The sequence below is a fragment of the Cibotium barometz genome, chromosome 47 (genome assembly GCF_041138505.1).
Source record: "Cibotium barometz isolate CiBa-2024 chromosome 47, ASM4113850v1, whole genome shotgun sequence".
Lineage (NCBI taxonomy): Eukaryota > Viridiplantae > Streptophyta > Polypodiopsida > Cyatheales > Cibotiaceae > Cibotium > Cibotium barometz.
Genome location: NC_141092.1, coordinates 39,961,101 through 40,062,514, shown reverse-complemented (window position 1 = coordinate 40,062,514; position 101,414 = coordinate 39,961,101). Strand labels below are relative to the sequence as shown.

Here is a 101,414-nt window from a genome sequence, read left to right as displayed (position 1 = left end):
CTTGGTTATGCCGTTTGGGTTATGCAATACACCCGCACTTTTTAAGCCTTGATGAATCAAGTTCTTCGGCCCTTTCTCTACAAGTTTGTGTTGGTCTTCTTTGATGACATTTTGGTGTATAGCAAGGGTGAAGAAGAGCATTTGAAGCATGTGTGTAGTTTTTGGTGCTTTGCATGCCAATCAATTGTATGCTAGGGAAAGCAAGTGCACATTGGCTAGTGGGTGAACTGGAGTACCTTGGTCATATAGGCAAAGATGGTATAAGAGTGGATCCCAAAAAGGTGGAGTGTGTGAAAAAGTGGCCTATTCCAACCATACAACAAAATTTAGGGGTTTCTTTAGACTCTCTTCATCATATAGGATGTTCATTGATGAGAAGTATGTGCACAACATAGCCGCACTGTTCACGAACAAGCTCAAGAAGAAAACATTCTTTTGGGATGCTATTGCAAATAAGAGTTTTGAAGAGATCAAAAGAATGCTTAGCCCCTATTTTTGTGTGCCTCGACTTTTAAAAGCCATTTACAATAAGGGCAGATGCATGTGGAAGAGGCATTGGAGCCGTATTGTATTAAGATCATGGGGTAATTGCATATGAGAGTCATAAATTGGATGATAAGGAGATGGAATCGCATGTCTATGATTAAGAGATGATTTCCATCTTACAAGAAATCAAGAAGTGGCACCATTATTTCTATGGGAGTCATTTATATGTGAGAAGTGATCATAGGGTGTTTAAATACTTTCTATCACAATTGACTCTATCTCAAAAGCAAAGAAGATGGTTGGTTGTTTTGCAAAACTATAAATTTGAGATCACTTATACAAAGGGAAAAGATAATGTAGTGGTTGAATGCTCTCACTTGCTTGATTTGGTATTAAGTTGCTAGTGTTTGTCTACAAAATGGCCAAGAAAGCATTGTTTTGGAAGCTATTAAGTTGCTAGCCATGCTTTTCTACTGATTAGAAAGATTTTCGAAATTGTATTCGTATTTGTGAAGGTCTTGTGTATTTAGATGTCTACCTTGTCCTTCTTGCCCTTGCGTTTTCCCTTCTTGCTGCACTTGGTCTCCTCGATGTCTAACTCAAATTCTGAGTCTTTTGATTTCAACTAGCTTCCATGGTAGCAAAAATTAATTAGGTTTAAGATTGGAAAAGATTAAGTTAGAATTGGTTGAGTTATCTGTGCTTGCATGTGTGACCCCTTTAGAACCTATGGGAGAAAAAGTGTGTTCATAATCTCTTGGCGTACATGTAGCAAAAGACATATGTTGCCCACTTTGTCCACTAAGCATGAGCTTCACTTTTGAGATATAGTGCTTAGCTCTTTTTCATGGTGGATCTTTCAATGACATTATTCTATCTCATTTTTTATAGGCAAGACAACTAGACTATAGTCTCAAATTATATGTAAAGTATTCATAAATTCCTTAAGTGATAAGTACTTTTCTAACCACAAAATTTGTAAATATAACAAATCTAATAAAAATGATAGTTCATGTGAGGATTGTTTGTCTTGTTTGTTTTTGCTCAAACTCAGGTTATATGAGTCTTTAAAGGTTTGCACATATCATGAAAAAAATAGGATTATTATGAATAAGTTGTAATAAGCATGGCAGTGGTTTTGATAAAGAGAACATAAGCTTCCTACTCAATACATTATTTTTAGCTTGGATCAAGGTGGAAAGCTCTTATGTAGCAAAATAAAGACTCTCCCACACCATCAAGAACGAGTGCACCTAGGTCTTAGATGGCCATGATTTTGTAAAGGTATGACAAGCCACATAGAATGTTGTATGGTAAAAGCAATCAAACAAACAAAATTCATTTTGAAAAATTAAACACGTCAACGTTTTTGCAAGCTTCACCACTCGCTCAATCTGTGTGAAGACCCTATTCCCTTGTTCGCTTCAATCTAAACCCTATATTCATGTCAAAAAGGAACAATTGTGGATATTTTTCACCCTTCTATTCCTTGAATCGTGTTCGTGACCATACATTTTGTTGATTAGGTGAACTGGCTTAGTACTAATCTGCTAATTGAGCCCTAATGATAGGGTCACAACAATGGCTAAAGGGTGATATACATGTTTTTAAGAGGTAGATGATGACTCTAAGTTAGTAGCTAGCTAATTTGTGAGGACTTTGTGAGGAGAATCCCAAGGCCACTCCAAACCTAGTGTATAGGAAGATATAGTGTGTATTTGGTAGCGTGAAATGGGTCCTAGTAGGTGGCAAAGGCGACGCATGGCCAAGAGGATAAACGCAGGTGCGTGAAATGAAAAAAGAAAGCGCATGGGCGATCATAAGAATTGGGCTACGCTACTTTTTGGAAGCGGCGATGGGTGCATGAAGTACACAATTTTGGAGCAATTGGAGAGGTGGCTTGAGAGACCACTAGAGTGACTCCAAGAGTGGAGGTTAGATTGCAGTTGAAAGGTCTTGCATGTCTGTTTGTTTTTGCCAAAGGTTGTGGTTGGAGATCCTGCAGATGTTGAAGGTCACGGAGAATAGTGCAGTATGAGAGGTTTAGTTGGATCAGAGCAAAGGAAGAGCTAAAGACTAGAGAATTAGCTAGGAGGCACACCTAGGTTCTTTGTGCAGCTCCTCTATTAGAGACTTGGTCCAGATTAGAACTGCTCAACTTGGTCCAGATTAGAACTTCTGAGTGTTAGTTGGATGCTGATTTTTGTGAAGTTTTAAGTCATGAATGAAGATGTTGTGAAGAGCGGTTCGCTAAGGTCTATCAGTGGAGGATCCCAAAAGTTTTCTGCATTTTCTTCTTTTTTCTTTGAGCCCCAAGGAGGCAACCCCTTGCTGTAATTTTTCTATCACATAGATAACACCATTTATGCACTCCTCTTGTATGTAGGCAACACCTTCATCATTCATGTACTCCTCTTGTATGTGCACATACCAATCATGATGTACTCCTCTTATATGTCCACATACCAATCATGATGTATTTTTGAAATGGTATATATATATATATATATGAGGAAACTCTTCATGGGACCCATACTGTATTTTTTCTATCATGCAAGCAACAATTTCATCATTTATGTACTCCTCTTATATGTCCACATACTACTCATGATGTACCCCTGAAATGGCCATAAGTGAACATGCCCACATTCTAGATAATGCATTAGACACAATGTTGTCGTTCCTTTGGGTATGTATATGTATCCTAGAGAAGGAGGATAAACCCAAGAAACCTTTGAGTTGAGTAGTATCTTCAAGTTCCAGTCAATCCTCACATATCAAACTTTCTTGGGATCCATGCTTATGCCATCTTTGCTCATAATATGCCTAAGATATTCCACCTCATTTGCCATGAAAGTGCATTTGCTCTCTTTAGCATACAAGTGGTTGGATCTCAATGCATTTGCTCTCTTTAGCATACAAGTGGTTGGATCTCAATGCATCCCACATTCTTGCTATATACCAAGATATCATCAAAGAACACAAGCACTGACTCGAATAATATAGCTGTAGCCTTTTATTCCTCAACACGACTTGAAATTTATAGTGGCACCCAAATGGTATCGCCAAGAAGTGGAAGTTTCCTCTCTGGGTTCTAAAAGTGGATTTGTACTCATCACCCCTTTTTATGCAAATTTGATGATACCTTGATCTCAAGTCTATAATTGTGAACACAATTGCACCTTTAAGCCCATCAAGCAAATCATCAATGAGAGCTATAGGATACATGTCCTTGATTGTGATTTTGTTGAGATCCCTATTATCAATGATGCAAGGTATAGCATACCTATTCTTGATTGTGATTTTTTTTTTTTAGATCCCTACTATCAATGCACATTTTCTAATAGATCCATCCTTCCTCTTCATCACCAATAGAATCATCTAATATCCATGAACTCCTTCACTTTCCTTGCCATTTCATCTCTTTCCACCTTGAAAAGATAATATGGAGGCTTGTTGATTGGTTTTGCATTTCATGAGAGAGAGAGAGAGAGAGAGAGAGAGAGAGAGAGAGAGAGTAAAGTATGTTCATAGTAGCATTGGGAGTAGTTGTGTGTAGCATTGTGTTTAGGATTGTATCGGACATATTTGAAAATGAGTCTAATGCATGTTTATAGTAGCATTGTGTTTATAACACTGTATCGGACATATTTGAAAATGAGGCTAATGTCTGTTTATAGTAGCATTGTCTTTAGTACTCTATTGGACATATTCGAAAATGAGGTTAATGTATGTTTATAGTAGCATTGGGAGTAGTGGTGTGTAGCATTGTGTTTACCACTCTATTGGACATACTTGAAAAAATAGGGGTAGAAAATGCAAGCATGTTGTGATGTCACTATGCGTCACAATTTTAATGTCACTCTTAGCATCATAAAATGTGACACTTAATGATGCTTGAATCCTAGCCTAAAAATTTATATTTTAAGGCCATTTATGTTGACAAGGGGGCGTCATTAGAGCCCCTTTCCCTTGTAGTGAAATTTATATTTTAAGGCCATTTGTGTTGACATGGGGGCGTCATTAGAGCCCCTTTCCCTTGTAGTGCTAATTTATCAAGGAGCTAAATTAATGGGATGATTTCTAAGGGCCTAAATTACAAGGGAGAAATTGAACTTGTTTAAATAGCTTCATGATCATGTGAAATGTAATAAGTGAGAATAGATTATTGAAGTGATGGAATTATTAGAGTTTTCTAGGTTTACTACATAAACATGATGATCGTGTGAAATGTAATAAGTGAGAATAGATTATTGAAGTGATGTAATTATTAGAGTCTTCTAAGTTTACTATATAATCATGCTGATCATGTGAAATGTGATAAGTGAGAATAGATTATTGAAGTGATGAAATTATTAGAGCCTTTTAAACTTGGAACCAACCACCACTTGGTCCTTGTATGGACCCATGTGTCTACTTCTGAGACATTAAGGCAGATTTTTTTTGCTTGCCTCTCATTAGCTTGTATGGAACTTACTATATAAGCATGTTGATCATGTGAAATATTAGCCCCCACGATGGAATCTTTAAGGCTTTATGTAAGCCTATGCATAAAGCCAAATGCATAGAGCTTTATGCATAGGCGATCAAAGCGAGCACTGAAGCAGAAAAGTGATGGGGCAAGAAGTTGAAGTAAAAAAACTATTAACTAAGAAGTAAAAGATTAAAGGATAAGAAGAATCAAATTTCTATATTTAGCATTTCCTTGGCCATGAAAAACCGAGTTTTTCATGGCGTGAAAAACTTAATTATTTTGTGCCCTTTGCATTGTGTTCTTAAATTTGATGAATATCTACACCCCCTTGTAGTTGATGGGTGATGGAAACTCTAAGATCACGAAGATCTTGTTTTCATTTGTGTGGAGATGATGTTCTTGGAAATGATTTAACAATGTGTTTAACCTAGAATTTATAATAAAGTGCTAAAGGACTATGGGCATGGCCTAATGTGGAGGCCAAGGTATTAATAGATGTGAAAAGGGGGTATATAAGACAATTATAAGGCCAAATTATAAATAATCACTTTTATCACTTTTACTCAATATCAATTAAGCCTTGCACATGCAAGCTTTCATGGTGACCTTCACCCATGTAAATGATGTCTTGTGTTCCCGACTCCACGTTAACGAGACTTCTCTCTTCCTCCCTTCTTTCATTGGCCTCAATCCTTGCCTTGGATTGAAACTTGGTAAAGGGGTGAGAAGTGCTTGGCCCGGAAGATCGGCAAGTATCGTGGAAGTTTCTTGTTAGGACGGTAGGAGAAGGAGTAGTTTTGTTTTTCTATGAATGAGCTTTTCTTTGTATAGGAGGTCGCAGAATAGGAGAGAAGATTTTGGAGAACCCATTAGGAAGAAGGACGCGAGAGCATGTAGAGAGAAGGAAGCAATATGAGCAAGTTTGGGCAAGATAAGAGTAACAGGAGTGCTTGTTTGTCAAAGGATCATAGAGTCTGTCTCCTTTGTTGGAACTTGGTGCTACCCAAGTATTTGTTCAACTGTTGATTTCTGTTTAAAGAAGAAGATCTGCAGAGGTGGCTGTAGGTTCCATCAAAGAAGTTTGAAGCTATGGAGGTTCCCTTAGTTTTTTGGTTTCTCTCAGAGTCTCAGGATTGTTGAGACTAGTCTGGTTTCATCTATATGCAGAAGACAGAGTGTTTGAGTCTGTTGTAAGTGGATGATAGGTTTTTGTGCTATGGTGTTTTAGAGTTGTGATGGATTTTTTATTTTAATTGAAATTGTTGAGAGAAATCAATTGTTGTAAGTGAAGATCTAAACTTTGCTAGGTCAAATATGAGTCAGATAGTGTCAACTCGGAGTCAACAGTGATGACAAATAGGGTCAGCAAAGTGTCAGGGGAAGACAGTTAAGGGTGTAGAAAGGTAGAATTAGATCTTTTGAGTTGAGAGGGAGTTAATTAGAGTTAGATCTTTTGAGTTGAGAGGGAGTTAATTAGAGTTAGATCTGACAATCAAAGATATGCCAAAATTAGTGAGATAGTTTTGTGAGCTGAAGGGTGTTTAACAGAGTCAGATGGGATTCAACCTCTATTAGTTTAGGGGTTGCAAGGTTGGATTTTTGTGGAGTTTAGGGTGTTTAGGGATTTAGAAGACTAAGAGGACACGTGTAGAAAGGTCTGGGTCAGCTAGTTAGTTCAGTCTCAGCACTATATCAGACAAGAGTCAATCGATAGTTAGAAGAGGGGTGCTAACTTGTTTAGTAGCATTCGTTAGCTGAATCAGTTAATAGTTAGCAGATCAATTGAGAGTCAACTAGGAGCAGCTTAGGTCAGCAGATGATTAGAAGGGGTCAGTTGAAGTGTTAGGATTGGAGATCAAGGTTGCTAAGAGTTAGATCTGACCTAAGAGGACATTTTGGTGGGTCCACTGATTCAAGTTGAGAGGATTCAGGTGTCCAACTATATCAATGGAGGTTCAAAGGATAATTGTAGAGTCACGTGTTGCCTTCAAGCTCTCCATGCGCATTTCCTTCATCATGTAGATCTCCTAGATCTCCCCATATCTACATGCACAATCCCCCCTTCTACCTGTTGCATGGCCTTCATATTTCTCCTTTTCAAACTACATCAGCTACACACTATGTCCTGGACTAGCATATGCACATCATATCCTTCTACAAACAATTTTCTCCTCCTCTAGGCTTGTCTCTTGCATGGTTCCATTGGGCTCAGAAAATCTCTCACACCACCCTCCCTTTGTGCTGCCCAGTGCCAAATATAGGCATTAGGTAGGCAAGCATCAAGGTGCATGGAAGATAGTGTGGCTTGTGGGGGCTTGCTGCTGTTAAGCTACTACGATTGGGGACCGATTCTACTTATTCATAGATGGGGCATTCATGGTGTTGACAGAGAATTTCCAACATGAAGTTTTTCCTCTCTCTCTCTCTCTCTCACACACACACACACACATACGATTGCTCAGAAAAATTTCATATCTTGTATTTCTAGAATTCATGATTACATTAATTGCTTCATTTGGTGAGAGAGGATAAGAGGTAGTTGTGCTATGAAAAGACACCAACCAAAGGGTACATCTTCCAAGGCTAAAACACCATAGAAATGTGAGTATAATAAGGTCAATGATATCCTAAATAATGTCTAGGCTAATGTGTATGTGTGTGCATCCACTAACACTTGGCACACCCGCCGATGGGTTGGATGTGCATGTCAAGGTGGAACACTTTTGCATGTCCTATAATAGTTTCTATATATATTTTTAAATTAAAATCATGATCTCAACACAAAATTTCCTATCATGTTATATACCATTAGATAGCTCTTGTGATGAGGAGATTTTAGATTTGTAATCTTTGACAAATTTTGAATTTATTTGAGAAAATTTTACCACATGCCCATTTTTAGTGCTAGAGCAACTTAAAGTCGGCCTACTTTTGGGGATCTCTATCATAAAGATGCTATTTTTATCACAAAATTATTTTCTTTATATTTTTCTAATTGTTTAGAGATATTCATATACTCTCATCTCCTACTCTAATTTTATCAAGAAAGTTCACTCACATAATAGAGAGGACAAGAGGTAGTTGTGCTATGAAAAGACACCAATCAAAGGGTATATCTTCCTAAGGCTAAAACACCATATAAATGTGAGTATTATAAGGTCAATGAAATCTTAATAATGTCTAGGCTAATGTGTATGTGCATACATACATTGGACTCAAAATAGCCACTCCTATAGATAGTATAGATAGTATATATTATACACATATACATACATACATACATGTGTGTGTGTGTGTGTGTGTGTGTGTGTGTAAATAAAAATACACACATACACATGTATACACACTATACATACATACATGCATGCATGCATACATACATACATACATACATACATATATATATATATAAAATTAAAAACTACTTTTATTTTCTCTCTCTCTCTCTCTCTCTCTCTCTCTCTCTCTCTCTCTCTCTCTCTCTCTCTCTCTCTCTATGCAAAATGTAGTGCCTTGAATATGGGCTTCAAATTATTAAAGGCTCACTTATGGTTACCATTCCACTCCCATGCGGACGGGTTAGGAGACTAGGCATGTGGGTAGTAGAGGAGCAAGTGACAAAGAAAAACAAATTCCTGATGCAATTGTCTATCAAGGGTTCTTGGGCAATGCCTTGGTGAACATACATGCATATCAAATGAATGATGCTTGCAATAGTAGCACAAGTGTTTGATGGGCTACAAATTAAGACCTGCCTTCATGGTATGCATTCCTCCCTGTCCGGAGGACAGGTGGGAGACTAGTATCTTGAAGAGATGGATTTACTGGCCAATCAACTCAAAACTGTCCCTTCATTAATTGGCTAACCAACTCAAAATTGTCATTGTCTTAATGTATCCAACAATTGTCCTATTTTTTATTTTTTTGATTTATTCTTGAACCTAGAGTTTTTATTTTCAATATTGGATTGAATGCCATTTTTCCATCATATCTATATCTATACTCTTGTTAAACACAAGCTATTCCCCCTTCCACGTGGCCAAAGGAGAGGAGGGAGAGGGCCAAGGGAGAAAGACGCGCTGCTCCTTTCTCAATTTTGAATATTCTCGTCTCATCTCAATTTTTGAAAGGAGAACTATCCCTTCCTACCTAATGATTTCCTTGAGAGAAAAAATAGGGGCCTCCCTCTTAAAAGGTGAGCTTCATGATGAAAACTTCAAAGTGTAGGTGTGTCTCTCTTTCTCCCTCTATGCATTTATTCGAGTGAGCACTGAGCACATCTCACTACACATCTCCACCCATTAAATTTTAATCCCTACCTCTGACCTTCCATGCAGACCCTGGGGGGATAAAATTAAAAAATTAAAAATATGGAGGTTGCAAAATGAAGATTTTTTAAAAAGAGGAAAAATCAAAGCTAGTTTTGAATGCGCAAGTGGCTTACACGACGTCGTCGAATTTCAGCACATTTTCCTTTCTCTTCGTGGCAAATGTGCGCACACTTTTTCTTTAGATGGAGAGGCTATTGGGAATGCTACAAAAGGTAAGGCCCTCACTAAAGGAAGGAGCAAGGAGGGGCCAACACGATGGTGAAGGGTTGTGTGAGGTGAAAAAAAGAAGAAAAGACCTGCCTCTATAGCCCTTCCACCTCCCAAACTTGGAAAAACTACCACGAACGGGGCACCACCAGCCACTGGCTGGAACACTCTCTCACCATTCGCCACCCACCCACACCATAAGACAGCTCAGAACCACGAAGGACAGATGATCATTCAGCAAAAAACATATACAGCATCAACCATGTACAACCTCAGCAAATACACCAAAGACCAGGACTCTGGCCAGGGTTTACTACCAAGGGAATACACCCTTGCGTCTGACGACCAAGCCTCTGTTTCCTGGTACCTGTAATCTCCAGAGGGCGCCCACACCAGCAACCCTTCTTCACTTTCTCTGTAGCCCGGCTACTCTCTGTCTGCTGCTACCTGCCAATGTCGTAGGCGAGCCCCACTGTCTCCAGCCCACACATCAGCACCTCTTCTGCATCCAACACACACAAAAACCCAAGGCTCCCTCTCTAGTCAGCATCCACGCACTGCCTGCAATCATCGCCCACACAAGACCAGCTACTCTCTCCAGAAGGCGCCCACACCAGCTAACCTTCACTCAGCAGCTCCCACTCTCTGTATGTCGTGACCAGCAGCTTCACCAACCACCAGAGCCTTGCACAATCCTCAGCACCACGAACCACTGCTCACCGCGCAGCATCCTCAGATATCTAGCCAAAGCCACATCACACGTACACTGTTCTCAGTCTCGCCACCACGGCTCTCTTCTCACACGGTTACCTGCAGCTGCCTTCCATTCCAAAGCAGCCTCCATGCATCAACTCGTCTCTTGGCCTCCTCAGTCGCCAACCCTTGTACCCTTGGCAACCACCACTCTCTTCAGACTCTCTACAGAACTGGCTGCGTTCCAATTCTTCTCTCCGCTGCGATTCCACACTGGCCCCGGCTCCAAAGTGGCCACCCTCTCTCCAGTCGGCTCTCCTTTCCCGCACCTGCAGAACACCCAGAACAAAACGGCCCAGCCTTTTTTCACAGCCGCGCTCCCTCTTGTCTCTGCAACGCCAGCAAGCCGTTCCTCTTAGAGCACCTGGCAGCCCACACGGCCCGTAATGATCGCCTGCAGCCAATACACACAACAAACCATTCCTTTCAAACTAGGCGGCTCCCTCGTGCTGGCGACCACTCCAGTCACTTTACGCAGTTCACCAGCCTTTTTTATATCACACGGCGGCCACTTATTGCTCCCTTTCCACAGCGTCTGCTCCGCGTTGCCATTTCAAAGGCGGCCTTCTTCTGGTGTGTGTGGCTGCGCCCCAGTTTCTACGCAATGGCCACTCGCCTGGCTGCTGAAACAATACACCTCTGCACTCTTGTGGCTGCACACGCCCCTCAGCTTCAGCCCTAACAACCAGACAGCCTCGCCTCTCTGAGTCTGTAGGTGCAGCTCGGACTCACCCGCCAGCTTTGCCTCTATGCATCTTCCCACAGGCGGCGTTCCAACCAGCTAACACGCCAGCCCACACATCAGCACCTCTTCGCCTGAGAGCCTCATCTGCAAAGCGACCCTCTATCACCTTCTTCACGCCTTCTAGATGATGAGTTGGCAGCCCACCATGCCTTCACGTAGCTTTTTTTAATTGGCCATGTTATATTATTTTTTATTTTTTTTTCAAAAAGCCTCAAAGCCACAAGTAATGGCCACCCACTAATGTTTAAAACTCTCCTTCTCCTTATACTTTTTCCAGAAGGATACGGCGCCCATAACTTCCAAATAAATGCAAGAGTTGCCCGCCGTCTTCATCAGCATCATTACCACCAAGCCCATCAATTTCCAGTCGGTGCCCTCTTTTAGTAACCACCCGACCGTACACCACATTATTGCCATAAAACTTCAGATCTCCAGCGTCTGCTCCGAAAAACAAAACACGTGCATATTCCAGATTTCTGCCAAACCACTCGGCCTGTACACTTGCCAGGGCATTCAGGGCAAAATTTATTCACACACCACACGCACCATATGTACACTAACCCAAAATACCTCTCAGATTTTAGCCTGACATACTTTGCCCAACCCCTAGCCTGCTGAATCATTTATGATCAGTAGAAAGCATATGACCACGTTTCCCTCCATCAATTCTCTGAGCATCATACAGTGTAACCAACACATCTCTATTCCAGGTAATCCAAGAAACTCTGTCATCTTTCACAGGCATAATTTTCCATCCCACTTCCCACAACATAACATAAGAGCTTCTGGAAGCAAAGCTTCTGACATACACACCATTCTGCCTCATCTCAATCCCAAAATCCCTGATACGATCAGTACCAATATCGGAGAACCAGTGCAGCAACTCCTGCTGGGGGTAATAGCTGATGAAAGCTTCATCAAGAAAAACCTGCTGCACCATAACATTTTCCTGTCCATCAGCATGAGAAACATCAGCATCAAAACCAGCCACCACAGGCAAAACAAACTCCTCTTCAAAAGGCACCATTCCTAAAGCATCCACCTCAGTTCCTGTATTCTCATCTTCATCAAAACCGCCAAGAAATTCATCCATTACAGCATTCATCTCATCCATAGCAGCAGCATCATTCAAAATCTTCTGGTGTTTCTCTTTCTTCATGGCTTCAATTCTGGTCATGGCCTTTCTAACATTCATACACATCTGGTCATCCAGCTCCCACTCAGGTTCATCATCTTGTAAACTGTCTATTTCCCACTCATCCCACACAGGTTCATTATCCAAAGACTTAAAAGCAAGCTCTTTCACATCACATACATACCTTTGTTCATGATTCATTTGTACCTCCTCGCATTCTTCATGTATGGCCTCTTCCTGCTTAGCAACCTCATCACCAAGCACTTCCTCATCAATAACCAGGGCATCCATCTCTGCATCCTCCTCACTGGATGAAGTATCCTCTGTTCCCTCACTAGTAGTGGTACTACTAGTCGTATCATCACTCGAATCAGCTTCACTTTCCTCTTCATCATTGACAGGCTTCTGGTTATCCATATTAAACTGCTTCTTATCCCCTCTCCTGTCATACACAGTAATGACCCCTTTCCTCCAATCCTGAACAGCCTTCACTGCTCTCAGCCATGGTCTTCCCAAAATAATGGGGAATGCACCCATTCCTGCAGGCATAACATGACAATCCACAAGCACCTTCACATCAAAAGCTTCCAATTCTAATTCCTTAATCATACCTAAGCATTTGACTTTCTGATGATTGGCCAACCGAATTCGAAATCCAGATGCTTCAGTAAAATCAAGACCAAGCCTCTCCACAGCTGCCAATGTGATCACACAAATCTGTGCTCCACCATCTACGTATGCCTCTCCCAGATTCTTCCCTTTATACCAAACATTCACCACAGGACATATGTCAGGTAACTCCTGAACAGATAGAACAGTCACTATCCCTTTGGCAGGCTCCTTCTCTCTCGGGTTCACAAGTCTTTTCCACTGACGCTTCAAATTGGGAGCTAACTCTATCAATTGCCCAAAAGTAATGTTAGCCTTCCTTCCAGCCATGTCCTCCTGCAAACTGTAGCTATCCTGCCCACCCCCTAGTGGAAAATCAGTTACCTGAAACTTCCTACGAGACTTCCGCTTCTCCTTGACCTTCACATCTTCTCCTTCCTTCACTTTACCTTTCTTCTTGCTGGGCCCTGTAGCATCCTTGCTTTCCCTTTCCTGTGGCATCCGTTTCCCCAAAGGCATCACATTTGCTTCTGCCTCCTTCATCTTCTCAAGGGTGACCACATTTATCACCTTAGTTTTTCCCTTCTCTTCAGCTGTGATTCCACTAGGGCCTGCTTGATCCTTGATATCAATACCATAATCATTCGACCTGTCAGGTAGCTGTGAAGGTAGTGGGTACATATCACCACCCATTCGTTGAGGCTTATCACTCACAATCTGTACTCAGATGACCAAGCTCACCACAGTTCCAGCATGTAGGGATGAAATGACGGCCCCTACCGCGACCACGTCCATACCCTGCTTGTCCATCTCCCCCCTCATAATTATTACCACGGCCTCTACCACGTCCACCACCTGTACTTCCCATTAGATTTAAGCTCAAATTCTTCATAAGATCAACCATTTGCTTCATATCCTGTCGCAATTCCTCATCAGAACTTGCAGGAACCATAGGTACCCCTTGACTAGCTTGAGGCACCATCTGCATAGCTTGGGCTTCAGTGGGCTTCATCCTCTCAATCACTGCATTCATGGGTGTAGCCTCCACTCTACGATTCTCCGGTTGTGCTACAACTGGAATCATCCCCAGCTGATTCATCCGCTACAGTTTCCAATCTTTTGACTTAGCAATTTCTACCGCATCCTCAAAAGACCTGGGCTTCTTCAATTCCACTTTCTAGCGAATACTCCTCTTAAGTCCAGCTACAAACTTATTTTTCTTGATCATATCAGGCGGCACCTGGTCTTCCCCTAAAGCCCTGCATAGAGTCTCCCATAGCAAAGAAAATTTCTTCATATAATCATCTATTGATTCAAACTCACCTTGTGTCAGAGCTTGCACCTCATGCCAAATCTTGTCGGGGTCTTCCACCTTCTTGAACCTGTTGCTAAGTGCTGTCTTTAATCCATCCTCAGTCATCTCAATGCGTGGAACAGCAACCCTTAATGACTCCTCATAAGTCCTGTACCAGATCCTTGCATCCCCTTTCAAACAGATGCTCAGAAGCCGCAACACCTGTACCGACTCATTAATATGGTTGCTTATACATGCAACCTCCATCCTTTCCAAAAAGTCTGCCACATCCTCATTCGGACCACCATAAAACTCTGGGTAAGACATCATCTTGATCCCCAAACTTCACTTCCAATCCCAAGCAAAAACCCAAAAACACCTTCCTTCAATCTCTCACTCTGGGGCATACACCCTCATAAGAGAAATCCCTGAGCAATCCTCAGTGGGGGCACCCAAAGGATGTGATGTGAAAAAAAGAAGAAAAGACCTGCCTCTATAGCCCTTCCACCTCCCAAACTTGGAAAAACTACCACGAACGGGGCACCACCAGCCACCGGCTGGAACACTCTCTCACCATTCGCCACCCACCCACACCATAAGACAGCTCAGAACCACGAAGGACAGATGATCGTTCAGCAAAAAACATATACAGCATCAACCATGTACAACCTCAGCAAATACACCAAAGACCAGGACTCTGGCCAGGGTTTACTACCAAGGGAATACACCCTTGCGTCTGACGACCAAGCCTCTGTTTCCCGGTACTTGTAATCTCTAGAGGGCGCCCACACCAGCAACCCTTCTTCACTTTCTCTGTAGCCCGGCTACTCTCTGTCTGCTGCTACCTGCCAATGTCGTAGGCGAGCCCCACTGTCTCCAGCCCACACATTAGCACCTCTTCTGCATCCAACACACACAAAAACCCAAGGCTCCCTCTCTGGTCAGCATCCACGCACTGCCTGCAATCATCGCCCACACAAGACCAGCTACTCTCTCCAGAAGGCGCCCACACCAGCTAACCTTCACTCAGCAGCTCCCACTCTCTGTATGTCGTGACCAGCAGCTTCACCAACCACCAGAGCCTTGCACAATCCTCAGCACCACGAACCACTGCTCACCGCGCAGCATCCTCAGATATCTAGCCAAAGCCACATCACACGTACACTGTTCTCAGTCTCGCCACCACGGCTCTCTTCTCACACGGTTACCTGCAGCTGCCTTCCATTCCAAAGCAGCCTCCATGCATCAACTCGTCTCTTGGCCTCCTCAGTCGCCACCACGGCTCTCTTCTCACACGGTTACCTGCAGCTGCCTTCCATTCCAAAGCAACCTCCATGCATCAACTCGTCTCTTGGCCTCCTCAGTCACCAACCCTTGTACCCTTGGCAACCACCACTCTCTTCAGACTCTCTGCAGAACTGGCTGCGTTCCAGTTCTTCTCTCCGCTGCGATTCCACACTGGACCCCGGCTCCAAAGTGGCCACCCTCTCTCCAGTCGGCTCTCCTTTCCCGCACCTGCAGAACACCCAGAACAAAACGGCCCAGCCTTTTTTCACAGCCGCACTCCCTCTTGTCTCTGCAGCGCCAGCAAGCCGTTCCTCTTAGAGCACCTGGCAGCCCACACGGCCCGTAATGATCGCCTGCAACAACAGCCAATACACACAACAAACCATTCCTTTCAAACTAGGTGGCTCCCTCGTGCTGGCGACCACTCCAGTCACTTTACGCAGTTCACCAGCCTTTTTTATATCACACGGCGGCCACTTATTGCTCCCTTTCCACAGCGTCTGCCCCGCGTTGCCATTTCAAAGGCGGCCTTCTTCTGGTGTGTGTGGCTGCGCCCCAGTCTCTACGCAATGGCCACTCGCCTGGCTGCTGAAACAATACACCTCTGCACTCTTGTGGCTGCACACGCCCCTCAGCTTCAGCCCTAACAACCAGACAGCCTCGCCTCTCTGAGTCTGTAGGTGCAGCTCGGACTCACCCGCCAGCTTTGCCTCTACGCATCTTCCCACAGGCGGCGTTCCAACCAACTAGCACGCCAGCCCACACATCAGCACCTCTTCGCCTGAGAGCCTCGTCTGCAAAGCGACCCTCTATCACCTTCTTCACGCCTTCTAGATGATGAGTTGGCAGCCCACCATGCCTTCACGTAGCTTTTTTTAATTGGCCATGTTATATTATTTTTTATTTTTTTTCAAAAAGCCTCAAAGCCACAAGTAATGGCCACCCACTAATGTTTAAAACTCTCCTTCTCCTTATACTTTTTCCAGAAGATACGGCGCCCATAACTTCCAAATAAATGCAAGAGTTGCCCGCCGTCTTCATCAGCATCATTACCACCAAGCCCATCAATTTCCAGTCGGTGCCCTCTTTTAGTAACCACCCGTACACCACATTATTGCCATAAAACTTCAGATCTCCAGCGTCTGCTCCGGAAAACAAAACACGTGCATATTCCAGCTTTCCGCCAAACCACTCGGCCTGTACACTTGCCAGGGCTTTCAGGGCAAAATTTATTCACACACCACACGCACCATATGTACACTAACCCAAAATACCTCTCAGATTTTAGCCTGACAGGTTGCAATGACGGATGTTACTAGCGAGCATACGAACACTAAAGGACATACCTTTAAAAAAATTTGGGCCCTCTAAATTTAAAGGACAAACCTTAAAAATAAATATTATATTTTTGGACCCTCTAAATTTAGAGGATGCAAATTATAGTTGATCAATGTGGAAATTGTATATATCCAGTGTGTTAATGCTCCATAATCGAAAGCTTATTTTTATGGAGATAATAATACTTTACATTTTGTGACATTCAGCTTTAGCTAAGGTTTTGATAAAAGTAGACAAAAATTAAGGTTTTTTATGTAATTTTTCTTTTATTTGACGCTGCCCTTTTTATGGCAGTGAAATTGCGTGTTTTTTTCCCACTCGATCACTTCACCTCACCTTCCTCGTGTGCACTCAAGTGACATGCACAAATTGAGCACCATTCATCTCCCCACATTTCATTGGATGTCTTGCACCCCTACAGATACCCATTTTTGCCTGCCTACTCATCACAATTACAGAAGAAGAAGAGATCAGTTTCCAGCCTGTCCTTTCATCTGTAGGTACACTCCCCCAACCTTCAACTCGCCCAACCCATCCTCTGGACAAGAGAGGTCTCTCTCTCTCTATCCACTTCCCAACACCCGCCTCTCTCTCTACACACTGCAGTTGCAGCCCAACCTCTCTCTCTCTCTCTCTCTCTCTCTCTCTCTCTCTCTCTCTGCGCACACACTACAGCACCACTCTCTCTCTCTCTCTACACTCCAAAACCAACCCCCCCCCTCTCTCTATACACTCTAATGCCAACCCTATCTCCCCCTCTTTTTTTTGCAATCTGCAAGGGGGAGAGACGGAGAGATAGAGAGAGAGAAGTTACCTCCTCGTACTTATCGATGTATGCGAGATTGTCTCCACGCTTGACTGCAACGGTGTCACGAACTGGTTGCCTTTCACCTCCTTAATGATCACTATTTTAAACAACTTCTCCATAGGAGCTGCAGACGATTACTTCAACGTTACTACAATATAAGGGTTGCAAGCTAGCTAGAGAATCAATTACCTTTGTAGAAATTAGGGAAGAAGCCATTGTCTTCTACCAAAAGATCGCCCTGCACCTCTCCTTTCCACGGGTGAAGGTGTTGGGTTGGTGGCCCAACTTGCAAAGCAATTGCTATTTCAAGAGAATTACATTGGCTACAACAATATGGGGCTCTCTCTCTCTCTCTCTCTCTCAAAACGACTCTCTGTCAGAAATGAGCTGGCATGTGGTTAGAGTTTGAAATGTGAAATAAAACTGCCACTTAATTGACATTGTCAGAGCCGAGAAGCTGTCACTTAACTGACACTGTCCAGAACCTAGAATACCTAGAAATGAAAATAGGCCTAAAAAAGTTACCACGTGGAGGGAGGGTGTTAGCCATGTAATAGATTAGTAGAAGCTATCTTGAAGAAGATGGAAAAAAAAGACCAAAAAAAAAACTCTCCTTCCCCAAAAAAAATAAAAAACTTATATTACCCTTTCTCCCCCCCCCCCAAAAAAAGGCCCTACATGCATGCAGGGCACATGCACACACATGGCAACCCATGTGCCCGGCCTATGGGTGCTCAAAAATGCTCATATATATGAGAACGTTGAAGTTTTCAATTATCAGACTCGTTCAACGGCGCTCTCTCTCTCTCTCTCTCTCTCTCTCTCTATAGAGAGTATTATAGAGGCGGTTCCTTTGTGCTTCCAGCGATGTGCCAACCTCTTTCACGCTTGCACATCCTGCAAAGCCCCACACCTGCCAGCCAGCACACATCGCACTCCACCTAAAGCCCACCTCCTCACTCCCTACATCTATCTATCTATATAGAACCTCTGGACATCATTCCCTGTGTTATTGTCCCTCTGCAAAAGGTATCCCACAACAGCTCCTACACACAGTTCCCCTACTCCCTCCCCTGTCATTTCCAAACGCTTGCAGATCGTGAGATCGTCTTGCATCTTAATTTCTGAGCTATAACTCTCTCTCTGTCTCTCCCCGTGTGTGACTCACTGTTTTTTTAATCTTTTGCAGCCAGCACTTCTTCTACACGAAAACAATGGCTTTTCTTCACATGAAGGGATCAGTAGCCACCATGGCCTCTTCCATTGCCCTCATTGTGGTGGTGGTCTTCACTGTTATGAGCGGTGAAAGCGTGATTGCCCAGACTGGCTCCCCTGCGCCATCCCCAACATCAGGCGCACCTGTTATGGCCCCAATGGGGTTTGCTTCAGTGGCCTTTTTCTGGCTTCTTGTTGCTGCCATTTTGGGCTAATCCAAAATAGATATTGTAACTATGCTTTTACTATTGAGTGTACAAAGTTGTAGGAAGCATGCATTTGTGGGTTGTTTACCACTTCATTATTCATTCTTAATCCTAGGATTAAAGCTAAACGTGTTTATGGCTATGACTACCCATTTCATTATTCATTCCTAATCCTGGAGTTTCAACATATTTATTTATATCCAAGTTCTTACACACTTTGGAGACCTGCCTATCTTACATCCAAATTCATCTTTGGAAAGAGGTTTAAAATCAAATAGATATTATTTTAATGAATGTTATATTTACTTGATAGGACAACTTTCTTGTGTTATAAATACTATAATTACTCTAGTGCTTATATTCATTAAAACATGCAGTTTGATATGGTTTTAACCTGTGTCTAGTATACAACATTTTTTAAAAAAGCGTTGTGAACGGGTGTGTATCTCTCTCTCTCTCTCTCTCTCTCTCTCTCTCTCTCTCTCTCTCTCTCAATGTTTTCTTAAAAACGTTATGAACGGACGTTATCGTCTCTCTCTCTCTCTCTCTCTCTCTCTCTCTCTCTCTCTCTCTCATTGCAAAGCACAAAACGGTAGTAATAAAATGAGCGTAGAACATAAAAAACTGCATTTTACATTATGAACGTTCACCTCTCTCTCTCTCTCTCTCTCTCTCTCTCTCTCTCTCTCTCTCTTTTTCTCTCTCTCTCTCTCCCCCCCCCCCTTGTAATCCAACACATCTCTCTCTTTCTCTCTTCCCCTTGTAACGCAACACACATCTCTCTCTCTCTCTCTCTCCACATGTGACTATTGGCCCTGCTTGAAAATGCAGGGGGCAAGGCTTTTAAAGCTCTCCTCCTAAGCCTCCAGAACACTACAAAACTTGGAAGCTTCCCACCACCACAAATGAAAAATAAAGAAAAAAATCTATTTTAAGAAAACATGTAAGGTTTTCCATCACCTCGCACCTTAGCCATTAATTTTTCAATCCTAAGGTTGTGTTTCCCTTTTATTAACACCTAGGGTCTCAAATCTTAACCACCTAACGCTCTCAGGACCCACTCTTACTAGCTTGTATCTACCATCACTGCTTGCCACCCATTCTCCTCTTGCTTGCCACCATGAACGTCCATCCTCTCCTCATCTCCCTTGTTCAACCAACCATCCCCTTCTCCTCCAATCCTACTAGCTTTACCATCACTCCTTGCCATCCCCTCTCCTCTTTTGGTCATCATTAACCATTCATCCCCTCCTTCTCCCTCTTGCTCAATGGAGACCATCCATCCATGCCCTCCTCCTTGAAGGTGCAAGAATAGAATGGAAAGACATAATGAAAATGCTAGAGCAAAGCAAAGATAACCAAAGTACTTACATGATGAGAAAGGTTGATGTAGACTTCACTGATTTGACACAAGGAAGTACAACACTCTTATAGAGTGCACACACAAACTAAAGTACCTAGTGTATATGGGATAACTCCCAATATGACACGTGGCACTCTCACACAAATATTAGTTCCTAGTACAAACTAGAACACTCAACTTGACTTCATGTTCTAACACCCCCCCATGAAGGAAAGGTGAGTGATAGCATGAGTCCATAAAAGATGCAGTTCCTTGATATTCCCAATAAATCCCCCCTCAAGGAAATGCCTCATACTGCAAGGATAAATCATAGGCTCATGGTCTCTCATGCCAGGGTCTCTGGTCAAGGATAAATCCACGGCTCTAGTCTCTCATGCAAGTTGGACATCCTTGGGTAGGTACAAAATATGGGATATACCAGGACAAACACACAAAACATAATAGATACCTCTGAGAGGTTCAAACAGATAAGACAAGATACCTTTGCATACTCATAGCGGTTGCAACAGGTTTACATGATCCAGGCAGGGAACCCTAGAAACAAAAATCTTTATCATCTACCATATATGCTTTTTCATCACTTGTGTCCTCCACCATATTTGCTGAATTTTTCTTTGAGAAACAATTATTTTCAGAGTGGCCATTCTTGCCACAAATCCCACATGGCTTGATGCGAAAACAATCTTTCTCATCATGATTGTTTTTGCCACAATGTCTACAAGCTTTAAAAGAAATCCTTTTGAACTTGGTTACCAAAGCTTGTTCTCCCTTCACTTGGTGATCCTTTCGCTTCTCCCGCTTCCTTTCATCTTCCTGCAATGCACTTATGATCCCTTCAAATGAAGGATCGGGACCATATTTCAGTGTCGTGACCAAGTTGTCATATTCTTCAGGCATGCTTTTGAGAAGCACTGCCATAGCATCATCTTCTGTCACCGGAGAGTGAACGGAAGCCAATTGATTCATTAGGCTTCGCATTTTGTTGATATGAGCATCCAAAGGTGCTCCAGGTTTTAGATCTAACTCAAAGAATTCAATCTTGAGTGACAACTTTGAATGCTTGCTACTTGCACCAAATAAGTGGTCAAGCACATTCCAAGCGTCAGCAGGGTTTTCAAGATCAGAGATGTGATGCAGATAATTGTCTCCAAGACCTAATGCAATGATTGCGAATGCTTGCTCGAGACGTTGAGGTTCCTTTTCCTTCTCGTTTGATGAAGAAGTTCCCTTGACCAGATTCCACAGATTGTACTTCATCAAGTGGAACTTGATCTTCATTTGCCAAGTGTGAAATCCTTGGCCATTGAACTTTTCAATGGCAGCGTGGGTGTTCATCATTGTGAGGAATCACATATGTAGATATTCACCAAAGAAGTGTGCTGATTTTGGTATTGAATTCGTTGAAGAAGATGATGGGCAGCTTCAGAGATGGGGCAGCCATAAAATGTGCAGCACTCGGAGAAAATAGGAGCGACCAAATGCAGCACGTGCAGGAAACAGGGGCTGGGCAGATTCAGCAATGTGGCGATGCTGGAAATAAGACGTGGTAGCCTGATGTGGGGCAGCAAAACAGGAGCGGGCAGAAACTGATAATGGTGGACAGAAATCGAGGCAGCCTTGGCAAGGAGAATCAGAGATATGGCGGGAAGAAGATGGCTGGAAGAGGTGCGGCCAGATTTGGAGCAGCATCAGGGACAAACAAGAGCGGCATGATGTAGAGGCGGGCAGCAGCAGGGTAGTGGCAGCCTGATGTAGAGGTGGGCAGCAGCAAGAGAATGGCGAGGTAAGTGAGAAGAGGTAAATCGTGGGCAGCTACATGTTGATGAAGACCACAGGGAAGCTCCAGCTCCACATGAAGGGGTATGGGAAGGGAAGCCTTCCAAGGAGAGAGAGAGAGAGAGAGAGAAGCTTCTCTTTCTGGCCTCTCTCAACTCAATTCCTTGGAAGGCAAGGAGGAAGGGAGCTGGCTCTGATACCACATGAAGGTGCAAGAATAGAATGGAAAGACATAATGAAAATGCTAGAGCAAAGCAAAGATAACCAAAGTACTTACATGATGAGAAAGGTTGATGTAGACTTCACTGATTTGACACAAGGAAGTACAACACTCTTATAGAGTGCACACACAAACTAAAGTACCTAGTGTATATGGGATAACTCCCAATATGACACGTGGCACTCTCACACAAATATTAGTTCCTAGTACAAACTAGAACACTCAACTTGACTTCATGTTCTAACATCCTCCTCCCTCTTGCTCAATGGACACCATCCATTCTCCTCTTGCTCGTCATGAACATCCATCCTCTCCTCATCCCCCTTGTTCAACCAACCATCCCCTTCTCCTCCAATCCTACTAGCTTTACCATCACTCCTTGCCATCCCTCCTCTCTTTTGGTCATCATTAACCATCCATCCCCTCCTTCTCCCTCTTGCTCAATGGAGACCATCCATCCATGCCCTCCTCCTCCCTCTTGCTCAATGGACACCATCCATCCATCCCCTCCTCCTCCATGTTGTGCTGCTGCTCAAGGTTAGGTCTCCAATGCTACACTTTACAATAATCGATAGCAAGAGAGAGAGAGGTCTCTAATGTCTGAGAGAGAAAGAGAGAGAGAGAGGGATGGGCTCTTTGACCCAACACCGGTACCAGAGAGAGGAGGCATGGATAGCCACACCTCGAAGATGCCAAAATAAGTGTAAGGTTTTCCTATACCACACACCTTAGCCATTAATTTTTCACTCCTAAGGTTGCTTTTCCCTTGAACTACTTAATTAATGCAAAACAATTGGGCACCCATATTTACTCAACTTTTATCTTAGGCATTAATTAATGTTTGCTTTTAACATCTAAGGTCTCAAACCTTAACCACCTAAGGCTCTAAAGACCCACTCTTGCTAGCTACGTGTGTCTACCATCACTCCTTGTCACCCATTCTCCTATTCCCCATGACAGTCCACCCTCTCCTCATCCCCCCTATTCACAAACCAAGAATCCCCTTCTCCTCCAATCTTGCACCTTTACGATCACTCCTTGCCATTTCCTCCTCTCTTTTGGTCATCATCAGCCATCCATCGTCTCTTCCTCTCTCTTACTCAATGGACCATCCATGCCCTCCTCTTCCCTCTGGCTCAATGGAGACCATCCATCCATCCCCTCCACCTCCATGTTGCTCAAGGTCATGTCTCCAATGCTACACTTTACAATAATCGACAGCAAGAGAGAGAGAGAGAGAGAGAGGTCTCCAATCTCTAATCGAGAGAGACAGAGAGAGGCTATGAGAGGGAGAGGGAGAGAGGGACGGGATTTTTGACCCATTGATGCAAGGCCTTCTCTCTCTCTCTCTCTCTCTCTCTCTCTCTCTCTCTCTCTCTCTCTCTCTCTCTCTCTCTCTCTCTCTCTCTCTCTCTCCCCTTCTCCTTTTATTTGAAAAGAATTAAAAACAATAGCCTTAAATTTTTATTACAATTTCAAAAAAATAAAATTTTAAATTTAGGGGTTTCACATTCATTTTCCAACCACGTAGAAGATATGGACCCTAGTCTACAAAACAAGGCCAAGATCAAACACAAAGAATGGAGTATGGATAGACCTCAAGCCCCTTCTCTCTCTGAGTGTGTACTATCACGGGTCCCAAAGGTGTCGATAGTCACTTTTCCATCCTCATGGGAAAAGTGTCAAACAAATGTCATTTTGTATGTAAATGAATTAATATGATAGAACCAAAACGTGTGCAGTGAGTTGCTTAGCGTAATAGTGTGTGGTATATGAGATGTGGGTTCGATTCTCATTCCCCCCATGTCCCTTACATGCATGCACTTCCACACCTACACGTATTGCCATTGCACATATTATCAACAAATATAGCCCTTACACTTAAAAAAGTTTAAAGGGTGTAACTTGTGTGTGGGTGATGCATTCTTTTATGTAAGGGTGTGTATCGAGAAAAGGGTATCTGGCTACCTTTAAAAATCACTGGTAGGTGTGTCCCCCCCCTTACATCATTAACATATAAGTTTAATTTCTCTCTTTATCAAATAAGAATAACAAATGTTTTATTCACTTGATAATCATGCATACAAAATTATATTGGTTGTAGGGTTTTAAAGGTTATATTGATGATGATGCTTTCAATCCATCTAAAGATTGTAGGTAAGTACAGTAACTTCATTTTATTTTCTTTTCTTCTTAAAAAAAAGAGAACCTTTGTTCCTTTTTATTTTTCTATTCTTTCGTCTTTCTTTTTTTTAATCGTTATTTTTATTTTTTACTTAAAAATATATAAATCCTAATCCTCTCATATTTTTAAAAACCCTAAACCCTAAATCTTTTTTCTGTTGTCTTCTTCACTTTTCTTTATTTCATCCCAAAAACAAACAAAAAAAGGCATGTACCCTCCACCCTAGCCAACTTAGACCCCCTCTCTTTTCTTTTTCAAAAAAGTATTAATTATTTAAAAAAGCCTACATTTCACCCTTTGCCAATGCACTTTGGGGCATGTGTGCCTTAGCTAATAATAATAGTAAATAATAATCCAAAAAAAACAAAGACAAAAACCCGTCCCACCTGTCTCACGAGACCGACGAAAACGGTCCCGCGACGCCTTTGCCGTTTTTGACATTTTCGTCGTTTTTGCCATTCTTTCCATCCTGGCATCACACGCCTCCCATAGGCTTCCAAAACAAACTTTGCTCTGATACACCAAGTGTCATGAGACCGGCGAAAACGGTTCCGTGACACCTTTGCCACACGCGGCCTTCCACGATCCATGCTTCATGAAACGGCTCCATCAGCCCGTCGAGCACATCTAGCGCGTTTTCCTTGCGGGTCTCACCGATCACTTGCGTTCGTGCCCGGCTCGGCTCCCTTGGCCTTGTCTCGGGTCTTGCCGAGGGAGCCGAGCCGGGGCCGAGGGAGCCGAGCCGGGGCACGAACGCAAGTGATCGGTGAGACCCGCAAGGAAAACGCACGAGACGCACTCGATGGGTCGATGGAGCCGTTTCATGAAGCATGGATCGTGGAAGGCCGTGTGTGGCAAAGGCGTCGGGGGACCGTTTTCGTCGGTCTCGTAACACCACCTGCGTTCTATTGCCCACCACAACCTCTGTTGCCCTCTGCACCCCTAGATGCACCACCCAGAAGCTTCTCCTAACCCTTTGAGAGCAATCAGTGACCCAATATTCCTGCGCTACCATCGTTGGTGGGTGTTGATTGAACCACTTGACTCTGCCAATGTTGCTTCCTCTCCAACCCTAGATCCAGCCTCCCCCAGAACCCTATCAACATGTATGTATGGCTGTGGGCGGCGTTCAGCGGAGCAAAGGGTGAAACCCCCACCTCTATGATTGAGACCCTACTCTCATGAGCGGCAACAAACACCACTGGTCCATGGGTGGCTTCAAGCGCAGGGCTGTAGGCTCAGGGCCCAACTCAAAGAAGAAGAAGACGCAGAAATTCATGGTGGCACTTCCAAGATGATGATTGTGACTAAGGAAGAGGGTGGGTGACACTCATGGAATGTCTGAGAAGAGGAAGCACGGTGGGAAAGCTATCAAAGACACCCTCCTCTCATCAAGAAGCTCAAGAAGTTAGTATTCACAAGAGATGATGGAGAAGGAGACTCGAATGGATTTGTCCCTCCAAATGATGGAGAAGAAGAAGAGCAACAAGTTAAGCTTCACCTCTCCTAATGCTCCTGAATAGTAGCACATTTAGAGGCATTGAGTAAATATGGCAAAACTAGATTATCCTACATGCTTTGAGTAAATATGGCAAAACTGGATTATCCTACATGCATGGAACACGCAAAGATGTACTCTACTTATATAAAAGGGGTCATTTTCAAGCAATGGAAATACAAGCACATCTTAAGCTTCTCTATGAGTGCAAGTTAAGCTATTTTTGCAACCTAATTAGCTTGTGATCGTCACTTTATTTCACATACTCTCATCATGATCTTACTTATACATCATCCATTTTAGAATTAAGTTAATCATGTCATTAGTGTGTGCTTAGTATGTCATTAGTCTAATTACTTCTTATAAGAGATACCATAAATGTTAACATGGTACCAGAGCAAACCCTTGCTCCATAAGCTTCTCCATTCACTAAATCTCAGCTTCTTAGATTCACATAATCACTAATTATCATTAGCAATTCATAAACTCATCTTATCCTCTTCTTCCCCTTGTGATAAAAAATTCATCAACTTGTTATTGCCTATTCTCCTAACCATTTGTCTCTATAAACTTTTTTGGCATGTTTAGCAACTATGGCTAAGAAGAATTACACGGAATCAGCTCCTATTGTGTAAAAAAGCCGTCGCCTTCTTGCAGTCAGGTCTTTTGCTCCATTCACGTCGCTTGCTTTTAATTAAGATAAATTCTCTTAGCCACATCTTGTCCATACTCTAAGCTATCTTCTATAGCTTGAGTTTGGTGGCTCTTCATCAACTGAGTGAAGCACACGAGCTCAAAAATCAATCACTGAAATCTGACGAGAATTCACTATTTTTTGAGTTTTTGTTGAGTTGATTTTCTTACTCTAGCCTTTGATCCTAATCAAGGGGAACAATATTGGGTAAAAAATCCCTTTAGTGGTTGCTTGCACATGCCCAAATTGGTCCTCCAAGCTCAGTGGGCTTTAACCTTAATCGTTATCATAAAGGGTCATTGGGGATATAATTGAGCAATTAGGATTACATTTAGCGTATTTACACATCAAAAGAATTAGGGCTATCCTCAAGAAGCTTTAGAAGAAAAAAAATAAAAATTGAAAGCACACTCACTACTTGCATTTCATCTTGTTTAAAGCACCCACACAATTGTTACATTTCATCTTGTTTAAAGCACCCACACAATTGCCAAGTTATACGAGAATAGACACTGCCAATTGAAGCATCATAAGCTCATTTGGTAAGACCTTATCAATGATCATTATGGCAACATCAACAAGCATCACTTTGCATGTAGAGAAGTTCAATGGGAAAGGGTTCCATACCTGGGCTACACAAATAAAGTACCTTTTAATGCATAAAAAAATATGGAAAATCATTAAGGAAAATGTGCCAAATGAACCAAGTGAAAGGGTGGGTTGAAAAAGATGAGCAAGCATTGTCACTCATTGGTTTACACCTGGACACTAGTCTTATTCATCACATTAACTCTAAGGAACACGTAATAGATACATGGGATACATTAAATCTCGTATTTGGAGCTAAGGCAAAGAACCAGGAAATTCACTTAAAGATTTTCTTTGGTCTAAAAATGAACTTTAATGAATCTTTGGCTTAGTTTGTCAGTAAAATGAAAAGCATCATGACCCAGTTAGATGGCATAGATGCTAAGATTGGAGATAAAGATGTAGTTGCACAATAATCTTAAAAAGCATGCCAACAAAGGCATACAATGCACTTGTTATAATCTTGAAGAATCTACCCAAGCTTGATGGATATGTCTCCTCCCTTTTGGAGAAGGAGAGAGAATTAAAAGGAAGAAATCCTAGCATCGTTGAGCATGCATTCTTTAACAAAAGCAATGTCAAGTGTCACAATTGTGGGTGGAAAGAACACTTTCAAAATTAATGCACGTTCAAAGACAAGCCAAAGCGGAACTACTGTAACAACAAGTTTGGGCACAAAGAAGAAGATTGTAGATTGAAGAAAGGCGAAGGAAACTTTATGGGGAGTACTTCGACCACCAAGTACGAAGAGATCCCTAGTGATCAACTCTTATAAAGATCAAGGAGGCAAACACCACCACTACCCTAGCCATCTATTGTAAAAGTGGGGCACCATATGAGTAACACCCATCTTATCATTTATCTTGTTTGTTGTGTGTATCTACCTGACAACATGAAAGTAGCTAGTTGAGCACCTAGGGGGGTAATGTTTGTTGTAACTCACATCCGACCACCTTGAGTAGCCTAGATATATGGCACCAAGGGAGGGGTGTTGAGAAGTGTGGTGCCATAGAGCACGTGTAGAGGCAGGGAGTGAGTAGGTGAGCATGAAGCCATATGGCAAAATTGGATTATTCCAGATGCATGGAACAATCAAAGACGTACTCTACCTATATAAAAGGGGTCATTTTCAAGCAATGGAAGTACAAGTACATCTTAAGCTTCTCTATGAGTGCAAGTTAATCTATCTTGCAACCTAATTAGCTTGTGATCATCACTTTGTTTCACATACTCTCATCATGATCTTGCATAGACATAATCCACCTTAGGATTAAGTTAATTATGTGTCATTAGTGTGTGCTTAGTGTGTCATTAGTCTAATTAGCTTCGTGTGTAAGAGATACCATAAATCTTAACATGGTACTAGAGCAAACCCTTGCTCCAAAAGCTTCTCCATTCACTAAATCTCAGCTTATTACGTTTACATAATCAATAATCATCATTAGCAATTCATAAACTCATCTTATCCTCTTCTTCCCCTTGTGGTAAAAAATTCATCAGCTTGCTATTCTCCCAACCATTTGTCTCTAAACTTTGTGGGCATGTTTAGCAACTAAAAGCTAACCAATGGCTAAGAAGAATTACACGGAATTATCTCCTACTGTGCAAAAAAGCCGTCGCATAGTCTAGTCTTTTGCTCCATTCACGTCGCTTGCTTTAAATTAAGCTAATTGCTCTTAGCCACATCTTGTACATACTCTAAGCTATCTATAGCTTGAGTTTGGTGGCACTTTATCAACCGGGTGAAGAACAAGAGCTCAAAAACCAATCGCTGAAATCTGACAAGAATCCACCATTTTTTGAGTTTTTGAGCTAATTTTCTTAAACTAGTCTTTAAGAGGGGAACAATCTTGGGTAAAAATCCCCTTTAGTGGTTGCTTCCACATGCTCAATTTGATCCTCCAAGCTTAGCCTTATTAATCACTAGGCTTTAACCTTAATCACTAGGCTTTAACCTTAATCACTATCATAAAGGGTCATTAAGAGTAATTAGGGATACAATTGAGCAATTAGGGTTGCATTTAGTGTGTTTACATATCAAAAGCATAAATTTTACGTTAGGGCTATCCTCAGGAAGCTCTAGAAGCAAAAAATTAGAAATTAGAAGCACACTCATTACTTGCATTTCATCTTGTTAAAGCACACTCATTACTTGCATTTCATCTTGTTTAAAGCACCCACACAGTTGCTGAATTGTACAAGAATAGACACTGCCAATTAAAGCATCATAAGCTCATTGGTAAGACCTTCTCATTATGGCAACATCAACAAGCATCACTTCGCATGTAGAGAAGTTCAATGGGAAAGGGTTCCACACCTGGGCTACACAAATGAAGTACCTTCTAATGCATAAAAAATTATGGAAAATCATTAAGGAAAATGTGCCAGATGAACCAAGTGAAGGGTGGGTTGAAAAAGATGAGCAAGCATTGTCACTCATTGGTTTACACTTGGACACTAGTCTTATTCATCACATTGACTCTACAGAACACGTAAAAGATACATGGGATACATTGAATCTCGTATTTGGAGCTAACGCAAAGAACTAAAAAATTCACTTAAAGATTGAGTTCTATGGTCTAAAAATGAACTTTAATGAATCTTTGGGTTAGTTTGACAATAAAATGAAAAGCATCATGACCCAGTTAGATGGCATAGATCCTAAGATTGGAGATAAAGATGCAGTTGTAAATAATCTTAAAAAGCATGCCAAAGGAATACAATGCACTTGTCATAACCTTGAAGAATCTACCCAAGCTAACATTTGATGGATGTCTCCTCCCTTTTGGAGAAGGAGAGAGAATTGAAAGGAAGCAATCCTAGCACCATTGAGAATGCATTGTTCAACAAAAGCAATGTGAAGTGTCACAATTGTGGCAGGAAAGAACACTTTCAAAATGAATGCACGTTCAAAGACAAGCCAAAGCGTAACTATTGCAACAAGTTTGGGCACAAAGAAGAAGACTGTAGATTGAAGAAAGGTGAAGGAAACTTTATGGGGACTACTTCGACCACCAAGCACGAAGAGATCCCTAGTAATCAACTCTTATAAAGAGCAAGGAGGCAAACACCACCACTATCCTAGCCATCTGTTGTAAGAGGGGCACCATATGAGTAGACACCCATCTTATCATTTATCTTGTTTGTTGTGTGTATCTACCTGACCAGCTGAGAGTAGCCAGCTAAGCACCTAAGGGGGGTAATGTTTGTTGTAACTCACATCTGACCACCTTAAGTGCCTAGAGATATCGCACAAAGGGGAGGTGTTAAGAAGTGTGGTGCCATAGAGCACATGTAGAGGCAAGGAGTGAGTAGTTGATCATGAAACCATATGGCAAAACTGGATTATCCCACATGCATGGAACAAGCAAAGATGTACTCTATCTATATAAAAGGGGTCATTTTCAAGGAATGGAAGTCTAAGCACATCTTACGCTTCTCTATGAGTGCAAGTTAATCTTCTTGAAACCTAGTTAGCTTGTGATCATCACTTTGTTTCCATACTCTCATCATGGTCTTGCTTAGGCATCATCCACCTTAGGATTAAGTTAATCATGTGTTCATTAATGTGTGCTTAGTGTAATTAGCTTCTTGTAGGAGATACCATAAATCTTAACATGGTACCAGAGTAAACCCTTGCTCCATAAGCTTCTCCAGTCACTAAATCCCAGCTTATTATGTTCACATAATCAATAATCATCATTAGTAATTCATAAACTCATCTTATCCTCTTCTTCTGCTTGTGGTAAAAAATTCATCAGCTTGCCATTGCCTTTTCTCCCAACCATTTGTCTCTAAACTTTGTGGGCATGTTTAGCAACTAAAAGCTAAACATGTTTAGCAACTACTAAAAGCTAACCAATGGCTAAGAAGAATCACACGGAATCATCTCCTACTGTGCAAAAAAGCCACCGCTCTATAGTCTTTTGCTCTATTCACTTGCTTTAAATTAAGCTAATTGCTCTTAGCCACATCTTGTCCATACTCTAAGCTATATACAGCTTGAGTTTGGTGGTGCAAAAGAGCTCAAAAACCAGTCACTGAAATCTGACAAGAATCCACCATTTTTTGAGCTTTTCAGCTAATTTTCTTACTCTAGCCTTTGATCCATCAAGGGGAACAATCTTGGGTAAAAACCCCCTTTAGTGGTTGCTTCCACATGCTCAATTTGATCATCCAAGGTCAGTCTTGTTAATCACTGGGCTTTAACCTTATCATTAAAGGGCCATTAATAGTAATTGGGGATACAATTGAGCAATTAGGGTTGCATTTAGCATGTTTACACATCAAAAGTACTAATTTTACATTAGGGTTACTCTCAAGAAGCTCTAGAAGCAAGAAATTAGAAATTGGAAGCACACTCACTACTTACATTTCATCTTGTTTAAAGCGCCCACACAGTTGCCAAGTTGTACAAGAATAGACACTGCCAATTGAAGTATCATAAGCTCATTGGTAAGACCTCTCATTGGTATGGCAACATCAATAAGCATCACTTCGCATGTAGAGAAGTTCAAAAGGGAAAGGGTTCCACACCTAGCCTACACAAATGAAGTACCTTCTAATGCATAAAAACTGAGGAAAATCATTAAGGAAAATGTGCCAGATGAACCAAGTGAAGGGTGGGTTGAAAAAGATAAGTAAGCATTGTCACTCATTGGTTTACACCTGGACACTAGTCTTATTCATCACATTGACTCTAAGGAACACGTAAGGTACATGGGATACATAGAATCTCATATTTGGAGCTAAGGCAAAGAATCAGGAAAATCACTTAAAGATTGAGTTCTATGGTCTAGAAGTGAACTTTAATGAATCTTTGGCTCAGCTTGTTAGTAAAATGAAAAGCATCATGACCTAGTTAGATGGCATAGATGCTAAGATTGGAGATAAATATGCAGTTGCAATAATCTTAAAAAGCATGCTAAAGGAATACAATGCACTTGTCACAACCTTGAAGAATCTACCCAGCTAACATTTGATGGATGTCTCCTCCCTTTTGGAGAAGGAGAGAGAATTAAAAGGAAGTAATCCTAGCACCGTTGAGCATGCATTGTTCAACAAAAGCAATGTGAAGTCTCACAATTGTCACAGGAAAGAACGCTTTCAAAATGAATGCAGGTTCAAAGATAAGCCAAAGCATAACTACTACAACAAGTTCGGGCACAAAGAAGAAGATTGTAGATTGAAGAAAGGCGAATGAAACTTTATGGGGACTACTTCAACCACCAAGTACAAAGATATCCCTAGTGATCAACTCTTATAAAGAGCAAGGAGGCAAACACCACCACTACCCTAGCCATCTGTTGTAAAAGAGGGGCACCATATGAGTAGACACCCATCTTATCATTTATCTTATTTGTTGTGTGTATCTATCTGACCACCTGAGAGTAGCCAATTGAAGGGATGCAATTGGAGATGTCCCCACAAATACTCTACATGAAAACACTATTTGAGCCAGCACACAACTAAGAAGTGTGGTGCCATAGAGCACATGTAGAGGCAGGGAGTGAGTAGGTGAGCATGAAACAAGCAAAGATGTACTCTACCCATATAAAAGGGGTCATTTTCAAGCAATGGAAGTACAAGCACATCACTTTGTTTCACATACTCTCATCATGATCTTGTAAGTTAAATCTCTCTTGCAACCTAATTAGCTTGTGATCATCACTTTGTTTCACATACTCTCATCCTGATCTTGGTTAGGCATCATCCACCTTAGGATTAAGTTAATCATGTATCATTAGTGTGTGCTTAGTGTGTCATTAGTTTACTTAGCTTCTTGTAGGAGGTACCATGAATCTTAACAACACTCATGTGTGAAACTGATCTCTGTCACGTACCCTCAAAAGCATAAATGCTACCATGCCTCTTCTAGGCCCTTCATTGAACCCTACCCCTAATCTTGTTGCTTATGGATATGTTAATAGGCATGAAATCCTCTACCCCCACAAGGTGGTTGAGCTCTTTGAGAACAACATATGTAGAGAGGATGCTCCTCCATCCTTGGCTATGAAGACATTGAGAGTCATCAAGCAAAAAGAGATAATTGGAAACATCCATATTTTGGTTGATGCAAAGCCTGTCTTAAGCGAGCATCTAGGTTGCATTATAAAGCCTTCTGGTGGTAAAAGTAGCCTTTACATTAGTGTCGGTTGAGAGAAAGAGAGTTTGGGTTATGAGAAACATCTCTTGAAGAGGTTGTGAGAGAAAGAGAGTTTGGGTTATGAAACATCTCTTGAAGAGGTTGTGAGAGAAAGGGTATGAGAGCGCTAGCAAGGAGAGAAATCTTGAGAAGAAGCCAGTTTAAGGGATTAAAAGAGAGCGGGAGAGAGAGAGACTTTCTTACATGCTCCACATTGAGATATCCTCGAGAACATGCACCATCTGTTTACTAAATGCCATATTCTGGAGATAAGTGCTGTGGTGAACAGAAAGAGGCCGCCTCCCCATCCCCTTCCCCCTAACATAAACCCTGGCGTCTCTGACAACCACACCAAGCCACCCCTGACCAAGCACCATTGTGCTGCACATCCAAAGCTACAACACACCTAGCGAAATGACCAAGACATCGATACACCCACCTTGATGTCGATAACAAGGCAACACTATTGTCAGCACACGAAGCCATCAGCATGAATAATTCTACATCTGATGATCACTATCAACATTTCGACAAGCAATAATCAACGTAAGATCGATGTCACCATTCATCCGGACAAACGGTAAGTGAAGTTAAACCTCCTTTTATTGCTTGGCTCCCCACTAGGTGGGCAGAGCACTCCCCACAAAAAGGGTAGAGCTGGTATAGCTTGGACTATTTGTAAATACAATGCTTGGATAGTCTATTTACTAAACCACCTGCAAGTCTCCCAGAAATTCCCACCAAGACTAAACCCAAGTCAGCTTCCACTTACAGCTAAACCCTTGCAAGATTTTAATGTGCTGACTAGTCAATCTTCTTCCCCACTGGCACTTAGGCACATTTGACTAGGAAACCCTCCCTACCTTATGTTCTATCAAGTACCCATCCACGCACTCATGCCTTTCACTGATCACAACCATGATCGATGCGCTAACTAGTCAATCTTCTTCCCCATTGGCACGTAGGCACATTTGATAACACAACCCTCCCTACCTTGTGGTATATTTGGCACTCATCCATGCACTCATTCCTTTCACTAATCACATCCACAATCTCCACCACACCTTATTATGACACTAAGACATCAAATCCCATTCTTACATGCAACATTTATGCCAGCACCTTGCATGTTTGCCTTTGATCTAGTTATCTTATCTCTCCATTCATTGAGTCTTGTTCTTGCTTAGTTCAGTCCCTTCCCATCTATGACTCACCAGTTTGGTGATCTTCCCACATATAATGGTGATTCAAACAACCATGCTCTGCATCTCCCTCCAAGGCACAACATGGGCCTACATCCATACTAATCAACCAAGGAAGAGATACCTATAAGGTTAAATCAATGCCACATGCCCAAGGTCTTGCATTCCATATTTTCACCCCCAAGGAAGAGATACCTATAAGGTTAAATCAATGCCACATGCCCAAGGTCTTGCCACATGCCCAAGGTCTTGCATTCCATATTTTCACCCCCAAGCTAGATGCTCTATGCATTTGCCATGCTTCACACAAGTGCCATCATTGCGTTGCATAAACTGAATCCCCAAATAGTAATGCAAGGGTCCCAAATCTGACATCTCAAACAATGACTTAAAGGCTGAAATCTGATCTATATCGGGTCCCGTGAGCGAGCAGCATGTCCTTAATGTATAGAACGATGACCAAAAATGTGTCCTTACTCCTCTTCACAAAGAGGGTACTCTCTGTTGGACTATTGCAAAAATCATTTGTAACCAAGTATGCATGAATCTTCTCATACCATGCTCTAGGAGCTTGCTTAAGGCCATAAAGAGCCTTTTTCAACCTGTATACTTTAGACTCTTCTCCTTTCACAGCAAAACCAGGAAGCTGTGATACATACACCTCCTCATGTAAATCACCATTCAAGAATGCAGTCTTAATATCCAACTGATGTACATTCCACCCATGAGGTGCTGCCAAAGCAATGAGACACCTAATGGTAGTCATACGAGATGTGGGTGCAAAGGTCTCATCGTAATCAATTCCCTTTTACTGGGCATACCCCTTTGCAACAAGTCTGGCCTTGTAGTGATCACCATATATGTATGAAATTCCTTGGACATATACTCCTCCCTTCGATTTGAATGAAGGGTGCCAACTTTACATTCACATGCATTTTCAGCCACAGTTACAAAGTACCTAAAGCACGTAAAAACCTCTGACTTTTACTTTAATGGATACACCCAACTATATCTGGAGTAATCATCAAATAAAAGTGACAAAGTAGAGATATCCCCCAATAGATGGTCTTTATAGGACCACATACATCCCTATGTATAAGCTAAAATTTCTTAATAGCTCTTACAGATCCATCCTTTGAAAATGATGCCCGATGTATTTTTACCAAGAATACACCCCTCACATACATGTATAGCAGGGGTCTCAAGAGTTAACAACTCTAACACCATATCATGCCTTTGAAGGCGTAACAAATTGCCATAATTTAGATGGCCAAATCGTGCATACCATAATTCTGCATCACTCATAGCACGAGTCATAGAGTCTGAGCAAGCATCATGCTGCAACTTCTCAAATACATCCATCTTGTATTGGCCATGAAACAAGGTACCTGAGGCAATGATAGAATAACCATCATTTCTATCCTAAACTGTACATCTATTATCCATAAATTTCACCATCAAGCCTGACAAGGCAAAGGCTGAAACTGACAAAGCAAGTTCTTCTTAATACCTCGCACATATAAAACTTTTGAAAGAGTAAATGCACCCCCATTTGCAGTAGTGAGCACAACTCTACCAACTCCTTTAATAGGATATAAGGAACCATTTGCACATGTGACAATTCTTGCACTTGGGATAGATTCGAGAGATGAGAATAAATTTTTTATGTGCTTACTTGCACCACTGTCAAAGTACCACGCATCCGATTCTGCCACACTGACATGCATACATCATAAACAGAAGGGTCATAACTGCAATATACAATTCATGCCCAATCATCTTGCGAAAAACTTACAGATTCCTTCTTCTCTACATTTGGTGTAGATGCATCAGCACCACAGCCCGATTCTTTTCTTTTCTCCTTCTCTAGCCTTTTCTTGCACTCATTTATGTAGTGCCTTGGTTTCTTGCAATAGTGACACTTGCCCTTCGTTTTAGGCTTATCACCTTCTTTCTCTACATCCTTACCTGAGGATTCTGATTTTGGCTTATAGCCACCATGCAAAGAAGCTTTACCTTTGCCTTTCTGACTAGCAAACAAAAGCTTGGTCACCAACTCGCATAACAAATCTACTTTGCCTAGACTGCTCTTCTTGTTGCAAGAGTACTGAAACCAGCTCATCAAATGTAAGGGCATTTGGATTTTCCTTCATCATGGGTCTAAGGGTAGAGGCAAAACCCTGATAAGAATTCAGCAATACATTGAGAATCATGAGCACCAATGTACTATCAGGATATATCTCATCCACACTAGTGAGCCGCTCCTTAAAATCTTTGATCTTGGTCAAGAAGCTGTCCATTGAGTCTCCCTCATTCATATGCTTAGACTCCGACTGTTTGCGCAGATATGCAACACGTGCTTCATTGCGCACATGATATAATGCAACAAGTGCATCCCATGCCTGTTTTAAAGTCTTACATGACCGAATATGAGGAATAATGCTTTGTTTCACAGAAAGTGCAAGCAATGCATGTGCCTGTGCATTTCTTCCATCCCATCTCATTGGAGCAGCACTGGGAGGTACTGGTGGTGCATGTGGAGGAGCCACATCTGTATCAGATTCTACTTCAAATGTACCTACAGCACTTGGTTGCACTGGTAGTTGTGAAACATGACGAGTTTTACTACCACTGACCACATTCCAAAGGCCTTTAGAAAATCAATACATGCCTCATCATATAGGACCACAATGGGTAGTTAGTCCTATCAAGTTTATCCTCAGCAGCAGAGCAGGCAAACAACATGTCGAATACATTACTACTACCAGCCATGACTGTCTACCAAATGCAAAATCTTTCAACATACTACAAGTACTCAGTATTCACTGAATGCAATCCCGGATGGTTGCTAACTGAATGAAAAGAGCTGCCAGAACTCAAGGTAATAGTTGTTGGAATTAGGGTTAGGGTGGCAACAATGCACACACACAAGATAGAGAAGCTTAAGAGCACACAAACTCACTAGATTAGAATGAACAAATGTGTGCCAGATACAAAAGATAAGTACACCCCAAAATGAGTAGATAAGAGGGTGTACGTACACACGGAGAAAAAAAACTCCTAGTGAGGGAAAAAGTGCCCCAAACGGTCCTCAGTGTATTCACACACATCACTACCATATAATGCTACAATAGTTATATATATATGTGTGTGTGTGTGCTTTCTGTTCCTTCTCCTAGAAAAAGCTATTGAAAGAAAAAAATGTTGATAAGAAGTGAAGGTCTCAAAAAGCAAGCAGCGCATTCATGCTATGTATGTTCAGATTTCTATCATTTTCATTTGCAGGTTCTTCAAAAAGCAGGAAGTTGTTCGGAGTTGTCCATTGGCTAGTGTCTGAAATCTATTTTGCTGCTCTGCGAAAAAAAATAAGCTCATCGAGGCATCCATCACCATAGGTGTAGGGAATGGGGGACATTAACTTGTCCAATTGGTAAGGCCGTTGAAGAGTTTGTACAGATGGAATGCATCATGAAAGGTGGCACTCTAAATCACCTGCACTTCCAAATGGTGGTTACAATTATGGAGCCGTCCTTGATAAGCATTGGAAAGCTTATCAAGAGGTATATGCAGTGGGACTTATGTAAATCACAAGGTGGTCTCGTCATGTGTAGAGCACTTCGGCAATTACACTACATGCATACCTTTGAAGGTATGGTTAGGTATTGTATGAAAGACTTACACAAGAATCATTTTAAGTTCTTATGCCTCATTGGAAGAAATCACTCGTGGGACCGTGAACTGTATGCTTTGTATGGGCAAGGTGACCTCAAGAACAAAGTTTCTTTGACACCAGATAATCTCTTTGAGCGTGCCTATGTATACATGGAAAACTCTATCCCTAATAAGTCAGGCGTGACATTAGAGAATACATTGTTGTGTGGATGATACAAGGTGGAAAGTACTATCTATTTGCATCATGGATAATACCAAAAACAGGGAATGGTGTGGAGGAGAGGAAGAGAGGAGAGAAAAGAGAAATACTAGATTTCTAAAAATTAAGAGGAAAAAATCCCTTCGATTGCTATTATCTATCAACATGTGTTGTTGCTGTTTTTGACTCTTTGTATTTCGACTTCCATTCCCGAGTTTCGTTTCTTAACGTCTTTTACATACCGCAACAATGCACAGATTGAATACTAGTAAATCTAATTGTTGAACTAACATATTTTTTTAAAAAATTTGGCGAGAAACAACGGTTTATGTACCACCAGACTCCAGTTACAAGGACGCGCAACACCGTAGAGAGCGCGGATCGAACCCGCACCACCGGCTGGGACATCGTCCACTTTAACCACTCCACTACAGCCGTGTTCGCAACTCTAACATATTTTGTTATATTTTGTTATGTTTTGTTATGTTAGCATTTAATTAATGCCACGTAAGTGGCATTAATTAATATGCCCACACACACGAAAAAGTCAATATATGACACAAGAAAGCCAACAGCCAAGGTTATGTTGTGTCGCTAACAGCCATTAATGGAGGGGGGAGTAAAAATGCAGAGCCCTTCCCGACCCAAGGACTGCAATGAGAGCTGCAACGAGCGGTACGGCGTTCTCGACATCCCTTGTGAGTTTGTCTCCTACCTTCTTGCTACATCCCTTTGTGAGTTCAACCCCTACCTTCTTCTTGCTGCACCCTTCTTTAAGCTCTTTTTGTTGCTTTCTCAGTCCTTGAAAAGAAAAGGCCTTTGCTAGGTTTGTAAAAAGAAGGAATCAATGTTCCTGCATCCTCCTACATATAACTCAAAATTCTGGAGTACGGAATGGCTGTCGGGGGCCGGGCAAGCGGAGAGCCTCCCTGCAGACCGTCATGGAAGCTGGTAGTCACAGTTCAGTGATGGGAATTTCAGGATGATGGTGTGTGGTGTGGAATTCGACCACTGGCATATATGATAGTATGTGATTGTGCCATGCCATGTATGTATGGTAACGCCACTCCATGTATGTGTGGTAATTGCCACTCAAGTATGCATGATAATATGGTAATTGCCACTCAAGTATGCATGATAATATGGTAATGCCACCAAATGTATATGTGTCAATGATGCTTCATGGAAGAATGGCTCGTGAAAAAAATAAACTCATGGTTAAAAAAACATCAACCACTGGAATGCAAATTCTTTTTTAATCCTGTGCCAATGCCTGATGCCTTGAAAGTCTGCCAAAATCCAAACAAGGGGCATTCACTATCGAAGTGCGGATGCACTCAATGGCATCCAAAAGCATCACCTTTCAATGGCATGTAGAAACATTGCCTTCCAAATATATGACTTGCAGCTTATGCTGGCTATAATCTCTAGAGTGTGTCCCGACTCCCTCCTCCTTTAAGGCTTCTATTAGGTATGAAAAATAGTGACACTGTGTTAAATGTCTTTGGGAGTGAATGAAGTCTGCCCACCACCACAAGCAAAGCATTCATGGAACTGCTTACAATGGCATGTGGACATCTTGCCTTTTCATATATGCCATGCTGTTATGCTTGTCGGGACTCTGGCCGTGCCCCAACTTTTGTCATGATCAAAGTTTAGGCTGAAGGCTAGAAACCGAAGAAGAAGCAAGTTATAATGTGAAAGTAAGATATGATTTACTACTACCACTCTAGAAAGCGATGTCTAGCTTTGCACTATGCCAATACAACAATCTCTTTTCAATATTTCTCTAGAACATGAACAGGTCAATCCCTAGATTTCTGGTTGATTGCCCTCTAAGCTCTTGTTATGCAAGTGAAATAAATGTAACTGTTCCAAGTGGGCGCAAGCCGAGGCTTTGTGTGCCACTTATTGGAAAACTGGAAATTAGATTCTTACCTAACCTCCCTCTTATCACAGAGGCTGGACGACCAGGTGCGTGTACACGATGCCCACATAGATGCGCCCACAGCAGGATGTTGTGAGTGCAGCAAAGTCACCTCAGACCCGCCTTCGAGATATGCGCTTGATATGCAGCAGCAGTAGATGACGCAGTACATGGCAGCAGCATATGGGAAAAATAGATGCCCTCTTTGAAACATAGAACACACACACACAATTGATGCGCTTATCGAACAGAGGATGGCCTCCTTTGTAATAAGGATATTGTCAGTACAGAGGATTCTCTCTGATCAGTAGATAGATGATGGAACAGAGAAAACAGTATAGTGTGCATAGTTTCTCAAAGACTACGTAAACTTTTTTTATTGAATTGATTTTCTGTGTTGCAATAACATTACAAAACCTTGTTCTTTATATAGCTTATTCAAGTTGGACAAGCTTGATGGCAGCCATAGTAGTTAGGAAACGCGTTTCCTACAGGGATGTTTCCTTGTAGGGAACACGTTTTTTTCAAGCAATTTTTTTGTCTTTTTTTTTTTTTGGCCCCAAATGTAACGTTGAAATCTATGCGACTCTTTTGATAAAGTTTTTTCTGGTTTCCGTGTGCCACTTTCCCTCATCAAGGCTGATTTATTTTGTATTGTTTATGGGCATTGGGCCATGACTGTGGATTCATCATGATTCATGTGACATGAACACTTCAAACTTATAAGTTTTAACCTATGTAGTGTCATGTATGGGTTTTTTTTTTGTGTGTGGCATGGAATGATGGATGATTTGATCATGGATCATGGATAGTGGACCATGGTCTTTGAATCATGATCATTTGACATTGATGATGGATGATTATATGGTTTTTGTTATTTGTGATTCAAAGACTGTAGGCTTCAAATTGATGTTTCCATGTATTCTATGCATTTAGTGTTATTTTTACATATTTTATACAGTATATATTTGAAATTTTGTACATGCAAAAATCTGTAGGTAGGAAACTTGTAAGAAACTTTGGGCTGATTTTACGAAACGCGTTTGAAACTTTTAGGAAACCCGTTTCAAACAACCCCCTAACTACTATGATGGCAGCAACTCCCTTTGGAGTTTTATGGTCAGAAATTTACTGGTGGCCAAAGGGTTGTGGGGTTTTGTTCACGGTGATGAGACCTGTCTTGCAAATGTTGTACCTGCCACTCCTAGGCGAGGTGGTCAATAGGTTCCAACACGTGCTCCTGCCACTTAGGAACAAAAAAGATGGGATGCCAAAGATGCCTAGGCAATGGCTTTGAAATCATTGTCAGTAAAGAGATCAATTATAACACACACCAGGTCTTGTTAGACATCTCACCGGGCTTGGGATGTATTGGAAACCATGTATTGATCTAAGAATGAGGCGAGAGTCTCATATCTCAAGAAGTAGCGTGAGAATCTTGATATAAGTGAAGGTGACAGCATGGCAGATCATCTCACAAAGATCCAGGTTCTTGAAGAGCAATTGCTTAATATAGATGAGGTGATTATGGAAAAGGAACTTGTTTCTAGAAGATCGTCTTCACTGCTAGAGACTTACTTGAATTTTCATACGTCTTCGCCTTGTGTGGGGCAACTGGAACCACTTCAGTTTGAAGAATTAGTGGGTTTGTTGCTATAGGAAGAGCAAACAAGGAAGAACTAGACTTCCATTATGTGTGGTTGTGATCAGGCCTTCGTTGCTCATGACAAGGGCAAAGGCAAAGCCATTGGTGGTCGTCAGCCAAAAGCTGATTGTGGACAGCCATCAAATAAGGGGAAAAATGATGCTGACAAGCCCAAAAGGAAGGGAAAATGTCACCATAGGGCTGTTGGAGAATGCACATGTGGAAGCATAACCAGTACAACGATGAGAGAGAGAAAAGGAGATGGAGAGAGTTGGACAAGATCACCTTTTATAACAGCAATAAGCTTTACAATGGCAATAGCCGGCAGTGGTGTTGAACTATGTGCACGGGAATGGACTACAACAAGTGAACAATTAGAAGACCCCTTTTATAGTGCATATGACTTGGCCGACTGCGTGATACAACTGGCCGATTGGTCCAAGACATGAAAATTACGTGAAAATAGATAAAATGCCCAATAAATAGGCAGAGTCCCATAACACTGAGATGCACAATTCTAACAAGGGCACTACATCAGTGATTGCAAGAAGAGGATAGCCAAAGAAAAGAAGAAAGAATCTGGTATGGCTATTGGTGACTCTTCCATTGCTTTTGTAGGCAATGATGATGCATCAACAAACTTTGTGCAGGATGATTGGGCTTTCTTGTATGCAGTTATGATGCTACACAAGAGCATATGTTTCTTAGTGTTGATGAGAAACATGGTATATATGGTAATTTGAAAGTGGAGCTTCTAGGCATATCACTACTAGGAGGGATTTGTTCACTAAGCTAGGGGCTACTTGTCACCAAATTGGACATGTTCCTTTGGGAAAGGACTCTGGGAATTCCAGAGAGGCCGAATAGTACAAGTAATGAGAACGGGGGATTTCCATTACACATGCATGTGCATAAATCATGGATGCATGTGAATGCATTAGAGGATTTTTGTTAGAGAATGACGTGTTTTTGTGTTCGGCTTGCTTGGATGGATAGGTAGTGCCGGAGATGCCTCGCATTGCATACTACTTACCCTAGTGGAGTGCACTTGTCTGCTAATAAATCTATCGCATTTTACATGATTAAAATATGTGAAAAGAGGCCTAAAAAGGAGACATTGTGTGAGGGCAAAAAAGACCAAAGGACCGAATATACGAGAGATCGGAGCAAATCACACAGCATGTAATGGGTGTATATATATATATATGATAAAATCCAGTACAGGAGCTCTGTGTGAGACTTCGAAGGAGCAGAGAGGGTTGCTGTCCCGTGATAATGTAGAGGGTGGTGAAGGCCATGATCCGAGGTAGATGGTAGGCTGCCGTCACAAAGAAGTGAGCAGAGAGGGCTGCTGTCCCGATGTCGAGGCCAAAGGAGCAGAGAGGGCTGCTGTCCCATAAAACGCAGATAATAGTGCTGAAGTGAGCATGATGAAGGCGCAGATATAAGCTTGATGTAAGGTTGATGTGAGCCTGAAGTAAGGCTGCTGAAAAAACGTTGATGGTCAGCCTGAGGTAAATGCTGAAGACAGCGTGATGTAAACGATGAAGTCAGCCCTGGCGTAGGCGATGAAGTCAACCCTGGTGTAGGTGATGTAAATGCTGATGTGAGCCTGATGTAGGTGGCCAGTCCAACAGCAGTAAACGCTGAAGATGAACTTGATGTAGGCGGCCTGCACCAGCAGCAGTAAAACTCGAGATGATGCGTTGAAAAAAATGTTGGAATCCTTTTATATGAGTGAAGGGCTGCTGGTCAGTCAGGGTGAAGTGGCGGCTAGCAGCACAAGACAAGAAAAAACCAAAAATATCCAAAAGTGCCCTTTTTGGGCTAGATAAAGTGATATTTCAAAACACCCCCTCTCAGGCCAAAAAGGGGACCATGAGAGAAGATGAAAAAAGGTGTTTGAAGAGGATCATGATGAGAAATGGGGCGAGGGTTTGTCGATGTAGAACCGGTTGATATTGGGTGGTACTGGATTCAATGCCACAATGTAAGAGGTTTTCACATGTATGAATGCCCATTTTTGGGTTTTCATTCACACATGCGCCCCAAACAAAAAACAGAATGCTGTGCATAGGGAATGCAAGATGGAAAAAATGCAATGCAGTGGGTTTTCACATGAGCAGCGCCCTCATGGGGTTTTCACTGACTCATGTGCCCGATACAATAATGATAAAAAATGTGAAAGGAGAGGAAGATCCCCCTCTCAATATGCGGAGGGTGATGGTGGAGGACCGATGCCGATCCGGTCGTGAAGACGCTCGAGGATGGGCCGGTTGACGGACTTTGCAAGGATGGTATCAGAGAAAAACGCTGACCTGTGATGAGCAAAAGAAAGCTGCGTTTTCTGTTTTGGAGCAGAGGCTTTGACAGTTTGCTGCGTTTTCTGCAGATTTCAGCGTAGAAGGTGCTGCGTTTTCTTCCGGGAGCAGAGGCTTCCTCAAGAGTGCTGCGTTTTCTTCATCTGACACTTGGGACTGTTGTATTGCTGAATTTTCAGCAAAGATTACTGATTTTTCTGATTGCTGAAGCCCTCTTCTAGGTGCTGAGGATAGGGAACTACATCTTGGAGAGATCTTCTTCCTCTCCTTTCAGTTTCCCACCCTCCCTTCCTTTCTTCTTGCTGTGCACAGCCTGAGAGGAGGACTTGTTGAATTTTTTTTCTGCCCTTTTCTTCAGAGAAGGTTTCTTGTCAGAGGACATGGCTTCACGAGATTTCTCTACTACTGCTCCTTCTCCTGTTGATTCTCCACCACCATCACAGCCTGGATCCCCTGCTCCCGCCGCTCCACAGGTGGTTCCTATTCCCAATCTTTCCTTTTCTCTCATCCAGGTCTTGCTCCCACCCCTACCCACATACCATCCTACAATCCTCCCTAAGTCAGTGACTGCATGAAGCTTTTCACAACCAACTATCATACTTGGTCTTTCTACACTCAGTTGTTGCTAGAAGGAGCCGGTGTGTGGATGGCTATCTCCACACCTCACTTGGTGGACCCTGCTTTGAGAAGCATATTGGATGCTCAGACTCGTCTTATCATCATCCATTGCATGACTCCATCCATACAGGCACAGTTTGTCTCCTCACGGAGTAATGCTCATCAGATGTGGACAGAGATCCAGAGGAGGTATGGGAGAGTTTCGACAGTGAAGATTGCCAAATTGGAGTCAGATCTAGAGAAGCTTACCATCAGTGAGTCAGATAACCTGATTGAGAAGATTGGAGAGTTTTCCCGTATGAAGCTGCAACTTGAGAAGTACGGGAGCACCATCAACAATCCCATCCATAAACTTCTTGGTAAGCTACCTGCTTCCTTTGATTCTTTCAAGGATAATATTTATTTCCGTGATCCTCTCCCCCCTTTTGAGAAAATTGTGAGTTATCTCCACGACAAGTGCATGCTTCACGGAAAAGGCAAGTCGGAGTTTGCTTTTGTTGCCTCTGACAAGGGCAAAGGCGAAAGTGGAAAAGGGAACTCCAACTCCAACTCCAACAACAACAACAACAAAAACAAAGGCAAAGGCAAAGGCAAGGGTAAATAGGATTCTAAGAAATCCAAGGACAAAAGCAATGAATGTGATTATTGTGGCAGGATAGGTCATATTGAGGTTCGCTGCTTTGCTTGTCGTGATGATTCTCGAGCAGCAATAGCCAAGTATAAAGCCCAGGATGCTTCTAAAGCATCTGACAAGGACAATACCAAAGATAAAGGCAAAGTTTCAGAGGAGGGATCTGCCAAAGTTGCATACATGGCAGTCACAGATTCATCCACTTCTTCAAAGGATTCATTCCTCGTGATCACAAATGTGACTTCTCCTGAAGAGGTTAGTGTCACACTTGATGTCAAATCCCCACGGATCCCCTCGTGATCGATCTTGGTTCGAGACTCGAAACCTGCAAACAAACGAACAAACAAACAAGCAAGGGGGTGCAGGCTTGACTCACCTCCCAACCATGACAGCCGTGGGCGAACCCACAGTCTTGGCTGTCCCCACCGAGCCACGAACTGAGCTAACTAGGTTGATGTACCGACCAATCTTCTCCTCGCGACGTCCCATACCGCCACGAAGCTACCCTCGCGGGTCTCGAGATTGCTGCCGGCCTCGGCTGCGTAAAGCAGGTGCACGTCTGCACTAGATCCAGGGTCCAAGACCATAGAGCTCTCACAAACTCGCGAGACTCTCTATATATCAATAACTAACCTTGGCCACCCTTTTATAGGCTCTTGGCCGGTCATCGGGCGTCCACACTTGGGCGCCCGCCCGTCCATACTTGCGTTAGTATTTCCCTAACTCAGCTCGTCAATCAGCCTGCCTAGTTCCAAGCTTCCCCAAGCCTCGAAACTAGTCTTGCGTGCGTGTAGCACACGGTAGATACACACTGTGCACATGACATACTCCCCTTCCTCTAAGAGCTCACTCGTGAGCTCACTAAAAAGCCAGGGTAATCTCTCTGAAGAGTAGTCAATGTCTTCCATGTAGCGTCCTCCTCAACACGATCCTTCCACTTGATCTTGTATTCCGTGATAAGCGTATTACGCAATCTTCTTTCACGAAATCCAAGAATCTTGTCAGGTTCGTGCGGAACAAATGTCATGTTCTCGACATCTATAATTTCTTGAGGAGTAACTAACTGATCTGCTCCACCCAGTACTTCCTTAAGTCTACTGACATGAAATACAGGATGAACTTTCACATTAGAAGGCAAATCCAATTCATATGCAACTGAACCAATCCGTCGTGTAATACGAAATGGTCCACAGTATCCAGGGGATAATTTCGGAGATCGACCTGTTCGTAAAGTCTCGGAATCTTTTGGAACTCGCAAATACACCATCGTTCCTTCAGAGAACTCTCTCGGTGAACGATGTCTATTAGAATAAAACCTGTCTCGGTCTTGAGCACTTCTAATAGATTCCTTTGCAACTTGTAACATTTCCTGCATATCTTGCAAAAAATTACGCGCTGCATCATGCTGAAGTCCTGAGAATCCTACTGTAACAGGTGATCTAGGTTGAAAACCATACATAAGCATGAAAGGACTAAAACCTGTACTCGTATGCTTAGTACTGTTATATGCAAATTCTAACATAGGAAGATAATCCTCCCATGAACTCTGTCTTTTGGATACATATGCTCGAAGCATATCCTCCAAAATCTGATTCACTCTTTCAGTCTGGCCATCAGATTGAGGATGATCTGAGGAACTCAAATTCAAAGTTGTTTCCAACTTCTCAAAAACAAGTTTCCAAAAATCACTCGTAAACTTAGAGTCCCTATCACTGACTATGTCCTACGGTAACCCGTACAGTCTAAACAATTGGTCGATAAACTGCCGAGCTAATTGCGTAGCTGTAATAGTCTTCCGGGCCGGTAAAAATCTAGCCATTTTTGTCAAGCGATCTACCACAACCCAAATAGAATCGTGGCCTTGATGTGTTCTTGGCAATCTGGTAATAAAATCCATGGAAATACTTTTCCATTTATTACCTGGGATTTGCAGGATGCAACAACCCAGCCTGTCTAAAGCGTTCAGCTTTATTTGCCTGACAAATTTGACACTTGAGAACATAATCTTCTACATACCCTTTCATCTTTGGCCAAAAAAAAGTGTGTTTCACTAACGATAGTGTCCTGTGTACCCCAGGGTGTCCAGCAGAAGGGGCGTCGTGACACTCCTTAAGAATCTTGGACCGAATGTCCGGGATCTGTGGTACACAAATTTTGTCATTACGGAATAGTAAACCATTCCGAATCATCCACTGGCCTCCTGCAGCCCGAATGGTAGACTGCTCAGTCATCGAGTCTTGGTCAATCAATGAGCTCCCGTCCTAGATCTTCTGCCAAAATGGACCAAAATAACTATCAGTCCTGCAAAGCCCTCTCAATGACTGAAATAAGTCAGTAGAAATCTCGGTGAACGACAAAGAATTCACCTCTCTAATTCGACTAAGTGCATCTGCAATACTATTCATGGACCCTTTCCGATAACGGATCTCAAAATCAAAATCTTGCATTAACTCTGCCCAACGAGCTTTCCTTCCTCTCAAATCATCAGCATCACACACATACTTGATTGACTGATGATCAGTCAATACCACAAACTTGGAGCCATATAAATAATGTCTCCAAACCTTGAGAGCATAAATCACAGCATAAAGCTCCTTCTCAAGGGTTGGCCAACGAGATTGAGTATCGTCTAGCTTTTTACTTTCAAAAGCAACCGGTCTACCATCTTGAAATAAAGCAGCCCCGATAGCATAGTCACTGGCATCAGTTTCAAGAACATAAGGCCGATTAGGATCGGGCAATGCTAAGATAGGTGCTTCTTTGACTTTATCTTTCAAAAGTTTGAAGGCCATATCCAAATCGTTATTCCAAGTGATAGGTTGATTTGACTTACGTCCACGACCTTTCAATAAGTCGGTCATCGGTAGTGTGAGCTGAGAGTACTCCCGTACAGATTTCCGAAGAAAAACAACAAAACCGAGAAAAGAACGAAGTTGTTTCACTGTTCGCGGTATAGGCCAGTCCAGAACCTTCTGAACTCGGTCATAGTCAATGCTCAATCCATCTCTAGTGATCTTGTGTCCCAAGTAAATGATGTCGGTCATAAAGAACTCACATTTACTTAACTTAGCATATAGTCGATTCTGTCTTAAAATAGCTAAGACAATCGTGAGGTGTCTGACATGATCCTCAAGAGTACGACTATATATCAAAATATCATCCAGGAATACCACCACAAATTTTCCCAAATGTTCACGAAAAAGATCGTTCATCATTTCCTGGAAAGTGGTTGGAGCATTGGTTAACCCAAAAGGTAATACAAGAAACTCGTAATGGCCATACCTAGTCCGAAAGGCGGTTCTTTCGACATGCCTTTCATGAATACGTATCTGGTGGTAGCCAGTACGTAAATCTATCTTCGTGAAATATTTCGCTCCTGCTAACCGGTCAATCAGGTCATCTGATCTAGGGAGAGGATAACGGTTCTTAATGGTCAGCTTGTTCAATCTCTTGTAATCTATACACATTCTCCAGGTATTGTCCTTCTTTCTCCTAAGCAACACAGGTGCACCCCAAGGTGATTTACTTGGACGGATCTGGCCCATCCTCAAATAATCTTCGAGTTGTTTAGCCAACTCATCTTCCTCAGCTTGGCTCATCCTATAAGGTGGAATACTGTCAGGATGAGCACCAGGGATCAAGTCAATACGATGATCTACTGCCCGTTCAGGTGGTAAACCCGATGGCAGTTCCTTAGGAAATACATCTTGAAACGAATCAAGTATCTTCTGTAATTCTTTGCTTTCAAACACACTTAATTCATTTACATCCATGGAAGAGATGAGAAAAGAAGAAAGTGAAATCAATACACAATGAAAAGCGGTATACAAAGAAGAATCCATTATATTTTCAAAATCAATTGTATTTACAAGACGTCCTTGAGAGGGATGAATACAATCACCTAAAATATTATATTGGGTGTCCCTATGCTGAAAATAAAAAATATGACTAGACCAATCTATCTGGACAAGAGTCTTAAACCACTTAATCCCTAATAACAAGTCTACATTCTCTAGGTGCATTACATAGCATTCCAGAGTATCTTTGTAGTCCTGAATCTGGATTGGAAGCATCTCCACCTTGCGATCCTAAACTTGCCTTCCCGCAAGTAGACGTACCTCATAGGTATGGTCGCTGAGTGTCGTATCAAGACTCAATTTCTGCACAAGTTTGTAGTTAACAAAATTGTGTGAATTGCCAGGGTCTAAAAGAATGTGAATTTTATGGCCATTCACTTCTCCATAAACGCGGAGAAGATCATGCAAGCCAAATACTTTAGAATTGAACAGACAATCAGAACAAGTACTGTGGCGAGAAAGTACAGTAATTGACGTACCTGTCAAAGACAACTGGTTAGCTGCCTTTGGCTTGGGTCCTGCATTTGTCTTGGTACCCTTTTGCTTTGGGCACTCGTTTTACGCATGTGTCCTTTTTCTTCGCAGATAAAACAACGTCCTTCCTTCTTGAGCTTTAAAGCCCTAAGGAGTCGTTTCTTCTTCGCTGGTGTCGAACTGGAACTCTTCGAAGGTTGGTCTGAAGACTTTCCTTCTGTCGTGTTAGCCATAGGTGCGGAGAACTTTCTTTTATGCTTGTTCCCCTGCTCGGTAACGGGTTTCGACTTGGAAGAGACCATCGTATCATCATAGATACGAGCTGAATGAATGGCCTCGTCCAATGTTTTACATTTGTTATTTTTAACCTGTAATCGGTACGAGTCTGGTAAACCAGCTACGAAAAACCCCAAAAGAGTAGTGGGATCCATCTTTGTAGCTTTCATCTGCAAGTCACGAAACTTTTGGAGGTAGACCTCATAGATGAGGTGCTGCGAGGTCATGGTCAAAGCTGAAAACCGGGCAACAACATCGTAATCATCCTCTTTCTTGAGGAATTCTTTCTTGAAAACGTCTTCGAATTGTGCCCAAGTCGTTGGCTTAGGGTTGAGTTCCTTCCACCAAAGCAAAGCTTTGCCGGACAGGAAACCTGCTGCTAACTGGATCTTCTTTCCATCATCATATGGATGAAACTGAAAGTGAACTTGCCACTTATGTAGCCACGTGTCCACGATCTCCTTGGTGGGCTGCTTTTGCTCGCCCCCGAACGGTTCCGGAGTAATGTTGGGGCCTAAAGCTGAAGCCAAGGTATCCATAACCGAGAAAGTAGAGAGGGTAGTGGTCAAGAGAGCGATGGAGTTCTGCAAAGCTTGCATCTGGGCTTGCGATTTGTGCCTGACGTTCCGTCGAAGAAGCTTCGAGAGCTAATTTGAACTCTTGGAAATCTGCTTTTGACACAAAATTGTCAAAATGATCGGCATCGTACCTTCCGTTAGCCGGCAAGCCTTCGCGTTCCACGAGGGGCTCCAACTCCGTTTCTTGGGTCGACATCGTGAAGAGGGTACGTGGAGAGAAAATTCAATCTTTGCACAATGAAAGTGCGAGCGAACTTGAGAGCTTGAAAACTTGAGAGATGTGTGGTAAGAAGCCCACTTGAGGGGGTTTATAAAGGTTCCCAAAAAAACTAAAAGCCCCCAAAAGCTAACTTTGGCTTTTGCCTTTGCTTTTGTGTTTTTTTTTTCTTGAATATATATATATATATATAAATATATAAATATATATATATATATATATATATATATATATATATATATATATATATATATATGTATGGATATATATATTCTAAGTTCTTAAAAAAAATAAACACTTTTAAACCTTGGAGAGGGGGGGGGGGATTCTTTAATCTATAAAAAATTAAACTTAAAAAAAAATGAAAGCTAGCCTAAAACGGCGAAGGCTTTCCTCGTTTTTTTTTCTCTTCCCTCTAGGAATAGTCCGCCGGCGTGCTGTCTACAGGCGTCACCAACTGTTGACGTTGGTTGAAGTGCTGACGGCGCCTGCAGTCCGGCCAGCGCTTGTGTGCGCACAGCGCCTCCCTCGCGTACACCTGGCCACAGGGCCACGGGGCTTGGGCGCCCGCCTTGCCTGGCTTGGGCACCGGCCTGGCCTTGGCACCAGGCCGCCTGGCCTAGCCTAGGCGCCTACGTGGGCTTGGGTGCTTGGCCGCCTGGCTACGCAAGCCTAGGCGCCTGCTAGCAGGGCCTTTCCGACCAGTAAGCACACCCGCCAGCAACACGTCAACCTTGTACTCTCTCTCTCTCTCTCTCTCTCACGCGTTCATCCAAAAAAAACATCCTGCTTTTCTGTTTTCTCTCTCACCCAACTTGCTCATGCGTATGACTGCACAAACAAACTCTTCTCTTCTTTGCAAAGCAACGACCCTACTTAGACTACCATCTCCCATCAACATGGGTCTCTTTGATGAAGAAAAAACACATGCTATTCTGAAAACAACAGTATTTACAGAAAAAACAGCAAGCTTTTGAACACATACCTTTCTTCGACCTCTTCTTCTCTACCTACCGACTTGCTCGTTCACGAGGTATGCTCTGATACCACTGTCAAATCCCCACGCATCCCCTTGTGATCGATCTTGGTTCGAGACTCGAAACCTGCAAACAAACGAACAAACAAACAAGCAAGGGGGTGCAGGCCTGACTCACCTCCCAACCATGACAGCTGTGGGCGAACCCACAGTCATGGCTGTCCCCACCGAGCCACGAGCTGAGCTAACTAGGTTGATGTACCGACCAATCTTCTCCTCGCGACGTCCCATACCGCCACGAAGCTGCCCTCGCGGGTCTCGAGATTGCTGCCGGCCTCGGCTGCGTAAAGCAGGTGCACGTCTGCACTAGATCCAGGCTCCAAGACCATAGAGCTCTCACAAACTCGCGAGACTCTCTATATATCAATAACTAACCTTGGCCACCCTTTTATAGGCTCTTGGCCGGTCATCGGGCGTCCACACTTGGGCGCCCGCCCGCCCGTCCATACTTGCGTTAGTATTTCCCTAACTCAGCTCGTCAATCAGCCTGCCTAGTTCCAAGCTTCCCCAAGCCTCGAAACTAGTCTTGCGTGCGTGTAGCACACGGTAGATACACACTGTGCACATGACACTTGAAGTGGTGGAATGGGTTGGTGATAGTGGTGCTTTTGCCCACATGACCAATCAGGCCCATATCTTGGAGGACTACCAGACTATCTCTTCTTCAGTTCGTATCGGCGACAACTCTTTGCTTTTTGTCACCAGTGTTGGTAATGTTTCTTTGGGTTCCTCTGCCACCTTACATGATGTTCTGCATGCAAAAATTTGTTTTCAATATACAAAGATTCTCAGAAGGGACTTGGTGTGTACTTTGATGATGAGGTCATCGAAGTAATCGATAGGAAGACTCTCTCGGTTGTTGCCAGTGGAGTCCATGATGATGGGGGTCTCTACAAGATCACCAATTTTTCTTCCCAGATCCCTCACACTGATTCCCATATTCATCAGCTTTTCTCACCCGTGTTGGCTTTGGTTTTTGAGGCAGATACTTCTTTGTGGCATTCTTGCTTCGGTCATGTACCCATTGCTGCCTTACAAAAGTTCCATTCTAAGCAGATTGTCAGCGGACTACCTCAGCTCAAGTCTCTCTCAGACATCTGCTCATCCTGCATGATGGGCAAGCATCATCGAGATGTATTTCCAAAGGAGGCCACTCATCGAGCAACCCGAAGACTGGAGCTTATACATGCAGATCTTGCAGGACCTATGGAGGTTGAGTCTCTTGGCGGGGCTCGATATTTTCTTCTTCTTGTGGATGATTTCACTCGCAAAGTTTGGGCATGTTTCCTAGCTCGCAAGTCAGATGCTTTTGCTAGTTTCAGGACTTGGATCACGATGGTGGAAAATCAGTCTGGGGGTAGAGTTTCATTCCTCCGGACTGATAATGGTGGCGAGTTTGTACCATTTGATGACTTCTTGGCTTCGAAGGACATTCACCGACAGACTTCAGTTCGTTACACTCCTCAGTAGAATGGAGTTGTGGAATGAAAGAACCGGACCGGCAAAGAGATGGCTCGTGCTTTGTTGCATCATGCAGGTCTCCCTCCTGCTTTCTTCTGGGGTGAAGCTGTGGCTACCTCAGTTTATCTCATTAACCGCTTTCTCACAAAAACGGTTGAGATGACTCCGGAGGAGGCCTTTATAGGACACAAGCCTTCTGTATCTCATCTTCGTGTTTTCGGCTGTGTTGCTTATGTGCATGTCCTAGATAAGAAAAGGACCACACTCGCCCCGAAGTCAAAAAGGATGATCTTCACAGGCTACAGTCTGAGATCCAAAGGGTACCGCTTCTCGGATCCGGAGGTTGATGACATCATCATTTCCCGTGATGCTCGATTTGATGAGAGCTTGTTTGGCATTGATTCCTCTCCGCCTAATGCATCTTCTGACTTTCTGGATGATCCATTCCCAGCAGATGCTAGTGATCTTTTACCTCTTTCACATCCAGCTCCTCCTCCTCCCCCTACTGCAACTCCGGTGCCAACTGCTCCTTTACAGTCACCCGTTCCCGTTGCATCAGCCTCTGCAGCTCCCAGTCCCTCTACGAGTCCTGCTTTGACTCCGGGATTACCCTCAACAGTGCTTACCTCATCACCACTTCCAGCAGCATCAGATGAGTCCTCTGTTGTGGCTGGATCTTCTTCTTCATGCTTTGAGAGGAAGGCTGGCCTACCTCGGTGGGTTCAACAACTCGTTAGAGATTCTGGTCTCACTGATGCACAGCTCCATAACTAGATCTCTACCACCACCCCTGGCCCTTGCTTCATGCTTGGTCTACATATGGATATTGCTTCATTCTTGGTTTGTTTCTGCTTCTTCCACCGAGACTGAGTATAAATCCTACCTTCTCTCCTCTACTGAGGCACTTTGGATTCATCAGATTTTGGAGCATTTGTGCTGTGTCGATACTTCCCCAGTTACTATTTTCTCGGATTCTCAGAGTGCTATTGCTCTAGCACAAAATCCTGTGATACGGGGACGATCCAAGCATATTGAAGTGCATTATCATTTTGTACGTGGCTGGATCGAGTTGGGCCTTCTTCGACTGGCCTACTGTTCTACCAAGGACAATGTGGCTGATCTCTTCACCAAACCACTTCCGAGAGCTACTATGGAGGTGTTACTTCAACGTGCTGGTATTGGACCGCCCCTCTGGCGCTGAAGAGAAGGTGTTGGATTATATCATCTCCAGAGGGTCTACATCATCTTTTTCATGCTTGTATTGGCCATTTATGAGGCCCTGCATTGGCCTATCTTAGCAGAGATTATTTTGCATTTTTCTACCATTTTTTGGTATTTTTAGGCATTTTAAGTAGCATTTTATGCTACTGCCATGCTGTCGGCTTGCTACAGCTGGCCGACCGAGGGAGTATATAAGGGCTGGCTCCCTTTCCCTCAATTTATCTCATTTTTCAGCATTCAGTTGAGGTCACTAGCAGCTGCTACTGCTTCTCATCATTGTAAAGCACCTACAAGTGATTGGGAAACTTATCTGGCTCACAAATTCTCGTCATGATATCTCCTTTTGCACATCCATTTTAAGTCAGTATTTCAATGCTCCTAAGGGGCCACATTGGAGTTCAACAATGAGGGTTGTTCGCTATCTAGTAAGTACCTATATGTATGGACTTCACTACAATCGTGGAATCACCCTGTGTGGTTACACGGACTTCGACTGGATTCCCGGCGTTCTCATGGTGGTTATTTGTACTCCCTTGGATCTGTCCCTTTCTCTTGGTCTAGCAAGAAGCACGATTCCGTTGCAGCTTCTTCCACTGAGGCCGAATACCGGGCCCTCTATGACGCCACCACTAAGGCTATGTATCTTCGACAGCTTCTTACGGAGATGCGCGTTCCCATTGACACCGCTTCTACCATCTTCGTCGACAGTCATAGTGCGATTGCCCTTGCTGGCAATCCTATTTTTCGAACCGTACCAAGCATGTGGGTGTCCAATTTCATTTTACCAGGGAACAGGTTGAGCTTGAAAGAAAGTGAAGCAAATATAAAACACACATGTAGGCCCAGGTACAAGACCTGTAAATGCTGGAAACTAATGTTTATTGCTGAAATCTGAGCACGAGGGAGGCTCGCTCTTCATGTGGAGGTGAGTCTGCTTCCTTGGATAGTTTGATGGTGGGATCCAATGGAGTAGCCACAGGGATAGCACCATCAGGAAAGTAGAAAGTAACGAGTTGAAGACGTACTTCTATTGGGACACAAAAATACCATCAGGATGTTGGACCACTTCCATGCCAAGGAAATATGAGAGAGGACCGAGATCAGTCATCTCAAAAGTCCATCTCAATTGTGCCATGATGCAGTCACTTTGGCTTGATGTGAACTAGAAATGATGAGGTCATCGACATACAACACTAGGTAGCAAACCATCCCTTGATCTGTGTGGATATAGATATTTGGATCACAGTGAGATGGCTGAAAACCTTGGTTGTGAAAAAAATTTGTCGATACGATGATACCATGCTCGGGGGGCTTGCTTAAGCCCATAAAGAGCTTTATGCAAGCGGAAGACTTTATCCTCATACCCATGGAGTGGGAAACCCGGAGGTTGGTCAACGTAAACCTCTTCTTCGAGAATGCCATTGAGGAAGGCACTCTTGACATCCATCTGATAGACTGGCCATGTGTGGTATGCGGCCAAATTGAGTAAGAGATGGTTTCTTGTCATTCGAGCGGTAGGGACAAAGGTCTCGTCGAAGTCAATGCCTTCTTTTTGGCGAAAACCTTGCACCACCAACCGGGCTTTGTATTTGTCCAAAGTACCATTGGCTTTAAATTTGGTGTGAAAGATCCATTTGGTTCCAATGACCTTTCTATGACGAGGGCGATCCACAAGGGACCATGTGCCATTACGATTCATACTTTCAAGTTCTTGTTCCATAGCCTGTTTCCAGGCTGGCTGTTGGATAGCATCTTTCCTTGAAGTTGGCCATCATGCGCTACATAGTCTACGGAGAAAACAGAGGCAAATGAGGCACGAGGAGCAAGCATGGTGGATCGACGAGGACCATCCAAAGGGGTATCATGGGGAAGCATGCCAGAATCACGCATGGTTTGTTGGTACGAGCGAGGTAAAGGGTCCTTGGGTGGCTGTCGGGTGGAGGTAGCCTCTATGAAGAAACAACACTTTTTCTGTAACGCGCGGAAGCTCTGGGTAGTCTTCTTTCAGCCCTAAACACTCTTGAAGACCTTCTGATGCAAAAACGCACCTTGATGCAAAAACGCAGGTAGAGAGAGAGTAGAGAGAGAGAGTGAGAAGTGCTGGAATTTCAGTATATACTATGTACAAAAAAGGTACAAATCTGTACAGCACTTGGCTGCCCACTTGAAAAGGTGATAAACCCTAATTCTGGCCCCCTATGGGACCCTCCTACTGACTCTCACCCCTAGTGGGTGGAATGGCTAATACAAAGAGCAAGGGTGCTATTTATAGCCCCTTGGAGTGCATGAGAAACTGGCCGACTGCTGGTCGGCCAGTTCATAAATCATTAAATCCATTAAATGCTGCCGACTTGAGTCTCTTGATGCGCCTTCAGCCAGCACCCCTCTGTCCTGCAGCCAACAGCCCACTGGTGTTGCTGATGTCATCCTACATGCAGCCGACACACTTCTGATCCATGCTCTGCTCCAAATCTTGCTCCATGTCCAACTTCTACTGGTTCCTAGTCTTTATCTGCTTGCCTCTTCTGGATCTAGCCCTAGAAATGTCCATGGCATCTGTGATGCACATGACATCCCCCTCTGCTAAACTTGATGACGGGAATCCAACCTGCTCTTGGATGACTGTCATCATCCCAATCCTGTCCCGAAGTCCCTCTGTCATCATCCATCCCTGGCAAACCTTTTTCCTTGAAAATCCGATCTGTTCTCCAAACCACTCTGTCTCTGATGAAGATCTATGCATCTGGTCTTCCTCTAGTCCACAATCCATTCCTGCCCTGGCTCTGAACACCGTCTTGGTCTTCGTTCCTGGAACTGAGTCTGGCACTCTCACATCACCCTTGGAGGATCAACCTCCCTTGGGACCGTTCCCTTAGAACCCATCTGGCTCACGGAACTGCCATCCCCATCTGGCACTGTGGAACACCACCAACAAACCTCCTGGGAGTTCTTCCCGATCTGTGTTCCCGCCTTGGGCTTCGAATCCGTGTACTTTCCTGTACCTTGGACCTGTACACCATCATATGGGACTGAATCAGTGTTTAGCTTGGCTGAGCCTGATGCTCTGATACCAATGTAACGCGCGGAAGCTCTGGGTAGTCTTCTTTCAGCCCTAAACACTCTTGAAGACCTTCTGATGCAAAAACGCACCTTGATGCAAAAACGCAGGTAGAGAGAGAGTAGAGAGAGAGAGTGAGAAGTGCTGGAATTTCAGTATATACTATGTACAAAAAAGGTACAAATCTGTACAGCACTTGGCTGCCCACTTGAAAAGGTGATAAACCCTAATTCTGGCCCCCTATGGGACCCTCCTACTGACTCTCACCCCTAGTGGGTGGAATGGCTAATACAAAGAGCAAGGGTGCTATTTATAGCCCCTTGGAGTGCATGAGAAACTGGCCGACTGCTGGTCGGCCAGTTCATAAATCATTAAATCCATTAAATGCTGCCGACTTGAGTCTCTTGATGCGCCTTCAGCCAGCACCCCTCTGTCCTGCAGCCGACAGCCCACTGGTGTTGCTGATGTCATCCTACATGCAGCCGACACACTTCTGATCCATGCTCTGCTCCAAATCTTGCTCCATGTCCAACTTCTACTGGTTCCTAGTCTTTATCTGCTTGCCTCTTCTGGATCTAGCCCTAGAAATGTCCATGGCATCTGTGATGCACATGACATTTTCCAGCCCTAAAAAGGGACTTTTTGGATATTTTATATTTTATATTTTTGGGGTTTTTTGTTTTGGCTGCTGGCCTACACCTTTATGGTGACCAACCAGCACCCCCCCTTCACTATATATAGCATTGCCTATACCTCATCATTCATGTACCACTTCATCGCCATATCAGGTACCATTTGGCCGCCTTCAGCAGGGGCTCACTTCAGCGTTTTCCTCTGCTGGTCCAGGCCGCCTTCTGTAGGGCTCACATCAGCCTTACATTAGGCTGTTCTTGGCGCATCAGGCTTTCTTTTGCTCCACATCTGTGTTTTACTTCAGCACATGTCAGCGCCTACATCAGAGCATACATCAGCGTTTATACATCAGCTTACTTCTGCGTTTTGGCTCAGCGAACATCAGCGTTTTGCTTCAGCAGACATATACGTTTTGCTACAGCTTACATCAGCTCTTTACATCAGCCCACCTTTGCAATTACATCAGGCTTACGTCAGGGCTTATATCAGCGTTTATCTCAGCCTTACATCAGCGCATCCATCAGGGCTCACATCCGTGCTTACCTTCAGCATATCTTGTGCGTTTTGGCACAGCCCTTGGGACAGCAGCCCTCTCTGCTACACATCGGGACGGCAGCCTTCTTTGCTCCAGGTACGCAGCACCGTGTCACCAGAGCTTGCACCACTCGGGACAGCAGCCCTCTCTGCTTTAGGTACGCAGCACCCGTGTCATCAAAGACTACACCACCATCATCGTCATCGACGTTACCTTTTTCCGCTACCACTATCACCTCAGAGTGCTTTGCCTCACATCGACGCGAGCCTACATCATCGACCGTGGTTCAGCTCTGACGTCCTTCTCTGCTTCAACATTGGTCTTCTTTCTACTCAGAGTCACCTCTCGGGAGTTACTTGCATGCATTGAAAGTTACCGGCATGCCTAGGCCATAGTCACCAGAAACGAGAAATGGGAACGGAAACATTCGAGGAATGGAAACTGGAAATGAGTTTTTAGGGTAAAAACGGCCGTTTTCTGTGACAATATCACTTGGTAAACGAGAAACGACCATGGAAACGAATGAGATTCTGAAACAGAGAAACGTGTTCTTAGAGACTGATTTCCTGTGACTATGGCCTAGGCAACACCCATCATGCATTGGGTGCTCCAGGTACATGCCGGTAGCTATTGGCGTACTCAGGTAGCACCCGGCATGCATTGGGTGCTTCTAGTGTATGCTGGTAGCTCCCGGTGCAATGTCGGTAGTTATCGGCATGCATTGAAAGCTACCGGCATGCACTTGGAGCTCCCGGTGCATGTCGGTAGTTATCGGCATGCATTGAAAGCTACCGGCATGCACTTGGAGCTCTCGGTGCATGCCGATAGCTTGCTAGATATTTTATATTTTATATTTTTGGGGTTTTTTGTCTTGGCTGCTGGCCTACACCTTTATGGTGACCGACCAGCCCCCCCCCCCCCCCCCCTCCCCCTTCACTATATATAGCATTGCCTATACCTCATCATTCATGTACCCCTTCAGCAGGGGCTCACTTCAGCGTTTTCCTCTACTGGTCCAGGTTGCCTTCCGCAGGGCTCACATCAGCCTTACATCAAGCTGTTCTTGCAACTTACATTAGGCTTTCTTCTGCTCCACATTTGCGTTTTACTTCAGCACATGTCAGCACCTACATCAGAGCATACATCAGCACATAGTTGTCAGGTATGATACCGTACGGTTCATACGATACGATACTGTACGGGAAAATACGGTACGATATAAATTTTTTCTTATCGTACGATAAAATACAGTGTTTAAAAAAAAATACTTATAAACTTAGGTATTCAAGTCCAGATATGGAGTATTTTAGAAAGGAGGGAAGCATCATAGTACAGAGGAAGCTCGAACAGCCATAGATAAGCAAAAAACCATTACCTCCCAAAAAAAAGGGATTTTTTTTTAAAGAAAAAAAAAATCGGGAAAAACATTTTTTCCCTAAAAAATCCGTACGAATTTGTACGGTATCATCCCGTATGGTATTTCGTACGATAAGGCATCGTACGCCGTACGGAAACAACCCTGCATCAGTGTTTATACATCAGCTTACTTCTGCGTTTTGGCTCAGCAGACATCAGTGTTTTGCTTCAGCAAACATCTGTGTTTTGCTACAGCTTACATCAGCTCTTTGCATTAGAGACTACACCACCATCATTGTCATCGACGTTACCTTTTTCCGCTGCCACTATCACCTCGGAGTGCTTTGCCTCACATCGACGCAAGCCTTCGTCATTGATCGTGCTTTAGCTCCGACGTCTCCTCTGCTTCAGCAGCACTGGTCTTCTTTCTGGTCAGAGTCACCTCTCATATGAGGGCTCTTATACATATCTGCACTCACCCTTTTAAATATATTCACTCACATATTTCATGTTGCTGTGTGGTTTTACTCTAATCTCTCGTACATTTGGTCCTTCCATCCTTTTGCCCTCACAGCCTCCTCAAGAAGCGAAGTTGTAGGTGGCTGATGGGGTTCATGTGGCACAGTCGGAGATTCTTGTTCGGTTGGTATGGGCAACGGAAGGCGAAGTAAATCTCGCTTATCAAAGACGATGTCTCGACGAACGAAGACTTTGTTTGATCTTGGATCAAAAACTTTGTAAGCCTTTGATTCAGAAGAGTAGCCCGCAAAAATGAGCAACTCGCTCCTTGGCTCAAGCTTGCTCCTTGTGTCATTCAGAATGTGAGTGTACGCACGCACCCAAAGACACGGAAATGTGAAACTGTTGGTTTTTCGCCATAAAATGCCTCAAATAGGGTCCTGTGCGGAATGGGCAACGGTTCAGAAGGTACATTGTAGTGTTGACCGATTCTGACCAAAGGCGTTCAGGCAGCTTAGCTGCAAAAAGCATGGGGCGTGCCATATCCATCACAGTTCGGTTCTTGCGCTCGACCACTCCATTTTGTGAGGGAGAGTTGGTGGAGGCGAGTTGGCGTTAAATGCCCTGGTCTTGCAAGAACTCAGTAAATTGATGGGAGATAAACTCACCACCATTGTCATTGTGAGCAATCTCAATTGAGATGCCCATTTGATTAGTGACTAACCGAACCCACATGGAAAAGTATTGGAAGGTGTCGGATTTATGCTTTAGGAAATATACCCACATGTACCTCGAATAATCATCAACAATTAGCATGTAGTAGAGAGATCCATTCAAGGAAGGGGTTGGGGATTGGCCACTCAAGTCGAAATGAATCAACTTGAGGATTCCCTGAGCACGATGAGTAGCATGTTGTGGGAATGGTGAGCGATGCTGCTTACCCATTTGACATGGCTGGCAGACATCCTTTGTCAGTTTGAGGCTGGGTATGCCTTGAACTAATTGGTCTCGAGATAACTCATAGTGTGTGTCAAATCCCGAGATCTCTCCGTGAGGGAAAACTGCAAAACAGCCATGAAAAGCAAGACACAGCAACGAACCCTAACCCTAGAAGGCAAAGCGGAAGAAACATATTTGGGTGCATACATACTCGCCACCCAACCATGACCTCACAATCTTGGCCGTCCCCACCGAGCCACGAGCTAGAGCATCATGCTCTCGTGAGTGCCCTGCCATCGTCCTCATCCGCCGGTGTCCTCTACCACCCGGGGTTGTCCCCCAAGGACATCGGCCTCCTGCGCGATGGTGCTCCTGCTTCACGCGCTCTGTACTCCTGTGCTCCATGTGTGCCTAACTGGTACCCCTCCCCCCAATAGATAGGAAAGGAATACCAAAAAAACACACGCTATCAATAGCGGACCAAAAAACACATGTCCACCCACAATATATCACACTCTAGCTCGCCAATCTGCCTGCCCCTAGCGTGCACATGACATACTCCCCTTCCTCAAAAGAGCTCACTCTTGAGCTCAAGAAAAAGAACTCAAAGAGAAGTTGTCACAGTCGCAACACTAGAGAAACACCCTCTATTGGTCGAAACCAATAGTCTCAAGGACAATCCGATTACTAAGAGGTCGACCTGCTCAAGTAACATGACATGAGCGTCAATTCCTAGTCACAAAAGCTAAATCTGGAGCAAATGGATCATCTAGGTAACTCGAAGCTGACAATGCTACCAATACCAGAGGTAAGCAACCACTGTCCTAAAGAGTTATCCCGAAACCAAAAGTATCTTCCATTTGACTACCATGCTTTCATCTTGATGTCCTCTATAAATCTAGTCTGGAAAAAACCACAAAACTGGGAAAACACAAAACCTACTACTGAAGCTTGAACCAAGTGGAACACAGCAGTAGTCTCTTCCCAAACAAGAGAAGAACCGATCGTCTAGAAAAGATCATCAATCTGTACTTCGTCACCTCGGAAGTCTAACTCCCAACAGACCTCGGAAGAGCTAAAGATTGTGGGAGAACCCATCTCTTAGATTGGGACATGTGGCAAGAAAGTGGATCAAAGTGAGACAAGCTTGTCACTCCACCTATTGTGTGGCCTCACACTTGTCACTCCAGCTATTGTGTGGCTCTCCACTTGTCATTGTAGCCTTCTCTTGCCATTTTAACTCATGGGAGGCCCAAATCTATAAATTGGAGCCCTCTCTCTTCATTAAAAGAGGCTCTCTTGCTGCACACTAGCCTCTACCATGTTACAGGCTGCCCTAATGATGGCTACTCTCTTTCTCTCTCACTTGAAGGCTGCCCATGAAGAATACCGGCTGTTGGGGACTGTTTTGGAGGCTTCCATCGCGAAGAAATACTGAAGGCAAGGGTATTTAATCATTTATTATGATTTCTAGCCATTCTACTTGTTGTACCAGCCTTTGTACCTATTGTACCAGCCATTGTATTGACTGTACCAGTCCTTGTACTTGTTGTACCACCCATTGTACCGGATGTATCAGCTTCTGTACTTGTTGTACCAACCACTGTACCTGCTGTACTAGTCACCGTGCATGCTGTACCAGCATTTGTACTTGCTGTACCAACCACTGTACCGACTGTACCAACCACTGTATCGGCTGTACCAGCCACTGTACATGTTGTACCGGCTGAATGGAGAGTTGTACTTGCTGTACCAGCTCTATTGCATGAAGACCCGTGGTTTTTGGTTAAGAATCAGTACCCACACGGAGGTATATGGATTATATTGTTGGCTCGGCATTTCTATAGCCTATGTTCCGGCTTGGTTGCCTCGTGTTGGGTTGTGTTATGGCATTTGTATATGGATAATCCGGCATCTCCCGTGGGGAGAGTAAGGCCCTCAAAGCTTGTACATGATATTATTCTCCTTGGGTAATAAAATACTCCAAGGGGGGGGGGTCGGCCCATTCCGGCCTCTATGCGGTGTCACACATGCAAGCTCCATTTTCAGCATTTGTGGATGTTTTGTCGAGCTTTTATGTTTTATGCAAAGTGATAATGGATATGTGTTAAGGTTGTGGCCATGTTTAAATGTTTTAATATGCATTGATGGTATCAACAAGTGTGTCAAAGGCCCTAGTCCCCCGGGCACCGCCGCGAGTTACAGTTTGTATCAAAAGTAAAGTATCTATCCCTCAAAAATGTTGAGATAGCCTTGTGTTTGTAGACGCAGAGTCCAAATGAAGTCTTGACAATTTGGCGTAGCCCCATAACATGCGATGGATCATGGCATCCCATACCACCATGATACACTCCATACCCGTGCTACGATTACTACAAAACACTAGTTTGTGGATTTGTCTCGCGATCTATCAAAAACGATAAATGCCAATGGCTGACCATGTGCCACAAACTGAAACAAGTTCTCGAAAAGAAGAACTGCGAACGAGACTGGTGATCATAATTCGGTCCAAGGATTAGACAACATTGATACCACTGTCAAATCCGGAGATCTCTACACGCAGCTATCACGGGCATACAAACATGGTGCTTTTTCTCACAGCAATCATGGCATAAAAACCACGTGCATCCATGGTGCTTTTTCTAGAATTGGTTCTCTCCCTGTCTTGTCTCCCTCTCTCACCCACTCTCTCTCTCTCACGCCATTCACAGGCATCGGCGATGTATGATATCTTATATCCCTCTTATGGCACTGGATGGAGTTAGACATAGATCTGCATAGCATAATTGTACTACCCCTTCAGCATATAGAGATGCATCTTGCCTTAGCACTCCATCCACATGCCCACCCTCCCTTATATTGTTTGTATATGGGCTCTACCGATCCATGATGATTCACAGTTGTATCCAGACACATGCACACTTTTTCTTTTCTTTCTTTTCTTCCGATGACCGGAAGAACACAGTTGTATTATTTTTTGTCTCATAGGCCGACTTTGGCCTCTCGTAGACGTTAATATATCTTTCTTTCTTTGTTTCTTTCTCACTCTTGGCCAGCCGCCCCACTCTAGAGCTTAAGGCTTAAGCAACAAGCGCTCTAGCCTCTCTCTCTCTCTCTCTCTCTCTCTCTCTCTCTGCCTGCGTTTCTGCCTTGCGAGCTCTCTCCCCTTGATTTGTCTTGCCGAATCTCTGTTCGCCGCCGCTCCTCTGATCTCTACTGTCGCCGCCGCCTTCTCCCTGGGCCGCCCCTGCTCACCGCCGCCTTCTCCCCGCTGCTCTCTGTTCGCTACTGTCGCTGTTCGCTGCTCCTCTCTCTTGACATCCCTCGCCTACCCTCGTCGCCCCAGTTCGCCTCTACCCTCGCCGCCCGTGTTCGCTGTTAATCTCTCTACTGTTGCCGCCCGCAACTGTTCGCTGCCCGCTTTTCGGTGCACTGTTCGCCGCTTGCTTCACTTCGCGCCTCTGTGCGTAGCCGCCCTCTCTGTTCGCCACTGGCGGCCAGTACTACTAGCAATATGCTGGCCCGCCTCCCTCTCCGCTAGGGTGTGCGCCGCCCTTTCCCCACCCACCCTTGCTCAGGCCCCCAAGGCAGCAACATAACGCTCTCTCTCTCCTCAATCTCGAGGAATTGCCGCAAGTCTCCAAGAGAAACTCGAGGCTCTCGAGACGGCAATGAAGGCACTAATCAAGGAGAATAAGAAGACATCCGATTCCAACCTCAATGAGGTGGAGAACAAACTACACCGGCACATCATGGCCCTCGAAGCACGGGTCACGGGCCTTGAACAAGAGAACACAGCACTCAAGGAGGAGGTGAGTGCATTGAAAGTGGAACTGGTAGCCGTCAAGAACACCGAGAAGGAAGAAGGGGAGATCAATGAGAACACTCTCACGGCCATCAAAGAAGAGATCTCCAAGGAGATCACAAAGGACATGGAGGGAAAACTCGAAGCCAAGCAGTCAGGATGGGTTGAGGTGGTGAAGAAGAACATCCGCAAAGAAGTGAGGGAGGAGACTCAAAGGGAAGAACATCAAATCATTCACACCACCATTGAGGAGGAGAAGATGAGGCATGTCCGCCGCCTCAACATTCAAGTCACAGGTATAGCCGAGACACCCAACTCCACTCCCGAGAAAGATGGACAGCTTCTATGCATGAAGCTAGGCTACAGGGAAGAGGACCCTCTCCCCTTCACCAAAGCATGGAGAGCCGGGAAAGACTCAACACGCAAGCGAGCCCTCATCCTACAGTTTGCAGGAGAGACGGAGAGGGTCACCTTCATGAGGAAGAGGGTCATACTACGAGGCTTAGAGGGAGCTCCTATTTTCTTGGATGATGATCTCACGAGGATGCAGCTAGAGCATAGGAGAGCTTGCATGCCACGAGTCTTACACGCGAGGAGAGAAGGCAAGAAGGCCTTCTATCGAGATGGTCGGGTCATCATTGATGGCCGGCCCATGGATTAGCGGTTTGGGGCCTATGGGACACAGACCACCACTGACAGAGATACACATGGCAGTATGGAACTGTAATGGTTCACTATGGGTGCAGCCTGGACGACTGGAGCATGTTATGGTGGGGGAGACATCATACTTCTGACAGAGACACATCAGAGCCCAGAGAGAGGGCTACCTCGAGTAGAGGGATTCCAGTGGGAGTGAGCATACAGGAGGACCACACGCCAGGGTACCTCGAGAGGATCGGGGGGAGTAGCAGTTCTATTCAGACGGGAGCTACAGGGGAGACTGAGAGTGGTAGCACAGGATCCAGAGGCCAGATACATGTGGATCAGCTTAGAGCTCTCACAGATACATAGCCCTATGTTACTTTCCTCCATCAGGATCCTCCTATGTCATTACAGAGGACATGCCATAGGAGGAGGAGACAGGAGCCTCGCCATACACTTGTCTGTCAGAGGAGATTATGCGTGCGTTTTTTGCATCCATACGGTTTTCAGCATTCATCTCTTCATCGTTTTGCTATAGCCACTTGGTGAAGGTAAAACACAGCATTCATAGTCATTTACAGCATTCATACATAGCCTAGAACAGTCCCAAACAGCCCCTATCTCAGCCTTAGCTTTGCAGCCCTTCCTCATTCCATTGGGAAGAGTGCATAGGCTCAAGATTGGACATCTTGGTGCTTCTACAGCCGTGTACAGTTCAGCCCAACTCTTGGTCTTCAGAGATCTTGCGTTTGGCTTATCGTCGGTCACACTGTCAGTCTCTTTGAAGTAATAAAGCAAATACTATTCCGGTAACGGGATAGGGAGCCCTTCAGTGGGTAATTCGGGACCCCATACGGTGTACAGTTTCTCTCTCTCTCTCTCTCTCTCTCTCTCTCTCTCTCTCTCTCTCTGTGTTCTCTTCCGCCGCCCCCTTTCTCTCTCTTCGCTGTTTGCCCGCCTCGCCTAGGCTGGCCCCGTCCCTCTGCCCTCTCTCTCTCTCTTCGAACATGTGTCGCCTCCCTCTCCCGCCTACTTCCCCGCTTGCTGACGCTCTCTCTGTGATTCCGCCTCATTGATTCGCTTCACTGTTCGCCGCCGCCCGCTATGAACCGACCCTGCCTAAGCAATTCCCAAACCCCATTCTAGAGCCAACCTAAAAAACAACCTAAGAACTAATAAGAGAACCTCAGAGCTTGCCAAAGGCCTTGACCAAACCCATTATCATTCTCAAAAAAAATATCTAGTTTTGGAGCCCTCGACACTAGAATAAATTAAACCAAACCCCAAATTACTAGATTAGCCATGGAGCACTCTGGTGTGACAATGGAATGATGGGGACAAGCTAGTGCACCCAGATCAAGAAGTTGTAGCTCAAAGGCAGCAAGACCCAATGAGACACATGATTCGGTAAGGCTAAGGTAAGCTCTTGACTTGAGTATATTTGGCACTGTTGCTACGACTAGGCTAGGGCTTAGCTCCATTCCTAGCTATTGGGATCACCCAACATTACCTCATGTTAATTAGGAGGTCACACTCTGAAAGGCATACAATTTTATAGCTTTGGATGTGTTAGTTTTATTGTTTTATTCCTAGCTATTGGGATCACCCAACATTACCTCATGTCAATTAGAAGGTCATACTCTGAAAGGCATACAATTTTAGAGCTTTGGATGTGTTAGTTTTATTGTTTTTTATTTGGTTTTGAATCCTTATGCATTCTATTTTCATATCTTGGAATGGGAAACCTTGATTTCATTAGCCTTTTGCATGATTTTGAAGTTCATAATGTTTTAATCTTGCTACATTAAGCCAAGGAACACTTTAAAAGTTAACGTGATTTCACTCGCTCGACTGCTTTGCCATCCTAATCACTTTTAAATAGACATATATCTTTTGTAAGGCGACACTAGAACATATAAACTTGCGTAGGGAAAGACTAAGTAATTCATATACATACTTGCTTAAGACTAGTAATAGTGGCCATACCATTTTTAAGTTTTGGTCAGTGTGAACACCAGTCAAGTTTGACAATAAGCAATACACATTCATTCCCTTGCAATACTTGTGAGCTCTCCTTCTTTTTTACTCTCGTTTGCATGTGTTCTATGGGATTCTTTCATAGATGGTTGTCTACTTGAATAGGTTTGCTTATAGGTTGCTCCCTCATCGGCGTCTTCTTCCCCCACCTTTTATGAGAGAGAACCACCACAAAGGCCAACTTCTAGTTGCCTTTATTTAGGCAAAGAGAGCTCTTCCTTCATCACCATGGCCACCATGGATCACTCCATGATAATGAAGTGAGGGTGTGATGGACAAGCTAGTTATTGGGCCGCGGACTGGACGATTGCAGGACCGGATAACCACCAAGCCGAACAACTCGCCGAGCCGCAATGCCACTAGACCATCATAGCTAGCACACTTAACACCACTTAATTAGGTCATTACTTTTATAAATCAGCCGTGCTCAGAGCACGAGGGTATCTTTGTACCACTCTATGACTACACATTAAGTTGATCAATCTTAAGTAATCGTTTTTGCTTGCGCAATCGCTTGTAACTGATAAGCTGTTTCTACGTCGTCTTGTGCATTTTCCATCCTATTAGACTGGTGTATTGCGGTGCATATAACCAGAGACACTCAATAGGTTGATTGGGGTAACGGTCAACCCCCAACAACACTTTGGCGACCACGGTGCGTCTTGCTGCTTGTTTCACTTACTGCTTGATTTCCTTTGTGTTCAAAATAATTTCCTTTACGTTCGAATCAATCCTGCATGTCAGCAACATGAACTGTGCTACTTGGCGGCTCGAAGCTTGGGAACTCCAATTTGCTAAACCCAAAGAAGAACTGGAAGAAGAAGAACCAGAAGAACCGGAACACGAACTAGAAGAAGAACCGGTAACTCCACCCCACCACCACCACTATTCATACCACCACCACCACCACCACCACCCCCACCACCACCTCCCCGCCTTCTGTATTACAACATGCTTCAGCGAGCTAGCTGTCATAGTAGTGAAGTATCCAAAATCGTCCGAGAAATCCTCAAAGGATGTGGATGCCCACATCCTTCTCTTTGACAGTGCATGGCGCGTTGAATGTCCACGGCCCGATGTATCAAAACCTCAAGAAAGCCACTTTTGTCCGGACTTTACAAAAAAGTGCCACTCTCTAGGTTGCTCAGCACGAGTGTGCTCATTTAGATTCAGGGAAGATAAAACATCCGTGCATGTGCTTGATAAGCTCTGTTGGTGGATAAACCAGAAAAACCTCATGGTCAAAGACTATGCTACTAAGTTTCGGAAGCTTCTATGAAGACTAGATGCAACCAATCGGCTAGTAGAGGAGATCTTATTTCATGAAGGGATTAAGCAAGCAGTTGAAAAGGGAAATATAGGTGGTGACGATCCCGCAACAATGACTCTCGAGCAGCTAGTTGAATCAGCCCCCAGGGCAGAGTGCGTGTGGGTAGGGTATGTCAAGAGCAAAGGCAAGAGCAAGAGAAAGAGCAAGAGGAAGTCCAAAAGGCTCGCTTCCGGACTCTGAGGAGGAGGAGGAGGAGGAGGAGGATGATGATTCTGATCACTCAACTGCAATGTGGAATTGAAGGAGGAGGAGGAGGAGGAGGAGGAAGATCGCAAGGCAAGGTCAAAGAGCAAGAAGGTGGGAAAAACAGCCAAGGAACTGGCTACTAGCCCTAGCTCAGTTGACCAATGAAGGAGAGAAGTCCCCTCCCAAAGTTCAGTCAGGCACTTGGTGTTTGAAGTGTCGGAATCATGGTAACGGAGCCGAAGAATGCAGCTTAAATGAGCTCTGGTGTGCCATTTGCAGAACCGCCACACACACCACAGAGGCATGCAGATACAATGGGAGGAGAGAAACTCAACATGTAGTCCTAGGCCTAGTGGTGGCAGTGGTTCAACTTGTCCCGTTGATGGCTCCACAAGATCCATACCAAAGGCCACCATTCCGCCCATGTGGGAATTTTCCTCCCAGGGATATGCCCGGTGCTCAACAACTTGCTTTCACATGCTTCTATTGTCATGCCCCAGGTCATCGCAAATCTGACTATGAGATCTAGAGGAAGCATAGGTCCAAGGTAGAAGGAGCCCAAGCCTTAGTATCAGGCTCGCTGGCAGTAAATGTTGTGGAAATCGAGGCTCTAGACGAGCAAGAAGTAGTCAAGCTGGCCACACTGGCGGCGGAACCATCAGCCATGGCAGTGATAAGATCCATGCAACCCAAGACTTTGGAGGTGGGAAAAGAACTAACCTCGAATAAGAGGGGGAAGAAAAAATTTGTCACTTGGCAAGAGAAGAATAAGGTACGGACAAAGGTGTTCGATTGGGTGGAGAAGCAGCAAACTCGAGAGGCGCTGCAAAAAAAGGAGCTAGAAAGGCCCAGGCCGATTTGTTGGCAAGAAGCCAAAGTCATCATACCGCTGATGAGCCCAGATCAGGGAGGCGAAGTGACCTTGCCATGACCCAATGGGAACCCGAGAAAGGTGCGGAGGCACCAAACTAGGAAGCAAGCCGAAGTGGGTTCATAGAATGGCCAGAGAAAGGTGCAAAGGCACCGAAGTAGGAGGAAAGCCAAAGTAGGCTCACAGAAGGAGAAACACTGCCATACGATCTGTGGGAAGATCTGAAGTGGGCCGATCCATATGTCAGTGTGGAACAACTCCTCGCATTAGTGCCAAAATTCAGAGAGCAGATGCTGTGCCACCTGATGCCCCAGGAGGAGAAAACGACACACTCACATCCTCTGGAAACCATGCACATTGAGGGGACAAAAATTCCATCGAGGGAAGCCCCAATTTTGATGAAGCCATCCCGATGATCCAAGTCAAGTTGGGTGGCGGATCAGGAGTCAACATTTTGTCGGATACAACATGCAAAATGCTCGGGTTGAGCGGATGGGATCCAACCCCATTCGTTGTAAAAATGGCGAATCAGCAGCGGCGACGAGTTCAACCACTTGGATTAATCCGTGAGCTCACACTGGAATTCTCTGGATTCACTTTCTAGATTGCAGTAGTGGTGCTCCGCATGGAGGAAATAAAAGGTGCCTACCTGTTGTTACTGGGCAGACCATGGCTCAGGTAGGCAACGATTAAGCAAGACTGGGATGTGGATAGGATGACTATCCAGAGAGGAAGGAAGAAAGTCAGGATTTCCATTTGCACACCTACTACATTACTTCTGTGTATACAAAATAACATTATTAACTATTATTCTTGCTTATAATAATGTTATTGGGACTATGAGCAAGAAATGTAAAAGTTTTTCTCTTGCCTAAATAGGGATCTGTGATCCATGTGCTATGCGCTGAGAGGGAGATGGTGGGTTATGGTCACTACCATCATCATCTGATTCATTCTCGCTATAGAAACAACCTCTTCCTCGTCACTCAAAGGTAACTTGCCTTTTCATGATGTTGGGAAAATTCAATGTAAAGAAGTGTGTGTATGAGTAGGGGCATGTGAACCACCCCTTGTATGGATTATGTAAGTAGGGATGTCATCCAGTGTGGCTGGTCATCCTTATCCTATCATGTACTTTGGGCTATATAATAGCCACCCCTATGTGTATATGAATATAACATTGAGAAAGATGTAGTGAGGCTTGTGGATCTAGTGTTTTAGCTAGGGTTTGTCCTTTTAATTAATCTTGTCTCATGCCCCATCCTTTGTCTAATCCTTGTGCAACCCTAGATCCCCCCAACCCTAATCCTACAGTGGTATCAAAGCGAGGTTAAGCTTCGCGTCCAGACATCACCACCGCTTCAAAACCGCCTGCCGCCCACTGACGCCGGCCACTTGGGCGGTGCTAGTATGCCGGCAACCACCTTCGGAGGCAGCAACATAACTCTCTCTCTCTCTCTCTCTCTCTCTCTCTCTCTCTCTCCTCCCTGCCTGTGGGAAGGACTACCGAGTAATCTGGAGGAATGGCCCCAACTCTCCAAGAGAAACTCGAGGCCCTCGAGACGGCAATGAAGGCACTAATCAAGGAGAACAAGAAGACATCCGATTCCAACCTCAATGAGGTGGAGAATAAACTACACGGGTACATCATGGCCCCCGAAGCACGGGTCACGGACCTTGAACAAGAGAACACAGCACTCAAGGAGGAGGTGAGTGCATTGAAAGTGGAACTGGTAGCCGTCAAGAACACCGAGAAGGAAGAAGGGGAGATCAATGACAACACTCTCACGGCCATCAAAGAAGAGATCTCCAAGGAGATCACAAAGGACATGGAGGGAAAACTCGAAGCCAAGCAGTGAGGATGGGTTGAGGTGGTGAAGAAGAACATCCGTAAAGAAGTGAGGGAGGAGACTCAAAGGGAAGAACATCAAATCATTCACACCACCATTGAGGAGGAGAAGATGAGGCATGCCCGCCGCCTCAACATTCAAGTCACAGGTATAGCCGAGACACCCAACTCCACTCCCGAGAAAGATGGACAGCTTCTATGCATGAAGCTAGGCTACAGGGAAGAGGACCCTCTCCCCTTCACCAAAGCATGGAGAGTCAGGAAAGACTCAACACGCAAGCGAGCCCTCATCCTACAGTTTGCAGGAGAGACGGAGAGGGTCACCTTCATGAGGAAGAGGGTCATACTACGAGGCTTAGAGGGAGCTCCTATTTTCTTGGATGATGATCTCACGAGGATGCAGCTTGAGCATAGGAGAGCTTGCATGCCACGAGTCTTACACGCGAGGAGAGAAGGCAAGAAGGCCTTCTATCGACATGGTCGGGTCATCATTGATGGCCAGCCCATGGATTAGCGGTTTGGGGCCTATGGGACACAGACTAGGCCACTGACAGAGATACACATGGCAATATGGAACTGTAATGGCTCACTATGGGTGCAGCCTGGACGACTGGAGCATGTTATGGTGGGGAGAGACATCATACTTCTGACAGAGACACATCAGAGCCCAGAGAGAGGGCTATCGAGTAGAGGGATTCCAGTGGGAGTCAGCATACAGGAGGACCACACGCCAGGGTACCTCGAGAGGGTCAGGGGGCGTAGCAGTTCTATTCAGACGGGAGCTATAGAGGAGACTGAGAGTGGTAGCACAGGATCCAGAGGCCAGATACATGTGGATCAGCTTACAGCTCTCACAGGACAGAGTTATATACATAGCCCTATGTTACTTTCCTCCATCAGGATCCTCCTATGTCATTACAGAGGACATGCCATAGGAGGAGGAGACAGGAGCCTCGCCATACACTTGTCTGTCAAAGGAGATTATGCATTATTCTACACTAGGGGAAGTATTTCTTACGGGCGACTTCAATGCCCACACACAGAGCAGACAGTGTGAGGTGTATGACTATGATGACATGGAGATCCTCCACCTTGTGGATCCAGAGGAGATAGGGGCTAGTCGAGCATCAGAGGACACTGGACCAGACAGAGGACATTGTGGGGACCACTTACTAGAGTTGGGAGCCAGGCATCGTGTCGTTATTTATGACGGGATGCTACAGTGGCCGGGATCAGGAGGGCTGACATGCTTCCCACATGGGGGTCATACACGGACCGGAGGCACGGTGGTAGACTACATTATGGGGTCACATATCCGTCTCTCTCATAGTGAGAGGAACAGAGTATTGAGACAGGACCTATGGCAGCTCTATACACGAGAGACATGGATATCGCCTACACTGCCTCTTCCATCGAAGATGTTGTACTACAGAGATCACTTCATGAGTATCACTGATGATGGATTTATAGAGAGGCCTAGATACATGGGGGGCTTTTTACCACACGACTCCCGAGTAGCTATTGGTCAGCTTAGAGTCTCATCACATCGACTGGAGATCGAGACTGGCAGAGCAGCACGGATCCCCCAAGAGGAGAGGGTATGCAGATTGTGCAGAGAAGAGGTGGAGAGTGAGGAGCATTATGTATGCAGATGCAGAGCATATACAGCCATCAGAGAGAGATATCCCATTTTATTCAGAGAGCCACATTCCCTACGCCAGCTCTTTGAGGCAGCAGACCAGCGCATACTAGGGAGATTCATTCTAGACATACAACGTCACAGAGAGACATCATTACAGGCTCAGACAGCTCCAGAGGGGGGACGACAAACAGATTACTACATTTTTTGAGAGATCCACCCCACTCCCAGTCCCTACACAGCAGGGAATTACTATCCAGAGAGTAGACACACACAGAGCCCGCAGGAGACAGAGGACACCTGGCTTTCGGACACCACGCCTATTCGAGAGAGAGATGACAGAGATTAGAGCTCAGTTCCACAGAGAGGGTGCGGTCGCTTTAGAGCAGACCCAGGCATGTTCTTCAGGGAGCTGTGGACACCCCCTTCATTGATGTATACCATTTTATACCCCCAGTATGGTACAGGATGGAGCTAGCTAGGTTGCATATCATGATTGTATACTCCATGCATATAGCTTTGCATTCTCCTAGTAGTAGAGCTCCATCCCCTCCCCCACTCATTGTACTTATTGCACACCCAGATTCAGCTTTTTAGTTCAGTACTTTTTCATTTTGTTGGGATGACAGAGGATACCCCATACAGGTACACTGATTTGTCTCATAGGCCGAGTTCGGTCTTTTGGAAGACGTTAATAAAATCTTTCTTTCTTTCTCTCTCTCAAATCTCTTAAAGTTTGAAGTCTTAAAGTGGATTGCTAAACTCGCGAAACTTAGGATATAGAAGACGGTGTGAGCATTTGTGTGACAGGATCCTCAATTACGAATACTTCCGCTGCATGTTACATTGGTATCAGATTCAGCTTGTCCACACACACCGTATCCTCGCGTTAGGGCATCCTTGGATGAACAGATTGCGTTCCGGCACGACCACCGACTTCAACATCATGTCTACAGAGGAGAGTACCCATCAGTCGGAAGAAGTCTCCCCCGAAGGAGACCTTGCTCTTTCGACTACAGCAGACACCATAGCTCTACTCAGAGCTCAAAACCAGCTTCTCATGGAGCGTCTCCAACTCTTGGAGGCAACAATAGCATGTTCTCCTCCGCCTCCAGCAGCCCTCGACTACATCTCCCTCTTCTTTCAGATGGAACAACAAAGAAGAGAAGACTAGGCCAGACGGAGAGAAGAAAAAGCAGAAGCACAAGCAAGAAAACAACAAGAAAATGCAAATAGACGGGACTATGAGGAAGCCCAACGCAGGATCGACGAAGACCGGCGTTAGGCTGAACTCGCCGCTCGGGAGCACCAACGAGAGCTCGATCGAGAACGTATGTTACTCGAGCACCAAAGGGAAAAGGAGGCCATTCGTCTTAGATACCAGCACCTCTCTTTAGCTTCCCCCGCCTCAAGTGCTACCAGCTAGCAGTCCGCAGCATCAACTACCGTCATTCGAAGTCAACCAAATTTTAGTAAGTATGATGGTAAGTGTGATCATTTAGCAGTTAATCAGTTCATTCATCAATTTACTACTCATTTTCCATTAGCTAGGATCACAGATCCTCAGGATAGAGTCCACGTAGCGGCTCTCCATCTCACAGGTGAGGCAGTCACTTGGTGGCAGTATTGGTCTAATCTTCATACAGACCAAACCACAGGTGCCACAGCTTTTAGTTGGGATACGTTTGTTCATGACGTGAAGACCAGATTTCTCCCGTCCCAGTATATGACTGGTCTGGCAGATGAGTTCTATGGACTCAGATAGAACGGGTCTCCAGTGCTTCAGTTTTCCGGAAAGGTTATTACTTTAGCACAGCAGTTAGGGCTATCTGCGCAGGCCAAGATGGAGCATTTCATTCGTGGATCGGATCCCAACATTTGGTTCACAGTTTGTAACTTTGAACCTAGTACATATGACCGGGCTTTGACTCTCGCTCAGAATGAAGAAATGAAGATGAACGGAGGCAAGCCCAAGCAGTCATCCTAGTCTAGTACCAAACCCCAGCAGCCATCTGCTGCACAGCGAGGGAAAGGTAATGCATCTTCTAAAGATGCTAAGAAGGACAGCAGTAATAGCTCCAGTTCAGGGGGTAAGAAGGATAAAGAATCCAAGCCTAAGAAAACCCTCGATTGAAAGGCTAAGGTAGGCATTACTGGAGGTTATCTTTCTCTAGAGGAGCAAAAGAAATACCAATAAGAAAATAGATGTTTTTTCTGTCACATCATAGGGCATGGTAAGAAGGATTGCCACAAATGGCAAGCAAAACAAGCCGCCAAAGCCCCTTCTGCCATAGTAGCCACAGCATCCCCAGCTCGTCTAGCCCCGCCTACTACCACCTATGTGGATGAACTTTTACCTTCGATGCATCCTATGCCATCCATGGTATTTGATGCTAAGCAGGAGGGTGAGAGCGATACTCCACAAAAAAGCCTCATCCGAGCTTATGGCTCTACCAAGGGCAGACATTTTGTAGTCCTATTCGACGTGGGCAGTTTTGAAGATGCCATCTCTCCCCAGTTGGCTAACAACCCTATCATTTGGATGTGGACGGGTTCACACCTGGTCTCCGCACCCACATATCTCAGAAGGCACAGCAGTTTGCCTTTGAAGTTTAGAAGGCCTCATTCCAACGAGATTTCATTGTCTCGCCTCTTTTGGGGTGTGACATGATCTTAGGGATCCGGTAGTTTCGCCAATATGAGGCTATTCTCTTTGGCAAGACACTTTTACTATCTATAAAGGTTTTCTTGAGCTTGTCATGATTCGTGGGGATAGAAGCATTCTCGGCATCCCATTGATTTCGCACCTCCAGGTCCGATGAGCTATCCGCAAGGGAGCAGAAGGAGCAGTACTTTATGTTCGTGCTCAAACAGCCTCTACCTCATTGGTAACATCTATCTCATCTTCAGTCCCACAGTTAGCAGACCTCCTGTCCAAACATTAGGACATTATGCTTAAGGATAATATCCCACCTAGTATCCCACCCTCTCGTCCTGTGGATCATCATATCGATTTGGTCCCTAGGGCAGAACCTCTTAGCAAGTTTTCCTCTTGTCTTTCCAAGACTTTCAAGGGCAAGCTAGAACAGCAGTCCGTTCTCACACATTTGAAACCCGTTCCTTCACATTTGAAACCCGTTCCTTATGGATGCATTTGCACAGTCATCACAGACCACGAAGCACTTAAGTGGCTTCCGACGATGCGAAGTGCCTAGTGGAGTGCTCAGCACACTAGACAGGGTAGCTCTTCCACGAGGTTGGTGGAATGATCAAGTACATCCCTGGTCAGCATAACCCAGTAGCAGATGTTCTTAGTAGAAAGACTAGCATCCAGACCATTCAGGAGTCTACCATTCTCAACATCTCTGGAAAAGACTCAAATAGCATAGAAGATCAATATGTCGATTCCGCAGAGTTTGGTACTCAACCTAGTTTGGCCCTCAATTTTGAGCCTTGTTATTATTCAGTTCACAGACAGGCAAGTAAGTTTAGACGAGATATCCACTTTAAGAAAGGGGATTGGGTCTATCTGCGCATCATAAAACAAAGATTGAAACAAGTGGGCAAACGTTGTCCCAAGCTTTCATTCCATAGTTTTGGACCTTTCCCAATAGTTAAAAAGTTAAGTGATGTTTCCATGAAGTTGAAATTGCCTAACGGTTGATGTTTCTTGGCTAAAACCATATATTGGACCAGAAGTTTTTAATGTTTCAGATGAGCAGCAACCAGACAAAGCCGAAGTCATCGAGCCCGAGCAGATCCTTCTTCATCGTTGGAATTCTTTCAAGAGTACCCCCAGTTGTTGGCGGACTACTTGGAAGCCATGAACCTGCCGCCAAGCCAAGCAAGAGGGAATGTCACATGCACTCTGCATTGTAGTGCATGGTGACAAGCTGGCTCATCATCATCAGTGCAACATTGTAATAGTATTAGTACCTTTTAGGATGATATTTGTCGTACGCCATGATGCCATTGTAATCCTCAGTCTAGGATAAGTTAGGCACAACCTACGTAGGTCATTCTCAACCTTAGATAGTCAGTCAGTTAGTCGAAGTCCTTTAACCCACTTGAAGAGACGCATTCATGCATGTAGAGTTAGTGGAAACCTTAGGGTTTGCATTAGAAAGCATTCTGCATATTGCATATCATTCATTCATTGCATCTAGACCATTGCAGAACCCTCAGATATCATCTAGTATTTATCATAATATTTACTAGGAATTTTTTGGTATTTTTTCCACAATTTTCAGCATTTTATACATCATTTATATATTTTATTTGGACAAGTGCAGTTGGCCAGCCCTGTAGCCAGCCAACCAGCACTTCTTGCCCATATAAATAGCCCAGCATATTATCCATTTATTCATTCATATCATCATCAGCCTTGAAGCAATCAACGCTTGGAGCCTTTAGCACAAGGAGCATAAAGCGATTGCAGAATTCAGCACCTCATACCTCAGCGTTTTCATCCTACAGCCCTAGGAGCATCAACGCATGAGCATCCAGCCCTTCATCAGCAAAACACAGCAGTTTTCAGCATTCAGCCATCCAGTAAACCTTGCGTTTTTTGCATCCATACAGTTTTCAGCATTCATCTCTTCATCGTTTTGCTACAGCCACTTGGTGAAGGTAAAACGCAGCATTCATATTCATTTACAGCATTCATACATAGCCTAGAACGTGTGACAGGATCCTCAATTACGAATACTTCCGCTGCATGTTACAACATCGAACTTCACCCTTAGCAAGACGCTAAGAGATGAAAATGTCAGCATTGCGTTCGAGATGGTGTGTAGCTCCACCGTCAACTACCCAAGTGACTGGATGACCTCAGGGAAGAGTTGGGTGGGCCTCAATGATGGGCACAGGAGGATTGACAGGTAACTGACAGATCTGAATGAAGGCAGAGGCTTTCACACGCAGATGGCCTCATCTAGGCCTTTGTTGCTTCTTCCTTCTAAAGGAGTGGCCAGAGTCAACCTTAAATGTGACCTGAGCGACATTGGCCGAGGGGCCAAGATGAGGTGTAAGGGAAGATCAATCAGACATCTCTTCCGGGGTGGTGAAAGAAACTGACTAGGAGGGGGGGCCTTAAGTAACCTGACCAGTGGATCACCCCACTGAGAGGATCTCGGCCAAGTCGTACCATTGCCTTGTTGTTGTTGGTTTCTTGGCGGGGAGCCTTGCAGAGTGGTGCTGGATTATTACCCCCTCTTGATCTCCAATTTGGGGCATTGCTACCACCTTGGTTGTTTTGGCGGTTCGAGTTAGTGGTGTTGGAAGTGTTGCCTCTATTTTCCTTGGCTTTAAAGACACACTCATCATCAATATGTCCAGGGATTTGGCAAAGAGTACAAAATCTATTCTTTTTGGGAATATTTTGCCAGTGGAGAATGGGTGCTGAGGCAGGGTTTTTGGGATCAGTATGTTGCCTAGAGGTTTGCCTTGATTACTTGAGTTGCTGTCCGTCCTTTTTGAGTAGAGGTGGTATTGGACACAAGTGCCCCCTCTTGAGTAGAGGAGGAAGAGGATGACTTCTTGGGATGAAATTTGTCATGCAACCTAGCGAAGTGCAAGAGTTGGCACTCACACTCATATAGGTTAGGCATAGGTTCTAAACTAATGGTCTGTGTGACAAAAGTAAAGAAACTAGGCAGCAACTTGTTTAGTAAATTGATAACTTGGTCTTCCTGTGACTTGGCGGAGCCAATGGTGGCATACTCGGCATTAAGGCGTCGGTATTTAGCAACCTTGACGGTCAGGTCATCCCTCTCTTTGATAGAGGAAATTTGAATTTGATGCTCGAGATCAATGCGACGCATGCGATCACGTGCGGCATATCTCTCTGCAAGGTGTGCCCATCTATCAGAGACATAGGGGAACTGCTGGAGTTGTGAATGAAACTCCGGCAAAAAGCCTTGCATGAGCTCCACTATGGCAGTGGCGTTTCTAGCTTCCCAATAGCGGATGACTTCAGGAGGTGCTAGGGATGGGTTCAAATCCCTTTACAGGGTTCCGAGAACCTTGGGAAGTAAAAACCTGTTCCATAAGATTAGCCCAGGTGGTATAATTAGACCCGCTAAAATGAGTATTTTCTGTGAAAGCATAATGTTATGCATTGTTTTATTGGAAGAATGTTTTATCTAGATGTATCTTTTATAACAAGGATTTGCTTTATTATAGCCAAGTGGAGCTGTTTTATGCACTGGATTTGTTTTGAATCAGTTTCTTCTCTGGTATCTTGGCTATATCTACAGTATCTGTTTATACTATTTCCCTCGTGAAGTGGCTTGGGTATATTGTTGTTGTGAGACTGGATATTGACTTGAGAGTTCCACTCAAGCAAGGCTTGGGTGAGACTGGGTAATACTCCGAGAGGCTCCACAACCAAGGATATGCTTCACTGATCACAGCTTCACTAATGTGATCAGTGAGTTCTACCTGTGACATGAGCAGCTCTTTCTCCGCAGCGTGTGATAGATGTCCACCTCGGAGTTAACTGGACATAGTCTGTTTATGGCTGGATGGCCTTCATTTGAGTCTAGTATGACTAGATCCGGGCTCCTCCTTTTGGATGAGAACAACCTTGCTTTCTCACAAGAGAGCTATCACAGTTGCGGTCAACTGTTAAAAGGACGGGAAGATGTCACCAAACTCGGCATGTTCCTATGGGAAAGGACTCTGGTAATTCCAGAGAGCCCAAAATAGTACAAGTATTGAGAACGGGGATTTCCATTACACATACATGTGCATAAATCATGGATGCATGCGAATGCATTAGAGGATTTTTGTTAGAGAATGACATGCTTTTGTGTTGGGCCTGCTTGGATGTATGAAGGGATAGGTAGTGCCGGGAACACTTGGCATTGCATACTACTTACCCCAGTTAAGTGCATTTGTCTGCTAATAAATCTATCGCATTTTACATGATTAAAATATGTGAAAAGAGGCGGACATTGTTATGGTGACCAACTTATAAGCCTATGAGTTCACACTAATTTTAATGAAGCTAGACACTACTAATAATTTTGGGCACCCATAGGTAATGAACAACTTATTTAACTCGAGTAAGAGTTGGAAATGAAAAAAGAAGCTACCAGATATCTTCAAAAGAAGAAACTTTCTATCTATACGTGGGCTTTGCTAAATTCAACAAGCTTGTATGCATAAAAACTAGTCTACCAGGTCACTTTCGCCATGGAAAAACACACACCCAGGTTGGTGCGAAGGTTCTCCAGGTGGCTGCTGCTGGGCGATGCCCTTCACTAAAGTCCCCTGAGTCCAGACGCACGGCGACGGCTGTAGTATTTGTTGCACTTGCTTGTGTTGTACCTGCTGCACCTGACCGTATTGTACCTGCCGCTCCTGTCCGTATGATACTTGATGTATGTGTTGGGCTTGTTGTGCGTTGACGTCCAATACCCGCCGTACAAACTGTACCGACTGTACTATAGCTTGGTACTGTATGGTAACCATACCTTTTGTATCTGATTCAGTTGTACCAGCCACCAAACTGTACCGACTATACTAGCCAGGTACTGTACTATAATCGTACTTGTTATACCCGTACTACTTGTACCTGTATCATACTTGCTACACTTGCTGTTCGAGCTGTACCTGCCGATCTACTCTGGTTGATGTATTGTACCTATCGAATCTGCTCTAGTTGATGTATTGTACCTGCTGTACGAGATATACCTGGGATCCAATACTGTGTCAACTCTATCTTCTCTCTCGAGTAAAGTAGAATTGCATAAACTCATGGGGTATAAAGAAGGCTTTGTTGCACGTTACGACAATCAACCTATTGCATGCTATAGTGGGCCAAACCCCTCATGGAATAGAGAGTGAAACCTCCCGCTGATCTCATAGTATACCGGGCAGCGACATGTAATTCTTCTCTGTCTCAACCTTTGTGTGGCATAGTCGGCAGATTCTCTCATCCCTAGGTCTCCGTATGAGCTCCCTGGCTCTGAAGACATGCTCAACTCTCCTTGTCTCCACTCTGAGGCGGTGGGATGAAACCCGTATTTGACCAATCGCAATCCGCATGGCATGGGACATGTGAACACTCAGGTAGGCCGGTACCTGAACCGTACTGAAGGGGTGGGAGGCGGTCCATGTGGAGCCCATATCCTGAGAACCAAGTGGAAACTTGGGCATACCATACTCTAGGGTGGCAATCGAGTGCTAGCTATCTCGAGGATTGTAGGGCAAGCCTTGGGTATCTGTGGGGATCCATCTTGTTGATACGATGGAGGTATGTGACTGTGTGGAGGAGTGCATCCACTACCATCGAGGCTGCAACAAACTTTACCTGGAGAATCCCGTGTGGGACTGATGGTTTGTTGCGGATCATACGGGAGAACATCATGACTTGGGTCCTCTCAACTGGCTACCAATCTTCATCAAATAAATCTGGCCCCCAAAAAGCTGCTCCATACATCAAGGTTGGTGTGACGAGGGTGTCGAAAAGCCAACCCTTCGTTCTAGGCTCCTTGAAATGTGCCTAGAAGCCTACTGGTCAAGTAAGCGCATCTAGCTCTACTAACCCATTTGTTGCTCAGACTCCCCTAGAAGAACCTCCCTCATCAGCCCCGTTTCCGGGCACAATCAATAGTCAGGAGTTCGAAGATAAGCAGGAGAGGACTTTCCGCACAGTGTTTGTAGCTATGCAAGTAGGGAACTCCACTCATGATTCGGTGAATCAACAAGGTGGTAGCGCCACCCAAAACGAGGAGTCACTCAAGCTACTAATAAGTCTTATGGTCTCATGGAAGGCTAGCAAGTCAGTCTTGTTTGATTGCGGTAGTACAGAGGATGTTATATTTGAGTGAGGCGAGCTGCCTAGCAAACTCACTAGGAGTTGACTAGCAAACTAACTAGGAGTCGACTCCATTAGACACGCCCATTCTGGTTTTGGCACAAGCATGAGTTGTCACGTTACGTCAGTAACACAGTGTGCTAGACTCATAATCCAAAAGGTGGATTTTGTACGTGATTTCATAATTACACCCTTAACTAGTGCAGACATGATTTTGGGCATTGTTGCCTTTAGTTGTGTAAAATGGTTTGGATGTTAGTACAATCCAATGTGCAGATTGATTTTGATTGAGACATACAGTTACTCATATTGCTCAACTTCATTTTTTTAATTTATGACATGGATGGGATCTCAATATTCTTGTCAATACACTGATAAATTTTTTATACTGGATTTATTCTCGATTTGCTCAAAAAATAATATCGTTTGTTTTGGATCAGGGAGGGTTTATTGTAAAAAGGCTTGCAATAATGATGGTGAAAGCTGGGATGATTGTGAGTGTTTATCTACTTTGTCATCAAGTTTTCCTTGTGATTGAGTTTTGGGATAATTTTCACTGAAGTGTTTCAAGTTTGATGAAGGCTTGTGCCCATTGCCCCTTGGCATAATAGAGGGATTCACCCATGTTGGTATCTCTTTCCAAGGGGAGAAGGATTCACCCATGTTGGTATCCCTTTCCAAGTTGAAAAGGATTCAAGGGTCGATGCTAGTGAGTTTAGGCTTTGTCTATAGTTACTGGATGCTGATTTGGTGATTTAAATGTTGCTTTGAAAATGCAAAGGCAGAGGGAAGATCATGTCTAGTCACGGAGGGGATCCCTGATCCTTGCACTTCCTCCTCATTGTTCCTAACGCAAGCGTGTTACAAGTGATTTACCACTAAATTGAGCTCCTTTGCTTCATATCTGCTATGGTATGCTGCCATCATTGCTCCCCATCTACTTCACTTGCAATGAGACACACCCCACACCCCCCCAACTTTCCATGCTATGCTCTTGCCTTTGCCTCTGTCTCCTCATCGTACGAGTTGGGCTGCCCTCTAGCATGTGTATCACGTGCATGCACATGGACATGGATCTTACATGTAGCTACCTCTTAGGTAAGTTTAGGAGCAGAAAATGGTCCGATCTGGACAGTCCTGGCAGCCCTATGGGTGCCCAGAAGTGCCTTGGACATGGTGAAGTACCTCCGGAAGCCGGTTTTCTGAGCGTTTCTCGGTGGTTCAATTGATTCATCAGAAGCACCCTTTTGTATGCATGTAGATAGGTTTGCATAGCATGCACAATTCAAATCTACGCTTTCGATCTATGTTTTCATTGTATAGATCATACTTTCAGCAATGTATAGTAGTTGAAATCTCTCTTTCTCCTTCTCTATTGTGTATTCTCAGATTTGATCAGCGTTGATCTCTGCATGTGCTTAGCGTTAAAGGAGCGGATCCAAAACTCCTCTAAGTTATGAATGAGAGCTTATATTACACCACTCAACACCTCACAATGACACTGGCTCAAATGAAAGGTTCTCTAAACTCAAGTGCAAACTCATCCCTAGCTAAAGCACAAATGTACACCGTTGATGACTACCTTCAAGGAAGATGTTTGCACCCAAGAGATGTGATGAATTGAGAAGAAAGAACTATACAAGAGCTTATCACTACTCTCATCACTAGAGGTAAGGCAAGAGCATGGCCTAAGCTTAGAACACTAGCATGCTAGCTCTTTATGAAGGGCTTGAAGTGATGAATTACAAAGGAGTGGACCTCCTTATATAGCAACTCAAGGGCCAACCAATACAAGCAATCTCATCGGACGTCTACTGACACTCACGAAGATTTGCAAGTAACTTCCACAATCTACCATAGGTGTGAAGCCTGCTTTGTACGTAGCCTCACAAGTATATGTGGCAACAGTGGGTTGTTTCTTACTCAACCAAGATATGCACGAGTTGCCAAGAAAAGAAGAGTTCCCATTGCTTTGTACTTAGCCTCACAAGTATATGTGGAAACAGTGGGTTGTTTCTTACTCAACCAAGATATGCATGAGTTGCCAAGAAAAGAAGGGTTCCCATTGGTTGATTGCTGGGTGTCGTAGTCTCCAGCCTCGTCTGAATCACTATAAGCATACAATTGCAAGCTGCCCCCCTGGGATAAAACAAGCCAAGATCTAGGGTGCCCTGAAAATAGCTGAAGATTCGCTTAATTGCTTGCCAATGCTTAGTACCTGGACTATGCATGAATTTGTTGGCTTTGGAAACACCAAACTGAATATCTAGTCTTGTGTTGCTCAAATATATGAGATGACCAACTGCTTGGCTGTACATACTCATGTCATAAGGCTCTCCTGCATCATACATGCTCAATTTAAGCTCTGGTTCTACCAAGATAGAAATAGGCTTACAAGCCAAACTTATGTAGGAGCTTCTATATGTACTTGGATTGATGCATCATAATGCCATCATCTGGCTGCACCAAGTGTCTGCACAAACTATATGCCCAAATAGTAGTGCAAGAGACCTAGAACTGGTATCTCAAATGAGGTCTTTGAAAGTTGAAATTGCATCCTCATTGTTCGCAGTTAGCAGCATGTCATCCACATAAAGTATGAGCACAAGGAAAGTTGGACTGTTTCTGAAACCCTGGCTGGCCAAATAAGTGTGTATCTTCTCATACCAAGTTCTAGGAGCTTGTTTGAGACCACAAAGAGCCTTCTGGAGCTTACATACTTTGCCGATCTTCCATATCAATTGTGTAAACCTCTTCATCAGTGTCTTTGAAGTCACTTTCATCACTTATCTCATGAGAATCTTCCTCCTCATCCGAAGAAGTCAAGATTTTCTTCATTGTTTCTCTAGCTCCTGGTTGCACTAGGATTTTTACTTGGGAATCACCGAGAGCGATGTGTCCTATCCCAATGTAACTTATTGCATTGATCTTTTGTAGCCACGGTCTTCCCAAGATCAATGGCTAGTCCTTTGCAGCCTCCCCTAGATCCACGACATTGAAATCCACGAGTGTAGTTACACCAAGCACTGTTACTAGGACTTCTTTGACCACTTCTCTTGGAAAAATCTGATGACCGTTAATCATTTTTTTAAATTGGTGTTTTCCTAGTCTTTTGAGATCCATTTTATCATACAAATAGGTGGGCATCACGTTGCATGAGGCTCCTCCATCCACACAAGCACCTTTAATCCTTTTAATATGCTTTAATGGATTTTCTTTGCCAAACTCCTTTTTTTCTAAGTTCCTTGGCCTTCCCCTCCTTCTGGGTGGTGAGGTCTGACTACCTCTCGTCTCCTTAGCCCCAAGGAATATCTAAACCCAAAGTATTTACATGAGAGTCCCTTTTAGTGCACTCAAACCTATAGTACCCTTTTTTCCCACATTAATAAAAGCAGCATTTGACCTTTCCCTTGGTGGACCTCCCATTTCTTCCCTCCTCTTGGCTGGGTGTCTTAGAGACCAGCAGATAATTGATCAAATTTGGAGGCTAGTTTGGCTACTTGTTGAAATTGTGAAAATGGGGAGAATACCATGTAATAGCCCTTGTAAAGCATTGTCTCAAAGTGTCTCTCAGCCCTAAAGAGTTCTCTTGTTAATTGTAAGCCTTTAGCCCACCATGCAGTAGGAAGTCTTGGAGCAGTCCACACTAATGCTGGTGTTCAGGCTGGCTGGATTTGGTTGTTCTTTCAGACCGGTCTCCCCTCGTCTGGCTGGCTACTTGAAAAAATTTGTGGCAGGTTTGTTGAAAGGGGAGGGAAGTTTTTTATTTATAGAGCTCCTAAAGTTGATAACCTTGTGTTAGTTAAGTACCCTCTTTTGTCCCTTTATATTGGAGTTCACACTATGGAATAGTTCCTTTGCTACTTCCTAGGTTAATTAGTACCCTAGCATGACACATGCACCTGAGTGTTGGGGCTGATGCATGTGATAGCACAGTATAGAATGCAGAGGATGATCACTCAGGAGCCCTTGTAAGATGCAGACTTGTGTCCTTTGAGATTCATGGAACAACGAGCTCAACATTGGATGGTAGCACGCTGCACATGGTGGGTTAACCAGTGGAAATTAATCATTGGTGCACCCATAGATGCTCTGCATGGCAATCACTGCTGCATCTGGGCACGGGGTGCATAGATGCAAAAAGTTGCATAGTGTGGTTCATTGATTAAAGGCCCCTTTTATTTTACAAGGGCACCTGAGCTGATTGTGCTTTCTATGTTGTCTGTTGGTTTGTTTATACCATAACTATGGTGAGTGTATCCCATTTTCTCTTTCGACCATGTCACTTAGTATTGGGCTCAGTTCAATACTATTGGAAGTCTGATTGCCTGGCAGTTGTGAGGGCCAAATGCACAGAATCCATTGAAGGAACTCGTGCATTCCATACGCAGCCACTGCCTATCATGTAGTCTGATACTTTCTACACCCTCTCTTCAATTTGGGACAGAATTTACAGGCCTAAGTTGGTAAAGGGAAATAAATTTTATTTGTGAGAATGTGGGCTGGCAGCCCTGAAAGAACGCGGAGCACCAATCAAAATAGAGGCGCAGCACATGGAAGACGGCCATCAACCGGCTGGTCGCCCCCCCGCCCCCCCCCAACATCCCATGACACCACAAATAAAGGTGGGGGATGAGGGGAGACCAAGGGGCATTTTGCCCTATATAGAGGGGTTAAGTTGACCCCAACCCACTATGTGGGATAATAGACTGCCACATGGCAGCGTGAGAAGCAGAGGGCAAGAATCCATTCCAACACCCCCCCTGGCTGCGAAGCCCGAAGCCGAGCAGCAGGAGCCGACGAGGCTCTGATACCATGAAAGAACGCAAGCTTGTTGGAATGGATTCTTGCCCTCTGCTTCTCACGCTGCCATGTGGCAGTCTGTTACCCCACAGTGTGGGTTGGGGTCAACTTAACCCCTCTATATGGGGAAAAATGCACCCTGGTCTCCCCTCATCCCCCACCTTTATTGGTGGTCTCATGGGATGTTGGGGTGGGGGGGGGACCCGGCCGGTTGATCGCCATCTTCCGCGTGCTGTGCCTCTATTTCGCTTGGTGCTCCATGCTCCCTTTCTATCACTACTCTCCCATAGGAATTAATTGGCATTACCATCTTTACAATTGGCTTTACTTGATTGTATTTACGAGACATCCTCCATTATTGGATGGAATCTGACACATCATTTTTCATTTTTTTCGATTTTGCAGGCAAAGATGATTGCAATAACCTGTGTCACAAGGCTCCTGTAATTAAAGAGTATGAGTGGTCAGCACACTTGGATCGATCTCCAGGCTCTCCAACAAAATCACGGGTTGGCCACTTCTGCTACTTCTTTTGTTTGCCTAATTATATTTTTCATGAGGTAGAATACTTGTGGTGCTAATCAAGAGTAATGAAGAGAAGAGGTATTGTTTAGTCAATTAGTGTCTTGGAGTGATGATGGTGGATCGTAAGAAATGAACCACGTGTTGTAACCACTTGACTTTTACACAGTTTTTTACACACTTTGTTTGGATGGATAGGAGAACAGGTTTGGAAACATAGTTAGTATGATTTACTGCTTAACATTTGCACATATCAACAGTATGGTTGAAGGGGGGAAGTTGTTGAGAAGTTCAACAGTAATTGCCTCAAAACAAAGACCTCTGTATGCATGAGTGGGTAAGACACTCCTGTTACAAAAGGACATGCATGCATAAACTGAGCCTTGCATGATGTACTTAATTTTCTCCTTTATTTAATAAAATAGAAATTTTATCCATCTTTGGATCTCATTCCTTTAGTCCTATGACCATAAATTGTCTCAAACCTTTTCACAGCTTGGCTTCCTCATCACCTTTAGACAGTACTACAATCATGAATCATAACTGTCATGTGCACAGTGTGTATCTACCGTGTGCTATACGCATGCAAGACTAGTTTCGAGGCTTGGGGAAGCTTGGAACTAGGCAGGCCGATTGACGAGCTGAGTTAGGGATACACTAACGGGCGGGCACCCAAGTATGGACGGGCGGGCGGCCAAGTGTGGACGCCCGATGACCGGCCAAGTGTGGACGCCCGATGACCGACCAAGAGCCTATAAAAGGGTGGCCAAGGTTAGTTATTGTATTATAGAGAGTCTCGCGAGTTTGTGAGAGCTCTATGGTCTTGGAGCTTGGATCTAGTGCAGACGTGCACCTGCTTTGTGCAGCCGAGACCGACAGCAATCTCGAGGCCCGCGAGGGCAGCTTCGTGGCGGTATGGGACGTCGCGAGGAGGAGATTGGTCGGTACGTCATCCTAGTTAGCTCAGCTCGTGGCTCGGTGGGGACAGCCAAGACTGTGGGCTTGCCCACGGCTGTCATGGTTGGGAGGTGAGTCAGGCCTGCACCCCCTTGCTTGTTTGTCGTTCGTTTGTTTGCAGGATTCGAGTTTCAAACCAAGATCGATCACGAGGGGATCCGTGGGGATTTGACAGTGGTATCAGAGCATACCTCGTGAACGAGCAAGTCGGTAGGTAGAGAAGAAGAGGTCGAAGAACGGTATGTGTTAAAAAAGCTTGCTGTTTTTTCTGTGCATACTGCAGTTTTCAGATTAGTATGTGTTTTTTCTTCATCAAAGAAACCCATGTTGTTGATGGGGGAGGTGGTAGTCTAAGTAGGGTTGATAGCTTTGCAAAGAAGAGACTTGTTTGTGTGTGCAGTCATACGCATGAACTGCAGGGAGAGAAACAGGAAAAAAAACAAAAAAAACGAGTTTGCTTTTCATTGATTGAACGAGAGAGAGAGAGTGAGCGTTGCTGGCGGGTGTGCGTATGGGCCGCAAGAAACCCTGTAGGCAGGCGCCTAAGGCCATGTAGGCCTGCGTAGCCAGGCAGCCAGGTGCCTAGGCTTGCGTAGCCAAGCCTACGCAGCCTAGCGCAGGCAGCCCAGACCAGGCAGGCCAGGCGGGCCAGCGCTCATGCCAGGCAGCCGACGCCCAGTCCACGTCCAGCAGGTTGGCGCCCAGGCCACGCACAGCAGGCTGACGAAGCGCACGCTGGCGGACAAGTTGGCGCAGGCGCTCGAGCCGACTGCAGGTGACGTCAGCACCCCACGATGGCAACCGGCAGCTAATCCAGGCGCCGGCAGCTCACCGACGGGTGAATTCAGGAGGGAAGCAAAAAAAAAAAAAACGCAAGTAAAGCATTACGTTTTTTTTAGTGCTTTCGTTTTTTGTTTTTTTTAGGGGAGTTTAAAATTTTTAAATTTTAAAAGAATCCCCCCTCTCTAAGGTTTCCAAGGTGTTTTATTTTTTTTAAAGAAAAGAGAATATATATATATATATATATATATATATATATATATATATATATATATTCAAAAAAAAACACAAAAGCTAAAGCAAAAGCTAAGCCTAGCTTTTCGAGATTTTTTTGGCTTTTGGGAAACCTTTATAAACCCCTCACGTGGGCTTCGAATTGTCTCTCCGCGTACCCTCTTCACAATGTCGACCCAAGAATCGGAGTTGGAGCCCCTCGTGGAACGCGAAGGCTTGCCGGCTACTACGAAAGGTACCGATGCCGATCATTTTGATGATTTTGTGTCAAAAACAGATTTCCAAGAGTTCAAAGTAGCTCTCAAAGCTTCTTCGTCGGAACGTCAGGTACAAATCGACGCTCAAATGCAAGCTTTGCAGAACTCCATCGCTCTATTGACCACTACCCTCTCTACTTTCTCGGGAATGGATACCTTGGCTTCTGCTTTAGGCCCCAATATTACTCCGGAACCGTTCAGGGGCGAGCAAAAGCAGCGAACCAAGGAGATCGTGGACACGTGGCTACACAAGTGGCAAGTTCACTTTCAGTTTCATCCATATGATGATGGAAAGAAGATACAGTTAGCAGCAGGTTTCCTGTCTGGCAAAGCTTTGCTTTGGTGGAAGGAACTGAACCCTAAGCCAACGACTTGGGCACAATTTGAAGATATTTTCAAGAAAGAATTCCTCAAGAAAGAGGATGATTATGATGTTGTTGCCCGGTTTTCAGCTTTGACCATGACCTCGCAGCACCTCACTTATGAGGTCTACCTCCAGAAGTTTCGTGACTTGCAGATGAAAGCTACAAAGATGGATCCCACTACTCTGTTGGGGTTTTTCGTAGCTGGTTTACCAGACTCGTACCGATTACAGGTAAAAAATAACAAATGTAAAACATTGGACGAGGCCATTCATTCAGCTCGTATCTATGATGATACGATGGTCTCTTCCAAGTCGAAACCCATTACCGAGCAGGGGAACAAGCATAAAAGAAAGTTCTCCGCACCTATGGCTAACACGACAGAAGGCAAGTCTTCGGACCAACCTTCGAAGAATTCCAGTTCGACACCAGCGAAGAAGAAACGACTCCTTCGGGCTTTGAAGCTCAAGAAGGACCTTGTTTTATCTTCGAAGAAAAAGGACACATGCGTAATGAGTGCCCGAAGCAAAAGGGTACCAAGTCAAACGCAGGACCCAAGCCAAAGGCAGCTAACCAGTTGTCTTTGACAGGTACGTCAATTATTGTACTTTCTCGCCCTAGTACTTGTTCTGATTGTCTGTTCAATTCTAAGGTATTTGGCATGCATGATCTTCTCCGAGTTTATGGAGAAGTGAATGGCCATAAGGTTCACATTCTTTTAGACCCTGGCAGTTCGCATAACTTTGTTAACTACAAACTTGTGCAGAAATTGAGTCTTGATACGACACTTAGCGACCATACCTATGAGATACGTCTACCTGCGGGCAGACAAGTTTGGGATCGCAAGGTGGAGATGCTTCCAATCCAGATTCAGGACTACAAAGATACTCTGGAATGCTATGTTATGCATCTGGAAAATGTAGACTTGTTATTAGGGATTGAGTGGTTTAAGACTCTTGATGTCCAGATAGATTGGTCTAGTCATATTTTTTCTTTTCAGCATAGGGACACCAAGTATAGTATTTTAGGTGATTGTATTCATCCCTCTCAGGGACCTCTTGTAAATACAATTAATTTTGGAAATATAATGGATTCTTCTTTGTATACCGCTTTCTATTGTGTATTGATTCCACTTTCTTCGTTTCTCATCCCTTCCTTGGATGTGAATGAATTAAGTGTGTTTAAAAGCAAAGAATTACAGAAGATACTTGATTCGTTTCAAGATGTATTTCCTAAGGAACTGCCATCGGGTTTACCACCTGAACGGGCAGTAGATCATCGTATTGACTTGATCCCTGGTGCTCATCCTGTGAGTATTCCACCTTATAGGATGAGCCAAGCTGAGGAAGATGAGTTGGCTAAACAACTCGAAGATTATTTGAGGATGGGCCAGATCCGTCCAAGTAAATCACCTTGGGATGCACCTGTGTTGCTTAGGAGAAAGAAGGACAATACTTGGAGAATGTGTATAGATTACAAAAGATTGAACAAGTTGACCATTAAGAACCGTTATCCTCTCCCTAGATCAGATGACCTAATTGACCGGTTAGCAGGAGCGAAATATTTCACGAAGATAGATTTACGTACTGGCTATCACCAGATACGTATTCATGAAAGGCATGTCGAAAGAACCGCCTTTCGGACTAGGTATGGCCATTACGAGTTTCTCGTATTACCTTTTGGGTTAACCAATGCTCCAGCCACTTTCCAGTAAATGATGAACGATCTTTTTCGTGAACATTTGGGGAAATTTGTGGTGGTGTTCTTGGATGATATTTTGATATATAGCCGTAGCCGTACTCTTGAGGATCATGTCAGACACCTCACGATTGTCTTATCTATTTTAAGACAGAATCGACTATATGCTAAGTTAAGTAAATGTGAGTTCTTTATGACCGACATCATTTACTTGGGACACAAGATCACTAGAGATGGATTGAGCATTGACTTTGACCGAGTTCAAAAGGTTTTGGACTGGCCTATACCACGAACAGTGAAACAACTTCGTTCTTTTCTTGGTTTTGTTGTTTTTCTTCGGAAATCTGTACGGGAGTACTCCCAGCTCACACTACCGATGACCGACTTATTAAAAGTCGTGGACGTAAGTCCAATCAGCCTATCACTTGGAATAACGATTTGGATATGGCCTTCAGACTTTTGAAAGATAAAGTCAAGGAAGCACCTATCTTAGCATTGCCTGATCCTAGTCGGCCTTATGTTCTTGAAACTGATGCCGGTGACTATGCTATCGGGGCTGCTTTATTTCAAGATGGTAGACCGGTTGCTTTTGAAAGTAAAAAGCTAGACGACACTCAATCTCGTTGGCCAACCCTTGAGAAGGAGCTTTATGTTGTGATTCATGTTCTCAAGGTTTGGAGACATTATTGATATGGCTCCAAGTTTGTGGTATTGACTGATCATCAGTCAATCAAGTATGTGTGTGATGCGGATGATTTGAGAGGCAGGAAAGCTCGTTGGGCAGAGTTAATGCAAGATTTTGATTTTGAGATCCGTTATCGGAAAGGGTCCATGAATAATATTGCAGATGCGCTTAGTCGGATTAGAGAGGTGAATACTTTGTCGTTCACCGAGATTTCTACTGACTTATTTCAGTCATTGAGAGGGCTTTGCAGGACTGATAGTTATTTTGGTCCATTTTGGCAGAAGATCTAGGACGGGAGCTCATTGATTTACCAAGACTCGATGACTGAGCAGTCTACTATACAGGCTGCAGGAGGTCAGTGGATGATTCGGAATGGTTTACTGTTCCGTAATGACAAAATTTGTATACCACAGATCCCGGACATTAGGTCCAAGATTCTGAGAGAGTGTCACGACGCCCCTTCTGCTGGACACCCTGGGGTACATAGGACGCTATCATTAGTGAAACACACTTTTTATTGGCCGAAGATGAAAGGGTATGTAGAAGATTATGTTCTCAAGTGTCAGATTTGTCAAGCAAATAAAGCTTAACGCTTTAGACAGGCTGGGTTGTTGCATCCTTTGCAAATCCCAGGTAATAAATGGAAAAGTATTTCCATGGATTTTATTACCGAATTACCAAGAACACATCAAGGCCACGATTCTATTTGGGTTGTGGTAGATTGCTTGACAAAGATGGCTAGATTTTTACCGACCCGGAAGACTATTACAGCTACGCAATTAGCTCGGCAGTTTATCGAGCAATTGTTTAGACTGTACGGGTTACCGCAGGACATAGTCAGTGATAGGGACTCTGTTTACGAGTGACTTTTGGAAACTTGTTTTTGAGAAGTTGGAAACAACTTTGAATTTGAGTTCCTCTGATCATCCTCAAATCTGATGGCCAGACTGAAAGAGTGAATCAGATTTTGGAGGATATGCTTCGAGCATATGTATCCAAAAGACAGAGTTCATGGGAGGATTATCTTCCTATGTTAGAATTTGCATATAACAGTACTAAGCATACGAGTACAGGGTTTAGTCCTTTCATGCTTATGTATGGTTTTCAACCAAGATCGCCTGCTACTACAGTAGGATTCTCAGGACTTCAGCATGATGCACCACGTAATTTTTTGCAAGATATGCAGGAAATGTTACAAGTTGCAAAGGAATCTATTAGAAGTGCTCAAGACCGAGACAGGTTTTATTCTAATAGACATCGTTCACCTAGAGAGTTCTCTGAAGGAACGATGGTGTATTTGCGAGTTCCGAAAGATTCCGAGACTTTGCGGACAGGTAGATCTCCGAAATTATCCCCTAGATACTGTGGACCATTTCGTGTTACACGACGGATTGGTTCAGTTGCATATGAATTGGATTTGCCTTCTCATGTGAAAGTTCATCCCGTATTTCATGTCAGTAGACTTAAGGAAGTACTGGGTGGAGCAGATCAGTTAGTTACTCCTCAAGAAATTATAGATGTCCAGGACATGACATTTGTTCCGCACGAACCTGAAAAGATTCTTGGATTTCGTGAACGAAGATTGCGTCATACGCTTATCACGGAATACAAGATCAAGTGAAAGGATCGTGTTGAGGAGGATGCTACATGGGAGACATTGACTTCTCTTCAGAGAGATTACCCTGGCTTTTTAGTGAGCTCAGGAGTGAGCTCTTAGAGGAAGGGGAGTATGTCATGTGCACAGTGTGTATCTACCGTGTGCTATACGCATGCAAGACTAGTTTCGAGGCTTGGGGAAGCTTGGAACTAGGCAGGCTGATTGACGAGCTGAGTTAGGGATATACTAACGGACGGGCACTCAAGTATGGACAGGCGGGCGGCCAAGTGTGGACGCCCGATGACCGGCCAAGAGCCTATAAAAGGGTGGCCAAGGTTAGTTATTGTATTATAGAGAGTCTCGCGAGTTTGTGAGAGCTCTATGGTCTTGGAGCCTGGATCTAGTGCAGACGTGCACCTGCTTTGTGCAGCCGAGGCCGGCAGCAATCTCGAGGCCCGCGAGGGCAGCTTCGTGGCGGTATGGGACATCGCGAGGAGGAGATTGGTTGGTACGTCATCCTAGTTAGCTTAGCTCGTGGCTCGGTGGGGACAGCCAAGACTGTGGGCTTGCCCACGGCTATCATGGTTGGGAGGTGAGTCAGGCCTGCACCCCCTTGCTTGTTTGTTGTTCGTTTGTTTGCAGGATTCGAGTTTCGAACCAAGATCGATCACGAGGGGATCCGTGGGGATTTGACAATAACAACCTATGAATTAACAAAGAATTGTTAGCACTCCCTGCAAACCACCACCGCTACTAAAGAAAAAGAAAAATATAAAGCAGTTGTAAGTATGGGTACTGACACTTTTGAACTGAAAGTCTGCGTACACTCCATGATTACCAATGAATTGTTGAAGTAGACCCCATGCGTTTCGCTTGTTGAAAGATATCCAAGAGAGACTTAATCTCATGTGCCGTGTTTTAACATGTAATGTGTCATCAAGCCACCATTCATACCAACAAGATCATCCTCCACGTATGGGACCAAAGTGCCATGACATGCACCTTGTGGGTTTCCTTCTCGCAAGATAGGTCTGCCTTTGTTTTCTCAAGCCTGTGGATGAACTACTTTGCTGCTTCTGCTTACAACACACACTACTATTTCAACTTGCCAAGAACACAATCACCACCTTTATCTTCCTCCTGAGATGCCTCTTTATATCAAAGCACATGACTTCTACATTCCCAAGCTTCTTATATTGGTGAACATATAATCTCCAAAACATACATAACAACCATTTCTGGTGACTTTTGTTTCACTTGATTACATTGCTTGGATGTTTTCTCATGCATGGCAAGAATATGCAAAATTTAGCCTGCACATGATTGACTGCTTGGATACATGACAAAAAATTGTGAGGCTCATAATTGATTGACCAACATGATGGCAAAGATTGCCGAGGCTTTGAAGACATGATCCATCGAAGCAGAGTCCTACAAAAAAGATCAATTAATGGGGGCTGTACAGATGTTCATCAGACCACTTTGAGTTTGACATTCTTTTATTTCCAGGTTATTGCACAGTCTTAAAGGGGGCCCTTTTTATCCAACTGAATGCTTTTTTATTAACAAAATAATCTGCTTTCGAACAGAAATGCGAAAAGGCGTGCATTCGGGGCTGTGCTTTCAAGGTCTGTAGGTAACGAAGTTTTAACCAGTTTCCAAAAAAGAAATCAAAGATGTTCGTCAAAATGCTTCTTCAACTGCTGGCCCGCCTATCATGATTAGTAGGGTTTAATAGTGGGGTGGTTTAATTTGCTCAATGTGACAGTTCAATGTAACAGCAGCAGAGGTTGCCTCTGCGATTCCAAGAAAGCCTCCCCCACCTCCACCTCCACCACCACCACCACCTCAAAGCCAAAAAAAGCCACTTGCTGCAACTGTGGAGGTCAGTGAAGAGCCACCAAGCATATCTGCATGATATACATATTCAGTCATGGGAATGTGGGTGATGCGCTAAGGGATCGTGTCAATGATAAATTTGGTCTAATAGACAAGTTACAAGCTAAATGTCGCTCTATTTGAACAATGTATCATTTCAAATGATATGCTTGGGGATGGTGGCTATGGTAAAATGGACTTCAAAGGCAAACAAAGCACGGGTATCAGGAGCAAGGCTGCTACTTCAATGAATAGCAACAGGAAATGGTTGGCTTCCAAGCCAAAATGCAAGAACATGGCTTCTCACATTTTGTTGTTTTTGCTTTTGTTAACCCGTTCCCTAATCTCCTCCCAAGATTTTTCTTGCAAAATGTTCCTCTTTTAGTTTTGATTTTTCAAAGATTTCCTTGCCGTCTCACCCAAATTATGATACACCCGATTTCTCTCAGTTTTCCCTTGCTTCCTTTTTGATTTTACATTGTTTCCTTTCATGCATACAGTGTGTAATGTTCAAGACTTACCAGATTTCATGCAACTATGCTTCAATGGTTAGCTTTTTGCTACCTTCAAACTGTCAATGGCCACAATGGCTAGCTTTTTGAAGCTAGTATAGAAGGCTTCCTTTTAAGCAAAGTGAACCCCCATGTTTTCTTCAACACCTAGTTGATTAGGTGTCCAAGGAATGCATATGTTGATGGATACATAGAATGCCCAATAGGATACAGATAATAACGTTCAAGAAAAAGCAATAGAGTTTGATACTTCAATTAGTGTATTCTAAAAAGGTTACTCAAAATTCTTAGCACATTAGAATGATTAAAGCTAGTGCTCATATAGAACTTGCAAACTATAATGGTTTTGTCAAAGTTTTTCCCATGTGAGTGCTACAACCTTTAAAATTTTGAGCACTTTCGAGATTTAGTTTCAATACGATTATGAAAATGTTTTTCGAGAGCATTTGCTACAATACCTTGCAAAAAAAAGAAGTTAGATGATCTACAAATGCTTGCTAAACAGTAAAATCAAATATGGAAACAAGAGGGAAAATAATTGGAGTTTTCAAACTTTCAAAGTTAAAATAAATAGAAAGCGGACGTGAGCCCTAATGTGATATGTATCATGGTTATGCAAGCGTGTTCATATTGGCATGACCATCAACTTTTTAAGCTAAAGATGGCCTTTTTGAAAATCTAATAAGGAATAATAAATTCTACTTGATGGGAGACTAATCTCTTATAATTCAGAAGGATAAATTCTTTCAATGAGGGGATGGAGACCCCTATGTGTAGACTAAAAGAAAATTTGATTGTTGGGTACATGTATTTTCTATAAAGTGCCTTGGATACAACACGCAATGCATACAAGAGAACACTCACAAGAACTAGGATCTTTCAAAGCACAAAACTTTAAAAACTCAAATTGCACAATAACAGAGATAGAGAAGTGATACAATAGATGTCAGAGCTCCACACCTATGTGCTCTTGTAAAGGGAGCTTTGATGGTTGATTTGGAATTGCTAAGACAGAGGCTATATGATAGTAGAAGCTAGGGAGTAAACTCAGCGCGATATTGAGCCATGTATCTATATAGGCCTATATATGTGGGTGCCATGTCATGATCGTGTAGGTCTGTAGTCATGGTCATGCGATCATTCATACTCACAAGAAGTAGGAACTTCCGCAACACAACTTTAAAAACTTAAATTGCATAAAAATCGAGATATAGAAGTGATACAATACATGGCAAAGCTCCACACCCATGCGCTCCTTGATTTGGAATTGCTAAGATGGAGGTTGTATGGTGGTAGAAGCCAGAGAGTAAACTCACAACAATGATGTATGAGCCGTGTATCTATATAGGCCTATATACGCAGAGTGACCATGTCATTATCGTGTAGGTCTATGGTCGTGGTGGTGTGATCGTCTATGGTCATGCAATGCAATCGTCTGTGGTGTAGACTCGCCCATAGAGATGAACTACAATTCCTACCTCCCATAGCCATCCAAGCTCATCTTGTGCTCCGCAAAGTCAAGACATGGTGTCCAAGAGTACCTACTCCATGTGTGGACCATTATGAGATAATGGTCAATGTCTATCTTCTCCATGTATGTACCGTTATAAGATAACGGTTAGTGTAGCATGCAACCTATTTGGTCGTGTGCCAAATCTAATCCAAGCCATCTCTAAGCCATCTGGTCTCGTAGGCCGACTTTCCATGTGAATACAGGAATGTTAGGCGCTTGGGATACTCAACCATGGCTACTTCTCATAATGGATGCCATACAAATATGAGCTAACTGGTGGTTGGATAATACAATATGAGGGTGGAGCATTGATATCCAACACTAGAATGTCATTTTTGTTTCATTCATATTAGATTTTGGTTTAGTCATGTTTGTAATGTTCCTTTTATGAGGAGAAGACATGTTTGAGCACTTACATACATGGCATTCGGTTTTTGACAATGAATGGAATCTGAAGATACTATGAGGGCTCATGATAACTTTGTGAGAATCTACCTGACCACTAGATAGCTACAATAGTTAGGTTGTAGCATGTATGTTTGGATTAGACCATCTAGGCTCTCGTGTTCAAAACGTATCAAAATTTTCATATTTGTAATAAAAAAAAAACTGATACAAGTGGGTTGTTATAGAGCTAGTCTCGCCAGATCATAGCTTTAGTCCTTGTATTACAATATCTAAGAGTAGAGAAGAATGAACCCTTTTCCACCTCTTCATAATCCCATATCATACGAGCTATGATCTGGGATTATGAAGAGGTGGGAAAGGGTTCATTCTTCTCTACTCTTAGATATTGTAATACAAGGACTAAAGCTAATCTTGCCAGATCATAGCTTTAGTCGTTGTATTATAATATCTAAGAGTAGAGAAGAATGAACCCTTGTGTCTAAGAGTAGAGAAGAATGAACACTTTCCCACCTCTTCATAATCCCACCTCTTCTTACCTAAGCCCCTTCTCTACTCTTAGATATTTTAATACAAGGACTAAAGCTAATCTTGCTAGATCATAGCTTTAGTCGTTGTATTACAATATCTAAGAGTAGAGAAGAATGAACCCTTGTGTCTAAGAGTAGAGAAGAATGAACACTTTCCCACCTCTTCATAATCCCACCTCTTCTTACCTAAGCCCCATTGTTTTTTTTAAGCATGTGTGTTCCTTGCCCTCACAGTTATGGTTTCCACCATCGCCGCTCCTGTTCTTGCTCTATTACAAAATGGAGAGAGAAAACCCCAACGATGGCTGTGTAGAGGAGCACAACAAAGAAAACACTGTTGTTAAAGATATTGGCTACCGAAATTGAGCTGTGCTCAATCTACACACCACTTTTATACGAAAACCATTGTCCCAATTCAATATAAATATATATATATATAACATAAGTATCAGTGGGTCTTTGAGACCAAAAAGTTAGTACAAGGATTATACAAAACTAGAATGCTTGGGTAGCCTTATTTGCTTGTACAAGTGCATAAGTATGCTCAAACAAACATGAAGTTGAATTCATACTAACATAGAATATTCAAAGATAAAGCGTTGTTCAAAATCAATAAATCTTTTCTCAATTTTTGAGATGTCAAGATATCATGTAAAACAGAAAATGTAAATGGACTTTCCATTTGTTTTTGATTAATCATGTTACAAAGACAAACTTACGCATTAAGTGTTCAAGAAGGGTCTGATTACATACATAAATTTAAATTCTATATTTGTCTATGATGCTTCAAATAATAGTATTTGGTGCAATGTGTGGATGTCCTTTCAAGTTGTTATACTCTTTGTTAGTTCTTGTTTCTTCTAATGCTATATGTTATTTTGCTCTAATGCTCTAGCTATAACTATGCTTGTAGTTGAATGCAAAATGGAGAATGTGAAATTCTTTAACATCTTTCTTCATTCTACTTGGTGGTTTTCTAGCATGCGTTGCTATTTTTTTAAAAATCTTTTGTAATTCCAATGTATTTTCTCCTATTCTTAGAGCACGGGATGGAGTAGACTACGTTTTCATTCTCTTTGTTTTAGCAATAATGCAGTTGGGTGATATGGCACCACATTACGGTGTTCATGGCTTGGGCAAAAGTGTGAAATAACAGAGCGCACTTAACTAGGCAGTCTTTCTAGGTGAAAATTGGGTTGAATTCATGAACTATGTTCTCGATTGATGTTATCTCTTGCCACTTCGTTTCAGCCGCCTTATCTGCTATGAACATCACAAACAAGTCTGGGAGACCCCACATGTCCACCATGGCAATCAAATCTTTTAAGTTTTTTCGATGCCAAGATGGTGTGCCTAGCAAAGATGTTGATAACTTGTAGCGCACGATGTTCCTCGTAGTATCTTGATCACTTAATGTCTTATTCAATCTCTTGTATGTATCGATGTTGCGCTGTAATAGTGTGCTGTTTGAGCTGTTTGCAATCAATATTGCTTTTATTTCAATTGGTGCACTGAATTTGAAAGCATACTTACAAGGAACACTAAAGCGACACCCACTGTCGATGAGCCTCAAGTACCTTGCAAGATAGAAAATTACAAATTCATTACCACAATTAAATTTGACTTTTATTTCATTACTTAAGTCATAGAACTTTTGTGCATGTTTTTGTGAGTGAGAAAAATGTGACAGGGAAAAAAAACCATACATATTGTATGATAGGGAATTGGCATAGTTTTTCCCCAAAAATAATAAACATAAGGATTGTGCCCTTCCCCCGTTTCTAAAATAACACTTTCTGTTATCGCGAAAGTGGCCCAAAGATACA

General features: G+C 43.8%; 1 protein-coding gene across 3 annotated transcripts; it reads left to right on the top strand.

Annotated features, from left to right (window-relative positions):
• Positions 1-38,979: 38,979 nt before the first annotated feature.
• Positions 38,980-97,046, top strand: LOC147611671 (uncharacterized). 3 transcript variants are annotated; one of them, XM_086784709.1, is made up of 5 exons: positions 38,980-39,128; positions 83,296-83,349; positions 88,064-88,167; positions 96,340-96,386; positions 96,519-97,046. In XM_086784709.1, exons 1-5 carry the CDS (start codon positions 39,038-39,040, stop codon positions 96,526-96,528), a joined length of 306 nt encoding a protein of 101 aa, XP_086640835.1. In that variant the 5' UTR covers positions 38,980-39,037; the 3' UTR covers positions 96,529-97,046. The 3 variants fall into 3 exon arrangements, with proteins under 3 accessions (XP_086640835.1, XP_086640833.1, XP_086640834.1); XM_086784707.1 differs by having other exon boundaries at positions 38,992-39,128; positions 96,340-96,378; XM_086784708.1 differs by lacking the exon at positions 83,296-83,349 and having other exon boundaries at positions 39,000-39,128; positions 96,340-96,378.
• The last annotated feature ends 4,368 nt before the right edge of the window (positions 97,047-101,414 follow it).

Coding starts and splice junctions, on each gene's coding strand:
- LOC147611671 (XM_086784707.1), top strand. CDS start 39,038: ATGGAGGGGGGAGTAAAAATGCAGAGCCCTTCCCGACCCAAGGACTGC. Junction 39,129..83,295: donor CGGCGTTCTCGACATCCCTT/GTGAGTTTGTCT, acceptor GTTTTGGATCAG/GGAGGGTTTATTGTAAAAAG. Junction 88,168..96,339: donor GCTCTCCAACAAAATCACGG/GTTGGCCACTTC, acceptor GCTTTCGAACAG/AAATGCGAAAAGGCGTGCAT.